Source organism: Microtus pennsylvanicus, chromosome 9, assembly GCF_037038515.1.
Source record: "Microtus pennsylvanicus isolate mMicPen1 chromosome 9, mMicPen1.hap1, whole genome shotgun sequence".
Classification (NCBI taxonomy): Eukaryota; Metazoa; Chordata; class Mammalia; order Rodentia; family Cricetidae; genus Microtus; species Microtus pennsylvanicus.
Window position 1 is genome coordinate 73,268,355 of NC_134587.1, and position 144,179 is coordinate 73,412,533.

Here is a 144,179-nt window from a genome sequence, read left to right on the forward strand (position 1 = left end):
TGCTGCGACTTCTGACGGCTAGCTCCCTCTTCACTTTGAAATACACACTGTAGAACTACTTTAAAGCAAAGCGAACAAAAAAAAACTGTGTGCAAATGACCCACCAAACTGACAAATTCTCCCCTCAGCCTTGCTTCTCCCATAATGCTGGGAATCAAACTCAGGTTACTAGGCTCATACAACCACTGAGAAAAATGCTTTCAAAAGGTCATCAGGGGTAATAACAAAATTGAGGTTTGCTTCCCCATTTCTCTTCCCCAAAAGCCATGAAATAATTCACCAAGTGATTCTGGAGCGACTGCCATGTACCAGATGCATTCACAGGGTGTAGGCAAACAACAGCAAAAAGGGAAATTGTTCTGTGCCCTCAAGGTCTCAAGGTACTTACTTAGCCATGGGGATTCAGAAAATAGTAAAATAAATGATGCTATATACTATAAAATGTAATATTTAGGTACTAGCAAGTGTTGCAAAAGCAATGAAGCAGCTCTGCACCATAGAAATCCCTTTTCGCTGTTTGGGAAGCAGAGACAGGAGGATTGCTTTTGTTCAGGAGCTTGAGTACTATAGGGAGACCGCATCTCCACGGTGTTGGTGATAACTAGAATGATAAAGCAAAGGAAGAGTGGAGATAGAGAGGGTTTTCAGAAAGGTTTTATTGGGAGAGCTCCATAGAAGCGATAACTAACAGAAAATGCCAATGAGGTGAAGCTATAATGCGTCAGGACAACACGCCTACCAGTGAAGAAGACAAAGAACAGAGACTAAGGTTGTTGAACATTTCAGTGTTTCTCAGTCACTTGGGATTCCTTTATTGAGAACTCTCTATTTAGTTCTGTACTCCACTTATTTATTTATTTTTATTTGTTTGTTTGTTTGGTTGGTTTTTCGAGACAGGGTTTCTTCGTGGCTTTGGAGCCTGTCCTGGAACTAGCTTGTAGACCAGGCTGGCCTTGAACTCACAGAGATCCGCCTGCCTCTGCCTCCTGAGTGCTGGGATTAAAAGCGTGTACCACAATCGCCCAGTCTGTACTCCATTTTAAACTGGGTTATATGTTTCCTTGATATCCAGGTTTTTAATTATATTGACTATCTCATGTGTAACTGGTAAAATTTCCCCCCTGTTCTATAGCCTGCCACTTTTTCCAAATGTTTGTGCCCTTTGCCATACAGATGTTTTCAGTTTCATGAGGTTCCATTTATTAATCGTTTTTCTAAGTGCCTGTGCTGGACCCAAATTTTTGTGATCCACAGCCATGGTCTGTCCTCAGGCCTAAGAATCAGACTGCAGCTCCCTGCCACATGGGATGATGATGATGGTGGTGATTTTGGTTTTTGGAGACATGGTTTCTTTTTGTAGACCAGGCTGACCTTGAACTCACAGAGTTTCACTGCCTCTGCCTCCCAAGTGCTGGGATTAAAGGTGTGCACCACCACTGCCCTGTGATGTGAAATTTCTTAACACGGCTGCTTACTTGAACCAGTTAATGATGAGACTCTTATTCCTGAGCTCAGCGTTGGTAAAAGTGCTTGCTATCAAATTTGGTGACCTGAGTTTGATTCCCAGGTGTCGTAATGGAGGGGAAGAATTGACTCCCCCAGGAAGTCCTTCCCCATCCCCCACTACACACACACACACACACACACACACACACGCACACATTGTGTGTTGGCATGCGTGTGTCCCATCCCAACCCCAACACAATAGATAAATGAATGTGATATTTTTAAAAAGATACAATAATGCCTGCACCATTATTCTTTTTGCTTAGGATTGCCTGGGCTATCTAGGGAATTTTGTGTTTCCGTATGAATTCTATGATTGGTTTTCTACTTTTTTGAAAACTTACATGGGGATTTTGATTTAGACAGTGTTAGATCCATAAATTGCTTTTGGTAGGATAGTCATTTTTTTTCTAATATTCTACTAGTCCTTGAGCTTGGGGGGTTTCTCCATCATTTAGTTTCTTTCTAGATCTCTTTCCTTAGTTTTAAAGTTTTTGTCATAGAGGTTCCTCATCTCCTTGGTGAGATCTGCTGTGTGCCTATTGTTACTGGTGCTATTGTGAATGGGAGCGCTTCCTTCATTTCCTCTCAGCATCTTTGTCATTGGTTTATAGACAGTCTATTGAGTTTTGTGTGCTGATTTTGTACTCTGCTAATTTGCTGGATGTGTTATTTAGTTCCAGGGGATTCTGTGTAGTCTCTAGGGTCTCCTGCATAGAGCAGAATCATCTACACATAGAGATAGCTTGACTTATTTTCCTACTTGTGTCCTGGTTATTTCTTTCTTTTGTATTGTGCTCTAGCTAAGATTTTGAGCCTATATTGAACAGGAGTAGAGACAGTGAGCATGTCTGTCTTGTTTGGGTTTGTTTATTTATTTATTTATTTACTTATTTATTTATTGAGACAGGGTTTCCCTGTGTAGCTTTGGTGCCTGTCCTGAAACTAGCTCTTGGAGACCAGGCTGGCCTCGAACTCACAGAGATCTGCCTGCCTCTGCCTCCTGACTGCTGAGATTAAGGGTATGTGCCATCTCTGCTCAGCCATCTCTGTCTTATTTCTGATTTCAATGGGATTGCTTTGAATTGTTCTACACATAGGATGATGTTGACTATAGGATTGTCATATAGCCTTTATGAGGTTGAGGTATATTCTCTCTTGTTCTATTATCTCTAGAATTTTTATCATTAAGACATACTGGGTTTTCTCATGTCTTTTCTATATCCATTGAGATGATTATTTGATTTTTGTCTTTCATTCCATTTATATGAACATATACCCTTATCAGCTTGCAGATGTTGACCAATCTCTGCATCTAAGATAAAATCAAGTTGGTCATGATGAATTATATTTATATTGTTTATCTGAATTTGTTTGGCCAGTATTTTGTTGACAACTTTTGCATCTTTGTTCATTAAGGATATTGGACTGTAGTTTTCTCTTGTATCATTGTTTGGTTTTGGTATTGACTTCATAAATGGTGTTTGGAAGTGTTCTATTTATATTTTGTGGAACAATCTGTAAGGCATTAGTTGTAGTTCTTTTTCAAAGATATGATAGAATTTTGCTGTGAATCCATCTTGACCTTGGCTTGTTAAAGTCGGGGCAAAGAGGAACCCTCATTCACTGTTGATGAGAGTATAAACTGTTGGGAATATTATGTTCAGGTGTGTGCCTTTTGTCTAGTCACATAGTTGCATTTGTTTAACTCTGTGAAGCTGTGATACTTTGCCTGTCTATGATCTAATAAACACCTGATGATTTAATAAAGATCTGTACTGCCAATAACAAGTCAGGACAAAGGATGGACAGGGCTAAATAGACAGAGAAATCTGGGAGAAGAAGGATAGTAGTCAGAGAAGGGGGAGTACATCAGGGGCCAGCCATCCAGCTGCACAGCAATTCACGGAATAAGAGTAAGATTTACAGAAGTAAGAGAATGGGAAAGCCCAGAGGCAAAAGGCAGATGGGATAACATAAGTTAAGGAAAGCTGGCAAGAAACAAGCCAAGCTAAGACTGGACATTTATAGCTAAGAATAAGCCTAGCTGTTAGCTGTTAGCTTTTTATTAAACCAATCTGAGTGACACATCTTCACAGTGTACAAAAAGATTATTCCACAACATATGGAACCCTGCATCACATCAGAAACTAGGGGCTTAGTAGGACACAGCTGCCATGAAGAGAAATGGGGATCTAACTGGGAAGTGGGGGGACGGCAGGTTTTGAGGTTTCAAAGGATGCACACAGTTCCCAGTTCACCTTCTCTGCTTCCTGCTGTGACTCAGGATGTGAGCCCTCAGCTCTCAGCTGCTGCTCCAGCCACAGGCGGATGTCTGCTGCTTCTGTCCACCATCGTAGGCCCTAAACCCTGTGGAACCATGAGCCCCAAATAAATTCTTTCTTTTATAAGTTGCCTTGGCCATGGTGTTTTTTCACATTGGTAGAAAAGTAACTAGAACAGCAACCCTGGGAAACTCGCTTAGCCTCTTTATTAGCTTCATTTCTCACCAGCCAAATGGGAACAAAGAAAAACTTCTTCAAAGAGTTGATATGAATGATATGATCTTCATGACACATTTAACAGAATTGCTGGGTACATAGTTAATATTGTCTGTAATTGTTACTGCTATTCTGAGAATGGGAAGCCAAATGGGATCCCTGGTCACATGTTTAAAGTGTACCATGTCACTTTTCTTGCTGTTCAAACCTTGCAGAGCAATGCCTAAGCATATCAAAAATGTTGTGTTTAAGTACTGTGGAGCAGATGGGGGGTTCTTGGGAGTTGGATTGCGGCTTCACGCATGCTAGACCTGTTTCCCCCAATAGCTTTTGGGGTGCCGTGCTTGTGAGGACACGATAAGGAAGAGGAGGGGGTCTCCTTTGGTCTCTTGGGAGGTCGGAGCAGAAGCAAGCTTGAGGGGTTGTTCACATCTCCCCGGGGCAGATCGGCACAACTGGACCCACCGCGGCTTCAACCTTGTCCTGTATTTTGCGACTCTGTATTTCCCTTTTGAATCATCATAATAAAGACTTTTATAAATTCACTTTTCACACAGGATCTCACCAAGTTGCCTAGAGTACTGACTTGTAACTTGCTCTGTAGCCCAGGCAGGCCTCTTTGACCAATCATTCCTCTTGCCAGTAGCTTCCTGAGTCTCTGGGGCTATAGATCTGTACGGCCACACCACGGCCCAGCTGTTAAATTCCTTTGCGATAATTAACTTGCTCACTTTAAGCCTTGTTTTCCAGGACTGTAAAAACCAATCAACCAGCAAACACAATCCCCCAAATCCAGTTTAGTATTTGAATAACTAAATGCACAAATCCCTGTGGTGTGTGGCTTCTGTACCGGAGTTCACAGCACTGGGCCTTTTAATTCAGTGTTGTAGAACCGGTTGGCTGACGTTGGGTGTTTTCTGACAGCTTGGGCACTGTGGGTGACACCCGGAGCTGCCTCAGTCTGAACGGGCCACCTCCTCTGAGCTGCAGAAACCACATCTGTCAGTCAGTCAGTCAGTCAGAAACAGTGTGCTCATCTTTTCCAAGGAGAAATAGCAAATGTTCTAGCATGAAAGGCCTCACATATATATCTTGCTTGTATTTTTGACTTTTGTATTAGTGACTCTGACTACTGGGCTTCTATTTAGTGAGACTTGTTAGGACATTATTATTGGGAATAATGTTTACATTTTTTTCCCTCACCTTTAAGAAGTACCTTAGCCTGTCCTTCTGGATTGGTGAAGTGGAAGGATTCCGACGACAGGACTGGAGGGACATTGCTTTGAAACTCAGGTATACCGCTTGAAGCCAAGTGGGAAAATGCAGGAAGTGGAACAAAGATGTTATCAAGAGCTTCATCTTTAAGTCAAGTGACTTAAAGAATCTCTCTAGAGTTAGCACAGAGAAATCTTAGATGAGGAGCCTGGATTCACTTAAAGTACTGCGGAAGCCTGTCTGGCAGCCTTCACCCAGCCGTGGAGTGGTTTTTGAAATAGCAGGGCTAAGAGTCCTCTTCAATTGACAGTTTGCTCTTCTGTCCTTGATCTCTCGCTTTGAAAGTATCCTCCAACAGAGTCTTTTTGAGGCACTCTTCAGGAGCTTATGAGCTGAAAGATAAAGGAGGAAAAGCATGTTTTTGTAACCCCAGTCCAAAACGATAGAGATTCTAAAATTCCAAGGAAAAGCTCCTATTTTTCATAATACATGAATTTCTATCTTAGCATAAGCATTATATTATATATGTATATTATCAATTAAACATTATACATTCTGCATTGTTCGATTCAGTGAAAATAGGCTGCAAGTCTTAAATGTGTCTGAACTTTGAGAGTATAACCTCTTTCCATCTTGTCTTCAGAAAACTTAAGATTCTGATGGAGCAAACAACACTGGCATGCTGGATGAGAAAAGGAACAGGACATGGACTAAGGAGCGGTGGGAAGGCTGTTTCGAACAGGGAGTCAAATAAAGCCTCTCTTAGGAGTCAAATACAATATTGAAGTGAAAAGTGACCCCTGAAAATCTTGGGGAAGACCTTCTCTAGATTTTAGCGGTGAAGATCCTACAGAGGTAATAAAGTCAGAGAAATAGCCTGATCCAGGTAATTCATGGCCTTACACGTTACTATCCTCCATATGAATGTATGCATGTATATATATATATACATACATATGCTGCTTTTTTAAAACCTTTAATTGAAAAAAACATTTTCATACAATATATCTGATCACACTTTCTCATCCCCTAAACTTTTCAGATCCTTCCCACCTCCCACCAGCCAAATTAATGCATGCCCTTTCTCTCTCTCTCTCATTAAAGAACAACGAAACATATGTAAACTACCACCCAAAAACACAAAAAATGAAACCCAAAATACATAACCAAAAGATCAACAAGATAAATTAATTTTATTTATGTTGGCCAACTACTGCTAGGCATGGGGCCTACCTTGAAGTTTGGCGAATATACCTAGTGAGACTCCACTGGAGGAAACATCATTGGAAGAGTGTTCGATTCAGTGTCTTTAAGTATACTACACACATTGTTGAATAACAATCACCACCATACGTCAATCTCCAGGTTTTCTCATCACTTCAAAGTGACATTGTCTGTTAAACAAAATATCCCTAGTCCCCTCTGAAATCCACACACCAGCAAATTTTATTTTATGTTACTATGACTTTTTTTTATTAAAAGACTTATATACTATTTTTCATTTTATTTTATAGCATGTATTGAAATCTCATTTCCTTTAAAATCTGAATAATTGGGCTGGAGAGAAAGCTTGGTTGTTAAAGGCTAAGACTTAGAACCAAAACTTCAAATAATAGCTGGGCATGATGGGATCACCTACAATCTCAGGACTTTAAGACTGAGGCAGGAGGATTGCCACAGTTTAAGGCCCTCTTGGGAAGCACAGTGAGTTCAAGGCCAGCCTGGGCTACAAGGTGAGACAGCATAGTATTCCATTATATGTGATTACCATGTACTGTTCTGTTCATCTGTTTATCTGTTTTGATATTTGTTTTTTTATTGAAAATAGATATTTTCATCTAACGTATTCTGATTATGGTTTGCTGTCCCCCAACTCCTTCCAGATCCTCCCCACTTCCCCACCCACCAAATCCACAGTTCTCTCACTAGAATAGAAAACAGACATCTAAAATAGTAATATTAAAATAGTAATAATAAAATAAAAACAAACAAACCAGGACAGGACAAAACAAATAAACAGGAAAAAAAAAGTCCAAAGAAAAATCACAAGAAACACATACGGACTCTGAGACACACATATTTGCACACACAGAAAATCTATAAAAGTAAAATAGGAAATGATAATATAGAGACAAAAGGTTTGTAAGGTTAAAAACAAAATGCCCGGCTGGGGGTGATGGCATAGGCCTTTAATCCCAGCACTTGAGAGGCAGAGGCAGGAGGATCTCTGTGAGTCTGAGGACAGCCTGGTCTACAGAATGAGTTCTAGGGCAGACAGGGCTACACAGAGAAACCCTGTCTTGAAACAAACAAAACAAAACAAAAAACAAAAAAAAAAACCCAAACCACAACAAAGCATTGCAAGATAAAACCTGCCAAAATTCTACTGAGTTCAGTTTATTTTGGGCATCTACTGCCAACCCTGGGCAGCAGTCTGTGGTTTGTGTGCCCAATAAGAGTCTGTTGGAGAAAACTAACTTTTCCTTTGCGAGTGGTTAATCTTCTGGGTTAGGAGTGGGGACTTGTGTTCACGTCCAGTCTCAGCACTGGGACCCCATCTGGCTTATACCCGTAGGCCCTCATGTTGGCTTCATTTCTTCTGTGGTAAAAGGCTCAGTGCCATTGGAGAAAAGCTGTGGCAAGAGAGCTGCTATAAAGACAATAGTCAGGATGGACTGTTTTTCTCCGTGTATCTCCGGCTGTCCTGGAACTCACTCTGTAGACCAGACTGGCCTCAAACTAAAAGATCTGCCTAACTGTGCCTTCAGAGTGAGTGCTGGGATTAAAGCCGTGCCCTTCGGCGGCCCAGTGCTCCTTTCAGCCCTTTACATCCCAGCTGGGTGTGGTTTTCACCGTGTGAGACTTTAAAAAACATGGCAAGCACACTGTGCAGCCTCTTGATTTTAAATTTACTCTGACAAAAACTGGATCCATCCTTCCTTCCTTCCTTCCTTCCTTCCTTCCTTCCTTCCTTCCTTCCTTCCTTCCTTCCTTCTTTCCTTCCTTCCTCCCTTCCTTTTTCAGATAAAACTCTGTGGATTTGAGGTTGATTACCTCGGGCATGTTAGGGTGCTGTGAGGTAGGGAGACATGTTTCTGACCGAAAGCACCTGCCATGCGCTGCACTGGGCTTGTGGCGTCTTAACGAAGAATCTCCAGCCTCGCCTTGTGGCTCTTTCTCAGGCAGGACATCCTCGAGAAGAGTCCAGTTTTGCTTTTCTGACCTAGTGGTGCGCGCCCTTAATCCCAGCACTGGAGAGGAGTATAAGAGGAGACAGTTCTCACTCACAGCCCCATTCTGAGACTCCTGGAGGCGGGATCGCCATTTTGGACTGAGGTACGAGCCAGTGGCTGGCTGTTTTGCTTTCTGACCTTCAGATTGAACCCCAGTTTCTATCTCTGGGTTTTTATTAATCAAGCTTTGAAAGACCCTACAGACCCCCTCCTCAAAACCCGCAGCTAGCATGCTCCCTGGGGAATGTCCAGTTTGCTTTCGTAAGAACATCCCATGTGCTTGAGAGAGCAGGATGTCTATGAGATAGGAAGACTGCAAGGCAGGATATCAATAAGATAGGACATCAACAAAGCAGGTTGACTGCAAAACAGGATATCTATAAGATAGGAACAGGATGACTGTTGCCAGACATCCATGCTGAGAGAGGAAACCATTCATGCCCACTCCCGCCCCCCCCCCCCCCCCCGCCCGCCTCATTCCAATAACCACGCTTTTGCTTCTGTAAACTTGCTTTTTGCTCTTCCCTATAAAAAGCCCGCCCTCCAGTTGGCAAGCGCGCAAGTCTTCCGAGAGATCTTGCCGCCCGCTGGTACCTGTGTCTACTCAATAAACCTCTTGCGATTTGCATCCGTGCAGTCTTGGCCTGTTCCTTGGTGTTGGGGAGGTCTCCTCCCCACAAAAGGTCCTCGTCGAGGGTCTTTTAGCTTCAGTCCAGACTTATTTTACAGTTTTATAAATTTTGATACTTCCTTTTTATTTCTTCGAAGTTCCGTCTGTAGAGTCCCCCCTTCCAGGATGTAGCTATACCATTGGGCACGGTTACCTACCCATCTAAGGGTATAGAAGCTCAGTGTGTGTGCTTCGAATGTGGGCAGTGGCTAGAGGAGAGAGTTTACCTCATATTTAATAACGACACAACGCATCATGAAGATTCTACAGCTTTTTACAACAATTTTCTTTCTTTTTGTTCTAGTTGGCTTTCTGTTGTTGGGATAAAACACCATGGCCAAAAACAACTTGGAGAGTAAAGGATTATTTCAGTTTACAGCTTATAGTCCATTGTGAGGGGAAGAGAGGGCAGGACTTTGAGACAGGAGCTGAAGCAAAGGCTATGAAGGAATGTTGCTTACTGGCTTGTTTTCTGGCTCGTATTCAGCTACCTTTCTTATAGATCCCAGGACTTTCCCAGGGGTGGCACCTCCCACAGTGGACTGGGCTCTTCCACGTGAATCATTAATCAAGAAAATGCATTGCCCCCTTCCCATATATCCATGCTTGCTTACAGGCCAATATAGTGGAGGCATCTTTTCTGTTAAGGTTTCTCCTGCTGATTGACTCTAGTTTGTGCCAAGTTGACAAAAGGAACAAACACTCCCAACCGAGTTATGGGGACTCCTTCATAACCGAGGCGTCTTCCTGGCCCCTAGATTAGGCACAAACCACATCCAAACACCTGTTTGCACAGAGAGATCCTTTATTCATCGGGGAAGAAAAGTTAAAGATGCTGCTTTCTGACTCAGGCACCTTTCTCAGCCTTTGAGCCCCACATTGTCACAAGGCCAGTGCCACAGTGGTCTTGTCAACAACAACAACAACAACAACAACACAGACTACTTTAAACTGGGCATTGTATGACTTTAATCCGGCACCAGGAGGCAGAGGCCAGCCTGGTCTACTGGGTGAGTTTGAGTCCCAGGCCAGCCTGGTCTACAGAGGGATTTCCAGGACAGCCAGGAGAAACTTTGTCTCCAAAAACAAAAAAAACAAACAGAAAACTTCAGATGCTGTTTTTTTTTTTTTTCCAATTAGTCTTGCTGTGTAACATACCTGTTAGGATCTGAATGCTTAAACTGATCGTTTGAAGTGGGCGCCCCTACCTTTTCATAAGGGGTCAAATTTCATTAGTCACCAAGGTGTCCCAGCTCCTAACACCATGGGCACCAGGAATGTGCGGGCATCTAAAACACTGAGCCCATAGCAAACCCCTGCTGGGTGCTTTGGTTTAATTTAGTTGAAAGTTGACTTTGTGTTTCTGTCCTCTGAGAGAGTGAGGGCAGTTTCCTGAGACTTTAAAGTGTTAGGTTTCAAACCTAACACTTAAAGAGGCTGAGGTGCCTCTTTAACACATCAGAGAGGACCTGGCAGCGATGCTCTCCCGGCAATCCCTCAGTCCATATCTGTTACTGGGCCCTCCTAAATGACTTACCCCACTACCTACGCTAAACTTCTCTAGCCCAGGACTGTCCTTCCCAATATAATTCAAACATTTGGGTTTCCGCTTTCTTTGTACCTTTGGGCTTCCTGGCTGCTGCACCTGGTTTCCCTCTTCCCGTGTCACTTACCCTCCCCTCCCCATCTCCCTACTTGTCTCATGAGTCTTCCTTTCTTGAGAAGCTTTTAAAAAGATATATAATTTATTTTTATTTTGTGTGCATTGGAGTTTTGTCTACATGTATGTGTGTGTGAGGTGTTGGATCCTGGAGTTAAGAGACAGTTGTATGCTGCCATGTGGATGCTGGGAATTGAACCCGGGTCCTCTGGAAGAGCAGCTCCAGGGGACTTTTATAGAGAACTTTCCAAACTTTTCAGGACGTGAGTGAGGGGTTCTTGAGCCTTCGGTCCTGTGGTACGCGGGTGAGGGGGCGGTCCAAAGTTTTTTTGAAGTAGAAACCGGGAGTTTTTAAACACAGCACCCATGAAAACATGGATCCTGGATTCTGTAAGCTAACTGCGGCGGGGTGATCCTGAAGCTGCGCCTGCCATTCCATCTTTCCGGGTCTTCGGGAGAGCTCTGGAGCCTAGATAGAAAATGAGGACTCTGGGGTGCACCGAGCGTCGCGCACCCCAGAGGCTGGTTGAAGTACATTGATGGGGGTTTGTTTTGATTCTCGGAAGCCTAAGGTGAGTCTTCTGGGCTGGCGGAGACTGGGCGCCTGCTGGTGCTAGCTGAAGGACACCGCTGCTCTGCGCGGAAGCGGAGTGTAAGAGAAAACAATTTTCTGGGCCCAGGCAAAGAGCCCATGTCTGCTGGGAGAGCCTAGAAACCCTGGTGCCGCTTTTCAAGTCAGAAACTGGGGTGCAAGCTGATCTGGCCTCTGAAAGCACTGGAGCCTTGGGTTCGGGGAGCAGGGAGGAGGAGCATGGTATCCCGAGGGTGTGATTTAATGCTCTTCCTGGCGGGGCCAGGGCAGCAGCCCAGCTTCCTTTGCAAGGCCCCAGGCAAAAGTCTCACTCTCCCCCCCACCCCCCACCCCGCTGCCTTGAACTGCTCCCTGGTACCTGGGTGCTCACCGAGAAACACTTGTTGATAGAATCTTGTGCCCAGCGAGTAGCAGTTTTGCCTTTCCTGAGGTGGAAACTTTGTGCATTTAGTAATTCTTTGGAAGAGTCTCTGCAGAAGCTGGCTTTGATTATCTACACACAAGCTGTTTTTCAGGACTTTTGTACCCAGCTAGGGCGCTCAGTATGAGACTCATGTCGTATCATAAGATGCAGAACCTGTTCAGGACCTTAATGTCTTCAGATGTAGCTTCTCTTCTCTCAGATGAAGTGCCGCACTCTGCACAAGCTTGGGCCAGAGATGTCATATCACAAACTCTAGTCTTGCATCTCTTTGGCTCATCATACTCTCAGATGGAGTTCTTTCAGGCAGGACCTGGATTGATGTCTGACTTGAATAAACAGCTCAAGTGTTTGAACACTCGAGTTTCCATCCCCCAATACAGACAGCACCATGGTCTCTGTCTTATGCCTGTCTCTCAAATGCTTTCCAAGACTCTTGTAGTTCACAATCGCCTGAGGTGTCCATGAACACATCAAAGCGTATGCTGGTGGCCTACCAGACTCTCACAGCATCCCTGAGTCCCAACCTGTTACAGAATCCATCTGGCTAGAATACACTACCCCTACCCTAAACTTCTCCAGCCCGGGGACTGGTCTAGGCTACCCTCCTCCAGCCCCCTTTCCTCATATAACTCAGCCATTTGTCTATGGCAGCCCTCTTGGCCTCTTGGTCTCCTGTCTCTCCTCTCTCTCCTCACGTGGCTCAGCCTGCCAGTCACGTCCACTCTGGACTCTCAGATGTCCCTGCCTCTGACTATGCTTCCTTTTATCGACAGTAAACCTTCTCCTCCACCATACCCAGGAGCAGCGGTGTCCTCCTTTTATTTCTTGTTTCCTGTGTCTCTTACGCTCATTCTGGATTCCAAGGTGGGAGAAAGCGATTTAGAGGCCAGCCCAGGCTATGTAGCCAGATGCTGTCTTAGAAAAGAAAAGAAAAGAAAAGAAAAAAAAAACAAAATAGAAATCCAGAACCCCTCTCTTGCCTCTAAGCCAAAGGCAGTGCATCAGATGACAAATAAGGTGTGTTAAAATTCTGAAATTGTAATAACTCATCTGCTTTCCTGCTAGGTGGCAGTGTCTAATAGTGAATCAAAGACTCCATTGTTACTGTGTTATTGCTCACTTTGTATTCTTCAAGGACCAAAGTAAAGCAGTCCCCAAGTTTGTTCTTATAAACAACATTCATAAGCCCCTCCTTAGGATTATATCTAGGAAAGAAGAGGAAAAGGTTATAATTTGGTCCATATTACATGTATGTATAAATTTGGCGTCATACAGAAACCTTCCCAGCCTATATTTAAGTGCTCGTATACTTATGTAGAGTTGATTTTCCCAAGAAACGTAGCATCTCACTCAGCTTTCATCATTTTACACCCAACGCCTTCTCCCCCTAGGCTCATGTCTGCACACTTGGTTCTCGGCTGATGATGCTGTTTTGTGATGTGGAGCCTTCAGGAGGCATGGCCTCAGTGATGGAAGGAGGTGACTGTTATGCCCAGATTACAGAGTAACCCCAAAACCAACTAGGAGACCAAACCCTATTCTTATTCAAGTTTGACCTCGGACTCTCCGCGTGTCCAACTATTGGCATGATCGGAGAGCCCCAGCTCAGTTGGGGTTGGGGTTTTATAGTAGCAAAGGTGGGAGTGAGAGATTTCTAAGATTCAGGACTCCTGATTGGCTGACATTTGTCTAGGGGTGTCCTGGTGAAAAGCAATGGGTGTGTGTTGGCAGGTGATCCTATCTACGATGGTTGGAATTTCTTTTGGATGGTGTGTTGCCGGGTGGTGCCTTGGTGGTCTCAGTTTGTGGTCTTTCTGAACAGGTATTGCCTTAGTGTAAAGCACTGACACTCCGGCCTCTTTTGAGCTGGGTCCTACAGCGCCTGGGGGTGGACTGTGAAGGTTATATTAGCCACTGGTTCTGATTTGTGAGAGCACTTACCGCCTTGTACTCCCATTACCATGGAGGGAGCTATTTGATCTATCATCCTTCTCCAGCAGGATGAACTGAAATCCTTTGAAATGGAAAGCCAAAGTAAGTCCTTCCTCCTGTCAGCTGCTGCTGTCAGGCTTTGTTTTCCTTACAGCGACAACACTTAGTGAATACAGGGAGCATTCCCGAAATGGGCTTTGGAAAAAGGAAACATCAAGCTTATTCTAATTGACATGCTTTCTAAATACTGTTTGAAAAAGCTTATGTAAAACCGTAGTTTTCAGAAAGAAATACTGAATTACTAAAAAGGGTAACAGAGCTGGGCACGCCTTTAATCCCAGCATCCTAGAGGCAGAGGCACAGGGATCTGTGTGAGTTCGAGCCCAGCCTGGTCTACAGAGCAAGTTCCAGGACAACCAGAGCTACACAGAGAAACCCTGTCTCCAAAACAGAAACAAAACAAAACCACAAAATAAAAGAAACAAAAAACAAAAAGGAAAATAAAAATAATTGCAATCATGTAGGTCAGTGGTAGATCATTTGCCTAATTAGTGTGTTTGAAGTCCTTAGTTCAGGCCATAGCCCCTCCCCACCCCCAGAAGTCTTGGGAAATGTCTAGAATGTCTACGACATTTCCCAAGAGGTACTGGTGTCCAAAGTTGGTTCAGCAGTACAGAAAAGGCAAGTTACATTCTGGGAGCAGCAGGAACACAGACCTCGAGGTGGAGACCAGGGAGTAAGCTAGAGAAATAAAGTGGGGTACACATCCATGTTATTTTTTCCACGTTAGGGATGAAGCACAGGGTCCTGTGTATGGTGAGCAGGCGATCTACCAATGAGCTACAGCCCCATACTGAGCCTCTTTTTAGAACCTTTGCAAAGGCATGCACAGACTTCAGTAAGATTTTCATTCTAGGACATTAATTTATACTTAGCCGAGTGCAGAATCCAAGGGGCTGGGGCTGGAAAGAGCACCAGTTTTGGGGCTTTGAGGGCAACCACCATCGGGATAAATGAGGGGTCTTGATGTGGTGTAGTTGAAAGGAGGCAGTAAAAAGTGCTTGAAAATAAGACACATTCCTGCCAGCCTACCATGACATTTCTTCCTAAGGACGGCCACACTTTAAGGGGTGTACTAGAGATTTTTGTTCGTTTGTTTTGCTTTCAAGACAGGTGCTCTTAGTGGCTGCAGCTGAGCACTTGTATCCTGTGAGAACCCCAAGAGCAGACCAGTAGAGATACCCGAATACCAACGAGACGGGCAACCCTGGGTAGTGTACACCAGCCATGCATGGCTCAGCTCAGCTCTTAGAGTTAGGAGTTGGTTAGTTAGAGACCATTTTAGACATTACAGACTGCGGCCTATAAACAGATACATTCCTCTGTCTGGGAAAAGAATATTACGGGGCATTGTCCTGAATGACTCAGGTTCACCCGGGAGGCAAGGATGAAACAGAAACACAGGGAGCCTCCTCCTCTTGGGGTGCCATTACATTGGAGCTTGAGGGCTTTCATGGTACTCTCTGTGGGTCCACCTGTCCTTACCAGCTGGAGGACTTAGGACTTGATGACTTGATGACACGTCCTGGCTAATTCCTAGCATGGGTTAGATTGAGTGCTATTATTGTAAATGTACCTGAAGGCCTGGCAGGTTGCTGAGAGTGTAATTCAGCTACTAAAGGCTGCTCTTCGGGGGGTGAATATTTAATCACAGCCAGGTTCCTGACACCTTCCTTCACTCCTGGCTTCGGCAGGAAACTAACTTGAGGTTCTCTACATGCAAGGGAATTTGTACTCTTGAATTATTTGTTGGTAGTTGATATGACCGATTAAAAATTGCAAAAAGGCCCTCCAGTCATCCTGAGATCTTAGCTATAAATATATCCCAAGCTAGTTTCAGAATCTTTACCTTCTGTTTTCCTTTTCTCTCTACCTTCCTGTCCTAAAGCCGCCACTGTTTCTGGTGTCTCTTTCCTTTCTATTGATCTTGGAGTCAGGTGACCTGATTTAGACCCACTGCTAAAAATATGATCCCAGACCAACTGCTTAAATTTAGTGAGGCTTAACTTTAGTTTTGTTATAAGTGGAATTAATAATACCCACCTTGTTTTCCCAAGGTGGTTACAAGTAATATTAAACGAAGTTACCGATTTAAAACTCTTCAGAAAATGTTACAGTCTAAAATTGACTTTTAATGGCTTATATGATTGTGTATGTGATTGGCGTGGGGTGAATGCAGTGGCGTGTGCCAGCGGGTACCTGTGAAGGTCAGAGGATGGTTTTCTGGAAGTTGTTTCTGGTCTTCCACCACGAGTTCAGGGATCGAACATAGGTTGGCGGCTTTTCATGATAAATCATTTTACCCACTGAGCCATCTTGCTGGTCTGAGGTGGTGTAGTTTTATTCTCATCTAAGATGTTAATAGTTCACTACCTAATCTGGGTCATATTAATTATAGCTATAGTAAATTACTTTTGCACATACAATGAAAGTTTAATACCCTCTCTGCCATGCAAGGGAAAGGATGAGGTTTATTACTTACAGTTAATCCACTGAGGATCAGAAATACTTAGTCACTTCCCCAAATTTATACGGTCTGAATGGCAGACCCGAACCTGGGATTCAAACCATTGCTTTCTCGTACTTTTCACAAAAGACTCAGCAAATAATCCAGTAAGCAGAATCCACCCCCCCCCCCCCCCCCCGTGCTGGTTGGTTTCTTCAGTTCATCACTGTTTCATCTTTAACCAAAGCCTGAGCCTTCATTATTTTTTTCCTCCACCCTTTTCAGAAGTGGGCATGTGGTCTATTTCTTACTCCTTTGAGACCTGATTAAGAAGTGACTTCATCTAAGTGACTCTGGAATCCAGTCGTTGTTGTTGTTGTTGTTGTTGTTGTTGTTGTTGTTGTTGTTCTTCTTCTTCTTCTTCTTCTTCTTCTTCTTCTTCTTCTTCTTCTTCTTCTTCTTCTTCTTCTTCTTCTTCTTCTTCTTCTTCTTCTTCTTCTTCTTCTTCTTCTTCTTCTTCATTGAGAAAAAGAAAAAAAAGTTTCCTCCTCCTCCCAGCCTCCGATTTCCCTCCCCTTCCTCCCACCCTTCTCCCCCTCCCCCCACTCCTCTCCCCCTCCTTCTCCAGTCCAAAGAGCAGTCAGGGTTCCCTGCCCTGTGGAAAGTCCAAGGTCCTCCCCCCTCCGTCCATGTCTAGGAAGGTGAACATCCAAACTGGCTAGGCTCTCACAAAGCCAGCATATTACGTAGGATCAAAACCCCGTGCCATTGTCCTTGGCTTCTCATCAGCCCTCATTGTTCGCCATGTTCAGGGAGTCCAGTTTTATCCCATGCTTTTTCAGTCACAGTCCAGCTGGCCTTGGTGAGCTCCCAGTAGATCAGCTCCACTGTCTCAGTGGGTGGGTGCACCCCTCGTGGTCCCGACTTCTTTGCTCATGTTCTCCCTCCTTCTGCTCCTCATTGGGACCTTGGGAGCTCAGTCCAGTGCTCCAGTGTGGGTCTCTGTCTCTATCTCCATCCATCACCAGATGAAGGTTCTATGGTGATATGCAAGATATTCGTCAGTATTGCTATAGGATAGGGTCATTTCAGGTTCCCTGTCCTCAGCTGCCCAAGGAACTAACTGGGGACATCGCCTTGGGCTTTTGGGAGCCACTCTAGGTTCAAGTCCAGTCTTCTAATGGCAGAGAAATTAGGGGAAGATTCGAGACATGGGATTTGATGGGGCTGTGTGGCCTTGGGCAAGTTAGGTAACCATTCTGGTCTCAGCTATTTTCTTTCTGAGTGAGGTGTTAGGCATATGCGTGATTAGGTATTCAGTTTAGTGAGGTATATGATCTGATCTAAAAGGTTTCTTCAGTGCTTTTATGCACTAAACCTATGTCTATCAGCTCATAAGACTAAAAGATTATTCATTTGTTGCAGTGTTTTCGGATGGCGCTGTGTCTGAGGACTCCGACTGCTCTGATAATAGCCTGAGAAGACGGCATGCTGTTCCTTCCCAGTGCCAAGCTGGACCTATTCTGAACCTTGGATCTCAGTCCTTCATGGAGACCAGCTCCCGGCAGGAAATTGGCACCCAGATGGTTCCTCTATGTGAAGTTGTCTCTGGCTGCGGGCTGACTGGAGGACACCTGGTAGCCAGACCAGCCCTCTCTCAGTCATCCGGGACAGGGCAGCATGGTGCGGATTCAGAGGCGGAAGCTTCTGGCATCTTGTCTGTGCATGACGGCTACCGTCTTTCTGATGGTCACACTGCAGGTACTGGGAATCCGGACTGTGAAGAGCGGGTTCGTTGCTAGGCCCTTAGCAGCCCCTTTCTCCCCAGTTCCCTTCCCTTTCCTCAGAGAACTCTGAGTAATTGCTGTCTGCTTAACTTTTCTGCATCCTGAGCCCATGCTACACAATACAAAAGAGAGCATACTAGTTCCGTTTTTCTTCTCTTATTTTCCTGTGTGTGCATGTGTGTGTGTATGTGTGTGTGTCTAGGTTTCTGCTGTGTAGACCAGCATGGTATGGAACTCTGGATACTTCTGTTTCTGATTCCTAAGTGTTGGGATTAAAGGAAGGAGCCACCAGGCCCATTTGGGAGAACATTTTCTTTTTCTCTTTTTCTTTTTAGAATTGTCTCATGTAGTCCAGGTGGGCCTCAGAATTGATAACGTATTCAAAGGTAATCTTGAAAATCTCATTTTCCTGCCTCTAGTGTCCCAAGTGTGTGACTACAGTCGTACGTCACCACGTTCAGTCATTTTTTTAAAAAAATTTATTTAAAATTGTTCTCATATATATATATTTTGATCATGTTTTTCCTCTCTTCCAACTTTTCTCCACTCATTCCTACCTATCCAGCTCTTTGTTCTCTCTCTTAAAAAAAGCAGAGAAACACAAAAACTAAAATCAAAACAAACAAAAACAAGACCAAAAAAGTCAAAATGAAACAAAGAGCCCACAGAAAAATAATGGAGCATTTTTGTGTTGGCCTGGAGCCTGCCATGCAGTGTGGTTGATCCATCCCCTGACACCCCATTGGAGAAAATTGATTTTTCCATTGCCAGGTTGTATCATGTCTAGATAGCGTCTTAGTCAGGGATGGGAGCCAGAGCCCATTTTCCTGTCTCAGTGCTGGGACAGCATCTGCTTGACTCTGCAGGTCCTGCGCATGCAGCTACGGTCTCTGTGAGTCTGATATGGGCGTCAATACTGTTTTGTGTGGAAGACGCCACTACCTCTGGCTTTTCTGCCTCCTCTTCCACGGAGATCCTGACCCCTGATGTGAGAGGTTTGATGACAACATCCCGTTTAGAACCGAGGGCTCCAAAGTCTCTCACTCTCTGCACACTGTCCAGTCATCGGACTCTGTGTTGCTTGCCACACACTGCAAGAAGAAGCGTTTCTAAGCCGGACTGAGTAAGGCCCTGATCTACTGGTGTAAAAGGATGCCTTAGGAGTTATTTTATTGATCTGTTCCTTTAGCAGGACAATAGTATTCATAGTTTGCCTGTAGGCCCGTGACCTATCCAGTCTGTTCTTGGATACCCTAGGAGTCTCAGCAGTTCTATTTAAGGAGCGGGCCTTACATCCAATCAGAAACCGATCAGTTACTACCATAACTGTTGTGCTACTGTTGAACCGTTATATCAGGCAGGTAGGTAGGTGTTATAGGTCGCAGGGTTTGTAGCTGGCTGGTATTGATCATTCCCTCTCTCCTCTGATAGTATGCAGAGTACCTTCCAGCACTGTGGATGCTATTCAATAGGGGTGAAGCTTCTAATTGATCCCCAGATGGATGTCTCAGTGTTCAGTGACATAAGGGAGTGCATTTTCAGCAGTAGGGCCTCACCACCAGTTTGTGGAGAGCAACTAGTAACCTTGGTAACAGCCTGGGGCCAGCTCTGTATAGCTCTGGCCTCTCTGCTTTGGTTGGCGTCAGAGGCCAGCGACATCAACAGACCATGGTTGTCAAGCCAGGAACACAGCCGTGAGTCCCAGCAGCAGCTCAAGGCCGGATATCATCTTGACGCTGGGTAGCAATCAAGCCACTCCCCTCAGCCTGCTCCCTTCCTCTCTCACCTCATCTGCTATGCCTCTGTTCACAGGCCATGAACCAGCCTGTCTGTCTGTCTGTCTCCCTGTCCCTCCCTTACTACAGCATTCCATACCTCTGCTCACTCATATCGTGCCCATCTGACAGGTGCTGCAAGGTGCCAGGTGGGCCCATGTTTTCTCCTCAAAGCCCGGGGCAGACAGCTCCAGGCCTGAGTTTGGTTCCTGTTGTCCCACTCAGTTCACTGTGATGCTAGGCTGGACCATGCTTCCTTATCACAAAGAGTCTGTTATAGGTGCAGGCAGGCTCTTGGTAGATGCATCTGGTTGAGCTTCACCCACCCCGGCCGCATGGCTGCTGCTGGAGTCCACTCGTGGGCCGGGGTTAGACTCTTGCAGTATGGTTTTCTTTTTTCTCTAACAAATATGGATCATTTTTCTTTTTGAGACTGGTTTGGTAGATCTGTCCCTGTCCCTGTCTCTCCTGCCCAGGCTAACTTCAAACTCACTCCTGTTCTAGGGGCTCATGGAGTTTTGACAGTCTTTTCTTTCTTTTTCCTTAAGTTGCTGGTTGTACATTAGTAAGAAGAAAGGTCAGATGAAGAGAGGGGTCTGGGGCTGTAAATTAACTTCCCCCATCAAGCTTTGGGGGAAGAGCCATGTTATTACATTATAAAAGTGCTGAGGAAGCTCTTGTCAAGGGCTGACTTGGTTTCAGTCTCTTAAAGCTAATGTATTTTTTAAGTCTTCTGGAATAGCACTTGGCTTTCATAGAGGAGGTCCTAACATCTTAGTTGGCCTGGGTACTGTTGAGAATCTAGTCGAAGTTTTACCTTTTCCTTAGGGGAGTTATGGACTCCAGGTGATGTGTGGTGGTCAGTGGCTCTTTTCTCACGCCAGGTGTAGCAAGCCCATTGAAAAGGAGCTGCCCTTGGTTACTGGGTGCGTGTCCGCTTGTGGACACTATTATTATTAATATTAGTGCTATTATAATGGAATCACGCTATCATAGGAGCAGTTTGCTGATAAAAGATGAATTTGATTCTTTCTTGCTTCCCTTTTTTTGGTATAAGATCTCACTCTGGCCGCGCGGTGGTGGCGCACGCCTCTAATCCCAGCACTCGGGAGGCAGAGGCAGGCTGATCTCTGTGAGTTCGAGGCCAGCCTGGTCTACAAGAGCTAGTTCCAGGACAGGAACCAAAAAGCTACAGAGAAACCCTGTCTCGAAAAATCAAAAAAAAAAAAAAAGATCTCACTCTGTACCCCATGTTGACCCTGAACTTGATATCTTACTGCCACAGCCTCTTTTTTATTTGTTTTTGGTTTTTTGAGACAGGGTTTCTCTGTGTAGCTTTGGAGCCTGTCCTGGAAATTGCTCTGCAGTCCAGGTTGGCCTTAAACTCATAGAGATTCACTTCTGCCTCCTGAGTGCTGGGTTTAAAGGCTTGCGCCACCACCGCCCAACCTCTTCCTCAGCTTCTTAAGTGCCAGGATCACATGTATATACCATCGCTCTGGCTCTAAAAGAATGTCTTTAGTGGAGGGTATGTGCCAGGATGAAGCCCACGGCTGCTAGTGTATGGGGCAAGCATTCCAGCACTGAGCTACGCCGTAACCCTTCCTGTCCCTTTCCTTCTGTTGGCCTCCTCAACGTGGACAGCACAGTCTCCAGAGCTTTGAGAAACAAATTTTTATTCTTTAGAGATTACCAGCCTCAGGTATTCTGTTATAGCAGTACCCAGTGGAACAAGACAGGAGGTTATCCAGAATTGTCCACAGAGGTCGAAGGTAATCACACAGGTCATTAAAACCAGAGAGCCTTTCCTGGATTTCTTCACAGAGGGGGCAGTGTCAGGAGCAAGAGGAGTGGTGGCAATAGATCTGAAGATTGAAAATGGGACCGAGAGCCAGATAAGCATTGTGAGCTAAGCCTAAAAGAAAAAGCAAGAGGTTGTACTGTCCCGTAGGCTCTGTAGAGGATGTAGCTATTCTGGCCCTTTGATTTTAGACTATGTGCCCGTCTCTAGCTTCTGCCCTCCAGAACCGTGAGGTTGTAAGTGTGTTATTTTAAAGGATTTGTGGTATGTTGTTACAGAAAACTGACAGGAAGCTAAATCTTCGTCAGTGAGAGCTGTGTCGAATGAAATGGAAGCATCAAATTCTGATAACAGTTGTCTTCGCTCTCAGGTCGTGGTTGAGCTTGGAAGATTTGAAAGGAAGAAGTTTAAAAATTCCAATTTGCAAGATGGACATAAAAAAGTGGAGGAAGAGCCTCACCGTCTCCACCCATTTCCTGGAAAGGAAGCCCTAGCCTTGGGTGTGAAGAACACGGTGGACGTTGGGAGCTACCCCATTGTGCTGTGGTGGTCCCCACTGACAGGAGAGACTGGCAGGCTGGGCCAGTGTGGGGCAGACGCTTGCTTCTTCACCATCAACCGGACCTTCCAACAGCATCACATGACCAAGGCCTTCCTCTTCTACGGTGAGTTGGGCGTCTCCTTCCTCCTTTTGCCTGTTAATGTCTTGTTCAAAGGCGAGTTACTACTCATCCCCCCTGAGAGGCCAGAGCTCTCCTTGAATATATATTAGAACACCTGATTCCTTCAGTGTTGGCTATGTGGAAGGCCGGAGGCATTGAGCAGATTTCAGACCATCCTGGTCAACTGTGTTGGTTGGCCCTACTTGGTTCTTACTTTTGAATGAAGGTTGAGGAGGAGGTGTGATCTTATTAGAGGAGGTTTGTCACTGGGGGTGGGCTTTGAGGTTTCAAAAGCCCGTGCCAGGCCCAGTCTCCTCTGTCAGGTCTTAGCTACTGCTCCAGCACCATGTCTACCTGCCTGCCTGCCACCGTGCTTCCCACAGTGATGATCTTTTTTTTTTTTTGGTTTTTCGAGACAGGGTTTCTCTGTGGTTTTGGAGCCTATCCTTTCTCCTGCCTTGTTATTGACCATTTAGCTCTTTATTAGACCAATCAGGTGTGTTAGGCAGGCAAAATAACACAGTTTCACAGAGTTAAACAAATGCAACATAAAAGAACGCAACCCATCTTTGCATCATTAAACAAATGTTCCACAGCATAAACAAATGTAACACATCTTAAAATTATATTCTACGACACCTTGGTCATGAGGTCTCTTCGTATCATAGAACTGCAGCTAAGACACCAGCATAGGCTTGGTTGGATGGGCTGCTCAGTGGTTTCATAGGTGAATGCAGTGCTTACTAAATCTGTTGCATGGAATTTGGTATTGCTGACATCAGTTGAAATATCCATTTGTGATGAAGGCAGGGAATTTTGATGATCATGACAGACATGTAAGTGGACATAAACAAGCATGATGTTGTTTATTTCTTTGACGTTAGATTAATCAGAATCAAAGAGTGGCTGAGGAGAGAGCTAAGTCGTTAAGGTGATTGCTATGGAAACTTTTCTGTCGCTGTGAAGAGACACCATGACAAATGCAACTTAGAAAGCTCACAGTTCCAGAGGGTAGCAGAGTCTGTGACCACCGTGGTGGGGAGAATGCAGCAGGCAGGAAGACATGACACAGGAGCGGTAGCTGAGAGCTTACATCTTATCCAAAAGTTGGAGATAGGGAGGAAGAGATAGTCATCCGGAATGGTGAGGATTTTTGAAACCTCAAAGCCCATCCCCAATATCAGCTCTCCAACAAGCTACACCTCCTAATCTTTCCCAGACAGTTCCACCATCGCTTTGGTAGCATTGGTTGAGCCATCTCCTCAGCAACCAAATTGGATGTTTATTTGCAAAGCACTGAGGATTGAACCAGAGCCTCATTTAGGCTAAGTAAGTGCTTCGTCACTGACTTTTTTCCTCTACCTACAAGTTTTGAAATGTGAAAAATAATACTGAATATTGTAGATGCTATTAGGAATCTCCAGTAGACATTTATTTAAGCGTAGCAGTGGCTTCTGCCCAGGGAAACAAGTTGAGCACCTATGCCTTTCAACACACACACATGCGCACACACACACACACACACACACACACACACACACACACACACACACACCCATTGTGCACAGTGTGCTTTAGCCTCCCTCTTCCTTCTCAGGCATTATATAGAATCTGTGTTTTTATCAGTTAACAATTGCTCTGCTGGGTGACGGTTTCCTTCTATCCTGGCAGGAACGCAAATAGCTGGGACTGGTCGGATCTGGTAAAACAGGACTCTGCTTGGTGACTGTCCAGGACTGCAGATCTGTATGCCCCACACTTAATTTTCTAGTTAGGCTGGGGTCCCTGTTTTGTCAGGGAGCGGACCACTTTCCCTTCAATTTATACAATTCTACATTTCTGGAAAATTCAGTGTAAATTTCTGGAAAAGTCAAAATAAAACTAGTCTTATTTAAACTATTTTTATCAATTCTTCGATAAATTCACACCATGTATTTTTTAATCATATTCATCCTGATGTGATGAATTTCTGTGTGGTAGTCTTAAAGCAGTCTATTCTTTTGTCCTCTCAGCAGGCTGAGTTGGGCAGGTCTCGCCATTTCTTAGCCAATGATTTGCTCTTGAGATGTTATATGAAGGGTCAATTTAGAGATCATAGATTAGACCTTAATTGCATGAATTGCCGTAATGTCCACCTTATGGGCACTCTGAAGTGCCACATGCTGATTGGGGACCAGACCAGATCTTACCTGGATTCCTCTTCCAGGAGCACTTGAGATCATGACTTCTTTTCCTCACTTGCTCTTGGAGGGAGTCCAGAGAATTAGTGCCCACCCAAAGAGGGAAGACCGCACTAGGAAACTCTGTGTACCTTCTTTTCCTTGGAAACACAGTTTCTAGTTTATCTTTCCATGGTCATGGGCGATTCCTCTTTTATCCTAAGTTCCACAAAGTTGTGTCCAAGCCATCTCTGTCTCCTCACCAGTCTCTACTCATTCCCCAGAATTCCTTGCATTCCACCTCTTGCCTGTTTTTCCCAGACTCCCCTGGTGTAAAATCATCCATACTGCTGAATAAGATCCATGGCTGTCAGCTCAAAGGTGTCTGGTGAGCTCCTTAGTGGAGAAAGTTAGTTAAGAAAGAAATTAAATCAGGGAATTCTGGAGGGGAAGGCTAGTGCCTTACACTACATTTTTAGGTGGTTAGTAAAGAGTAAAATGAATAGGGCACAGATTTTTTTTTTTTAATCAGCGTACCACTTTTTTTTTCCCTCCCAGCATGCATAGATGATACCGGGTAACCAGGCAACCTACATAAGCAGTCAGAAGGAAGCTAATGGCTCCTGATCTGATCAGCACGTTCACCAGACGCTGCAATTTCTCTGGGTCTAGATCTGCAGTTTACACTTATTGCTCTAAGTGGTAGGAAACAAAGAGTAGACCCAGGCCTCTAAATTATCAGTTCCGCAGTACGCTGTTATCAGTAGCTCTGATCGTGGGCATTGTGGGTCTTTCTCTGGGTCGCAGTTAATTATGTCTCCTGCTGTCCTTGAGAGTTAGACACAAGCAGTAAATCATCAGTAAACTGAGGCGAAGGTGAGCAGAAGGAGCTAGGAGTCTTTTAAGTGAGCTAAAACCAGGGCATCTTATTCTTCTGTCTCTCTGAGCAGCTATGAACCAGCAGCTTTGGGCAAGCAGTAATTCTGTGTCCTTGGATAGCTGAGAATATCTTAAATGGGGTGCTTTTGCCTGAACCCTAAACAAATGCCTGTTGATAAAGATAACTGCAGGAAGGCAGGTCTCAGTGTTTACCTTGGAGAGAGGAAGGAGGGCCCAGCAGCGGGATCACACATAGCTAGGGGAATGTGATTTGTAAACTCCAACGGCATAGGAGACTGTTCTAAACTGTGAGAATTAATCCCCAAATATGCAACAGAAGGAGCTAGCTATGGCGAAAATCTCCAGCAAGATAGCTACTGTATTCACAAAGCAATAGCTCCCAAATTTTCTTCAGTTATGGTTTAACCTTTATCAGGGCCCCTGGCTCTGATGAGTCACTCGTGAAAAGATGGTTAAGCAGTTACTGTGTAATTTCGCAGCCTGAAGCAAGTCCTCTTTCTAGTATTTATGGTGGGGATGAGTCTCTGCCTACCCAGAATTTCTGGCTTCTCACCTTTTTTTTTTTTTTTGTCTGACTGGCAAGGCCACCGTTGTCTAGCTGGAACTCCAGGGTGGAATTAATCAGAACTCACACCACTAAGGCCTGGTTTCTCATTCTCATTGTCCTCCTTGGGATGGTGGTTGATAATCCCATCAGACTTGGTACAATGATGTCCATGTGGTACAGCAGAGACCAATTCAAAATGTATGTTATGCCCTCCTGACTTATAAAGAAAAATGACTTGTGTTTAGTAAGTGTTTCAGTCTTTGTGTGTTTGGGCATGCGGAGGCTGTAATAGACGATTGTATATATTTGTAGAGTCACTGATGGTGACCACGGGTCTTTTACTCAGTCCCCAGTGTGGATGATAGAGAAACAGTGAGTTCCCTTCAGTGCTCATGGGGTTTCCTCCACTGGGGAGTAGTGCTGGGGAGGCACTCAACAAGAGACCACTTTCCCTATAATCTTTACAATCCTACACTCCTAGAAGATTGAATATAAATTGAAAGCAGGGAAGGAGTACAAGCCTCGGTGTTGATAATAAGATTAGGTTCGATCCCAGGCTCAGCTAATTAAAAATAAAGCTTTTCAGCATCCTTGATGCAGTGGGACATGGGACATTTGATCTCTGGGTTGTGCTGAGATTTGCTGGTCTCCCTGAACTCCTCCCATCAGTGACAGTAGCAACCCCAAATCGCTGATGGAAACATGTTCCTATTGCATCACTCTTGAAAAAAAATAATTCCACAAGCTCCCCAAGGAGTCTCACACCCCCAGTTCCCGAAGGGCTCCCTTGGTTTGAACGGATCCCTGAAGTTTGATGCTTGAATGTTAGTTCCAGTGCACCGGTGTTGAAGATGCGGTTTCATAAGCAGTGCTTAGACCACGAGGACTCTGCGTGAGTGTGGTAATGTCCTCCCTGCAGGAGAGGCTTATCTGAGAAGGGAGTGTGTTATTATAAAAGTGGGTCCCTCCTCTCTCCTGCATGCCCCCACGTGTATGCCACAAAGCCCTCCACTATGTAATGACCAAACAATAAGGCTCCTTCTTCTTCAGTTCTAAAAATGTTAGAAATAAATTGATTTTCCTCATACTTTTCTATTTGGGTAACCCGTTATAGCAGCAGAAAATGGAATAAGGCAAGGCCCTACTTAGTGTTGAGACTCATACAGGACCCTGGCTGATGGCCCAAGTGCATACACCCTTTTTGCAGATCTCTTTTCTGAGTGCCTGAATTCCTTCTTTCTTTTCTCCCTCCCTCCCTCCCTTCCTTCCTTCCTTCCTTCCTTCTTTCCTTCCATTCTTCTAACATCCCAACAACAGTTTTTTGTCCATTCTCTTCTCCTGGTTCCCCCTGTCCTCCCCCCAGCAAACCCACTTCTTTTTCAGTTTCTATTTAGAAAAGGGCAGACTTCCCATGGATATCAACAAAACATGGCTTATCATGTTGCAGTAAGACTAATTACCTCCCTTGTATTAAGGTTGGACAAAGCAACCCAGTATGAAAAATAGGGTTCCAAAAGATGGCCAAAGGGTCAGAGACAGCCTTGAACCCACTGTTAGAAGTCCCACAAGAAGACCAAGCTACACAACTGTAACATATATGCGGAGGGCTTAGGTCAGTCCCATACAGGCTTCCTGGTTGTCGGTTCCGAGTGCCTGTCTTGCTGCGAAGAGACACCATGACCATGGCAGCTCTTAAAGGGAAACATTTAATTGGGGCTGTTTAGTCCATTATTATCATGGTGGGAAGCATGGTGGCATGCAGGCAGACGTGGTGCTGGAGAAGTAGTTGGGAGTCCCACAGGATCTGTAGGCAGCGGGAAGACAGAGTGCCAGCTGGCCTGAAATCTCCCAGTCTGTCCTGAGCGACACACCTCCTGTAACAAGACCACACTTAATTACCAATGCCACTCCTTGTGAGATTGTGGAGGCCATTTTTATTCAGACCACCACAGTGCCTGTTCTGTGCTTGCTGTCCATTTCAAGGGCCTCTTAGTCACCTCCAAACCCAGAAAATGGCTCTAGTGTTGACCTATCATGAGATCTAGAAACTGGAAGTCCTCCCTGGGCTTCCTTTTCCTTTTGTAGGGAGCCAGTTCGTCGTACGCCTCCCTTGCTTTCATAATGTCTCCTAAATCTTGAAAACGTTTTTTTTTTTTGTTTTTGTTTTTTTTGAGACAGGGTTTCTCTGTGGCTTTGGAGCCTGTCCTGGAACTCACTCTGTAGACCAGGTTGGTCTCGAACTCACAGAGATCCGCCTGCCTCTGCCTCCCGAGTGCTGCGATTAAAGGCATGTGCCACCATCGCCCGGCTTTGCAAACGTTTTCTTGCCTCCGTCTCTTTACCAAATTTCTTCTTTTCTCCCGTGCTCCACCTTAACTTCTCGACTTAAGTACCACTACCTCGTCCCTGGACACTGCCCACTCCCAGCAGCCTCCAGTGGTCCTCCCTGCAGCTGTCTGCCTCTTCTGTGGCTTTGCCTTCCAGTTGGCAGCTTCCTCTAACCAGGCTGATTTTCTTTCTTCTCATGTAATTTCCATGATTTCCTGCCACCTGAGACCACAATGCTGCTTCCCCCTCTGGGATGTCCCTTCTACTCCGCCCCCCTCCTCAGTCTCCTTGTTTCACTCACCCTTCCATCCCAGCTTGCATCTCTACTGTAGAAGGTCTCCTCTAATCCCCTGGCAACGTTATACCTACTCTTAAAACATCTTCTAAGCCCTCTGAGCTCTGACGTAACGTTTACTATGTGATTGGTCAATGTGCGCCCTTTCTATTGCATCGTGAGTTTCACAGAAAGGAGGGCAGTTTTCATTTTGCTCCCTATGGCATTTCTAGTACTGAGCACGGTGCCAGGCTTGCCAAGTATTGTCAAAAGAATCGCCATGGCCAAAAGACTCAGTGTTTCAAGAGTCTCCTGTTCCACACGGTGACAAGAGGGGGCAGCAGAGAGCTGTCAGAGGAGCCGTCGCTGTGAGGTTAGCAGACCAAGTTTGTCAGGAAGTTTAATTAGGAACAGGTTATGGGAGGGAGAAATGTCAACTTGGAAACCGAGAAGCCAGAGAACAATTTGTTCAGACAAAAAATGGGGTGAGAGTGAGAAGCTTCTAGCTGGAGTTAGGGAAGGGGAGCTGGCAGGGTGTGTGAGCAAGCCTCAGTCTGTATCTGGGCATCCTCATTCACAGGGTTCCTTCCGGGACTGGAGAGGATCCCTCCCCAGTCAGTATACAGGGAAACCATACTGCAGACTGGCTGGTGCATGAGGACGCGGGGGGTGGGGGGGGGTGGGGGGGTTGGGGGGTGAGGGTAAGGGGGTGGGGGGGGATAAGGGGCGGCACTTTGTTTTGGCCAGCCCCTTCTCTCCTTTGGGAGCTCAAGGCGCATAGATGGTGGCAGTTCTGTCCCTCCACAGGATCCAGGACTAACAGGCTGGACCTTGAGACAAGGAAAAGGGTGCAAACTAACATTTTCAAAGTTCTCTGTCTGCTGAGACCATCCTAATTTAACTCATTTGAGAGACGACTGTGCCCTGCTCTGTGAGTTATGGTCGTCATTGTCAATCATGCACAAGCTAACCCGAACTTTTAACCCTAGCCTTTTGGTTCACAAATCTATGTGTCTCTCATATACTCAGAAGGCGTGACGATTCTGGCATTTTGATTTATTTATTTATTTATTATGTATACAATATTCAGTCTGTGTGTGTGCCTGCAGGCCAGAAGAGGACACCAGACCTTATTACAGATGGTTGTGAGCCACCATGTGGTTGCTGGGAATTGAACTCAGAACCTTTGGAAGAGCAGGCAATGCTCTTAACCTCTGAGCCATCTCTTCAGCCCCCATTTTTTTTTTTAACTTAAAAGACATATGTTCTTTTTAAGCTGGGCGGTGGTGGCGCACGCCTTTAATCCAAGCACTCGGGAGGCAGAGGCAGGCGGATCTCTGTGAGTTCGAGGCCAGCTTGGTGGAGGAGGATTTGCTTAAGTGTACTTGAAGGCCCCGGATTCCATTCTCAGCATCTCACACAGAAAAGCTACACAGAACACTGTTATCCTAATTATGTATTTGTTTGGTTCCTGGGAAGTAATATTGTATTTTAGGCTGGTGTCCGAGTCCTGTTTGGCTGGTCTGTATAGGAGAATTTTGTCAGCATTGTTCTGGCGATTTTACATGGAAACAAAGCGAACGTTTAGTGAGGGTTTCTTGGTCAAAGCTGATACCAGTGTAGGGAGGGAAGCGGTTTATCGGCTTGCAGTTCAGGAACCAGCCTTAAAATCTTTTTAGAGACACCGAATTTCTGACCTTGAGCCATGGGTTTCTGTGAGGGCCTTAGGAGAGGGCTCTCTCACCCCCACTACCTCCACTACCCATACTGAAATAACCGAGCACGAGAATGGATCACAAGACACATAACGGAACCCACTTTAAGAGTTTATTATGAAGAGGGAATAAGAGGGGACGCTCAGGCCTGTCTGAAGTGTGTTGCGGGAAGACAGCATGGACCGGGTGTCCAGCTTTTAAAGGCCGTCTAGCGCATGCGCACAGGGACTTACGTAGCTGCAGCACACGTAGATCACACGACCAGGCTACGCATAGACCATGTAGGGCTTGAGGACTCTGGGTGGCTATGTAAGTTGCCTGAACGCTTGATTGTGCATGTGCGCCTGTGGAACCTGGAAGTGCCAGTGCTTGGGTAGGTAAGCATTCTGCCAGGACGTTGGCAACTTTGGTTGGTGGAAATAACACGTGCTATGCCCATTGCCCCCACTGTCTCCACTGCCCTCACTGTCCCCTCTGCTTTCAGTGCCCCTGCTGTCCTTATTGCCCCCAGTGGTCCCACTTGGCTCTGACTTGCTATGCCTGAGCACCGCAGCCCAAATCCTGGACTAAATGATCAGCAGAGCCAGTGTGGGTAGGAGGTCTGTGACCTGGAGGGCAGAACATCACCTCAAGACACCGAGAGTCAGCAGGTTGAGGAAATGCAGGGGACTCTGTCTGTCAGCCAGCAACAGAGAACTGAACACGAGCCACTGTTTTGGCAGGGAGAAATATGCAACTTTATCAAACAGTCAGTAATGCTTAGGAAGGAAACACACTCTTCTCCGTGCACAGAAGTGAGTGATAAAAGCAATTGTTCCTGTTGAGCTTGTTCATTTTTCCTTTTTGGAAGGAATGGGAGCATCAGTGTGGCCTTTTGCTGTTGACCCTTCCCGTTCTCCAGCAGGGATGATTTAGGTACATTATCTATATTGCCTTGCCCTTCTTAGGTAATTTTGGTCAAGCAGTTACTAATGGTGACAGTATAGCTGTCCTTCAGATGCCTGCAGACATCAGTAAGGGTCGCGGAAGCAGCTACTGCCACAAGCACTTCCGGTTCTCAGTGTGCACACCCCATCATGTCAAGCGTCCCTCCGACTCTGCTTTGGATTCGGAAAGCACCTGTAGATTGGAAAGGTGCTGGGAACAGCAAAAGGGTTCTTTTTCATCAACTGAAGAAGCATTTGTTTGGGACTTAGAACTTATTTCTCTCTAAATTTATCATTAACTAGGTTCCATGATGATCTGGTGAAAACTTTTGCAAAAGACCACAGTGAAGCAGTGCATTCAAAGAAATTGTCCTAGCCTAATTCTGGGGGCTAGAATTAGGAGACTGAGCACACAAAGATAATCGAAGATTCAAGAGTTCATTGTTCAGTAAATTTCATTTACAGATTTCAGGATGGTTTCTCATGCGGGGACACTAGAGGGCGCTATGTACAATTAAACCTGGTAACGGAGAAGGGCCTTGATTTTTATTCCCCCAATTATGCTTTAAAATGTTCACGTGTCATTCTTTAATGCTTCATCTCTCTACACAAAGGAAAAAAGCAGCGTGGGGGTAATATACTAGAGGAGCACAAACGACCTTGGGATGAAGAATTTTGATCATTTTATCAAGTTAATATTTAAATTTAATGTTCAAAGTCAAACTTTTTTCTTTTTTAAGTAACACACACAAACAAAATCACTCTTAGTGCGGTGGCCCTTGCCTATTCCAGAACACACGAGGTTGAAGGAACAGGATATAATGTATGTGTAGGGTACATGTGTGTGGAAGGGTGCATGTGTGTGTAGGGTGCATGTATGTGTAGGATGCATGTGTGTGGAAGGGTGCATGTGTGTGTAGGGTGCATGTGTGTGTAGGGTGCATGTGTGTGTAGGGTGCACGTGTGTGTAGGGTGCATGTGTGTGTAGGGTGCATGTGTGTGGAAGGGTGCATGTGTGTGTAGGGTGCATGTATGTGTAGGATGCATGTGTGTGGAAGGGTGCATGTGTGTGTAGGGTGCAAGTGTGTGGAAGGGTGCACGTGTGCGTAAGGGTGCACGTGTGTGTAGGGTGCATGTGTGTGTAGGGTGCATGTGTGTGTAGGGTGCATGTATGTGTAGGATGCATGTGTGTAGGGTGCATGTGTGTGTAGGGTGCATGTGTGTGTAGGGTGCATGTGTGTGTAGGGTGCATGTGTGTGTATGGTGCATGTGTGTGTAGGGTGCATGTGTGTGTATGGTGCATGTGTGTAAGGGTGCATGTGTGTGTAGGGTGCATGTATGTGTAGGGTGCATGTGTGTGTAGGGTGCATGTATGTGTAGGATGCATGTGTGTGTATGGTGCATGTGTGTGTAGGGTGCATGTGTGTGTAGGGTGCATGTATGTGTAGGATGCATGTGTGTGTAGGGTGCATGTGTGTGTAGGGTGCATGTGTGTGTAGGGTGCATGTGTGTGTAGGGTACATGTGTGTGTAGGGTGCATGTGTGTGTAGGGTGCATGTGTGTGTAGGGTGCATGTGTCTGTAGGGTGCATGTATGTGTAAGGGTGCATGTGTGTAGGGTGCATGTGTGTGTAGGGTGCATGTGTGTAGGGTGCATGTGTGTGGAAGGGTGCATGTGTGTGTAGGGTGCGTGTGTGTGTAGGGTGCGTGTGTGTGTAGGGTGCATGTGTGTGTAGGGTGCATGTGTCTGTAGGGTGCATGTGTGTGTAGGGTGCATGTGTGTGTAGGGTGCATGTGTGTGTAAGGGTGCATGTGTGTAGGGTGCATGTGTGTGGAAGGGTGCATGTGTATGTAGGGTGCATGTGTGTGTAGGGTGCATGTGTGTGTAGGGTGCATGTGTGTGTAGGGTGCATGTGTGTGTAGGGTGCATGTGTGTGTAGGGTGCATGTGTGTGTAGGGTGCATGTGTGTGTAGGGTGCATGTGTGTGGAAGGGTGCATGTGTGTGTAGGGTGCATGTGTGTGGAAGGGTGCATGCGTGTGAAGGGTGCATGCGTGTGTAGGGTGCATGCGTGTGTAGGGTGCATGCGTGTGTAGGGTGCATGTGTGTGTAGGGTGCATGTGTGTGTAGGGTGCATGTGTGTGTAGGGTGCATGTGTGTGTAGGGTGCATGTGTGTGTAGGGTGCATGTCTGTGTAGGATGCATGTGTGTGTAGGGTGCATGTGTGTGTAGGGTGCATGTGTGTGTAGGGTGCATGTGTGTGTAGGGTGCATGTGTGTGTAGGGTGCATGTGTGTTTAGGGTGCATGTTTGTGGAAGGGTGCATGTGTGTGTAGGGTGCATGTATGTGTAAGGGTGCATGTGTGTAGGGTGCATGTGTGTGTGGAAGGGTGCATGTGTGTGTAGGGTGCATGTGTGTGGAAGGGTGCACGTGTGCGTAAGGGTGCATGTGTGTGTAGGGTGCATGTGTGTGTAGGGTTCATGTGTGTGTAGGGTGCATGTGTGTGTAGGGTGCATGTGTGTGTAGGGTGCATGTGTGTTTAGGGTGCATGTTTGTGGAAGGGTGCATGTGTGTGTAGGGTGCATGTATGTGTAGGGTGCATGTGTGTGTAGGGTGCATGTGTGTGTAGGGTGCATGTGTGTGTAGGGTGCATGTGTGTGTAGGGTGCATGTATGTGGAAGGGTGCATGTGTGTGTAGGGTGCGTGTGTGTGTAGGGTGCATGTTGTGTAGGGTGCATGTGTGTGTAGGGTGCATGTGTGTGTAGGGTGCATGTGTGTGTAGGGTGCATGTGTGTGTAGGGTGCATGTGTGTGTAGGGTGCATGTGTGTTTAGGGTGCATGTTTGTGGAAGGGTGCATGTGTGTGTAGGGTGCATGTATGTGTAGGGTGCGTGTGTGTAGGGTGCGTGTGTGTGTAGGGTGCATGTGTGTGTAGGGTGCATGTGTGTGTAGGGTGCGTGTGTGTGTAGAGTGCGTGTGTGTGTAGGGTGCGTGTGTGTGTAGGGTGCGTGTGTGTGTAGGGTGCGTGTGTGTGTAGGGTGCATGTGTGTGTAGGGTGCATGTATGTGGAAGGGTGCGTGTGTGTGTAGGGTGTGTGTGTGTGTAGGGTGCGTGTGTGTGTAGGGTGCATGTGTGTGTAGGGTGCATGTGTGTGTAGGGTGCATGTGTGTGTAGGATGCATGTGTGTGTAGGGTGCATGTTTGTGGAAGGGTGCATGTATGTGTAGGGTGCATGTATGTGTAAGGGTGAATGTGTGTAGGGTGCATGTGTGTGTAGGGTGCATGTGTGTGGAAGGGTGCATGTGTGTGTAGGGTGCACGTGTGTGGAAGGGTGCACGTGTGCGTAAGGGTGCACGTGTGTGTAGGGTGCATGTGTGTGTAGGGTGCATGTGTGTGTAGGGTGCATGTGTGTGTGTAGGGTGCATGTGTGTGTAGGGTGCATGTGTGTGTAAGGGTGCACGTGTGTGTAGGGTGCATGTGTGTGTAGGGTGCATGTGTGTGTAGGGTGCATGTGTGTAGGGTGCATGTGTGTGTAAGGGTGCACGTGTGTGTAGTGTTCATGTGTGTGTAGGGTGCACGTGTGTGTAGGGTGCATGTGTGTGTAGGGTGCATGTGTGTGTAGGGTGCATGTGTGTGTAGGGTGCATGTGTGTGGAAGGGTGCATGTGTGGAAGGGTGCATGTGTGTGTAGGGTGCATGTGTGTGTAGGATGCATGTGTGTGTAGGGTGCATGTGTGTGTAGGGTGCATGTGTGTGTAGGGTGCATGTGTGTTGAAGGGTGCATGTGTGTGTAGGGTGCGTGTGTGTGAAGGGTGCATGTGTGTGTAGGGTGCATGTGTGTGTAGGGTGCATGTGTGTGTAGGGTGCATGTGTGTGTAGGGTGCATGTGTGTTTAGGGTGCATGTTTGTGGAAGGGTGCATGTGTGTGTAAGGTGCATGTGTGTGTAGGGTGCGTGTGTGTGTAGGGTGCATGTGTGTGTAGGGTGCATGTACGTGGAAGGGTGCGTGTACGTGGAAGGGTGCGTGTACGTGGAAGGGTGAGTGTGTGTGTAGGGTGCGTGTGTGTGTAGGGTGCGTGTGTGTGTAGGGTGCGTGTGTGTGTAGGGTGCATGTGTGTGTAGGGTGCATGTACGTGGAAGGGTGCGTGTACGTGGAAGGGTGCGTGTGTGTGTAGGGTGCGTGTGTGTGTAGGGTGCATGTGTGTGTAAGGGTGCACGTGTGTGTAGGGTGCGTGTGTGTGTAGGGTGCGTGTGTGTGTAGGGTGCGTGTGTGTGTAGGGTGCGTGTGTGTGTAGGGTGCGTGTGTGTGTAGGGTGCGTGTGTGTGTAGGGTGCGTGTGTGTGTAGGGTGCGTGTGTGTGTAGGGTGCGTGTGTGTAGGGTGCGTGTGTGTGTAGGGTGCATGTGTGTGTAGGGTGCATGTGTGTGTAGGGTGCATGTGTGTGTAGGGTGCATGTGTGTATAGGGTGCATGTGTGTGTAGGGTGCATGTGTGTTTAGGGTGCATGTTTGTGGAAGGGAGCATGTGTGTGTAGTGGGCATGTATGTGTAAGGGTGAATGTGTGTAGGGTGCATGTGTGTGTAGGGTGCATGTGTGTGGAAGGGTGCATGTGTGTGTAGGGTGCACGTGTGTGGAAGGGTGCACGTGTGCGTAAGGGTGCACGTGTGTGTAGGGTGCATGTGTGTGTAGGGTACATGTGTGTGTAGGGTGCATGTGTGTGGAAGGGTGCATGTGTGTGTAGGGTGCATGTGTGTGTAGGGTGCATGTGTGTGTAGGGTGCATGTGTGTGTAGGGTGCATGTGTGTTTAGGGTGCATGTTTGTCGAAGGGTGCATGTGTGTGTAGGGTGCATGTATGTGTAGGGTGCATGTGTGTGTAGGGTGCGTGTGTGTGTAGGGTGCATGTGTGTGTAGGGTGCATGTGTGTGTATGGTGCATGTGTGTGTAGGGTGCATGTGTGTGTAGGGTGCATGTGTGTGTAGGGTGCATGTGTGTGTAGGGTGCGTGTGTGTGTAGGGTGCGTGTGTGTGTAGGGTGCATGTGTGTGTAGGGTGCATGTATGTGGAAGGGTGCATGTGTGTGTAGGGTGCGTGTGTGTGTAGGGTGCATGTGTGTGTAGGGTGCATGTGTGTGTAGGGTGCATGTGTGTGTAGGGTGCATGTGTGTGTAGGATGCATGTGTGTGTAGGGTGCATGTGTGTGTAGGGTGCATGTATGTGTAGGATGCATGTGTGTGTAGGGTGCATGGGTGTGTAGGGTGCATGTGTGTGGAAGGGTGCATGTGAGTGTAGGGTGCATGCGTGTGAAGGGTGCATGTATGTGTAGGGTGCATGTGTGTGTAGGGTGCATGTGTGTGTAGGGTGCATGTGTGTGTAAGATGCATGTGTGTGTAGGGTTCATGTGTGTGTAGGGTGCATGTGTGTGTAGGGTGCATGTGTGTGTAGGGTGCATGTGTGTGTAGGGTGCATGTGTGTGTAGGGTGCATGTGTGTTTAGGGTGCATGTTTGTGGAATGGTGCATGTGTGTGTAGGGTGCATGTATGTGTAAGGGTGAATGTGTGTAGGGTGCATGTGTGTGTAGGGTGCATGTGTGTGGAAGGGTGCATGTGTGTGTAGGGTGCACGTGTGTGGAAGGGTGCACGTGTGCGTAAGGGTGCACGTGTGTGTAGGGTGCATGTGTGTGTAGGGTGCATGTGTGTGTAGGGTGCATGTGTGTAGGGTGCATGTGTGTGTAAGGGTGCACGTGTGTGTAGTGTTCATGTGTGTGTAGGGTGCACGTGTGTGTAGGGTGCATGTGTGTGTAGGGTGCATGTGTGTGTAGGGTGCATGTGTGTGTAGGGTGCATGTGTGTGGAAGGGTGCATGTGTGGAAGGGTGCATGTGTGTGTAGGGTGCATGTGTGTGTAGGATGCATGTGTGTGTAGGGTGCATGTGTGTGTAGGGAGCATGTGTGTGTAGTATGCATGTGTGTGTAGGGTGCATGTGTGTTGAAGGGTGCGTGTGTGTGTAGGGTGCGTGTGTGTGTAGGGTGCATGTGTGTGTAGGGTGCATGTGTGTGTAGGGTGCATGTGTGTGTAGGGTGCATGTGTGTGTAGGGTGCATGTGTGTGTAGGGTGCATGTGTGTTTAGGGTGCATGTTTGTGGAAGGGTGCATGTGTGTGTAGGGTGCATGTGTGTGTAGGGTGCGTGTGTGTGTAGGGTGCGTGTGTGTGTAGGGTGCATGTGTGTGTAGGGTGCATGTACGTGGAAGGGTGCGTGTACGTGGAAGGGTGCGTGTACGTGGAAGGGTGCGTGTGTGTGTAGGGTGCGTGTGTGTGTAGGGTGCGTGTGTGTGTAGGGTGCGTGTGTGTGTAGGGTGCATGTGTGTGTAGGGTGCATGTACGTGGAAGGGTGCGTGTACGTGGAAGGGTGCGTGTTTGTGTAGGGTGCGTGTGTGTGTAGGCTGCATGTGTGTGTAAGGGTGCACGTGTGTGTAGGGTGCGTGTGTGTGTAGGGTGCGTGTGTGTGTAGGGTGCGTGTGTGTGTAGGGTGCGTGTGTGTGTAGGGTGCGTGTGTGTGTAGGGTGCGTTTGTGTGTAGGGTGCGTGTGTGTGTAGGGTGCGTGTGTGTGTAGGGTGCGTGTGTGTGTAGGGTGCATGTGTGTGTAGGGTGCATGTGTGTGTAGGGTGCATGTGTGTGTAGGGTGCATGTGTGTTTAGGGTGCATGTTTGTGGAAGAGTGCATGTGTGTGTAGGGTGCATGTATGTGTAAGGGTGAATGTGTGTAGGGTGCATGTGTGTGTAGGGTGCATGTGTGTGGAAGGGTGCATGTGTGTGTTAGGTGCACGTGTGTGGAAGGGTGCACGTGTGCGTAAGGGTGCACGTGTGTGTAGGGTGCATGTGTGTGTAGGGTGCATGTGTGTGTAGGGTGCATGTGTGTGTAGGGTGCATGTGTGTGGAAGGGTGCATGTGTGTGTAGGGTGCATGTGTGTGTAGGGTGCATGTGTGTGTAGGGTGCATGTGTGTGTAGGGTGCATGTGTGTTTAGGGTGCATGTTTGTCGAAGGGTGCATGTGTGTGTAGGGTGCATGTATGTGTAGGGTGCATGTGTGTGTAGGGTGCGTGTGTGTGTAGGGTGCATGTGTGTGTAGGGTGCATGTGTGTGTAGGGTGCATGTGTGTGTAGGGTGCATGTGTGTGTAGGGTGCGTGTGTGTGTAGGGTGCGTGTGTGTGTAGGGTGCATGTGTGTGTAGGGTGCATGTATGTGGAAGGGTGCATGTGTGTGTAGGGTGTGTGTGTGTGTAGGGTGCATGTGTGTGTAGGGTGCATGTGTGTGTAGGGTGCATGTGTGTGTAGGATGCATGTGTGTGTAGGGTGCATGTGTGTGTAGGGTGCATGTATGTGTAGGATGCATGTGTGTGTAGGGTGCATGTGTGTGTAGGGTGCATGTGTGTGGAAGGGTGCATGTGTGTGTAGGGTGCATGCGTGTGAAGGGTGCATGTATGTGTAGGGTGCATGTGTGTGTAGGGTGCATGTGTGTGTAGGGTGCATGTGTGTGTAGGATGCATGTGTGTGTAGGGTGCATGTGTGTGTAGGGTGCATGTGTGTGTAGGGTGCATGTGTGTGTAGGGTGCATGTGTGTGTAGGGTGCATGTGTGTGTAGGGTGCATGTGTGTTTAGGGTGCATGTTTGTGGAATGGTGCATGTGTGTGTAGGGTGCATATATGTGTAAGGGTGAATGTGTGTAGGGTGCATGTGTGTGTAGGGTGCATGTGTGTGTAGATTGCATGTGTGTGTAGGGTGCATGTGTGTGTAGGGTGCATGTGTGTGTAAGGGTGCACGTGTGTGTAGGGTTCATGTGTTTGTAGGGTGCACGTGTGTGTAGGGTGCATGTGTGTGTAGGGTGCATGTGTGTGTAGGGTGCATGTGTGTGTAGGGTGCATGTGTGTGTAGGGTGCATGTGTGTGTAGGGTGCATGTGTGTGTAGGGTGCATGTGTGTGTAGGGTGCATGTGTGTGTAGGGTGCATGTGTGTGTAGGGTGCATGTGTGTGTAGGGTGCATGTGTGTGTAGGGTGCATGTGTGTGGAAGGGTGCGTGTGTGTGTAGGGTGCGTGTGTGTGTAGGGTGCGTGTGTGTGTAGGGTGCATGTGTGTGTAGGGTGCATGTGTGTGTAGGGTGCATGTGTGTTTAGGGTGCATGTTTGTGGAAGGGTGCATGTGTGTGTAGGGTGCATGTGTGTGTAGGGTGCGTGTGTGTGTAGGGTGCGTGTGTGTGTAGGGTCCGTGTGTTTGTAGGGTGCATGTGTGTAGGGTGCATGTGTGTGTAGGGTGCATGTGTGTGTAGGGTGCGTGTGTGTGTAGGGTGCGTGTGTGTGTAGGGTGCGTGTGTGTGTAGGGTGCGTGTGTGTGTAGGGTGCGTGTGTGTGTAGGGTGCGTGTGTGTGTAGGGTGCGTGTGTGTGTAGGGTGCGTGTGTGTGTAGGGTGCGTGTGTGTGTAGGGTGCGTGTGTGTGTAGGGTGCGTGTGTGTAGGGTGCGTGTGTGTGTAGGGTGCGTGTGTGTGTAGGGTGCATGTGTGTGTAGGGTGCATGTGTGTGTAGGGTGCATGTGTGTATAGGGTGCATGTGTGTGTAGGGTGCATGTGTGTGTAGGGTGCATGTGTGTGTAGGGTGCATGTTTGTGTAGGGTGCATGTGTGTGGAAGAGTGCATGTGTGTGTAGGGTGCATGTGTGTGTAGGGTGCATGTGTTTGTAGGGTGCATGTTTGTGTAGGGTGCATGTGTGTGTAGGGTGCATGTGTGTGTAGGGTGCATGTGTGTGTAGGGTGCATGTGTGTGTAGGGTGCATGTGTGTGTAGGGTGCATGTGTGTGTAGGGTGCATGTGTGTGTAGGGTGCATGTGTGTGTAGGGTGCATGTGTGTGTAGGGTGCATGTGTGTGTAGGGTGCATGTTTGTGTAGGGTGCATGTGTGTGTAGGGTGCATGTGTGTGTAGGGTGCATGTGTGTGGAAGGGTGCATGTGTGTGTAGGGTGCATGTGTGCGGAAGGGTGCACGTGTGCGTAAGGGTGCATGTATGTGTAGGGTGCATGTGTGTGTAGGGTGCATGTGTGTGTAGGGTGCATGTGTGTGGAAGGGTGCATGTGTGTGGAAGGGTGCATGTGTGTGGAAGGGTGCATGTGTGTGTAGGGTGCATGCGTGTGGAAGGGTGCATGCGTGTGTAGGGTGCATGTGTGTGTAGGGTGCATGTGTGTGTATGGTGCATGTGTGTGTAGGGTGCATGTGTGTGTAGGGTGCATGTGTGTGTAGGGTGCATGTGTGTCCTGGTACATGTGAGGAAGTCAGAGGACACCTTTGTGGAGCTGGTTTTCCCCTTCTGCCTTTATGCCAGTCCAGGGGATCAAACTCCTGGCATCAGGCTATGCAGCAGTTATTTCACCTGCTGAGCCATTTTACTGGCCCTGTTAGCTTCATTTTTTAATAAATTTCCCCAGACGCATATATTTCTCTACCTCAAATATAATATAGTTACATTAGATTACATCAGAAATATGTTTCAATGCAGTGCTGTAATTTAACTTTTCCTCATGGCACACTTCACATGAGACCCAGAGCGGATAGAATGAAAAAAATCTCCAGTTCTCCCCCCTCTGCAGCAGCCTTCAGCTTCCTGTTTGGGTTTGATTACTCCCAGGTCATCATCTTCCTCCTCACATGCCTGTAAATAGATCCTAGATCATCGTTGTTTACATTACTGTCACCATGGAAACCTTGCTTAGATCCAATGACTTTATTTTTTTTCTCTCTTTCTTCATTTTTTTTTTTGCTATATTTTATTTACTTGAACTAAATCTTCCAAGTCTGTGAAATTTTATTAATTGCTTACGGTTAAGTCTGTGTTCCATTAGACAGATAAGACACACGTAAAGTTATCTGTAAATAAGTGTTAATGAATAAGGTTGAAGTAAAAGGTCTCCTATTACAATGACCTGTTAATTAAATTAATTTTCTCATAGGGAAATTTGTTTTGCTTTTTAATCGTGCTGAACATTATGGACTGTCTTCATTCTGGAGTTTCAGATAGTCTGAGAGTTTTTTTCTCCCCGTTTTTGCTGCTTTATGGTGGAGTCCCTATTGTTGGTGCTGTGTTTTGTTCCCCCTGAGTAGCTACCGCCCATTTTCTAATTGTTTCCTAGGAAGGGTGTTGTGGTAGTTTGAATTGGTATGCCCCCCCTCCCCCCATAGACTCCTTTGAATACTTGGTCTATAGGGAGTGGCAGTATTAGGAGGTATGACCTTGTTGGAGTAGGTGTGGCCTTGTTGGAGGAAGCACGTCACAGTCCTGGTGGGTTTTGAGGTCTCTTATATGCTCAAGCCGTCCCCAGTGTGACCATCTCTTCTTGCTGCGTGCAGATCAAAATGTAGAACTCCCAGCTACCTCTCCAGCATCATGTCTGCCTGCATACCTCCATGCTTTCTGCCATGATGATAATGGACTGAACTCAGAAACTCAAAGCTAACGCTTTCCTTTATAAGAGTTGCCATGGTCATGATCTCTCTCTCTCTCTTTCTCACTCAGGTTTATTTATTTATTATGTATATAGTGTTTTGTCTCCTGCATGTGTACCTGATCTCATTATGGATGGTTGTGAGCCACGATATGGTTGCTGGGAATTGAACTCAGGACCTCTCGAAGAACAGCCAGTGCTCTTAACTGCTGACGCATCTCTCCAGCCCAGTCATGGTGTCTCTTCACAGCAGTAGAAACCCTATCTAAGGTCGGTGTGAAGGGAGTATGGAGTTGAGGTTGGGCATTATTTTCCTGAGAACTCAAGGCTCCTGTCTTTTAGATATGGCTGTGGTTCTGCTTTTCTTCTTCTTACCCTTGTAACCAGTAATTCACACAGAGCAATTTCATTACAGTTCATCAGGTTGTTCATCTCCCCGAGTTCCTATCCCATGTCGTGTCTTTGAAGAAAAGGTACCATGCATTCTAACTAGAAGTGTTTCTGTCTAGAGTTGGGTTGACTCTTAGATCAGTCCTATTTGTATACGGAATTGTTTTGATTTTCTTTCTTTTATAAATAAGATTTCAAGAATTCGAGTGGATGTAGCTTGTTATGGGCCTCTTTCTTCTTCAGAATGGCCACCTAGCAAACCTTGTAGCCTGAAAAAAGTGTGTCATGGTGTTTTCACCACGGTGTCCTCTCTGACTGTAGCTTTTGAAGCTACTGTGAAGATGATATTGAAAATTTCAAGTTTGCTACTTCTAAATTTTTTCTTTTCCATTACTTTGTTAATTTAAAAAAATTTTTTTTGACATTTACTTATTTGTGTGTGTACACATAGGCATATGCTCAGGTCACAAGCACAGATATGCAGGTCAGAGGACAGCTTGTGAGAGTCAATGCTCCTTTCTCCAAGTGGGTGCTGGGGATGGAACTGGTCATCAGCTCTGTCTTTACCTGCTGAGCCAGCTCGTTAGCCCTTGCTCAGCTTTCATGGAGATTTCGGTTTTAACTTCAAGTCTTTTTTTTTTTTTTTATTATAGTTTATAACGTTTTCTTATAATGCTTTTAGTTTCATTTTTTCCTTTTAATATTTTTGTTGAGTGGTTGTGGTCACACAAATCTCCATAGTAAGCTCTTAATACTTAAATGTTTTTCTTCCTCAGTTCCATTTTTTCCTGTCTGCTTATTCTCTCTGGTAGGTTGTAGGGGAAGCTGATGGCCTTGTCTTCCTCGCAGGGGTTTATTAAGTATTAACTTAACGTAGATCCTTTTCATTGAGCTGCTTGGTTTCTGAAGGGAATGTTATCACTCTGTAAATCCAGACTGCCAATGTTATGGGACCTGGGGTGGTAGGGGTTGTTGCCGGGACTTCAATCTTACCATTTATTGTACTGTGTGCCAACCAAGACTGATGATTTTCATTTTAGACAGAACCTTGTTTTTCTGGGTTAGAACACATGGGTCACTTGCTGTGTGGTATTTCATTTATCTGTGATTAGACTTTTTATTAATCCCAACCTTTTTACTCCCATCCTCCAAGGCCTGTCTGTTATTGGCGTGGTCCTGCAGTTTTCAAGATCCAGTAGACCCCTCTTCCATATCACCTTCCTCCTTGGGTTCTTCATCTGTGTGTCATAGTTAGGGTTTCTGTTGCTGTGAAGAGACACCAGGATCACAGAAACTGTTATAAAGGGAAAATTTTAACTGGGGCTCGCTTACTCTTCAGAGTCCATTATTATGATGGCGGCAGGGAACAGGGTGACATGCAAGCTAACATGGTGCATTCTATATCTGAAAGCAACAGGAAGTGAACTGAGACACTGGGTGTGGCTTGAGCGTATATGAGCCTTCAAGGCCCACCTCCACAGTGACACACTTCCTCCCGGAAGGCTATACCTACTCTAACAAAGCCACATCTCCTAATAGTGCCACTCCCTATGAGTGTATGGGGGCTAACCACATTCAAACTACCACAATCTGTACCTTTCACATTGTGCATTTAAATCCCTTGCTGATTCAGTGATTTCCTCTGGCTTTGTATTGTAGGTTTCTATTTTCCCCATTTCAGTGGTGGTTTGGGATGGAGAGACAGCTGACTTGTCTTTAGCCAGTAATTGAGGAATGTGTAACCCAGTGAGCTGAGCTCAGTACTTTCCTTTATGCTGTCTGCGAGCTTCATGTATCCAACTTCATATTGTGTATTTAACACACACACACACACACACACACACACACACACACACACACGAGAGAGAGAGAGAGAGAGAGAAAGAGAGAGAGAGAGAGAGAGAGAGAGAGAGAGAGAGAGAGAGAGAGAGAGAGAAATGGACAGTATATTGATTTAGGAATAAAAGAAGGAAGACAGTGCCTAAGGTAAGGGAGTTTAAATTGTTAGGTGTTAGGTTTTGGTTGCTAATCTCAGAGATTTGTGCTTTTGAAAGAAAGACACTGCCATAGTTGGGATCTTAGGTGCTCCCCAAAGGCCCATTGTTCCACCATGTGGAGCTACTTGGAGGTAGTGGAACCTTTGAAAGCTGGTGCCTAGTGGGAGGTTTTAGATTATAAGGAAGCCCACCACAGATGAGGGTATGGACAGTACAACTCCTCCCTTTGTATTTCTTCATGTTCCAGCCATGAAATAAGCAATTTTTCTCCATCATATACTCAACCACATCAGCCACCATGAACCTAAAGCAACTGGGCTGGTAGAGCATGGCCTCAAATCACCAAAGCTGAGTGCCAACATTAACATTCTCATTAAAAGTTGATCCACCCTGGTGTTCCTTACAATACTAAAGTTGGTGCGAATATTAGTAAATTCTAAGTACAGGTCAAGTTCATCTTTCTATCAAATTCTTTTGGTTTATTTATTTATTGTTTATAAGCAGTGGGAGCTGGACCATAACCCAGCGCATGTTAAACATTCTACTGTTTTAGCTTATTTTAGAGCTTGAGAAGTGCATGTGTTATATGTCTTGGAACTGCTTGCTTTTTTGGTGGGATATATTATGGCATTGTACACTAATGTATACATACCACATCATCATCACATTGCTCACCTAACCTCTTGCTGACTTACTTGGTGAAATAATGGTACTGAAATTGGGTAGAGTAACTTGACCATAGTAGAGGCAGCAGAAAAAAAAAAAAGAAAGAAGACAGTTCTCCAGGACAGCAGTGTGCCTTAGTTTGGGCTGCAATTATATCCCATAGGCTAAGTGCTTAAGGAGCGTTTCTCACAGTCCCCAACTTGGGAAGTACAGGGTCGAAGAGCTTTGAAGCCTGCATTGGGTAAGGTCCTCTTCCTGGCTTGTAGATATTGGTTTTCTTGCTGTGTCTACACTTGTTAGAGAGAATGAGAGGACAGTTTCTCTTTCTCTTGGAGGGACACTAGTCTCCACCTCTCACAAGCTCATATGAACCTAATTACCTCTTAGAGGTCAAACATTAAATTATCAACAAATTAGAGTTTGTTTTTGTTTTCAAGACAGGGTTTCTCTGTATAGATCTGGCTGTCCTGGAACTCACTCTGTAGACCAGGCTGGCCTTGAACTCACAGAGATCCTTCTGCTTCTGCCCCCTAAATGCTGGGATCAAAGATGTGAGTCACCATGCCTGGCTACAAATTAGGGTTTTAACAATTAAATTAAATTTAACAATTAAATTAAGTGCTAACACGTTAGCATTTTCAGGTTTGAAGATAAATATAAACAAATGAAAATATAATACTATGATAGCATTATATGGCTAAGGAGTACACATTTTCGTTCTCTTAATTCATGAACCCTTACCTCAGTAAACAAGGTCTTAAGATGGAAAAGCAGAGATACAATAATTGCTTGGAAAGGTTTCGGTACAGAATACATCTTTGCCATAGCTGGGCACGCTTTGTGTCGTGAATCTAGTCAGACCCAGAGCTAACACTAGTGGAGTAGTTTGAGTAGCTCCCTAGGCTACGCCTCCTCCATTGTGAGGCTTGTGAGTGACAGGTTCTGACTCTTCCCTGCTGTGTGTGTCTCTGGTGCCAGAGTGAATGGAGCAGAGGCAGGTGCAGCCTGTGTGAGAGGCATCCCTGTCTACCAGTTCACAGTCGACTTACTCTTAATTCCCAGTGTATCACTTTCATTTTCCTTGGCCTTGTAGCTAATGCCTTTGAAGACATGTTGAGGCATCATTCAAAGAAACTACCTTGGTAATGGCTGACTTCAAAGGGTCCGAGTTTTGTGATTGTTGAATATTTTCCAGCCCCAAGAGTTTAGACAGAAGGTGAAAAAGCTGTATTTGGTAAGGATGGGTTTTAAATACAAAAGCTTGTTTTTCAGTCAGTGTTCATGGGTTAGCTCTATCAAATGTCTCCTGTTGCTGTACAGTGCCACTTGATTTTTGGTGTGCAGTCTGTGAATCAATCAGAACTCAGGAACTGGCAAATTCATCTGTCTTGAGAGATATGAGTATTGGATGCCTGAGCAGCCATGGCAAGTGTTTGGGCTGTGGAACTGATGTCATCTGGTGGCACTCACTGTGGTTGGTACATAGCTGGTCCTATGACGGTATTCTAGATTACACCCTCTTAGTATGTCATACAACTCTGTTAAATCCAAAATGAATATTCAGCCATATAGAGTTCATTTTGAGATCATAGGTGTGTGCAACCATGTCTGTCTTTTATTTTCTTATTAACTATAGGTTTTCCCCTTTGGGACAGAATCATTTAATAAATTGAAATCAGCACACCCTCTTTGCCCTATCTGTCAGAGAGCAGGTTTGTAAACTGTAAAGCTGTGATTCCGTAGTTGACCTTGCCCCCCTCCCCCCCCGTCTAGCCATGCTGTAGATGAAAACTGCCTCGCGCTCCCTGTCTCCCGTGCCTTCTCCTTCCCGTTATTCTATCTTAATTTTCTCACCTTGGATCAGTGCATGTGGTATTTTTCTCATAACGTCATTCACCCGTTCTGATCCTCTAATTCCTTTCTTGCAGACCCAACAATATCTCTATAGTGCCATTATTTTCCCAAGCACCAGCTGTGAGGTACTGGGGGAGGATTTATTTTCTCCATTTGGCATCTAAATAGCCCAGCCTATGGCTGTCCACTGCACATTATTAGGCAGAGGGGACCAGCGTGTGGTAGGAAACCTGAGCGCAGTGGCTGTTAGGGGTGGTCATCAGGAACAGGCTGCCGTCCTGAAGGATCCGACTTGGGCAGACTGCACCGTGTTGGGCCCCTGAGTGCCTGTTTGACTCTCAGGTTGCAGAGGATCCAATTGGCTCTGATGTTTTACTGGGCCAGGGTCTCCACTGTGTACTAGACTTCGTTACATACCATTAGATGGAAGAGGCCATCCAACAACGTTTCCATTTCCCAGCCGGGAAATAATTCCAGGAAGATGCTTGGCTCAATTGGTGCAGTGCAAAGACCTGCCTTGTTGGCTAACAGAAACCGGCAAGACGTCTGGCACGTAGAAATGTATGTGCTTGCACACACCCGCGTGCTCCCAGGCCTTGTCCCTTGCCAAATATGTATCAAGTGAGAGACTTCTGGCTGTTGTACTTGAGACATTTTCCATGCAAGTTCACCGAAGGGTCCTTGTGGGTCATTTTAAGGGTTGAGCTGCCTTTGCCGTCTACCTTTACCACTGGCACACAGCACCGTCTCTGGCTGCTTAGCAACAAGGTGGATTCCGTCAGTTGCAACCCCACATGCCAGCTGTGGGCAGTGCATACCAGTTTTCGGGGGTGCATTAGAATCATGGTTTCCTCAGATCAGGGCAAGCTAACACTCTAAAACTAATGTTTTAGAGCATCCCAAATGTTCCATGGCTGCATCTTTTTACCAAAGGTTATCTGTATTTCCTGGTCCTCTCTTGGTACATCTGTCCTTCTATTCAGAATGTCTATGGCTTTTACCTAACTGACTCGTAAACATTCTTTGAAGTAAGCAGCTAAGGCATTGAAATCACAGACCACTTCCTGAACGAAGGTTGTTTTTCAGTTATTAACATTATTAAATCTTTGTTTAGATTTTTATTTATGTTATGTGTATGAAGCTTTGCCTGTATGCATGTATGTGCGTCATGTGTGTGTCTGATATAACTGAGATCAGAAGAGGCATTGGATCCCTGGGAACTAAAGTTGCAGATGGTTGTGCGACACTTTGTGGGTTCTGGGAATGGAACCTGGTCCTCTGTAAGAACAATGTATATTTTTACATGCTGAGCCATCTCTCCAGTACCCCTACAAATATTTTTTAAGCTGATATATAAAAGCACAAAAGTTGGGTCGGGTGTGATGACTATAATTTCAGCCCTTAGGAGACTGAGGCAAGAGTATTATGAGTTCAAAGTCAGCCTTGTAAAATAATAAGTCTTTCAAACAGGTACACACTCATTGAGCCTGTAAACAGGATTCAAGGTTATACTGTATCAGGACATGTATACATACATGTTATGATTAGCTTGTTTAAATCGAATGACTTTAAGTCTGTTTAAAAATATCTGGTGTATCATTTATAACTTCTAAGTGATTAACCATAAAAATTAAAAATCTTGCCTCGCTCCTTAAAACACAGATTATTATTGTTAATGATGGCTCCCTTCTGTGCAGTAACATTGTAAGGCTTCTTACTTCTGTGGCTTGGTACCCATCCATCAACTCTTCCCATTTCCCTCGCCACCCACTCTAGTCTCCCCTAGCCTTTAGTAGCCTTTAGGCTACTTGAAACCTCTACAAGATTAGCTTCAGTTCAAACTATCTAAAGGGCAAGTTGATGGTTTAAGCTTCCGGTTGGTGATCTTGGACAAATGCATCTTGTTCTCACGACCTTAGACAAAGTACAGAAAATTTCCAAATTCCAGAAAGTAAGGTCACCTCACTTCCTGCCACCTCCCAGGAACCAGGCAAGCACTGACCTGATTTTTGTCACCAGAGTCTCATTTTTTGTCAGTTTGAAGACTTCATGTGAATTGGATTGTACATTCTGTCCTCTTGCCTCTTGCATTTGGCATCTTCTTGGACAGCATGCTTTTGACATTCCTCTTTTTTTTCATTTAAGGAACTAAATTCTGATCTTTAGGCCACACTGAAAATTTTTATGGCAAAGAGTTAAGCATAGCTGAACATAGTTATATGCCTTTCCTCGTGCTGATACGATTGGAGGGCTTTTGTTGTTGTTTGTTTTGTTTTGTTTGTTTTGAATGGGAATATGGATCCATTTCGACGTGCCCAGAATCAGGGAGACACTTTGTTAAAGGGCTTTCAGTGGGAAAATATGCATTCTGGGCAAACTGGAATTATTTGGCCACTGTAGTCTCCTTTAGGACATACTGTAAACAACACTAGAGACAGAGGTAGGCATTTGGAGAGGCTCCATTTGGAAACCAGGTCCAGCTAGAGTATTTGCTGAAGGCAAAAAGCATCCCCTGATTTCAATTAGTTAATTTTTTTCAAAAAATTATTTTTATAACTTAGTTTCTTTTTAAAAATTATGTACATATTATGTTTTATTACTTTTCTGTCTTCCACCATACTATTTTAAGAGCATCACCTTCACTTAGGTTTTTAATATACTGAAAAGTAGTACCCAACCAGAAGCATTAAGATTAATACCTTAATCTACGAGGTATTATTATTTCAAGGTAAGGTGCTTGGTTTGACAGGCTCCAGTTTGATTATTTTGATGTCAGCTTAATTTTTAAAATCTAGCCAGTTTTTAGGCTGAACTGTCAGGCATTTTCCTAGCAGGACTTCTGAGCAGGTGGGTGTTGATCTTCACCTGCATCTGGAATCAATCATTAGATGGGAATTAGCAGAACGCCTCACCTCCTGATGTTCAAGTATAATCTGTGCTTTCGCTCTCTGAGGTAGATGAAACCCTTGGCTTACTCAGTTCTGAGCTAGTATGGGATTATTTTATAAATTCCATCTTCGGTGTACATCCACATAAAGCCAAAGGAAGCTTAAAATGTGCTTCAAGACAAAAAATAGCCAGTATCAATTTCTGCTTCTTGGTCACCACGTTTCTTTCAGACTTTGTTTCCTGGCCACAAGCAGATGCTTGGCTTCTTTAAGAGACAGCTTCCTGGTTTATCCTGGTGGCAAGAACATCTTTGGCACTGTCAGGTAGTCCAGCTACAGAGCACTTAAATGGGGTTTGTGAGCAGATTGCTACCATTTGCTTAACGGCAACACAGACCTACTGCATCGTTTACTGTACTACATAATTTTCCATCTAAATTGTGATCTGTGCTACTATTACAAGCAGGCAGGATGCCAGCGGCAGTATTTCTTAGAAGCAGTGGGACCAGGTGGCAGTTTTAGGAATGTGTCTGAGCCCTTCCACACTTTACTAAATTTCTGAGGCCTTCTTATGCTTTTCTTTGCCTTTCTCTATAAATTTCTGGTTTTGAAAAATTAGACAAATAGTGCACGAATATATCACCATAGAAAAATTTAAACCATAAAGAAGTCTCCCAGGAAACAATGAAATTTCATCTTTTACAATCCACATTTCAGTCGTAATAAAGGCTGTTCTTCTAGAATTTTAATATAAAATTGTTTGGCCTGTAGTTTTGTCTACTTTATTGATCTGATTCACACATACTATATGTATGTGTACATATATATATATATACATATATACAAATGAACATATATATTTAAGTATTTTTCAAACTTTGCTGTTTTAAAGCTATGTTGATTCCACTTGTACATGTACTTTGTTTTAAACATTTACTACTCCCCTGCCTATCGTCCCTTCTTGTGTTGTGCTGTGTTAGGAAGATCTCCACCCTTTGACGAAATACCTGAGGGACACAAGAGAGGGAAATGCCTCAGAGTTCCAGAGCTTGACCCTTGCCTCATTTGTCACTTGCAGTGACACAAGACAGGAGGTTGGTGGGGAGTCTGTGATAGAGCAAATCTGATGGCCTCGTGACAGCCAGGAAGCAAAGAGGGGAGGAGGACCAGGCTTCCATCATCCCCCAGGGGAACTCCCACTCAAGTCCCAACTGCCTTATGCTAGGTCTCAGATCTGGAAGGTTCTACCACTGCAGACTGAAGGGGCAGGCCAGTCACCAAGGCTGTTAACACACAAGTCTTCATAGTATGCTTCAGAGTTACTGTAACAGTAACTGTGAACTTGTTTGTTGTTCTTTGTATTATTAGTTCTTTATCTGAATTGTTAGGTATCTATATATATATCTCAACATTTGATATATGTAGTAAAAAATTTCAAGCACCATTGAGTCATAAATTTTCTTTTTTCTTTTTTGGTTTTTTTCGAGACAAGGTTTCTCTGTAGCTTTGGTGCCTGTCCTGGAACTAGCGCTTGTAGACCAGGCTGGCCTCGAACTCACAGAGATCCACCTGCCTCTGCCTCCTGAGTGCTGGGATTAAAGACATGCGCCACCCTGCCTAGTGTCATAAATTTTCTTACTCGAAGCAAAATATGACTTGTTTACTTATACATCTGACCTGTATAAAGCTTCTCAGACATACTTAGTATGTTTTGTTTGATTTGTTTGCCAGTGATAACTTCAGGATTTCCCATGGTTTCAGAGTGAAACTTAGTGTTTCTCCATGGCCGACCACTGATGATAAACACTTGGGCAAGTAGGGTCCAGTCGCATGGGATAACCAAGAAGTTACAGCCAATCAAAAGGTCTTTCAATTTCAAAGCTTAAATTGAGAGCCTAACATTTTTTAAGTCTCATTTTCCATGCCTGTAACTCCTTAGTTCTTTCTTAAATACCGACTTTATAAATTTGTGAAACGAATAGCTTATATTATTGTAAATTATTGCTTATATTTTATTGCATAGTATTATTTTAACAAGGTGGTACTGTAACATACTCATTTGCTATGAAATATTATCATGAGAAATTAAAATAAAACTCACCCAAGAAAATAAGGCAATAAAGATTTCATAAGACAAGTGATTATTCTCAGCAAATTGCTGCACCACTTTTTGACCTCATTGGGTGAAATGCAGGCCCCAGAATCTAACAGCTAGCGTGTGAACCGGAATACTTGCTCTTGTGTGATGAGAGCCTACACATGACAGTTACATAGAGAGCTGTCCCATATTTCAGTATTTAGGATTTTGTTTTAGAATTCCCAGTGCATCCATGTTTAAGCTATGCCCCTTGTTGGAGACTTGCTTTTAGTCCACAGCTGGACTCTTTCTTCTTCCTTATTCTTGACATAGAATTGACAGAATAAGCTATGACCTGAGTGTTTACATCGTAAGAGCTGACAATACATTTATTTATTTTTTCTGAGTACCTTTGGATACCTACTAGATGGCAATCAGTGTTGAGTTCTTCAGGCAAAGATAAATAAACTTGTGTTTTCAAAGGGCTCCCTGACCCATAGGGAGCCAGCCAAGTACATATACAATTATAGTTGAATATGGTAAGTGCTTTTGTCACGATACTTGCAAAAGGCCATGTGATAACTGAATAGGAACATCCAGCAGTTGGGCAACATGAAAAATTCTCCCTGGAGAAATATTTGCTTCCTAGAATCTTACTGTCAGAATCTACTTAAACTATTTAGAAAAAGAAAACGGGGAAAGGTCCCATCTACACTGCTTCTGAAACTCCCGTGTGTAGACCTCCATATATTAGACCATACTTTAATACCGGTGTCATTCAGGCGTATTAGATTATAACTGTCAAAAGCCTGGTTCCAAGTGGCTTAGCAATAAGGACCTTTATTTATTAACTTTTAAGCAGAAGTTCAGAGCAAGCAGACTTGTTTAGGAGTTCAGTTTCATTGAAACATATTTTTTTTAACGCTGTCATTTCTCCACATGTTGGTGAGGCTTTCCATGTGATAAAATGATGGCTGCACCAGATGAAGGCATCATGACATCATTTATTCAAGAGTAGCCAGCAAAGCCTACACTTTGTCTAATGAGCTCCCGCTCGCTGCCGTGTGCTGTGCTTGTGCCTCTGTGTATCTGCTTGCCTGCTGATTGCCTCTGTGCCCAACTGCAGACCTGAGCTGCACTCATATCCAGAGACAGTGGTGGATGGGCCAGGAAGCAGGGAGCTTTGCCTTTCAGGTATTACTATTATGATCAGGGTGGTAGGGACTGTCATTTCTCATTTGGGGCCTGTTCTATTCTTTCCTTGAGTCATAGTCTTTACAGGATAAAGTTTAGGATACATATTTCAAATTTATATATGAGTAATAAAATATATTATTATTGTAGTAATATAATATTTATATTATATAATTATACATTATATCTTACTATAGATTGATTTTCTCAAGACTTGTTGAGAGTTGGGAAGATGGCGCTGTAAGTGAAGTGCTTGCTATGCAAGCTACATGGAATTCAGATTCCTAGAAGAATGGATGCAGTTGCGATACACATCAGCAATCCCAGTGTACCTCCAGCTGGGCATTGGGAGGCAGAGACAGGAGAATTGCCTGCAGTTCATGGGCCAGTTAGTGACTTATGAAGTAGTGAACAAGAGAGACCGTGCCTCAAACAAGGTGAAAGGGAAAGACCAAATCCAATGTTGTCTTCTGACTTCCATGGACATGCCTGAACTCATATAGAAACTATACGCAGACACATGTAGATGGAGTTTCTTCATGTCCCAGCAGCCACTCCCAAATAACCATTCAGAGACTTATTAATTATAAATGTTCCACCAATAGCTCAGACTTTTTATTTGCTAACTCATATTTTAAATTAACCCATATATCTATGTTCTGTCAGATGACTTGGAACCTTTTCTCAGTGTGACAAGTTTATCTCCTCTCTGTGTCATCTCTCCTGAGCCTGTGAGGCTCCTCCCCTTCTTCGCATTCTCTTTTTTCTGCAGGTCCCACCTAACCTCTACCTGTCCAGCTCCTTTGTTAACCCAAACCACAGTGACACATATTCACTCAGTGAAAAGGAATATTACACACACACACACACATACACATACACACACAGAGAGAGAGAGAGAGACAGAGACAGAGACAGAGAGAGAATGAGGGAATGCAGACTTGTCAATAGTGACCTACCCTGTTGGTGAATTTAGAATATTCTTTCATTTATTTCTACAGACACTCTTTCTCATACATATGTGCATGCTACACTCTTGCTCATACATACATGCATACATACATACATACATACATACTCTCCTTCCCCTTGGACATACACAAAACACATGTTACAGGGAAAAGCCCACAAGTTTCCATGTTGAGTGAGGAACATGGGTGGGGCTGTTTTCCTTTTCTTCTGCTTCCTTTTTACACACACACACACACAAACCACATATTTGAGTTCAATAGAATTTATGGTAGTAATGTATGTTTTAGTACTAAAAATTTCATGGGAACAGTTAATTGAGAAAAGCTATTTGAAAACACAGATTTTCTGTTGCTTTACATCAACACTTACCACCTTGCTTTTTCTTTGCTGACAGAGCCTTGAATCTTGTCTACACCATTAAATCTGAATTTCTAAGATAAAATTCATGGAGTTTTTATTAGTAGAGATTCTTAATGTGGATCTCAGATCCTTGATTGACTCTGTTGCCTAAATGATGAAGGCATGCCATTAAAAGCTGGCTGGAGATACTATATAGATATTGTCTAGATGTGATGGATGTGGGAGGACAGTGCTTTATTCTATATTGCCTCTCCCTTCAATATAGAGAGAGACTCTAGCATGATTAAATGGAGTTAAACCACAGGTTTGGAGAATGAATTCATTTTTGTAAGTCTTAGCTTCTAGATAACGTTAAGATTGGGGAAAAATGACTTGGTACTTTCCGTTTGTACCTGCTGGATAGACTTGCTTTGAAAAAATGTGCCATTGCTACCTTGACTAGACTGTAGACTGATTCAGCATTAGGTTTTGACTTAAGTATACCTTTAGTCTGTGACAGACACACATACTGCCCCTGAAATTTTGTTTGTGGTTGAAGATAACTGCTCTTTCGATTGCCTTAGGAGTCAGTGGGCCTAAGAGTGTTTTCTTGATTGCTTTCATACTATGGACCTATCCTCATAAGCTGGAGGTCTTGGGAGCATATGGACATGACTGCATTACACACAGTGGCGTAATGCCATGTGAGAATTGAAAGACTTGTGTGCACCACGGCAGAAATACTCCCTCTGTTTACATGGATAATGCCAGGTTCACAGCTGTACATGGTTTCAATTTATGCGAAAAGCTCTTCTCATTATAAAACAATTTCCCCTTTCTAGGTTTTCATGTTTCTGAAATAAGTGTGTGTGACAGTCTAGCACCCTGTCGCGATTTTCAGTATTGATCATCATCCGCTGACTCCTTGCCTTGCTGGATGAGCGAGCGCTCATTCATTTACTCATTCCTGATAGCGCTCATGCTCAGTCTTCCTGTATTTCTCCTCCTAAACGGCTAATCACCACGCTTGGTAGATCATTATCATCATCATCATGCAGATTATATTCGTAGCTAAACCAGAGAATACAACGATGGCTTTACTTGTTTGTCTTGGGCTAGTAATTGAGCCTAATTTTTTGATTACTAGGTCTTCTGTGTACTTGTCAGTAGTTCAGCACCATTCTCTTGGACTAGTCAGACATAATTATTCTTTTCTTTCTTCGGCAGTGACGGCGTGTATGTACCCTACTCTAGTTTGAATTTCAGCTAATAGCTTAACATTTACATCATCATCATAAGATCCCCTGAGGCTCATTTTGTTCCTCTTTGAAGTTCCCGAGTTTTAGTTTAATGTTCAATTAGCAGGATGTAGCAAATCTGTGCTCTTTAGGGGTGGTTGTACCGCTCTCAGTATTGCCGTCTCCATGCATGTTGACTGCATATATGAGTAACAAGGATGTGTTTCATGGAAGGATGTTAACATGGCTTTAATTTTTCTTTTACATTTATTTCCTGTTTGATGCGTGTGAGAGTGTGTGTGTGTGTGTGTGTGTGTATGCACATGTGCATGCTTGTGTTGAAGGGAAGGAGGGCATGCTCATGCCATGGCAAACACATAAATTAGATGACAACTCATGGGGCCAGTTCTTGTTTTGCACTAGGGAGGACTAGGGATCGAACTTAGGTCCTCAAGCTTGGCAGCGAGCACCTTCACCTGCTGAGCCGTCCCTCTGAATCTACTCTGATACAGTTTCCCTTTGCATTTTTAAAAATCTGTTGCTGCGTGGATCTTAGTGTCCTGTACGATTTAGCTCACATCCCAGAGGAGAATTATGAAGGAGTACAGGGATGAAAAAAATGTGGGCTTTTTTGGTTTGGTTTTAAGTAATTTGATGGTTCTTTCTTAAAAACATTTCTTTTTTATATAAAAAGGAAGCATGCATTTTTGTGTTTTCATATTTTATCAGATGTTCTAAGGGAAATAAACTAGAAAGTTAATCTTGGGCAGGGAAAGTAGACATTTCCCTTGGGTAAGGAAATAGAAGCCCAGTGGTGCTGACAAGGTGTTACACATGTGAGCAAAACAAACAAACAAACAAACAAACAGAAAACCAGTATTTTCAGAAAAGTGAGGGGAGCAGAAGAACAAGAGAAAATTGATGGATAAGTTGTTGACAGAAGAAAGCGGAAGTCAGTCTAGGCATGACGAACAGCAGGCCTTCAGCAGAGGGCCGGTTGCACAGCGCTTGAAGCACCGACTGATAGAGCAACAGGAGGAGGAAGATACGGAAAGGAGCAGTTATGACAAACCCCTGTGTGCTGGTGAAGCTCACAGGCAGTGGCTTCTTGCAAAGTGACAGCCTTAGCTGCTCCTCTTGAGGCTGCACTGAGGGAGGCTCCTTCTTACTCTCCAGCCCCCCCCCCCCCATGCTCCCTTTGGTTAGACCTAATTGCAGGGCAGTTGCTCAGGGATTCTGAGAGAGCAGGTTTGCAGGATGAAGTCTCATGTAATACAGAGTATTGGCACAGCATCGCATTCAAGAAACAGTACTAGAGAATTCTCTGCCCCAGAGGCATCACATCAGTCCCCTTCCAGAACCTGCGCTGGCGTGCCTCCTGGTTTGCCGTCTCCAAGGCAGGCTGTACTGCTAGGGTGTACGTAGGGCTTGGTGGTTAGCCAAAGGGTGATAGCAAATTATGGGTCATAAAAGTTCTGCACTAAATACTTGTTAAAAACAGAAAGACATTTTATTTGCTTTACTACAGCAGGGGATAGATACTTTGCTATGAACCTCGGTTCAACTATGAACATAGGAGAGATAGCTGAGGTTAATAGTCAACCAGTAAGGTAGGATAGAGGAAAGAAAATTGCAGAGAGTAGATCAAGAGGAGGCTCTTACTAAAGGCAGGTAGTGACCTTAGATATCAAGTGTAGGAAATTAGGGTACCCAGGTAGGAGATTCTTGTCCACTTGATATGGCGGAATCCTTTGAAATAACTAGACTCCGCAGGCTGAGGATAGGATCTAGTTGTGAAAGGCTCTCCGGGGAGTTTGACTAGAGTTTGGTTGAGGAGGGAGACTTTGGTGCCATGAAACCTGGCACTGTAGATTGAGATATCCATAGGCATATTCATAGATTGCTCTTTTAAGGAGTGGGTCAGGTCCAGTGGCAGGAGAAGTCTTGCTTGCACCTTTTAGGATCTAAGCATTCTAAGTATGAACCCCAGCTTTCTGTTTCTACTCTTTGCTTTGAAGACCTTAATCCATTGGTACTGGCAGGGATGTAGGACAGAGGTTGTCTGTGAAAGAGAAGCTTGGGAGAAATCACAGAAGCAACAAGATGAGGGACTTCTGGGGTCATCTGGACAGTGGGAGGAAGAGAAGAGGGGTTCTTCAACTGTGGTAGTAATGAAGTAATGAAGTAAATGAAAGGGGAGTCAGTGTGTAGTTGCTTTCCTCATTGCTAGAACAGAAACTCTGACAGGAGCAATTTGGCTCCCAGCTCAAGGCTACCGCTGTGGCGGTGAAGTCAGTGGCAGGAACTGGAGACTGCTGGTCACACTGAATCCACAGTCAGGGCAGAGAGGTGAATCTCGGTACTCAGCTTCCCCATATCAGACTCCAGTCCATGAGACTGTGCTGCCCACAATCATCCCACCCCGGTCAACCCAGCCTAGAGACTCCCTCATAGACATAGCTAGAGGTTTGTCTCCTAGGTGGCTCTGGATTCTGTCACATCTAATGATACTGACCAGTACAATCTCCTGTTTTCCTCACTTCATGCCAACAAGCTTCTAAAGAGAATCATCATCTTTGATTTATTTTTTGAGACAGGCTCTCCCTATAAAGCCCAGGCTAATTTGAGCTTGTGGTCCTTCTGCTCTGCTCTCTGGAATGCTCGGATAACAGGGATGCCTCACTTTTTAAATTTTTTTTAAAGGCTGGTCTCCTTATGTGTAGCCCAAGCTGTTTTCACTTGCTGTGTAGCCTAGGCTGACCTTGAACTCTCGCTCTTCCTGCCTCAGCCTTCAGTATGCTAGGATTAACGGCATGTACTACTATACTTTAAAAAAACCTTTGTTTTAAATATATATCATTTACTGCTTTACACAGTGCATATGTGTGCACATTAGTAATCATAAAGTTATGTTTGCAAAAGGAGAGAACACTGAATTGCCTGTTAGATTGATCTCTAGCCTTTAAATACTTAGGTACATGGTGTATGGGACTCGATCTTTCTTTTGCCTTAGGCCCTGCACCTATTACGAAGGGGATTGCAAAGTTATTGACTGGCCCTCAGCACAGACTCCATAAGGAGCTTGAGGAATGTCTGTGTCTGGGGTGGAATAGGTGTGCTTGATGAGTGTGTGTAATTGAGAGAGGGAGGCTGCGTGATGGTGATGTGGTTAAGAGGCAGGAAGAGGGACTCTTGGAGAGAGTTAGTGGGAGGAGCAGGAGGAATATGGGCCCAGCAGTTGGTTGGAGGACTTTCTGAGCCAAGGGCCCTGTCAGAACCCCTTCTCAACTGGTAGAGAGAAAGGATGTCTGTAGAGGTGCTTGTGGCTAGTTCGTTTGTTCAGAATTTAGTTTCACATGACAAGATCCTCTTCCTAATATTATTTCATAATGTTAGTTACTGCTTAGAACCCTGGAGTTGTGTGGGTAAGTCAAGAAAATTCACAGGAAAAGGTTTTAAAAGCACCAGTACATGTACTCGCTGAGCAACACACCAGGCTTCCCTTTGTTCTACACTACTTTCCTCAGAAAGTTTTAATTCTCCTTGTTGAGTATTTTTGGTAGACTGGGTTTTCATAGGCTGTTCGGGGCTTCACAATGGGAATATTTTGTTGTAAAGTTTGGAAGACGCTTTGGGAATCACGTCTCTCTTCTAGGTTAAGCCGTGCCTTCTTTCGAAGCAAACTGTATTGACTAGAGGTACTAAGGTTTAAGGGTGTATTTTTGTGGGAGCACTTGAGGATGCCCATAGTCCTTCATTTATACTCTTCGCTCTCTAGAATCAGCACCACAGCCATTATTCTGGTTTCCTGACATTGGCCAGTTTGACTCCTGGTCCTCATCTGCCTTTTTAGTTCTAGATGAGCGAGCCAACCTTTGTGATTGCAGTGGGGTCAATAATCCAAGTTGCCGTCTGTCTTCCCAGTTTGTGCAGGGATGGTGAAAGATACCCATGTGCCCTTTACAGTGTATTTTAGTGTGTGAGTTCTGTTCATCAGCAGCTGCTTAAATTAACTAATAAATGTATCAATATTCAGCAAACACAAAATAACCCAGAGAAATGAAAGTTTGAATCCAAAGTTGTTAAGTGGAAGAGGCAGCCAAAGTGATCATATAAACATAGATAGAATTTTATGGAGCTCCATGTTTTCATTTCCATTGCTTTGCTCGGCTCCACTCCTGTAATAGACATTATCCTGGAGCTGAAGTCAAATCATTCACCTGGTTTTCCAGCCACTTCCTTTAGAATGGCCTAGCACTGACTCTGCTGTAGGCTATGATGTCCCCAGTGTGGTAGTTGAGGTCTGTGGTGGCTTTGATTTTACTCTTTCTGAGTGTTATGGGAACAAAGTGACATTTTAAAAATCATCTTTCTTAGGAAAGATACTGAGAAATGCTTTTTTATGTTTGTTTGTTTTTGTTTTCTTTGAGACAGGGTTTCTCTATGTTGCCCCGCTGTCCTGGAACTCTGTCTGTAACCAGCCTGGCCTCATACTCAAAGACTCACCTGCCTCTGCCTCCTGAGTGCTGGGATTAAAGGTGTGCACCACTACTGCCTGGTGCTGGGAAATGCTTTTTATATGTAAAGTATTTCTGGTAAGTTAGGCCCTTTAACTTTTCTGTCTGTTAAAGTGACATATCCCACTAATAGGGGCATTTTCCTATCCCTGCAGACTCAACAGAATTAAGAGGAGAGAATGGGAACTCCACGCTTTCATATTTAGGTTTTTTGGGGGGTGGGTTACTGGGCACTGAACCTATATTCTTGTGCCTGCTGGGTACCATGTTCTGCCATTGAGGTAAATTCTCAATACTTGGTTTTGGAGACAGGGTCATGCTGTGTTGTTCTGTCTGTAGTCCAGGCTAGCCTTGAACTCATTCTTTTTCCCCCAGTCTCCTGAATTCTAGCATTATTGGCATGTGCCACCATGTCCAGCTCTGTGTATTGATTCTTAGTAAACAAGCATAGTTTTGCTAAGATTCTGCAGGGCATGGTTTTGTTTGATTTTGTTACCATAGACTGCATATGTGGAATATTCATCATCTTCTGGCCTATCTGATGCTGGCATTCTGTAGCAGCTCATGTAGAGGCGCAGCACGTGAGTCATGAATAACAGGCTGATTTTAGTCCCATTCATGTTACCAATCCAACAAGGCTGGCCCTTCCTAGTGGTCACAGAAGTCTTGGTGCAGCTCTTTTTCCTTCCTGCTGCGCTTCACTGATGTAGACAGGCAGAGGTAGAGCTCAGGCTCTCTGTGCCTTGTGGGTTCTGTGTCCCTGCTCTGCTGCACACAGCAAGGCTCCAGAGATGTCTTTGTCTAGGTGACGAGGGAATGAAGAAAAAAAAATCATAGATGAACACATGATTTGCTGTGATTGGGTAGTCTTGGCTCTCTGCTGAAGAAACCACAGCAGCCCAAAAGCTCATTGTGTGTCTTATGTAGAATTGAACAGAGAGGCAGGGCTATTGTGTACAGATGAACAAGGAGGGGAGATTATTACATACAGAAAAGCAAGAAGGTGATGAGTTTGGCATTAAGAAGACAGGGTTATTTAGCCAGTATCCATAGGAGCAGTTTCTGATGTAATCTAGTGTCACCTATAAAGGTTTAAAGCCTGTTTTCCTTCTTTGTTTTAAGTCATGAATGAGAAAAATATATGTTCCGTGGAACTCAGGAACACTGCGCGGTGTGTTGTTGGATTAAGTTGGCATCACACGTGGCAGAACTAGTGAAGAGGAAAGAATCGGTGAGCAACGTTGGGTATACATGGTCACAAAATGCAAAGTTGGCTGTGTCTAGTTCCCCTGTCACTTTGCAGCATGTCGGGGATCTTGCGCTTGATGGGAACAGACCCCCAGATTCTGGACATTGCAGGGATGCTCTAGCCTCTCTATTCCCTGTTCTCAGACATGCCCCATCATGCTCATACCTCCAGTCAGCCAGGTCTGAGATATCTGCAGCCGCTATCAGCACAGGTCCCTTCACTTTGGATATTATCTAGCTGTGAAGTTGTGGCTGAATTTCACGTGGTCAACGAGGACTGTTGGCTTGGAGGTACGGGATTGTAGTAATATGGGCGGCGGCAGGGTTGCGTCCCCAAACACCCCAGCCGCCTGCCCGGCTCGGCTAGCTTATGCCCCGAAATAATTACACGGAAACTGTATTCTTTTAAACACTGCTTGGCCCTTAGCTCTAGCCCTTACTGGCTAATTCTGATATTCCAATCAACCCATCTCTAACAATCTGTGAGCACCGGTCTTACCGGGAAGATTCTAGCCTAAGTCCATCCTGGGTCGGAGCTTCATAGCGTGCGTCTTCCCTGGAGCAGGTAGCATGGCGTCTCTCCTGCGTCTGCTCCGGAGAGGAGAGCTGTGGAGTCTGAGCTCACTTCCTCTTCCTCCCGGCATTCTGTTCTCTTTACTCCACCCACCTAAGGGTGGGCCTATCCAATGGGCCTAGCAGTTTCTTTATTGCTTAGCCAATGAAATCAACAGATTGATATATGACACTCCCACATCACTTCCCCTTTTTCTGTTTAAACAAAAAAAGGAAGGCTTTAACCTTAACATAGCAAAATTACATATAACAAAACAGTTATCAAGTAAAAGTTACAATAATCTTTATCATAACTAAGGAAAACTATAACTATAACTAACTATTCTTAACTCCATCAAAGACTCCAGAAAGATACAATACTACATAAACAAACAAGAAAAAAGCAACTTTCAAAACTCTAGAAATGACAGAGACATCTCGCTGCCTGGACAGTCACCCAAAGTTCCTCTGTACCGTTGGGGCATCCATCTTCAGCCTTCAGGCCCATGGTATCCAGCAGACATTTCCATAAAGCAGGAAAATTCAAAGTCAGTTCAGTCACTATCTGTTGTGTCCTGCAGAATGTCTCGCAGACTCTTTCATGAATCAGGAACCCCGAAAGATCATCTCACCTTAGGCAAGTTCAGTAGTCCTCTCTCTGCGGGTTCTCTGTGTCCAGTTTTTGCAATAGTCCAGGCAAGAGCAGTTTCTTGCCCAAATGGCTTTCAAACTCCATAAGGATCCTCTTCGATGCCCATCTTCCTCTTGAAGTAGATTGGTGCTGCCAGGAGCGGAGTGTCTCATTGTCATGAAAAGTCCTAAGTTATTAAAACATTAAATGTCCTATTCTGTAATCTTTAAAAGACATGAAGAATGTCTATCTAAAATATATCTCTATATATCTAGAAATTCTAACTAACATGACAAGCTTTACTATTATCGATGATTATCCATTAACAACCTATATTTCTTAAATTATATAGTACATATTTAAATGAACTACACAATCACAATACCTTAATCAAGATCAAGAAATACATATACATATAACAAAATTGACCTTAAAATCCATACCAATGCAAATTATTCATACCTATATCATTTCCCCCTTTAAATGTAAAAGAATATTTATAAACAATATTTTGGGAACATGGGCGCAGGTTTTTCTCTCCAAACTGCTTCCTGCTGAATAGGGGCGTCGTTAATTAGGTCTTTCATGGTATAACCTGTGTGCTAGTTTCATCTCAGTTGGCAGTTGAGCAAAGCAATTTTCTGAAGATGTTCACAGCAACCCTTCAGGGGGACGTGGTCCATCATACCAAATCGGAATAGAAGAAATCCATAGAGTCTCATCCTCTGTGAAAACAAAAGAAGACTCTCTCCAAAGCATCATATCCTTAGACCCAAATTCTGAAATTGTAATACCCTTATATCCATTCTGGTTTAGCTTGGCAGTCCATATAATGAAATGTCTGTCTGTACTTAGCTCCTTTACAGTCAAAAATTTTAAAGAAAACACAATGTACATAATCTAGACTCTCTGTGAATTTTCCATCTTTACGCGGCTTATTTTTATTTATATCTATAACTATCTGTACTCTGTCTCTTTAAAGACTTTACTTTTACTTTTTTCTTTTTAAACCATTAACTTTATTCTCTATATTCCTTTTCTTCTCTCTCCCAAGCCTACGTACATTCATCCAACAGTGTGACTCGTTTAGTGGTCTGAATCTGTCCTATTGTGAATCTGCAATTTTTTACTATCCAGGAGCACTTTTGATTTGCACCTTTAAATCACTAGGCGCTTAAGAATCTCAGCTGTGACATTTCTAGGTTAACTTTTTGCTTTTTGAGCATACATCTTTGACCAGGCTGTCTTTGAACTCTCAGAAATCCGCCTGTCTCTGCCTCCCAGGCATTGGGATTAAAGGTGTTTGCCACTACACCTTGAACTCACAGAGATCTGTTAGTCTCTGCCTTCTAGGCACTGGGATTAAAGGCGTGTGCTACCACACCTTGAAGTCACAGAGGTTTACTTTAAGAATTTTAACTTTTAGCCTGCATATATTTTTAACACACTTTAAACCATTCAGAAATTTTCTCTGTCTTTGAATCTCTCTTTACTGTATATCTCTCTTTTTCTGACCGCAAGAGCCTTTAATTTACCAAGCAATATCAGTAGGAGTAAAGGCGTGGCTTTGACGGCTGGATCCAGCCCATTCCTTAGCTTTTCAGCCTCATGGCTGAGGTACTGGCTGCAAGGTCCCTGCCAGCCAGCAAGCTACAATAGACAACACTCAAGTCCTCTCTCAGTAGCCGGCCCCCTGCCTCAAACAGTCAGAGTTTGCCCTGGCAGGATGGCCCAGAAAGCCGGCATTTTTAAACGCGGAGCTTTTTTCCTGCTACGGCTGAAAACCGAAAAGCATGTGTTCAGCTTTTCATCAACACTGTTTAAGTGTTTTGTGGCAGGACCTCTTAATGAGCTGCAGGCTTTGCAGCTAATGCTGAGTCAGGAAGACTCTCTTAGATGAGGCGCTTGCTTGCCTCTAGCAAGCAGAGTAGACCAGAGAAATTGTCACAATCAAGAAAACATGCTTTACTCTTTCCCAAGCTTTCTCAGGCTTTCTGTGGACTCAGTTAGCCACACGTCTGGGCGTCATTTGTAGTAATATGGGGCGGCGGCGGGGCTGCGTCCCCAAACACCCCAGCCGCCTGCCCTGCCCGGCTAGCTTATGCCCCGAAATAATTACACGGACACTGTATTCTTTTAAACACTGCTTGACCCATCTCTATCTAGCCTCTTCTAGGCTAACTCTCGCACCTGGACTAGCCCATTTCTTATCATCTGTGTAGCACCGGTCTTACCGGGAAGATTCTAGCCTAAGTCCATCCTGGGTCGGAGCTTCAGAGCTTCATCGCGTGTGTCTGCCCAGGAGCCGGGAGCATGGCGGACGTCTGCTCCCGAGAGGAGCGCTGTGGAGTCTGAGCTCACTTCCTCTTCCTCCCGGCATTCTGTTCTCTTTACTCCACCCACCTAAGGGTGGGCCTATCCAATGGGCCTAGCAGTTTCTTTATTGCTTAGCCAATGAAATCAACAGATTGATATATGACACTCCCACATCACGGGATGACTCACGGGACTCTCACCCTGCCCACCATGTGAGCTCAGTCGGCTGTGAGTAAGCAGTTCCAGGTTGCCACATTCATCCTCTCCAAATTGGACTAAAGCACTGTTGGTATCAAAGAGTTTGTATTCACTTGAGAGCATTTGAACTAACATCAAGTGACTGATTTTTGTGAGCCCACCAGAGGCTGTTTCATACTGCCATAGTTATCTGGTACATTTTGATCCCACTGTAGGTGGCCGAAGATGGAGTTTTCTTCTTCTGGTGTGCGTGCATGCGTGCGTGTTAGTGTGTGTGTATGTGTGCATGTGTGTTTCGGTTTTGCTATTTCTGTACATTAGTGTTTAACAACCTCAAGCCAGTGTTCACAGCATCTTTGTCAGGAGCATCCGGACATTTCATATTGTGATGAAGTCTTCATTTTTCTTCCTTAGTCATAGAAATTCGTTCTCCCTGAACGGATCTCTACCCCCATGGTTAGGAAACGACTGCTGACCACATCCATCACGCCGATCTGCATATTATCGTATTTTAGAGGTTTTCCAATTAATCCCATGGAAGCCAGCATCACTCCTAATTATAAGCCTGTTAGGCCTCTTTATTTTTTGATGTACTTGTTAATTCATGCCTACCCTTGCAGCAGTCTGTAACATAGGGCTATTATCAGTGCTTTTGTCTTTAAAAGCCTCCTGTCTACTGTTTTGACTAAGATTGATCAACTGCACTCTGTTGAAATCAATCATTTTGGATTAAAAAAAAAATCCATCCTGCCTATTTCTTAAGGCTACTCTCGCATGATTCCTCCCCACTTAGCTTGATTAATCAGTCTGCCAGCCCAGTCGCTTTTCTCCATTTTGACTTCCCTTTCTTGCTTTTCTCTTTTTAAGGAACTGTCTGTCTTGATGTCTTTATTTCCTTGCTATCTTGTAGACGACAGCTCTGGAATGAAGAGCCATTTGCAGAAGGCAATAGACTAATGCCTCTTTTTAAATCTACCCAGGCACTCTTCCCTGTGCCTTTTTTAAAGAATGAAAACGACAATCCTTACGTTTGGCAATTCTTTTCTTATTCATTTTTGGCACATCCTTTACCGTTGACTTCTAGGTGCTTTGGAGGAGCGCTGACATATACACTTGTTATTTATAGCATCACATCCCTTTAGAGTATGCTTGTACCCTGATGTCTCATGCTTCCTTTGGACATATTCATATTTTATTTTCTCCTCCTAGGTACTGACTTTAACATAGACAGCTTACCTCTGCCTCGGAAAGCCCATCATGACTGGGCCCTTTTCCATGAAGAGTCCCCCAAAAACAACTATAAGCTCTTCCATGAGCCGGTCATCACCTTATTCAACCACACAGCCACCTTCAGCAGGCATTCCCACTTGCCGCTGACCACCCAGTACTTGGAGGATGTGGAAGTCCTGACATCACGCAGATACCTAGTTCCTTTGCAGTCGAAAAACAATCTAAGACAAAGGCTTGCTCCGCTGGTTTACGTACAGTCCGACTGTGATCCACCGTCAGACAGGGACAGCTATGTTCGGGAGCTGATGGCTTACATCGAAGTGGATTCCTACGGTGAGTGTTTACGGAACAAAGAGCTTCCTCAGCAGCTGAAAAACCCAGCCTCCATGGACGCTGATGGCTTCTACAGAATCATCGCCCAGTATAAGTTCATCCTGGCCTTCGAGAATGCCGTCTGTGATGATTACATCACAGAGAAGTTCTGGAGACCGCTGAAACTGGGGGTCGTGCCCGTGTATTATGGATCCCCCACCATCGCAGACTGGCTGCCAAGTAACAGAAGTGCCATTCTTGTTTCGGAATTTTCTCACCCCAGAGAACTGGCAAATTTCATTAGGCAGCTGGATTATGATGACCGATCATATGAGGCCTATGTAGAGTGGAAACTGAAGGGCAAGATCTCTAACCAGCGACTTCTGACAGCTCTCCGGGAACGGAAGTGGGGAGTGCAAGACATCAATCAGGACAACTACATTGATACGTTTGAGTGTATGGTGTGCCACAGGGTGTGGGAAAACAGCAGGCTACAGGAGCAGGTGAGTTAGTGCAAGTGTGTGTGTGTACTGTCTCTGCCTCTCTGTGTGGTGTGGATCTTCTGTCTGTGGCTGCTACCTGCCACCATTCTCCATTCCTAGCAGAGTGGTGTGCCATACAAGAAGTTAGAAGATCATTTTACTCTTTAGGGACACTGGCATGGTTACAATTCAGGACCTTCTGAAGCTCTTCAGTCCTCCTTGTTTCTTCTGAAGAAGACTTTTGCTACAGGTCCTGGGCATTGATACACGGGGCTGCAGAAGAAGGGAGAAGGTACCCAGATCAGAAACTTAAGAGGTCTGCTTTCCATCTGCACAAGCAATCCTGTAATCTCGCCCTCGATTCTGTTGTTAAGGACCTTGTGAGTTGTGCCAGCCCCCTTCTCTCAATCCCACAGCCTGCCATTAGGAAACTCACCTTGCGTATGCATTTAGCTACCTCTGTCTCCATTCTTTTTTTTTTGTTTGTTTTTATATTCTTTTTTTTAACTTTATTTCATGCGCATTGGTAGAACGATGTCAGATTCTCTGGAAACTGGAGCTACAGACAGCTGCGAGCTGCCATGTGGGTGCTGGGAATTGAACTCTGGAGGGGCAGTCAGTGCTCTTAACCACTGAGCCATCTCACCAGCCCGTCTCTGTCTCCATTCTTGATCTTGTTCTTTCTGACATATACTCAACGCTGACTAATGTAATTTAATTGTTCTAACCCTTAATGCTTGGGATCAGGAGAATTTCAGATACTGAAGTGTTTCAGTTTATAAATTATTTGCACAGCCTTTACCATTTGAACATTTCTGATCCTCAAATCCCAAACCTGAAATGTTCTAAAATTAGAAAGTGTTGAATGTCAGTTTGCTGCTCCAAAAGTTGCAGACTTCGGAGCATTTCAGATTTCAGATCCTCAGGTCTCACTTGAGGGATGCTCAGAGTCTCGGGTCTCAGGTGAGGGACCTTCAACCTATATGAAGACTTTGAATAACAATGAGGTTAATATTGTGGGGTGAAGACCACAAGGACCACTCAACAAAATAGGATTACTAATTTGGTAGTACTTAATATGGAGAGAAACAGTTTTCACAGAGCAGTCCTGACTACTTTCTGCAGGGAGCTTTAAAAGGCGAAAATCATATCCTGGTTGTCAGTTGCAAGCAGAAGTAGAGCAAGCAAGCTGTTTAACAGAAGTAAGAAGCGGCAGTTAGCACAGTGGGGGGGGGGGTCTTTACCTTGACTTGGAATTACCAAGACTGGGAAATTTTTATGGTACTTTCTTACAGGAAGGGGTTTATGCAGGGGATCAGATCTGAGTCAGACCCCAGATGCCTGCAGCAGAGACAGGATCTCATTGAACATGGAAATTTCTAGCTCTTTGATCTTGTACTACCCAGACTCAAGAATTGTTAGAAACACCTACTTTGTAGTGTTCTATAGCAGAATACTTAGTGACTACCCTAAGATATAATGTAGGATAGTAAACAAGGGTTACGTACAGGAAAATGGCGGAACTAATTTGTGAAAATTGAATTGAATAAAAATGTATACAAAGTTGATAAAATGATTTCTCCATATTCTAGCAATAGATAGAAAAATAAGTTGTTTAAAAATACTATTACACTACCATAAAATATATACTAATTAGAGTTGTTTGGCCAGTTAGAAGTAACACACTCCAGAAGTGAAAAATACCATTCAGAGAACCTGAGGAGGAGCTAAATCAATGGATAGATAAATCATGTCCAAGGATTTTCCCAATATTGTTGTCGGTTCTAAAATTGATAGAGATTTAACATAATATCAATAGAAAGTCTATCAAGTATTTTTATAGCAACTGACAAATGAACATAAAAACTTTATGGAAAAGTAGATGACCTAAACTAACATGAAATTTGCAGGTAAATGGATAGAGCTAGACATAAATATTCTTAGTGAGATAACCTAGACCAAGAAGACAAACATAGCATTTTTTTTTCTCACAATTGTGGATAGTAGCACTGAATCTTTAGATATTTTTGGAATATCCATAGAGGCCAAGAAACTGGTAAGAGGCTTGAGGGGTTGGGTTCAAGGGAAGGAATATAAAATGAAGGTAACGTGAAAGGAGATAGGAAATGATGGAGCAAGGAGGATTAAGTGGGCTTGTAGGGCAAATGAAGGATTATGGGGAGGGATAACTAACACTTCAGACCTTTGAAAAGGTCAGAGAAACCTAATACTATAGAAACATATATGTATAGACATGCATATGTATTTTTAAATGGAGATACTATTTAATATGAGGACAATGCCCCACCTAGACCCCATAGGCTATCAAAAGCTAAATGTAAGAATGAGTTACCTCTGCTTTTTGACTTGTTGGTCCCACGGACTCCCCCTCACAGAGATTGTGACAGCATACGCAAGATTTGTACAAACTCAAGACAGACACATCTCAGCATGGAGGGAGCGGTGGTCAGGAAGTCTCACTCCTAGCTGAAGATATATTGATGGTTGATTATGGGAGAGGAAGAATCGGTTTTCTTTAAGGGAGTGACCCTTGGTAGGTAGGGCCATACTCTGGTGGATGGCCCCACACCCTGGAGTAAGTATAAGGGCAGCACATATTGGACTGGATGGATTATTTAAAAAATAAAAGAAGTCATGAAGTATGAAGGAGGGTAGAAAGGTAGGGATGGATCTAGAAGACGTCGGGAGAGGACTAGAGAGTAAATATAATCAAAATACATTGAATTAAAATCTTAAAGAATTAATTGAAATGAAAGACTTTCTATACATTTTGACAAAGATTTAAAAATACACAGTGGAACCTGCAGAAGAATGACATTAAACCCCTCTCTCTTACCGTGCACAAAAATCAGCTCAAAGTGGATCAAGGACCTTAATTTTAAAAACAACTCCTAGAGGAAAAGACTTCTAGGTATAGGAATAGGCAAGAACTTTCTAAATATACCCCCTTGGACACAGCAAATACCCTCAAGAAATGACAAATGGGAGTTCATGAAATTAAAAAGCTTTTGCATAGTCTAAGAAACTATCAGCAGAAGCAACACAGCCTACAGAATGGGAGGAAATTGTTGTCAGCTATGCTTAAGGCAGTGGTGTTGATATATCTGGACTATATAAAGAACGGCAAATATTAAATCGAAAACCAAAACAATAAATGGGCCAATGATCTAAACAGACAAGCCCTAAAAGATGAAACACAAATGGCCGTTGAAATGTATGAAAACATGCTCAACCCCATTAGTCATCAGAGAGAGATAAATGAAAGCCCTAAAATCCCGTCTCCATTAGGGATGGCAGTGATTATGAAGACACCAAATGATGATGGGGTTATGGTCATGACGGAACCCTGGTAGGCATGTAAATTAGTCTACTCACGATGGAATTAGTCTACTCAGTGTGGAGGTGCCTAAGGACGCTAAGAATGTATCTATCACACATTAGAGTTATACCACTTCCGGGTATTTGCATAAGATGCTGCAGATCAATGCATCTCAGAAACTTGCACACTGATGCTTATTGCAGAACCGTTCACAGGAACTGTTATGGAATCAACCAGTTGTCCAGCAGCGGACAGATGGAGAAAGGAAACATGGTTCATAGAAATGGAGTTTTGTTTAACTCTGACGACATTAAATTGTTAGCAAGGAAATCATGCTAAATGAATTAATCCAGTCTCAGATAAATGTCTCTCATATGTGGTTCCCTGATTAACTAGATTCATAAATCCACATTTAAACAAATAACTTAAAAAAAAACAAAACTGTCTAAGGAAACAAAGGGAATTAATGGAAATGGGAGGGCTTAGGGGGGAGGAGAGTGATATGGGGAGAATTAGATTCTATGTATCATATATATTTATATAAAAATGCCTAAATATAACAGAGAAACAGGTACAATAAATGATAATAAAGTTTTAAGAAATATATAATGTAGGGTTGAGGTCTCATAGGCCTTTTCCTGTCCAGTTGGCATGTCCATCAGTGTCATCCTTGGTCAGCTCACCTTTGGGTGATCATCTTGGTGAGACTTTCTGAGGTAGCTTCTGATATTAGTAGGGAGCACAATCTCAAAGCAAGCTTCTGGATCATCTGACTCTGGCATCTTTCCATCCCCTCTTCTGCAAAGTTCCCTGAGCCTTAGGTGAGGGAGTATTTGTGTGTGTGTGTGTGTGTGTGTGTGTGTGTGTGTGTGTGTGTGTGTGTGATCCATTGGCACTGGGCTCCCTAATCCTGTTTCAACCCCACACAAATAACTATAGGCAACCAAGGAATGCTGGGAGCAGGAGAATTCCTCAGGGAAGAACATACCAATTGATTGTCCAGTGCCAAATAATCAGCCCCGAAAACATGCAGACAAGTAACATTGCCTAGACTGAACAGGTTATAGTTAAGAACATATATGTATATACATAAACATATGCGATGACAGTTGTGAAGAAGGAGACCGTGAATGGGAAGGAGAGCAGGGAGGGGTCTCTAGGGAGGTTTGGAGGGAGGAAAGGAAAGGGAGAGATGTAATTACAATCCCAGAAAGTCATGTATTTACTATTATTTAAATGCAACATTTTGGGTACTATGTACAATTACACACACACATTTATATAGTCAGTCCTCTTGCTAGTGCTTTCCATATTGATATCTTAGGGGGAATGCCCTCTGCCACAGGGATCATAATCACATAGTAAAAACTGATCCTAGCTTTCCCAGCTCCCAGAGCTTTTGGACCACCTTGCTCAGTGTTCCGCCAAGGAAGCCCTGACGTCTCTATTTACAGCAGGTTGTCAGCGCAGCCAAGTTCACGGAGCCACTCAACATGTCACTAGCAACAGCTTCAGTTATTCTTGTGACAGCATTGAGTTTCATGAGTGTGTCCCTCCAGGTCTTGTGAAAGCTGCTCTGTGTACCTTCCACCTCAGCCCACACACCTCACGATGGGCTCCACATGGCTTCCCTAGCTCTTGCCAGCACGGCCTGCTCAGCTCTGCCAGAGGATTCTCGAGGTTCATTCAGGCTGACTCTTCTCAGAGCTGGTGACAGCTGGGCGCTACCCTTGTTAACACGCGAGACCCTTGATCACAGCTGTGGAGCATGCTGTCATCAGGGAGAACACGCTCTGTGGGACCGCTTCACCAGTCTTCACAGGAAGCAAGACTGGAAGCTAAGTCTTAAGGACTGCGGTTTTATTAGGGAGTACAACCCCAGAGAGGAGGAGGGGAAGAGGGGAGAGAAGAAAGCCGTGAAGGGAGGGGACCAGACAGGATGTGACAGGGCCGAGGTCTTTTCTGTGAGCTTCATCAGCTAATTTTTGTACCTTTCCACTGTGACACATACCGTGCGTCTCAGGACAATTTCTTCAGGGTAGGAAGGGGACAGAACCTGTCTTCCATTGACTAAAAAGAGGGCACCCCAGAGCGCCCTTTTTTGTGTTGGGCTGGGATATGACAACGAGGACTTCCATGACTTCAGTCGTTAACTTTGAAGATAGAAAAGGAGAGTCCCACAGAGGGAGGTGAGGTATGCATTTGGTCACAGCCCTCCCTCCTCAGCTGCAACAAGAGTGATCTGAGCTCTTCAGGCCCCTGAGATGTGTGGCAGTCAAATCACCGTGGTACATCTCCAATGCAGACAGCGTAGGGCACAGGGTTCCCTTAGCTCTTGTATTTAGAAATGTCAGTTCTCCGTCCTTGAGCTTGTTCTTGGAGTGCTGATGGGAGAATGCCATGGCGGCAAGAATGGGGCCAGTTAAGTTACCTCAGGGCAGAATGGAAGTGGAAGATAGGGGCGGGGTGGAAGGAGAGGGAGAGGGACTCCCTGAGGGGCCCCAGTGATCTACTTCACCTAGTTATATCCAGTATCCTAAAGTCCCAGAGCCTCCTAGAACGGCGCCATCAGCCGAGGACCGAGGTTTTAATACGTTGAGTCTTTTGGGAGATATGTCAAAATTATAGTAAACTATCTGCTGGAATTCAGTGTCCCTACCCTCATCTAAGCCTACTCTCCCTTAACTTTGGGATCTAAAGTCTCATTGGTAGGCAGTGAGGTGGCTCAGTAATTAAGGGTGCTTGGTGCCAAGGCCGACAACCTGAGTCGGATCCCCAGAAACCAAGTGATGGAAGGAGAGAACTGACTCGCAGGGTCTTTCTCTCGCGTCAGCATGTACACCCCTCTCCCTCCCGTCCACAAGGAAAAGAAAGAAAGTCGGCTGTGAGTCGTTATTAACAAAATAAGTCTACTCTTTAGGCTCTCGGAGCGGACCTGTTTTCTCTGGGAATGGCACGCGTCGCAGTTTCTGCATGCAGAGGAATGACGCGAGCGCACCAGTCGCCTCTAACTCAGACCACAGGGGGCTGTAGCTTTGCTGCTAGCCTCAGCTTCACAGCTATGCCCAGGGACCCCGTCTCTCACCATGTTCCAGAATGTCTCCTTGTACTTGCGGCATGTTGGAATTGGGCTTTCTCTGCTCAGCGAAATCATTTGCTACCCATCTATTAATAACTCACGATTTCCAAAATTTGGCTATTCTTTTCTTCATCATTTTTGTTTTTCTTTATGAATTCATACCATAACACAAAATACTATTATTTTTCATCTTGTGGGAATTCAGGAGAGAATGAAATTAAACTATGTGTCCAGTCAATGCTGTTTTATTTGGACATCTCTATTTTATTTACAGAAAAATAATGCTGTAAAAATATTATTAGGCATTAGCCGGGCGGTGGTGGCGCACGCCTTTAATCCCAGCACTTGGGAGGCAGAGGCAGGCGGATCTCTGTGAGTTCGAGACCAGCCTGGTCTACAAGAGCTAGTTCCAGGACAGGCTCCAAAGCTTCAGAGAAACCCTGTCTTGAAAAACCAAAAAAAAAAAAAATATTATTAGGCAGCTCCCCCATCTTGGACTGACTGACTTAGATAATAGCCGTCAATAAAAGACATTGCCTTTGTCATGTGCTTGCAGTTTGAACAGACAGCATTGGGTACTTACGGAAATAAACCTTGACAGGCTCTGTGAAGGAAAAAGTCTCTGATGGGGTACATGAATATTTACAGTACAGATTCTATTAGAATCCTCTAAAGGGCCGTCCTCAGTATCAGAAGAAACGTTTTAGTACAGTTGCCACAGTTCTGAGGATACACACTGTCAACAGTGACTCCATTAACTACCCAGAGAGTACGCACTCCAGTAACGAAAGATAGAATTAAACAGAGTCAGAGTCACGTTTCAGAATTTCCTGGCAAGATACACACAGCTATTGGTACTAAATGAGCACCCTCATCATAACCATAAATCATCAGCTGGACACTTGCCAGGAGAGAATGAATTGCTTTATTCCTTTTTGTTTGTTTGTTTTTGGAGAGAGAGAAAGGGAGGGAGAGAGCAGGTGTGCATGTGTGTGTATGTGTGCAGACGTTTACATGTGTGAGTATGGTTATGCGTGCCACAGACAAGGTGTGGAGGGGAGATGACAGCCTCGGGTTGCTTCTCATCTTCCACCATATCTGAAACAGGGCCGTTGCTGTGTGGTACCACTGTGTAGACCAGGCTAGCTCCCTGTGAGTTTCTGGGGAGTCCCTTGTCTTGGCACCCCATCTCACCTCAGCAGCACTGGGTTTGCAGTTGTACATTATCACTTAGCTAGCTTTCTATGAACAGACTTTTATCTACCATCTACTGAATGCACAGACTAGTACTTCCTGTATCAGACACTCGCTGTTAAAAGTTATCCAACGAACATATCCTGGGTCAAAATGTTTCTTAAATGCTAAACAGTATTTTATGTAGTTTGGATGACGTTGGAGGGATCAGAATGCTAACTACTATATGAAGATGGGGGATACTTCTGGCCTGACTGTGCAGGAGAATTTAAACATTTCCTATTTCCACGTCCACAAAACAAAGCAGCCTGACTTCAGGCTAATAGAATTTGCTGTAACAAGAGTTGCCTGGAAATGTCTCTGTTCTTTTTGTTATAGATAGATGTGAGGGGAGAGCTCTGAGACTGTTGGTAGCCTCATAGTTCCCACAGAAAAACCACGAACGTCCTTGTTTTGCTTTTCTTCTCTCCTCCTCTTGATGTGGTGGTTTTAAAATCAGAGATGGATGGGCTGATGAGATGGCTCACTGGGTAAATGTGCTGGTCACTCAACTCTGGTGACCTGAGTTAGAGTCCTTAGTACCTGTGTTGGGGAAGGCGTGGCGTGACTTCCACAAGCTGTCTTCCGGCACCCACGTGTACACTATGGCGTCCCCTACTCTCCCTAAGCAAATACTTGTTTAAAAAATTAAATCATAGAACATCCCTGTGGCTACTGAAACTTACATTTCCGTTCGACTCATTTTCTATTTCTCAATAAAATCACCATAGTGATCGCCTACTTTCCCCAGTATCCACTGTGTTTTTAGCATGTTACTGGCCATCATCTTAAATGCCCCCCCCCCCCCCAAGGGTGTCAATGTCTGAGTCATCTCCGGGTTTGTTTCCATTCATTTCCTTTTCTCGTGATAATGCTTACTTAGCTACTGTCTTGTCATGTGCCCCACCGTCCTTGACTGATTGTTGGCGCTGCAACATGGAGGCGTCCAACATTATTATTTCAACGTGGACATGCTTCTGTCACTGTCTGGCTTCCGTCAGTCTAGTTAAGAGTGGAGCTGGATTTTGCTTTTGCATTTTTTTCCCTTGCCCCAGTGCTGCAGATCACCCTCTGGCTTTTGTATGTATTAGACAAGTACTCCACCATGGAGCAGCTCTTCCAGACCATTGTTGCTTGCTTTTAATTAGCCACAGGCTTCAATGTTTTCCCTCTTGCTGCTGTGGATTATGACGAGGTAGGCTCATGGTGGGGCATGCTGGGTTTTTTTTGTTGTTGTTGTTTTGTTTTTGTCTTGGAAGCCCTAAACTCAGGCCAGCTCTCATTTCCTCAATCTAAGGGTAAGGCTGTGTAGATTTTCATGATTCTCCTTCCCATGACAGATTATACTTGATATTTCTGGGCAATTTGGATGGGAGAATTCCATGTCCCTCACCAATAGCAGGCGACTTTTAGTATCACTGTGGCCTGCTGGTCACAAAATCATTTCTAGACTTTCCACAACCATTAGAAAGATGATATTTTTGGTTTTGTTTTCCCCACGGAAGAAGATCTAGGGGTAGGAGTTTCTTAGAATCGCTTAGTGACACTAGATGCTTTTCCTTATGAGAAAAGAACCTGGGATTCTTGAATGCTCACCGTTCTTACATTGTACCGAAGAGGGGACCCTCTGTGTTTTCTGCTGTGTTTTCATTCCTCCTTGGTGTTTCATGGAAGCTCACAGAGAGGAACAGTGAGCGCATTTGAGCTTTATTTGCACTGGGGCTCCCAGTTGTCCCACACTGTATGGTAGAGCATTCTTGACCTTTAGGAATTTGGGGAAATGTTGGCTGATTCCTCGTTACCTGTGTGGTAGCCACCCCTTTCCAGTCTAGTGCCCAACGCTACAGTTCACACTTCTTTTCCTGGGAAGGGATTCTCACTCTTGGTGGTTCAGCTCCTAACAGACTGGAAGAGTTCAGAAGCGTAGGACTTGGAATCACTTAACCTAGGAGATGTATTCTCTTTGGAAGCACAGTTTTTGAAAACCATATTTTAGACACAGCTGGCTTTTCTACTCAAGTCCTCAGCTGGAAGGAGGTGCGGAAACTTAGTTATTCCTAAAAATGCCATAGCCGGTTCATCAAACACACTTCAGGTCATGTCGTGAAAGGTTCCTGGTAGACCCTTAGGCAGCCACAGTGCGTTTCTTATGTCTCTTCTCTCTGTAGTGTTACCTGCAGATGGAACTTAACACTACAGCGTTCAGTAGAACCTTCTCTTGAGTGGCAGAAGAATGCTTTTATTGCTGACGGCCTCATATAAACATCTGTAAAGGGTCATGATGGAGAAGGACTCCCAAATGTGACCAATACAGTTAGTAGCTGGCTAATGGTTCAGACTATCCTTGTCTCCAGCGCATTCCCAGTATCAGTGATTCCATGACTTTTTAAAGACAGCTTAGTTTATCCTCCATCAGTCGGGACAGGTGTGTGGTGCTTTGTATGCATCCCAAGTTGCCCCTTGGTGGTCAGTTCTTAACTACCTGCCTCTGGTTCTTCCAGTGCTGAGAATGTGAACCACTGTTTCTGGTTTTCACTTTGGTATCCTTTTGTGGAATCTCTTTATCTCCTGCCCAGGGGTACCCCAACACAATGCGTGGTCAAAGCAACCCCACTTTGGAGTCTAAGTCTGAGCATTTCTTCACAGCCTGCAGTTTGGGTCTCTGTGCTCAGAAATGCCTCAGTAAAGAACTCTTGGGTGCGGTGTTGTGGGGGTGGGCCAAGAGTTAGGGATTTGGGAGAGGCAGCTGATTGTCAAAATGGCAACTTACAACATTCAGTTGCTAACATTTCAGAAAACAGTCTTTAAACTGAGTGTTACCGCTTAGTTAAAAAAGAAGTCCAAAGAGAAACGTGGGTTCTCGAACTGGCCACAAAACTAAAAGATAAACTGGAAGCAGTAGGCGCTCTTCTGGCCCTTCTCGCCGCATGGCTGGCACAAACTAGCAGGTGAACCCAGCTAGTAAATTCAGCTAGCTGTCTCCTCTCACACACGCATCTTGAATCTTAGGGTCTACAAATAGCATTTAACTGACACAAAGTTTAAAACGGCCAGAAACACAGTGATGACTCTTTTCTTCCTCCCCTGGTCCGAGGGACAGAAGTGCAGTTTTCATGTCTGCTCTAATAAAAGCCTCGGCTAAGAGTCAGAGACACAATGTGACTGTCCCCTACCCCTTTTGTCTGCCTTTGTCCCTTATTCCGAAGCTCCAATCTCCCTCCCCGTACTCTGGTTTTGTTAAAAGCCCCCCCCCCCCCACTTTCTCTTCTGGTCTCTAGTTCTTTGTCTAAGCACATGTGCTGGGAAAAGCACTAAGGTTAGGGCAAGCCTTACTGGAGATAGATATGGTGTGCCAGTAACAGTGCCAAAACTAATAGAAACCAAACTTAAGAGAAGGAGAGTTGGGAGGGCTTGCCTTCCCTTGACGGTCACGTCAGATGTTAAAAAGGCTGTTCGCCCACTTCCCTCTCTCCCTCAAAGTAAGCACCCCAGTGTCTTTGCCTATGTTTCCTATGGGCACTTTAAAGAAAAGAAAGTATATTGACCTAACCATGGGTAGCATCAAAATTGCTACTATATTTCTAAGTTTGGCCTACTGCTCTGCTTTCTAAATTTGAGATATACTAGGATTATATTCATTATAAACCTGATACATTACTGTTATTTTTATGCCGAACAGCTTACTTTTAGAAAAAAGATACTTCTGCCTATAGGCGAAAGCATCAAATAATCCTACACATTTAAAACAAAGCCCCCCATCACCACTGTGCTATGGGCACTGTCGCTTCCCGCACTGCATTTGGTGATGTGGCCTGTCAGCCCGCGGTAGCTTCCATAGCCTCGTGGGAATTCCGTCCTTTCCCGTGTTGACACTGCTTTGTGGTTCTCTCGCTTTGCTCCCTCGTTTTGGTCGATCACAGCCTCCAGTGGCTTCCTGACAGCTGTGTGAGACATCTTTATTATCCTCTAATGTGTATGACATAGCTTAGCCAAATATAAACTATGGAAACATCAGTTTTTCTGGGAATTTTAAGGTATTTTGCCATTGCCTTTAATAATGCTTCTCTTGAACGAGTTTTATTCACAGAAGAGTTACAATGAAAAGCAACTGTCTGTAAACCCTTTAAACTCTTTCCCTGGCAATGGGTTTCTGATCCTACTGCACGCACTGGCTTTGTGGGAGCCTAGGCAGTTTGGATGTTCAACTTACTAGACCTGGATGGAGGTGGGGGTTCCTTGGACTTCCCACAGGACAGGGAACCCTGATTGCTTTTCGGGCTGGGGGGGGACTTAAATGGGGGAGGGGGAGGGAAATGGGAGGCGGTGGCGGGGAAGAGACAGAAATCTTTAATAAATAAATAAATTTTAAAAAAAAGAAAAGAAGAAGAAGAAGAAAAAAAACCCTTTCCCTAGCCTTTCCTAATGCTAACATTTTATATACATTAAGAAATTACTATTGGTACATCACTAACATCACTACTAAGTGAATTACAGATTCCAGGCATATTTCACTGTAGAGAAACTTGTTTTTTTTTCTTTTTAAATATCTCCAGCTATTTGGAATTGATAGTTGGAGAAAGAGAAAATCACCTTTCTCTAACAGGGTTGTATGTCAGCCACACTCCAGGGCAGGTTGCATGCCCTGGAGTCATTGACTAACACAAATCAGGCTGTTTAGTTTTTTGCTCAACATAATATTTTTATTGATTATTGATTAGGAATTTCATACAATTCAGCCCAATCACACTCACTTCTTGTTCCCCCAGGTCACCCTCCCATCTTTGTGTTCCCCTCCCCTAAAAAACATAAAAAGGAAAAAAATACAGCAATCCAATTTGTGTGGTCTATGCACTCGTTGGAACATGGTCAAGCTCCCAGTGGCCACTCCTTTAAGGATAACTGAGTCTTTTCAGCTCCATTTAGGTTTTCTGTTTGTTGGTTGGTTGGTTTGTTTTTGGCAGGCAAGCCAGGAGGGGTCTGGGGATCCTGGGGTTGTGTATTACAGAATAGGCAAGGAAGCTATGTGCCTATTTGTGATTTTTTTTTAAGAGTCAGAAAGAACATGAACTTTCATGTGTGTGGGAGTGATGATGGGGAGGGGAAAGCATATGATTACTTAGTCCCCAGTTGGTGGAATTATTTAGGAAGAATTAGGAATTATTTGGGACATTATTGGGGGAGGTATGTCACTGGGGGTAGGCTTTGAGGTAGCAAAAGAACCACACCATTCCCAGTGTGTCCTTTCTGCCTCCTACTTGTAGGTGAGGTTATGAGCATTCAGCTGTTCCTCTTGCTACGTCTTTACAATCAAAGACTCTAACCCTCTGGAACTATAAAGCCAATTAAACACTTCTTTCTCTATAAGTAGCCTTTATCATGGGGTTTTGTTACAGCAATAGAAAAGTAACATTAAATCAAAATATCAAGAACTATATTAATCACATTAAAAAGCTTTCCTGTGCAGAGGATATGGGCATTGACCTACAGGATAAAAATATTTAAATAAGTCAACAGGCAGGAGAGGGAAGAGGACGCTGGGAAGAACTGGGATCCATCTTAGGTGTGCTGATACATTGATTTGGGACTGTACTTAGAATGCCACTACCGGTCTCTATAAAATATGGTGGTTGTATTTGTTTCATTTGATTGCCAGGAGAATTAAGTGAGACTATCTCAGCTAGGACCTGGTAGTGTCCAATGCAGGGAACAGTCTCAATAAATGTTGTACTTTCCTTATGGACACTTCAACCATATAACTGCCATGACTGGAGGGAAAGTATTTACTTTATGGAAAGTGTGCTGTGTCCCCCTATTGGTGGTGGGAATATGGGGACTGCATTTCCTTACTGTATGTTTTAAATTCCTTTTCTCCTTCTTTCAATGCAGGGCTTACCACCCAAACAGTGGAGGGCAGACGTTAGCCACCTGAGTTGCCCAGAGCCTAGCCTGTTCGCCTTCTCATCCCCAGCTGCTCCGGCCCTGCGTGGGAGATCGTTGAGAGAGCTGTGGCTCCCCAGCTTTCAGCAGTCTAAGAGAGAAGCCCAGGCCCTAAGGTGGCTGGTGGATAGGAATCAAAACTTTTCGTCTGAAGAGTTTTGGGCCCTGGTCTTCAAGGACTAGTTTTACACGGTACTAGAATGACAGAATTAGACTAATTTTCTTGGATGCCTTAATATTTGGAGATAATAGCCATTCCATTGAGTATCCTTTAGAACAAGAATTAATTGTAGCCATTCTCACAAAGAGCCCTGTCAAATAATAGCTGTGAGTTAACTTTTAGAGGTTGCCTCTATATTTCGGTCTCTGCGCTTGGACCCATATGCTCGCCGTCTTCTGTGGAGACTGACCTAAGGTCAAGTGCGCTCCTGGCTGCAGATCTAGCTGTGGAAGGGCGATCCTCACCTCCCTGTCAGCAGCTCGTTGGTGTTTGGCAAGCCCAGTTTCTTGGTGCGGAGAATGAGTGAAGCGCATTAGAACTTGGCAATGAGAGATTCCATCTGTTCTCAGGGATGGGAGTAAGAAAAGCGGTGTCAGGCATCTCTGTCCTCCCAGTCTAAAGGACACAACTTCCTTCGTCTTACACCCCCAAGCCACCTCACTAGCGAAGGGGCTCTATTTGGCCCGAGCATGGCACTCATGGCTCAGGCAGGCCTTGCCCTTCCCCTGTTCCCTCCGTCTTGCTAAACTGTTAGGTTATGCTTGTAAAGTTAGCAGCCAAGGTCTCTTCCCTTATTTGGCCACTTCTTGCCCCTGAGGATGACCACCAAGGCCCAGCTATCGAAGTTTTAAAGTCCAACAATCAAAAGCCTCCTTTTGGCTGCCCCAATTAACATGCTCAACCAAAGTTAAACATCTCGTTCTAACATAGGTGTCCCCCTTTTTCTTTATACACTGCCGTTTATCTGTGGGTCTCCTCTCTATTGAGAGGCAGTCTGTCCCACTGTGGCAAATGTCCCTTCCCTCTCATCCTCTGGTCCTCTGTCTCCTGCCCTTGTCTTTTATTTCCTGTTCTTTGTCACTCTGGGTAAAGTAAACCTCCTTTGTGCTGAGAACTTGGTCTTGGGCTGTCTCGTGCCCACTTCGATGTCCTTTCAACCAGTCTGTCTATATTCTCTTCACCTGTGGCCTCCTCTGATTTCTCTCTGAAGTGCAGTTTTCTCTAAAAATATGTCTCCTAGTTTTTCTATCTGTGAGATGTCACTAATTGTTTCTTATACCATGGAGCGGGAGAGGAAGAGATGTCCGGTTCACGGCAAAGAGCCATTTGTTTTGGTCCGGGTGGTGGAAGTGAATGCCCTGGGCTCTCCTCTGGGGTGAATCTGATTGTCATGAGTATGGTGTATTCATTCTATCATCGTAGGCAGTTCGTCTGCTGTTGAGCATTGCTGGTTTCTAATGTGGTCAGAGAACGTTCAGCCTACTGGTTACCTACTGGTGCCCTCTGAAAACAAAGAGAAATAACACTGGCGTTCAATCCATTAGATGGTAAGGAGACTGCTGGTTTACTTAAAAGCCTGTTGGTAACTGTTGTGTTGACGTCAGTGTTCTTAACTGTGGAAATACATACACCATTGCTCTCAAGCTCTGACTGACAGCCTGTTAAAAATGAGGATAAAAAGCAGCATAGTCTTTTTTTTTTAAAAAAAGATTTATTTATTGTATATACACAGTGTTATGCCTGCTTGTATGCCTGCAGGTTAGACAAGGGCACCAGATCTCATTACACATGGTTGTGAGCCACCATGTGGTTGCTGGGAATTGAACTCAGGACCTTTGGAAGAGCAGGCAGTACTCTTAACTGTGAGCCATCTCTCCAGCCCCAAACAGCACTTTCTTGATGAGTAGTAGGGTCCCTTGCTGGTGGAAGAACCCGTCTGTGGAGAGATTCTCCTCAACTCTACATCTGTCGTTAGTTCAACATGATTTTTTTGTTTGTTTGTTTTTGTTTTTTAAAACAGGGTTTCTCTGTGTAACAGCCCTGGCTGTTCTGAATTCAACATGATTTTAGACAAGTCTCTTAACCTCCCTGGACCTTGGGTTTTGGATCTTAAGAAGTGACTGAACTTATCTTTGAGGTTGTAACATTCTTTAATTCCTCATGAAAATTTGAGATGTTTAATTTTATAGGTGCTTTTACTAACGTGGGAATAAACTGGCTTAGATGTGTGTTTTTCAAGAGAAGTTTATTCTTTGGCGAATGGACCATATGTATTTTACACAGTATTAGGAGTGAAAGGGATTTTCTTCCATTTTATGTAATGACATCAAAGCAGCGAGGTCTGAAAGGGGTTGTTGGTGTAAGGTCAGGCTTTAAAGTGTATACTGAATGAAGTGGAATTCTTTCTGAATTCTCAGAAATGGTCTTCAAAAGGATTTATGCCTTTGACAAAATAACGTAGTAGCTTTACCTTCTCTCCATAAATGTCTAAAACAAATGCTGAGTACTTCACGTGTGTCTTAAATATCAATATTTCAGATGGTTATTAACATTGTGAGAACTTCAAATATGATACATGTGTGATGAGAATGATTCTTTCTCCACCTTTCCCAGTGTCCCTGCAATGTCCACTCTTCCCAACTTTGTCTTTTAAAAATGCATTAGAACGCACGAAATCTAATCAGTTCTGCTCATATGTGCACAGGTGAGGGGCCATACACTGGCTCATAGGAGCATTGCCAGTGGCCACATTCTTTCTTGGAAATAGCTCCTCTGTAAATAGCCTGGAGATCATCTTTCCCACTTTTGCAGGGACTTTGACTGATGTGATCTAATGCTGGTCTTTTCCAGGTACCATGGGCTGCTGTGAGTTCATCCATGTGATAGCATTGCCATGACCAGAGGACAGCATTTCACAACACTCCTTCCTGCCTTCTGGCTTTTGCATCCTTTCTAGCCCATTTTCCTCAGTGTTTCCCGAGCCTTGACCCATATATAGAGAGCTGCACAACTGGCCAACAGGCTAAAATAAAAGGCTGAGCAGCTCTCTAGTGACTGCTGCCCACTGTAAAAGGAAGTTTCCTCTACTCAGGTTCTGTTATAGGTATAAGCATTGAGTTTGTGTTGTGTTGGCCAGTGAGTCCTACCCTGAAGTGTGGTTGATATACCCAGTGAGATTGCATTGGAAAAAGCTAAGTTTTCCTTTGCCAGCAGTTATAAATTAAACATAGCTTCTAGGTTAGTAGGGAGGAGCCTGTGTACACTTCCCCTGCTCAGTATTGTGTTGTACATGTACTTATTGGTGCTGGACACCCCACGTTCACTTATTCTCTGTATCTTGACCTTCATGGATCTCTAGAGTAGCCTTCCATGATGAGCCCCACCCCCAATGATGAGAATTACCATTGTCTGGGTATAAGAGTAAAAGTTAGACTACAGTTAGAAGCTGTATTGATCTAGCAAGATGGGAGAAGTGAGTTCTTCTCTAGGTTCAGTGTCATCTCCAGATATGGGTCATTGGCATGAGGTTCTTAAGTCCAATTAGTTTCCATCAAGATAAAAGTGCCACTATTGCGTATTCCAGGCCTTCTTGCTCCATCATACTTCTTTTCCAGAGTTCCGTAACAAAATTCTGCCTAAACTTCATTGGAGTGTCTCTCTTAAGAATTTTTAAATGAAATAAAGTTTTTTATTATGCTAGCCCATCCTCATTTGTGGAAGATGGAAAAGAGAAAATTCCATGGGATTAAAAGCTATAGTACAGAAAAAAGAAGCAGTTTGGTACTCTGTCCATAAAACAAAACAATCATAGTATCTTTATTCATGTAAAACCTCCGGCTGAACTCGTAGCCCTTTAACTGGAGATTATTCTAGCTGTCAGACACAAAGAGGCATTTCTTTGTGCCGTGGATAGTAGTTAGAGCAGAAAGCCACAGCTGGTCAAAGTGCAGAGAATGAGTGTCAGGGGAGAGCTCAGCTCCACATGGGACATGTACCTCACACTCTTCCCCAAGGTTCAGGGACCATTGAGGAAGAGGAGGCAGAAACCATGTAAGAAGTGAAGGTCAGGGAGGACTGTACTGAAATGCTGCTGTCTTCTAGATATTACAGCCTGCTGCATGCATGAACTCGCAGAAGCTCTGGTTGCCGGCACAAGACCAAGTCTGGTGTGGGAATGGATTCTTGAACCCTGACCAGCAACCAAGGAGCTGTGGACAGTAGATGTATTCTAGGGAAGAGAGGGTCATTTTTCTTCAATGGTATAGCTCCTGGCAGGTTAGCCATGCTCATGTCACTCATCCCATACCCAGGAATAATTGGATTCTCTGGGCTATTAAAAAAAAAGAAAATGACATTGTGGGACATAGGCGGTCAGATGTATTTGGGAAAATATAGGGGCAGAGCTTGTGAGTAAATATTATTGAAACACATTGTTTGAAGTTCTCAAAGAATTAAAAAAAACTATTTTTAATGGAGTACATTTCAATGAAAATAAATGTGGTACTATAGGACTCTTACAGATTTGAGACTTAAATGCTTTGAGACTAATTTTTGATACTTAGCATATGCTTCTCTTGTCTTTAGGTTTTTCTTAATAAGATGCCTTCTTGCTTCAGACAATTGTGTGAGAAATGTGTCCTAATATAGCAGGGCTCTGCTATAAATAAGAGCTGCCCTCTGAATGCCTAAGTGTACTTGGCCTGTGTTCGTGCTATCATGTGACACTTCTGTGAGCTGCCGCAAGGGGTCACAATAAACGCTATGCAATAGTCACTTCAGTGCCTCAGTGTATTTTACTTAGATTGTTCACAAGGACAAAGCTTCAAAGCAGTATAGTGAAGTGGACAGAAAACCTACCAGAATTGTTTTTTTTTTTCCTACCAGAATTGTTATGAAGACGATTTCTAGTCTTTGCCAGTTGCCTTCACTTCTGCTCCTGACAACTTTGACTTTGGCCATGTAACAAATCTAAAGTTTCAGAACCTAAATTCTTGTTGCCTTAAGGACTGACTTCTAGTAGTTAGAATATCTGTCCGGGCCATTATTATCCTTAGTAACTGGATGCTTAGTATGTTGCTCAGAAGAACAAGTGAAAACGAGTTTCATTTTTCCAGTTGTCCATTGTATGTTACACATAGGAAAGCCAGTTCAGTGTCTACAGAACACAGGGTAGGGCAGACCTGAACCCCAAAAAAAACCTCAGTGATGTTATGTAGTTTTCAAAACCATCATAGTACAGTTCCTACTAGATATAATCAGGGATCTCTTCTAGCCTTCCCTTTCCCCAGTTCCAAGAATTAACTCACTTGGGGTCCTTGTATAGCAGCACCCCGCTTCTGATACCAAGTTCTGTCTTAGTCTTTCTTTTTTATAGAATACCACAGACTTGGTTTCTTAAAAAATAACACAGATTTACTTCTTATTTTTGGAGGCTGAGAAATGTAGGTGGCATCTTGATTCATAGACAGCTGTTCTCTTCCTGTGACTCATGTGACCCTAGGTGAGTGAGTTCTCTGAGGTTTATTACAGCACTGGTCCACTCATTCCCTACTTACTTTCCAAAGGCTCCACCTTTCTATATATGGTATTTATTTATTCATTAAAAATAAACAGGGTCTTACTATATATCTCTGACTGGCCTAGAACTCTCTTTGTAGATTTGGCTGGCTTCAAATTTCAGAGTTCTGCCTCCCAAGTGCTGGGATTAAAGGTGTGCACCACCACACTTGGAAAATGCCTAATATTTGACATTAAAATTTTAGCATATTGTCCGTAGCACTAGTGTAGAGTAAGTTAATTGCCCTAGAGCAGGATGGGCACAATTCTGTTCAAGTAATGCATCTTGGAATCATCAAAGTATGTAGTGTGGAGGTTCAAAGAGCAGTGGTGATTAGTTTATGTTACAGAAAACCTTGTAGTCTTGAATATCTTTATAAAACATTCTTACGGTTCTTTATTTTTTGTTGTTTTTAAAATTTTTATTATTAGTATCTTTATTGCATATTGTATTAACATATATATACTATATAATACAACAAATATATACTATAAGGTATAGTACCTATAGTATAATAATAAATTATATTACCAAAAGTATTGGAAAAATTCAGGGGGTATGAAATTATGCATTATGACACTAGAGTAAGAAAATATAGCCTAAGTTGACACTCTGCAATGTATTACCTCTATTATCTTGTTCACATTACTTGGTCTTTCTACCTATTCTGCCATACACCTGCTGTATTAGCTAACCCTGTGTTACAGGGTGATGATTAGATAAGCAAGTGTTCACACTTTATATTTTTATATAAATGTTGTTATCTGTAGCCATTTGTGAAGACTGTTACTAAAATTTGTCCACTAAGAGAGATAGATGAATGGTAGTTTTAGGGAGATGCCCCCTTGTTCTTGTTTATTATTTAGTATGGATTTTATTGACTGCTGTGAAATCGGCATGGTGACAGGCATGAGAGAAAGAAGGGGAAGGGTTCCGGGAAAGGCGTTGTGATTTTATGTTGGTACTAAACCCAGGGACTAGGAGGCTACAAAGATGGCTCAGTGATGAGAGTGCTTGTAGAGGAAGTTCAGTTCTCAGTACCCATGTTTGACAGACTGTAGCTCCAGCTCCAGGGAATCCAATGTCTTTACACATATCCATATGTCCCGTACCCTCTCTTTTACACACACGCACATACACACACACACACTCTCTCACACACACACCCTCACAGTAATAAAAAAAAACCCAAACAAATAGCTAGTGAATTCCCAGAATATTCTTGGTTACCCCTATAGGATTTCTGATAGTTTTGTGCACAGCTTCAAATGACATAATGAACACTGACCTGGTCCCATGATAGTAGGTGACAAACCCTAATAAACCTTCCTGCTTGATGGATGAGTACAGTTCAGACCTGAAACCCAAAGAGGATGTTTTGTTACTTCTCCATTACCTTGTCCTGAATCTTGGAACATGAATCTTGGTACTTGACCAAGAAAGAGGACATAGAAATGACCAAGTCTGTAGATCTGGACCCCAATTACTCCTTCACAGAAGATCAATAAGGAAAAGAAAAGAAGAGAAACCAGTCTCAGTCTTCCCAGAGCAGATCTGCCCATTCCTGTGTTCCAGGATGTGAGACTGGGTACAGCACACCAGAGTGAGCTTATATGTCCTAGTGACTTCTCTACCTGTAACTGTGGACCCATCGCTCCTCCAGGCTCTCCCACATTAACGTCAAACCTAGGTGTGGCTGGAGATAGGATTTACTGGGGAGATGGGCAAGGGACCACGGTGTGAGCAGGAGCAGAGGTGACTCTAAGATTTTATCCTCTCAACAGCTTAATTATAACCAGTCAGAGGTGAGGCCATCTGAACATCTCAGGCCTGAACAACAGAGAGACCTGTATTTGTCTTCTTGACTGCCCTCCCTTGTTCCTTTTTACTCCTTGGTTTCTTTAGTCTGTGCCTCTGAGGCTTCTGACATGAGTCAGGAGTGGACAGTGATGAATGTTCCTAGCACATCTGATTATCAGGCCATAAGTGTGCCCTCCATATCACTTAGTGTGCAAAATGAGAACCACATCATCCAATCGAGAGCACGAGAAGAAATTCTACAACCAACCTACACGGGCTGTTATGAATATTCAAAATTTTACTACCATGGACTTAAGTTTTAGGTTTTTTTTTTCAGTGATTGAGCTGATTGGCAGACTTAAAACTGACATTGTAGTTGATGGGATATTAATGGTTTTGAGGCTGGGTATATTCCAAGAGTCTTTGAAATGAACTCAGTTATTTTTCAAACACACAGAATAAACTCCTTTGATGAGACAACTCAAAGGAGGGGAAAAAGGACAGTTTTGTGGAATAATGCCCTTGATAAAGCAATAAAAGTGATTAATTAAACCACCGTGTGTCTTTTTATTCTGTATGACTGTATTAGTCAGGTTTCTCCAGAGAACAGTAATTATGGGGTGGATATATATTCATATTTAATATATAAAGAATTTCTTTGGTTAGGTTACCCTAAAACAGTAACAGCAGCCGAATCACACCTAAGAAGCTAAGGACTGTGTAGATGCCCAGCCCTGAGGCCCAAGGACTCAGCTGTGGGAGTAGTGGTCCTGCAGCAGCTGGATTTCCCCAGCCACCCAGCAGTTGCTCAGTCCACAAGGCTGGGGGCCTAAAACCTGGGAGATTCCATGTCCTTAGTCCACGAAGACAGTCTGGCAACACTGGTTTTGGTATCAGTGAAGGAAGCAGCAGCAACTGAAATCAACCCACCAAGAGGGAAATCGGATGACCAAAACGTGAAGAATCTTCTGCTGCCCCTTCATTTGTGGACTGCTTCCAGAAGGTTCTACTCACAATCAGGTGGGTTTTTAGGCAATCTTCTGGTGAGGCTTCCTACTCAGGTGTCTCGGATTTGTGGCAAGTTGACATTAAAACCAACAACCACAGTGACAAAATTGGGATGCACACAAGAGTGTCCCTGGACTGGGGAGATGGCTCACTTGTTAAAATGCTTGCCATGTAAGCCCAAAGACCTGAGTTTGGATCCCCATCACTCACATAAAAATGTTGGCTGCCATGTCACGTCTATAATCTCAGTGCTGGGAGGTAGAGACAGGAGGATTTCTGGGCATGCTGGCCAGCCAGTGTAGTCACAGCCGTGAGCTCCAGGTACAGTGAGAGACACTACTGAAAATTACAGGTAGATTATTATTGAGGAAGACACCCCACTGAAACCTCAGGCTTCCACATCCGTGTGTACACATGTGCAAACACACATCCATAGGCACACATGCACAGGTGCACAGACACACATAGACTTCAAATACAGGTGATTCTGTTACACAGTATAGCAGGATCGGGAGGGACAGGTCCCGTGTGGTGGAAGGAGAGCAGACTGCAGGTGCTTTCCAGAGAGCACGTATACTCAAAAAGACCATCCGGAGAACGGCACGATCGCAGCCTTGAGTTCTTGCCAGTTATGTTCTTGAAACCAACATGAGACTCTCACTCTAAAAGACCGATCGAATTGGGTATCAGTGATTCAAAACAAAACAGCCTTCAAGTGAAAATGGAATATTTGGGAAACTAACATCTACTTGCATTAAACCTGATAGCGGCCCAGTACAGACTTTCCCAAGGAGATGTGGAATGTTTGGCACAGAAGGAAGATACAGCGATGGCATGGGGCTGTTCTTCACTGTTGGTCTCTGTAATTCTAAAGAAAGGAGGGATAGTGTGATAGAGAGAGAATTGTTTGTTTATTTATTTATTTTACTTGAAACATGCCGTAGGCGAGGTTTCAACAATATTGATTGGGATAGGACATTGATGGCTCGCCACTCTAGTCACAGTGCTCAGTGAACTGAGGGGGGGGGGTAGGGGGAGTGGGGGCTTGGGAGGGGTGGGGATCAATATCAAGACCAACTGAGATTACAACTCAAGACTCCCTGCCTCTAAAAAGAAACAACAAGTAACAAAACCAAACACTGATTATTTGAAAATAAATGTAACATAAGTAACAATTATAGTTATCAACAAGGAAAAGGAGGCTTTAGTTTCTTGTTTGGGAAACATAATTAAGGAATAAAAAACATGTGTATATGTATTAAAACAAGAAAATTATTATTTTGACAAACAGTGCAGAACTTATTAAAGATTTAAAAAAATTTTATTGAGCATACAAGAGAGTCTAATGGGTGCAAATCGTGTTCTTAATTCTAGAGGAGGGGATAAAATAATCAAAATGCTTCAGCAGAACATTAAACATTCAGGGAAGCTTTTATTTCTTTTCCTAAGAGCTTGGTGAGAGGAAGCTTACCTCTGGACCCCTACTGCTTCGTGTGAAATATGATATAAGTGTGCAGTACTTATGGAGCATATTAAATGGGCTATATTCATGCCAAGAGAGGTCTGTTCTACAGTTGGCATGGCTAGAAGCAGCCGTTTGCGGTTCTTTTTTTCTCTTCACTCGTGACCCCAGTGTTTAGTCCTGTTGCCCAGGAGTTGGACAATTTTTGACAAGAAATCAGATGAGGGTGGGGTGGGGGGTGGAAATAAAAATAGTCAGGCCGTGGAAGCAAATGGTTGTCCAGCTTGTTCACATCTGTAGAAAGGCCCTGAGTACTGTGTACTTAGCCAGAGCTGCTCCAAAGAGGCGAAGTTTTATCTTACGGCCTGCATTCAATCAGAATCTCCATAGTTCACACACCATTAATAAGAAGAACCGTTGGCCCCTGAGCCGGTCTGCTGGCCTGAGGGATGGCAGGTGACTCAGATGAGCATCCCTCAGGATCAGAGTCAGTCACAGGTGTGGTCTGCTTTCTGTCCTCCTGGATGCAGCGCCAGTACTCAGTCAACCTGAAGTGATAGAGTGGAAATGACGGCCATCTTATGGCCATCTGGTGCACAATAGCAGAGACTGGGTAAGTATTGAAAAAGAAAGGGATTTTTTTGTCTTGTCTTTCTGTTCCAGGCTGGAATGGCTTCTCACAGTAAGAGTCCCAGGAATGTTCAGGGAACCACCTGTAAGAGATAGGGAAACTGTGTGCATCCTCTGACTTTCCCCTCGTGGTTTCTACCCAACTTAGGAATTAACTCCAAAGTTTTACGTTTGCTGGGCGAATGCTTTAACACTGAGCTACATCTCCACCCTACCCTGTTTTCTTATGCAGCTACCAGTATTCAGACCTTCCCTGAGTCTAATCCCGAAGGCCGCACATCTAGACAGCATAAAGTTTCCACTCTTACTGTTCCACAGTTGTTTAATTTCAACATATCTTCTGGGGAGACAAAGCATATTCAAATCATTGTAAAAAAAATCGATAGTCTGCCCTCTGATTTCTCTGTCACCACAATGACACAACAGCAAGCCACAGAATGAACAGTTGTCCTCTCAGAGAGCCCTGCCATCAGGGTCTCTCTCAAGGGGTGGGAAGAGCTTGGCGTAGATGACAGCAAACAAGAGTTCACTACATCAGTGGCAGTGCCCCGCTGGGCAGTACAGCAGCTCCAGGGAATTCTGGTGATAGTGAGAATCAGAAAGTTCACATCCTTCAGACATGTCTTAGGCATGTTTACGATTCCATATGGTCAACTCCTTTAGAGACAGGCCATGGCTGTCATATCCTTTTGAAGGGGACGCCACAGTCCCTGCACCCAGTGACACCACAAATAAGATAGTGAGCTTGTCACGTGTGCTGTTTTTCATATTTATGCATTGTAGGTCTTCACATTGATCTAAATCAATTGCCAAAAAATGTAGCATGGTTTCCAGCAATGGAGTTTGTTGAAGCTGGGCAGCTGGGGTAGTCAGCATGGCACACGCCATAGCTTATTGCTGTCTTTGGTGAAGCATTATAGAGAAAGGTACAGGTAAACCTCTGGGGTAAAGTTACCAAATGATTGATAGAATTGTCTGCTGTCTCCAGATCCTTGAAATCACAAACCTCCGGTGGTAAGAGTTGTAGTTGGCCCTTGGCTAACCAATGGTGAAGTGAATCTCCAGACACCCAATTTCGGAGCAGTTTCTGAGGCAGTTCTGAGGTTTACAAGGGACCTAATGGCTCAGGGACTCAATGGCTGTTGTTTGAATGATGGTACCCGAGTCGTTAGGGTGTTCCTTTTCATGTAGAGCCTTTCCAAGTGTCCCCGCCCTTCATCTTTCAGTAACTCCCATGGAAAATGGCACACAGTTCTGTCATTCGAGAACAAATTCCTGTGCTTTCTCAGGCTTGCCGTGGGGAGTATCTTCCAAAGTGCAGATGCCCTGACTGAGTCTGTCCCAGCAGGCATGCTGCAACCCTGTGTCCTGTCAACGTTGACCCATTTCTCAGGGCCCACATCACTAGTACCCTAGAGCACACATTGCTAGGTATTTGTGGCTCACTTCCTTCCCAGTCTTTGGATCCAGTTGAATATCACACCCTGAATTAGTTTTTTATAGCCTTATATTGTTTAGTCTAGAACAATTTGGCTGCCTATATTGCTTTATTTTGGGCGTTTTATGACCTTGACATTTATGAAGGGTCAAAACCATTTGTCTTGCAGAATATCTCATGATCTAGGTTTATCTAATTGCTGTTTCATTATTAAATTCTCAAATTTCTTCTTATAGTTTACTATTATTTAGAACATCTTGATGAACTGAAGAAACCATACCATGACTGAGACCACTTATCACCAGACATTTGTTGCCTCTGGATAGAGACTTATGGGAAAGGAAGCCAGGAATGATAACCCATTATTGATACCCAGGTCAATGGGACAGTTGGTTGTATGCATTGGATGGTATGTGATATATAAATGCTTGAGATTAAGACAAGGAAAAGGAGTGTATTTCACCTCTATGGCAATATGGTGAACTAGTGTAAAGGAGGTGAGATTCATTTCGTCTCATAATTTCAGAGTTTCCATCCATACAACTTGGAAGCATCATTTTGAATGTGCTGACTTCATGGTGCAAGAAGGCAGTAAGAGGAAGGGTGTGAGAAGTGATGGAGATAGAAAAGGAAAGTCAGGATTCCAATAGATGGTCTACGGAACATGTCACAAAGCCCAGTATGGTGGTTTGCATCTGCCACCCTAGAACTGGGGCATGTGGACAGAGACAGGCAGATCCTTAAAGCTCTCTGGCCAGGCTGTCTAACCAACAGTGACCTCTGGGCTCACTGAGATATCCTGTCTCAAAATTAAGGTGGCAGGCTTGAGAGATGGCTCAGTGGGTAAAGCACTGGCCACACAGCTGACAACCTGAGTTTGATCCTTCAAGTCTACACGAAGTTGGATGGAGAGAACTGACTCCACAGTGTTGTCCTCTGGTGTCTACATATGCACTGTGGCAATGCCTTCCCCCACATGACATACATACCTGCACAGATTACATACAATAATAATACAAGTTTAAAAAATAAGGCATAAGTTGATAAAGGCAGGCACTCAATGTTAATCTCTGGCTACCATATATACATGAAGATACATACATTATAGCACACATAAACACGCACACACACACACACTATAACACACACACACACAGAGTCCCAGTTATCTAATCTCCTGTAACTTGTTCTGCGTTATGAAATTTTCACCCTTCCTACAACGCCACCCTCCAGGGACCTAGTCTTTTGCAAATGGCTTTTAGGGACATTTCAAACCATAACAGGAAGGCAAAAAAAAAAAAAATGGAAAAAAAGTCAGGAGAAGAAAGAGAAAACTAAGGTTCACAAAGGAACTTATTAGTAGCTGTGATAGCAAGTGAGTAATGCCAGCTGAGAACGGGGCTTTCCAGTGAACAAGTTATTGCCCAATTTTCTTTCTGAAGCAATAATAACCAAGAACTGACAATCGCTTAAAGTTATTAAATTCATTAGAATAGTCATAAAAGAGGATTTTGAGATAGAAAGGATAGATGCTCATACTAAAAGAAATGGGATTTTATTAATTACCACTTTGAAGCAAGGCCCAGTAAGGTGCATCTCCTTGCTCTTCCTGAGCCAGAACATCTATCTTCTTCTTCCCAGATGCTTGGTTTGGGGTGATGCTCTTGGTTTGGGGATGGACCTTTGGACTCAGGCTTGGGATTCCTCTGATACCTCACAACCTTCCCTTTCCAGTCTTTATATGATTACTAGACCAGGAATTATACTTACAGTCCCCCAGTTCTCCAGCCGCAGATGGCAGGCAGAGGGGCTTTTTGGTAACCATAATCACATGAGGCAAATCCCACAATAAATCTCATGACATTTGTCCTTCTTTATGCCTGTCTTCACCTATAGCTATGCCAATATCATCTGTATTACCTATTGATTCTTTCCCAAATTTGTGTTCTCATGTATTTTTGAAAGATAGCTATCCCCAAATAAACATCTGTTCCTTGACTTAGAATATACTTTCTTTAGAACATACTTTCCGAACATTTGTAGGTTAAAAATGTCCCCACCTTGAGTACTGCATTCCTTCTCAGCCAGGGAGCGCTCCATGCAGTCCTGTTGGTCACCCCCCCCCCACTCACCCTGTGTGCCTCACTGGTGGCTGACCTGCTGCCGCCACCCAAACTCACTAGAGAGTCTCAGATTGCATGGCCCCAGTGTGGGAAGAGATTACAATTCAAAATTTGAAGTACAGTCCCATAAATGTGTATTACTTTCATAACATCATCATGTTGAAAACACTGTAAGTTGAGCCATCATAAGTCTGGGACCATCTGTTATAAAACGACTCTCAAATTTTCCCAAACTCTGGAAGAGTAGCAACACGAAACAGAGAAGTCTGGAAAACAGAAAGAGAGTTAGAGAAGCCCTTTCTGAAGTGATAGAAGAGTGTCAAACTGCTGGGGCAGATTGTTCGGCAAAGCTGATACAAGGATAGTTCCAGAAAGAAAGGCTTCCTGTGGGTTTTTATTTTCCCCACAAAGCTATACTTCATTTGCAAGAAATCCCCAAACAGGAAATATGATGTTGCGAGCTTTGGGCTTCGGGGACAGACTCAGAAGAGACAAATTTCAATGGTCTAAGAAGGGTTTCTGTGACACATTAGCTTCTGAAGACATGTCACCGAGCCAAGGAGAAGCGACATTGCCTGGCTCCCAATGCCACTCAGGTGCCCTCAGCATTGCCACCCATTACTGCAGATCCATATTTGATCCACACAACCATCACCCTCGGAACCTCACACAGCCCCCGTCGAGGTCGCACAACCCTCCGGTGAACTGGACAGTCAGTTGTAGAAGACATGGAAAACAGAGGGAACCACCCGTGGTGATCTGGTGTGGACTAGAATCTGTTTTGGCTGTGGTGAGAAAGGCCTTGCTGGATAACTCTGTTAAACAGTGATCTCATCTCTGGCAGCCTCTGAAATGACCTTGGAAAAAGGCTTTTTAGTCTGTGTCAACTTGATCAAGTCCTGTAGACGAAACATACAAGTTTAGCCAAACCGTGTGTTCAATGTTTGTTTGACAGTATTCAGGCCCCGTTTGCACTGCACTGGGAAATCTCAAAAGGGCTCACTACCTACACTCTCTCTGTTTTTATCACCCACACAAACATATTTGGGGGAAACATTTGACAATGTAAGTATGGTAGGCTGTTATATGGAAGTTTGGGGTTTGGACAAATTTGTAGATGACCGGAAAGTGATGCTAAGGACCAGGGGCCTGAATGTGTCAACCAGAATTGACTACTCATTTGAAATGTTCTGTTACCTTCTGTCTTGCAGGGAAACAGAGCTCTGGCTTGGGTCACACCCATCTTCTCTTGAGTTTACATATTTCCTTTAGGCACTGCCCACCGGGTTCATGACTAGTTTAAAGTAGCCAGTACCTATTTATGACTGTTGTATAGAAAGATAGCATAGTCCAGGCTAATCTAATCTGAGACTAGCTGGGGTGAGCAATAGTTCCGGCTCATCTTGCATGGACCCCCATCATTCACAGTCTCTGCTGGCAATTATCCAAGAAAGAAAGCAGCAACATGTGGCTCTTCCCAATGGGGGACTTCACTGTCCATTTGGGTCCCTATGTTTACTTCATTTCATAGAAACCATGGCAACCATAGTTGTCTCTGTGTCCTCTCCCCTAAATGTTTCTGGTTCCATCTGTTAGCTATTCACTGATAAAAATCTATTTTTCTTTCTCCTCTTTCACTGTAAACAGAAGAAGTGTTATAGAAAAATTAAAACTCAAACGTACTGGGCTTGTGAAATTATTGAATAGGGGGTCATGGAGATGGCTCAATGGGTAAAGGAACTTGCTGCCAAGTCTGGTGACCCGAGTTCAATGCCCAGTACCTAAATAGTGGAAGAAGAGGACTAGTCCTACGAGCTGTCCTTCGACATCCATACTTGTGCTGTCACATGTCACATGAATGCACGCAAACATGCATGTAATAAGTATTTAAGATGTATTATGTAGCATCACCATATGTTCTCTTCATTAGTTTTTGAGTGTTTGATATAGTCTAGGCTAACCTTGACCTCACTGTGTAGCAGAGGCTAGCCTTGAATCGCTAAACCATCTGCTGCAACCTCCCAAGCACTGGGACTTGTGGGTCACCACATTTGGCTCCTCTTTCTTGGTCCTCACTGACATATGAAAATAGTGCCTTGTTTGCTTTCTCAGCAGGTTCTTGGGCAATGTTCAGAGCTATATTGTCACAGAGCAGGGACATTTCCATTTCCACACCACATATTTTGTCTCCTTTGTCACCAAGGATCCCTTGGGTTTCAAGGAGTAAATGAAAACACAGGATCCTGAAAAGGGATGTGGCGGCATCGGGTCATTCCAGATGGACTTACCAGATAACAGACAAATCTCACACTTACAATGTCCCACAGAAGACGCACAGAGCCCTTGTTAAAAAGCCAGAGGAAAAGCAGCTGGCAGGACTATTGTCCTGGGTACTGCCTGTGGCCACTATGGTCCGTGCCCTTCTCCGGCACTAGTGCTCTTTAGAGAGATGCAATCACTCTGTCCCACTGGGCTTTCCTAGGTGTGCACACCCAGCTTAGACTCACTCTTTCAAGGCCGTGTCCATACAGTTCTGGTTTCTCACTTAGATGACTTTTCTGTACAGTCTTTTCTCCAAACTATATTCTCCTCACTTCAGGTCTTTTCTCCTCAGCATGCCCCTCCCCGCATATCAAACAACACCCTTTATCATGATCAAAATGGCCATACCTCGCCTTTTCTTGACTTTCCAAGTATATTCTCAGTATGTATCCAAGTTCTGGCTGTAATGTAAATACAAGTGGTCTGGGTTCATCCTACTGTCTTCATACCTCTGCATTTTGTGTATACTGTTTTTATTTCCTTTGCTGGGAATATTAGCTTAATGATTCTCTACTTATCCTGTAAGACTCAGATCTAACTATGTTCTCAGTGAAGTCTGTCCTAATAATCTCAGATGTGGTCATTTCCCCCTCCTCTCTTTGCAGGATAACATGTAGAGGCAGAATTTGAACTCACTTTGTAGCTGAGGCTAGCCTTAAACTTTTTATTCTTGCCTCCATCTCCCTCTGAGTGCTGGGATTAAAGGTGCCTGGCTCCTCCTTCTTTCATTACACATTGTGTGTATGTGTGTTTCTTGTGTAATCTCAAGGCTATACTCGAGTATAGAATGGAGGAAGTGGTATAACCTATTCCGCAAATGGTCTCACAGATAACTGCACAAGTTAACACATAAACACTCACTTGTGTGCACAATCGCATACTGGTGAGCTGGAGTAACACATATACCGGCTTTTGGGCAGAGTTCTACATTCCAGTTCTTTAGGCTTCAGTGAAGAGTTAGAAGTGGGACAGTGAACACTCATGTTTTGGATTTTGTAGCATCTACAATACCATATGAATAATCCATAGAGTTCTTGCTGAATTATCCCCTGCCTTTTCTTTTATTGCCCAATATGTTAGCTTAGTATGCTCTTAGCAGCTGAAACCTATAGAAGGATTCACATTCTTTTTAAAATCTGTTTACCTGTTTGTCTTCTATTGCCTGAGTTCCTTGAAGATCAGGCGATATCTTTTCTCCTATGCACAGTGCCTGCCTGGCAGAATCAGTGAATGAATTTATGTACTTGAATCCTACCTGTATTTCTATTATTAAAGTTAATAATATATTAAGTACAAAGTTCTGACTTAATTAAAAACCTGTTTATGAACGTGAGAAAATGTGCTTTCCTGTCTGCAGACGTGTTTTATTTCCAATTACTTTTCCTCTTAAAATTAGGAGCAAGCCTGGGCAATACTTTCAGGTGCCGATGTTTTTAAACCATCGCGTTACATTTTAAGGCAGAAATTCAATCCAAGCCCAGATAATTCATTTGATCGCTTTCCAGCCACAGACAATAACATTCATGTTCATAGAGCATGTAGATTTTAACAGGGAAGAAAATTAACAATCGTAGAAGAGCACGCACCGTTTCTCTCATGAGCACTTTGAGAGGAGGAAGCAGTGTCTGCAGCACGTGAACGGCACAAACCGGGGCGGGGCCGTGCAGTTTTCCTCTGGCATTGGAAGAACGCAGAGAGTTCTCTTGTTCTTGTGCGCCTGTGATAGACCCAGGAGTGGGAATGCCGGAGATCCTTCGGGTCTTGATAAAATGATTTGAAGAATAGGTTGTGTTGCTAAGTACTCCAGCACCCGGTAAAGTACTCAAGAAGCCCCCTGGAGATCTAGACACCGGCAGTGCATTATAGTCACAAACACCAACGCTTGTGCAGTATCGTTTCAAGTTGGGTGGCAGGAGTATCATGCTTCTTTCCCAGGCGAAAATGCTTGGGGGAGGGGTGTCATTCTTTAGCCATTGTTGCTTTGCCCATGTTCTAGAAAATAAACTCCTATCCATGCTCACGCTAGCAACCGTAAATGAACGCAGTGGACCACCAAACCAAACCAATGCCATCAAAGTATAAAAGGGGGCATGCTGGGAAAAGAAAGGATTCAGTGATAGAGGAGGAGGTGAGAGGGCAGTGGGGATGAAAATGCCCACGATTTGTTGTATATATGTATGAAATTGCCAAAGAATAATTTAAAAAATCACGTATACCATGGAATAGTCCCCCCGTAAACTGCCAAACACAAAATTATTTCCTATGCAAGAAAATGGATGCAGTGGAGATTTTTATATTAAGCAAATTGAGTCACATTCAGGAAGGCAACACAGTTTCTTTCAGCTGTAGAGCCTAGATTTTGTAGGGAGAGGAAAAAAAAACCATGTATGTATATATAAAATATATGTATACATGAAAATAGAAGCAAAGGTGTCCATGGAAATGAAAGGGACTAGTGGGAGGGGAGGAGGGGGTGTAGAGAGGGACATGCTTAAAGTACATCATATACATGTGTGAACATGCCCTTGCAAAATCCAGAACCTCTTACAACGAAAATACACCAATGTTTAAAACAATGAACAGTAAGAAAAAAACTAAAGGAAATTTAGCTTATAATTAACTATGCGTTTTAAGTGTTTCTCACAGAATTGTCTTTTTCTCCTGAACTAAGCATTGCACAACTTTTTAAAAGTTGAATAGACCCAAGATTCTGTTATTTCCTGTTGGTCAACTTTGTTCTTTCCTCACTGGCCCCATCCCCTGCTATCATGGTAGTACCTCTCCCCTGCCCCCTTCACCATCATGGTAGTACGTCTTCCCTGCCCCCTCTGCCATCATGGTAGTACCTCTTCCCTGCCCCCTTCACCATCATGGTAGTACCTCTTCCCTGCCCCCTCCACCATCATGGTAGTACCTCTTCCCTGCCCCCTTCACCATCATGGTAGTACCTCTTCCCTGCCCCCTCCACCATCATGGTAGTACCTCTTCCCTGCCCCCTCCACCATCATGGTAGTACCTCTCCCCTGCCCCCTCCACCATCATGGTAGTACCTCTCCCCTGCCCCTCTCCACCATCATGGTAGTACCTCTTCCCTGCCCCCTCTGCCATCATGATAGTACCTCTTCCCTGCCCCCTTCACCATCATGGTAGTACCTCTTCCCTGCCCCCTCCACCAACATGGTAGTACCTCTCCCCTGCCCCCTCTGCCATCATGGTAGTACCTCTCCCCTGCCCCCTCCACCATCATGGTAGTACCTCTTCCCTGCCCCCTCCATCATCATGGTAGTACCTCTTCCCTGCCCCCTTCACCATCATGGTAGTACCTCTTCCCTGCCCCCTCCACCATCATGGTAGTACCTCTTCCCTGCCCCCTTCACCATCATGGTAGTACCTCTTCCCTGCCCCCTTCACCATCATGGTAGTAACTCTTCCCTGCCCCCTTCACCATCATGGTAGTACCTCTTCCCTGCCCCCTCCACCATCATGGTAGTACCTCTTCCCTGCCCCCTTCACCATCATGGTAGTAACTCTTCCCTGCCCTCTCCACCATCATGGTAGTACCTCTCCCCTGGCCCCTCCACCATCATGGTAGTACCTCTCCCCTGCCCCCTCCACCACCATGGTAGTACCTCTTCCCTGCCCCCTCCACCACCATGGTAGCACCTCTTCCCTGCCCCCTCCACCATCATGGTAGTACCTCTTCCCTGCCCCCTCCACCATCATGGTAGTACCTCTTCCCTGCCCCCTCCACCATCATGGTAATACCTCTTCCCTGCCCCCTCCACCATCATGGTAGTACCTCTTCCCTGCCCCCTCCACCATCATGGTAGTACCTCTTCCCTGCCCCCTCCACCATCATGGTAGTACCTCTTCCCTGCCCCCTCCACCATCATGGTAATACCTCTCCCCTGCCCCCTTCACCATCATGGTAGTACCTCTCCCCTGCCCCCTCTGCCATCATGGTAGTACCTCTTCCCTGCCCCCTCCACCATCATGGTAGTACCTCTTCCCTGCCCCCTTCACCATCATGGTAGTACCTCTTCCCTGCACTTACTAATTCTATCCCTCAAGGACAGAGTATAACAATACATTAAAATGTATCACACATGGACCTGAAGTGTCAGAAGAACATTAACATCACCTTCGTCTTGGACCCGGCTTTCCAGTGGATGAATTCAGTAAGTTATCCCACTCTCAAACTCCTTTGAATCTGAGGATCGTAATCACTCTGTGGCAATACTGCTTTTTCTTTAGGGTAATTTAATAAAAAAGATGAGATTGCTCCATGTACATTTTAATTACATCTCTATATAAAATAGGTTGATGTAACATAGTCTTCCCTCTGAAATCAAGTGCAGATTTCATTTTAATGCAGACCATATTAGTCCATAAGAAATTAGTGCAACAGCAGAATGTTCACGAAAAAGATGTCACATTGGCTTTATTGTGACTCTCAATTGCATTAGGCAATTTCACATTCAATCCTTATTTGGGTGTCTTATTATTCTGCTCTGTTTATTCCTGAGACCCACATAAGTTGTCACCGTTGTAAAAATGCCATAAAATCATGCCATAATAAAATTATCTTTAGGTACAACTAAATTGCCTGTGTGTAGAGGTAAATTGTACTGTTAAAATGTATATTGAGCAAGGGTTTTACTAGGCTGCCTCTTGGATAATTTGGCCGTTGCTGTCTTGGGTTGCTGCAGGTCTTTTGGATATGTGTTAGGAGTCTCTGAAACACCTTAGGTTTAGCCGAGGCCTATACTCTGTGGTCTGGCATGAGCTAATTTGTGTTTTCCGCATCAGAGCCCTCACGTGTGGTTTTGTTTTGCTTCAGCAAATGAAGGAAAAAACCCAGGCAACAATCCCTCACTCCATTAGAAGGATGCTCTTCTGTCTTTATCCAATTAGCCATTTTAATTGCAAGCTTTCAGTGCCGCCTGAGATAAGGTGGGGGATTGGCAGCAATTTAGGGCAAGGAAGGCTTCTGGAGGACACAATGAGTTGTTAGCATTAGTTTCACTCCAGAGATCAAGTGTCAGGCCAACTCAGAAGCCAGGTCCTCAAATCTACAAATATTCACTAACCATAGATACACGGTTACTAAGGGACCTTACTGCAAGATGTCAGGACCAAAGGAGCCAGTGATGAATTCAAATCCCTGAGCATAGCTTGTTCTCAGCCATGAAGGATTCAAGAAGCTGGCATCTTGTCCACTTTGAATAGCTTGAGCACATCAAGAAGACATGGACAGTTTAACACAACTCCATTTATTCATTCTTAGTGATCTCTTTGATCTTAGCAGACCAAGAGAACTAACAGAAAAAAAATAAAATCTCTTAATTTTCAAAGCCTAAAGAGCTTATAAATTCCCCGCCCGTTGTTATGCGGTCTGTGTAGGTGGAAAGATGATTAAGGTGTGTGGAGGGCTGGGCGTCCCATTTTGCCTCTTTACCACTTCGCAAATGATGCAGCACAGACACTTCCTACCCTGAGGACTCTTTAGTCTGACTGATGATGACGAGAAAGTTTCTCTTTGAAATTTTGGGGTTGCGTATTACCTAGAATGATCTCCCATTTTTCCCCCTAGAGACCACCAGAATTAAGATGTTTGTGACGAATGATTGGACGAGTAAGATATTTGTGATGGGTGAGATAAGTAAAATACTTTTACTTCAAAGAAAAAAATTGTTGACCTGAAATAAGAAGTTATGCTTTAATTTATTTTATTGTGACAGTTTGTCTCTAGATATAGCTCAGGCTGACTTTGAACTCCTGATCTTCTAGCTTCAGCATCCCCAGTGCTAACATTACTGGCATTGCCACACTTGGCTTAGTGTCGGTTCCTGGAAACCAAGCATGGTTTTGCTATCATAGAGAGATCAGATAGCAAGTGCAGGGCATAGCTTTGATTTCTTCTTTGGTTTCCTTGACCACAGGTGCTACTTTGGTATGAGTATCAGTAAGGCATTAACCAGACATAGCCTGGAGATCTGACATTCAATTCTGGATCACAGCAGTAAAGCAAATACCACAATAAAGGGACCTGCATGAATGTTCTGGATTCCCAGTACAAATAAGCTTTATGTTTACATAATCATATAGTCTATGAACTGTTCAGGGCACTTATTCTTTTTTTTTTGTGGGGACCTCAAACGAGGCGATTTACTTTATTTTGCATATTAATTGTTCTAAATGCCACCCCCTCTGGGATCAATTAAGCTCTTTAGTGCTGGGAGGAAATCTGAGGCTGGCAGCGGCCAAGAGGCAGGCGCCCCCTCAGGGCCATAGGTCGTCCAAGATGCCTGCACCCTGCCACCACAAGGGCATTGTTTGGGACAGGCCCCAGGCAGGCCTGCCAACATGTAGGAAGACTGAGCTGAAAAATCTCTTTCTGTCCTCCACCTCTTTTTAGAAGAGTGACTTCCATATAGCCCAGGCTGGCCTCCAACTATATCTCACCCTCCTTCCTTCACTCTCCCAGGTGCAGGGCGTGCCACCAGGTTTATGAAGCTGGGAATAGAATCCCAGGCTTTGTGCATGCTGGCAAGTGCCCTACAAACTGAGCCACATGCCCAGCCCTCAAACTGATATTTTTTTTTTGAGAAAAGGAAAAAAAGTATCTGCTTTCTCCCAGCCTCCCCTTTCCCTCCCTCTCCTCCCACCCTTCTCCCCCTCCCCCAAACTCCTCTCCCCCTCCCTCTCCAGTCCATAGAGCAGTCAGGTTTCCCTGCCCTGTGGAAAGTCCAAAGTGCCCCCCCCCTCCATCCTGGTCTAGGAAGGTGAACAACCAGACTGGCTAGGCTCCCACAAAGCCAGAACATGAAGCAGGGTCAAAACCCCGTGCCAATGTCCTTGGCTTCTCATCAGCCCTCATTGTTCGCCATGTTCAGGGAGTCCGGTTTTATCCCATGCTTTTTCAGTCACAGTCCAGCTGGCCTTGGTGAGCTCCCAATAGATCAGCTCCACTGTCTCAGTGGGTGGGTGCACCCCTCGTGGTCCTGACTTCCTTGCTCATGTTCTCCCTCCTTCCGCTCCTCATTGGGACCTTGGGAGCTCAGACTAGTGCTCCAGTGTGGGTCTCTGTCTCTATCTCCATCCATCACCAGATGAAGGTTCTATGGTGGTATGCAAGATATTCGCCAGTATTGCTATAGGATAGGGTCATTTCAGGTTGCCTATCCTCAGCTGCCCAAGGGGCTAACAGGGGACATCACCATGGGTTCCTGGGAGCCCCTCTAGGGTCAAGTCTCTTGCCAACCCTAAAGTGGCTCCCTTAACTAAGAATTGTGGTTCCGTGCTCCCTTGTCCAACCTTCCTTTATCCCAATCCTCCTGTTTCCCCAAGTTCCCACCTCCTTCCCTTCTAACTTTTCTCTCCCCATCTCCCCTTACCCCCATCCCACCCCACCCCCAAGATCCCAATGTTCTCCCCGGCAATTTTGTCTACTTCCCATAGCCAAGAGGATAAATATATGTTTTTCCTTGGATTCACCTTCTTATTTAGTTTCTTTAGGTTCACCTATTGTAGACTCCGTGACCCTTATTTATGGCTAGAAACCAATTATGAGTGAGTACATCCCATGTTCATCTTTTTGGGTCTGGGTTACCTCACTCAGGATAGTGTTTTCTATTTCCATCCATTTGCATGCAAAATTCGAGAAGTCATTGTTTTTTACCGCAGCATAGTACTCTAATGTGTATATATTCCATACTTTCTTCATCCATTCTTCCATTGAAGGGCATCTAGGTTGTTTCCAGGCTCTGGCTATTACAAATAATACTGCTATGAACATAGTTGAACAAATGCTTTTGTCATATGATAGGGCATCTCTTGGGTATATTCCCAAGAGTGGTATTGCTGGGTCCAGGGGTAGGTTGATCCCGAATTTCCTGAGAAACCGAAACACTGACTTCCACAGTGGTTGCACAAGATTGCATTCCCACCAGCAATGGATGAGGGTACCCCTTCCTCCACAGCCTCTCCAGCAAAGGCTATCCTTGGTGTTTTTGACTTTAGCCATTCTGACAGGTGTAAGATGATATCTCAGAGTTGTTTTGATTTGCATTTCCCTGATTGCTAAGGAAGTTGAGCACGACCTTAAGTGTCTTTTGGCCATTTGAACTTCTTCTGTTGAGAATTCTCTGCTCAGTTCAGTGCCCCATTTTTTAATTGGGTTAATTAGCATTTTAAAGTCTAGTTTCCTGAGTTCTCTATATATTTTGGAGATCAGACCTTTGTCTGTTGCGGGGTTGGTGAAGATCTTCTCCCAGTCAGTAGGTTGCCTTTTTGTCATAGTGAGAGTGTCCTTTGCTTTACAGAAGCTTCTCAGTTTTAGGAGGTCCCATTTATTCAATGTTGCCCTTAATGTCTGTGCTTCTGGGGTTATACACAGGAAGAGATCTCCTGTGCCCATCTGTTGTAGGATATTTCCCACTTTCTTTTCTATTAGGTTCAGTGTGTTCGGGCTGATATTGAGGTCTTTAATCCATTTGGACTTGAGTTTTGCAAGGCACTTATATCTAAGAAAGCGATGTATATACCTGAACTTAAAAGTACCATATTTAAAAAGGATAATTATGGGAATCTTCAGTGATTCTTTCTTTCTTTTTCTTTTTTAATTGGAAAATGTGGTTTATTAGTGAACTTCAGGGGGCATTCTTATGCTATTTCTTCTTGAGGAAACACTGCCAATTATAAGTCATACAATCACAGCAAAGTTTTCAGGCGGCAACTGGGAGGCTGGTTTGTATCATACACGTGAGCAGAGTGTATATTGAGCGACAGTATTTCTTTCTAGTTTTAAGGCAGATTTGTTCAGCATTGTGTTCTCACGGTGTGGCATAGTAGGTGATCACAAACGGAACCCCTCCAGCTCTAGTGACAACAACACACACTGTCAGGAACAGAGGACAGAGCCTTTCTAGCTCTTCTGTTACCATTTAAAACACAAATTCTTCATTTATATTTATATATTACTGTATCAAAACACATTTTAACAGACTTCAGAGCTCTTTAAATGCTTCAGATTATAGTCATCCATTGGAAAAAATTCTATATGGAATATTCACTTCCGATCAGTTCCTCACTGGGATTTCAGGATTCTGTCAGAAAGGAAGAAGTCCTTCAGTGCAATGTAGACCATTTGACCTCAGTCCACTCACGGTCTTTTTTCAAGGTTGCTTAATTTTACTTTCGTATCTTGGTTTTTGTTTGCTTGATTAATTTCTTTTAGTATATCCTCGGGTAAGGCAGGCTGATATCTGTATAAGTAGCCATATGGACGAAGATGATACATGAGGTATTCTAATTCATACATAGTTGTCGAATCGACATAGTGAAAAGAAACTGCAATATCAGAACAGCAACCAGGACCCTCTACAGGAGGATAATAGTTGTAGTTCCAGTACCAAAATGTTTTCGGTAGATAACCTTTGATCAAGTGGTGTTCTGGTACAAACGGGTGAAAAGTTTCTTTTCCAGTGGTGTCTCTGGAATCTCCAGCTTCTACGTTTATAATTTCCATGCACCTTCCCAGGGCTAAGTCTTCAATGGAGGAACTATGTGTACATTTCTCTGTTTTAAATGCATCTACAAATCTTCTCAAGGCTTCTTTGCTTAGTACATATCCTGCTCCTCCACTCATGTATCCCTGCTTCACATAGGGCTTAAACCTTCTCCCAAAGTAAATGGGTTGTTCAGGGTTATACTTTGACAGAAGCCATCTCAGATTGTCCAGTATGACATATGTGTCATCATCTGCTTTCATAAACCAATCAGCATCTTCTAAATTATGGTCATACACATACTGAAAAGCTTTAATTGTTTTCCAGTAGAGCTGCTCTCTGCCTTCTTTGGTTTTCAATCCCACAGTAGGGAAGTCTTGATTTTCTTCTGAACTCATAAATAATACTTTATTACAACGCTGGGCCCATGTAGCTTTGACATGTTTGGCCTTTTTCTCTAGATTTTGAGGGCTTGTCATAACCCAACAAAGAATTTTAACTTTCTGATAGAGGTTCTCAGCAATGTCCGTGTTCTCATCTTTATGTTGGCTAGAGTCTGCATTGAAGTCCACTTGTCCCTTGAGGTGACTGTGTCCATTATCATCTAAATGTCCAGCATGAGGGTCATTATGAAGCATACTAGGCTGGGTGTCACCTTCCTCTCCCAACAAAATACTGAACAGTTGAGAACATAAAAAAAAATCCTATTGCTGATCCACAGAGGAAGATTAAAAAATTCAGCCAAGATTTAGAGGCCATTTCCCGAGAGTGTATTTCTGACATCAGTCGCGGCTCCCTCTAGCCCCTCCCGGAGGCGGGGAGGAAGACGACGCGACCCTCGACCTTCGCTGCCCCGGCCGGCCGCACGGGCACGGGCCGCTAGCCAGGGCCGCCCGCGGCCACCCAGATCATCCCCCGGCGGCGGGGGCGGCGGCGGCGGCGGCCGAGGCGGGCCCCCAGTGATTCTTTCTTTATGTTAGAGGACCGTGCCTAGATGCTGGCATCTGACACCATCTGTTAAAGGTTATAGAGGGACAGTGCAAATCCTTTTTTTTTTGTTCTTTAACAATTTCATCCCTATATAGTGCATTATGATAATTATCCCCACCCTTTATTATCCACACTTTACCCATGTCAACTTCCTATCATTTCAACTAATCTCTTCTAGAGAAAAGAGGCGTGGCACATCTATGAGCACTTAATTTTTGACAAAGAAGTTAAATGTATAAAATGGAAAAAATAAAGCATATTCAACAAATGTTGCGGGTAAAACTGGTTGTCGATGTGTATAAGAATGAAAATAGACCCATATCTATCACCATGCACAAAACTCAAGTTCAAATGGATCAAAGACCCCAACATAAATCCATCCACACTGAACCACAAAGAAGAGAAAGTGGGAAGTACCCTTGAATGCATTGGCACAGGAGACCACTTCCTAAATATAACCCAGCAGCACAGACACTGAGAGAAACAATTAATAAATGGGACCTCCTGAAACTGAAAAGCTTCAGTAAAGCAAAGGACACAGTCAACAAGATAAAATGATAGCCTACAGAATGGGAAAAGATCTTCACCAACCCCACATCAGACAGAGGACTGAGCTCCGAAATATACAAAGAACTCAAGAAACTAGACATCAAACTACCAAATAATCCAATTAAAAATGGAATACAGATCTGAACAGAAAATTCTCAACAGAACCCAAAGAAAAACATATAGGCATCCTCCTGAATATTAACCTTCATCAGGCGATGAAAGGAGACAGAGACAGAGACCCACATTGGAGTACCGGACTGAAATCCCAAGGTCCAAATCAGGAGCAGAAGGAGAGAGAGCACGAGCAAGGAACTCAGGACTGCGAGGGGTGCACCCACACACTGAGACAATGGGGGATGTTCTATTGGGAACTCACCAAGGCCAGCTGGCCTGGGTCTGAAAAAGCATGGGATAAACCTGGACTCGCTGAACATAGCGGACAATGAGGACTACTGAGAACTCAAATGAGGACTACTGAAAACTCAAGAACAATGGCAATGGGTTTCTGATCCTACTGCACGTACTGGCTTTGTAGGAGCCTAGGCAGTTCGGATGCTCACCTTACTAGAACTGGATGGAGGTGGGGGGTTCCTTGGACTTTCCACAGGGCAGGGAACCCTGATTGCTCTTCGGGCTGAGGAGGGAGGGGGACTTGATTGGGGGAGGGGAGGGAAATGGGAGGCAGTGGGGGGGAAGAGACAGAAATCTTTAATAAATAAATAAATTAAAAAATAAAATAAAAAAATAAAATAAAAAAGAAAGAAAATTCTCAACAGAAGAATCCCAAATGGCCAAAAGACACTGAAGGAAATGCTCAATATCCTTAGTCATCAGGGAAATGCAAATCAAAACAACTCTGAGATACCATCATACACTGATCAGAATGTTAAAATCAAAATCACGGATGACAGCCTATGCTGGAGAGGATGTGGAATAAGGGGAGCACTCCTCCATTGCTGGTGGGAGTGCAAACTTGTTCAGCCACTGTGGAAATCAGTATGGTGACTCCTCATAAAATTAGGAATCAGTCAGCCTCAATACCACCTTTGGGCATATACCCAAAGGATGCACAATCACATCACAAGGACATGGGCTCAACTATGTTTATAAAAGCATTATTCATAATAGGCAGGACCAGTCTGATGTAGGATTTCCCTCTGTATGCTGTGAATATGTTTCATGGCCTTTGGTTAATAAAGAAGCTGCATTGGCCTATGGTAGAACAGAATACATCAAGGTGGGAAATCCACGCAGAAATAGAGGAGCAAAGAAAATGGAGTGAGGCAGACAACGTGAAGCTGCTGAAGGAGAAAGATGCCAGAATCTTACCAGTAAACCACCCTCGTGACGATACACAGATCAATAGAAATGGGTTAATTTAAGATGCAAGAGTTAGTTAGAAATATGTCTGAGCCATTAGTCAAACAGTGTTATAATTAATATAGTTTCTGTGTGATTATTCAGGTCTGACTGACTGGGAAATGAATGCACAGTCTTTGATTACACCATCCTGAGTGAACTAACCAGACTCAGAAAGACAAATATCATATGTACTCCTCACTCATAAGTGGATACCAGGCATAAAGCAAAGGATAACCAGCCTACAGTCCACAACCCCAGAGAAGTTAGAACCCTCTTCCAGAAACAGATGGAAGCAGATGGAGAGATTCACAACTAACCACTGGGCTGAGCTCCAGGTGAAGATAGGGACAAACCATAATATAAACAAAGGGATCAAGACCATGATGGGGAAGCCCATAGAATCAGCTGACATGAGCTAGGGGGAGATCACTGACTTCAGACTGACAACTGAGGCACCTGCATAGGACTGAACTAGGCCCCCTGAATACAGGTGACAATGGTGTGGCTTGGGCAGGGTATGGGGCCACTGGCAGTGGGACCAGGATCTAACTCTAATGCGTGAACTAACTTAGTGGAGCCCATTCTCTGTGTAGAGATACCTTGTTCAGCCTAGGCACGGGGTGGGGAGAGGACCTTGGTCCTGCTCAATGAGGAAAGAGGATGGTCATAGTTGCCTTCCCAGGGGAGACCTTAATCTCTCTGAGCAGCGGATGGGTGGCAGGGTTGGGGGCTTGGGGGAGTAGGAGAAAAGGAGAAGAGAAAGGAGGGGGAACTGGGATTGGGATACAAAAATTAATCAGTTAATTAATAATAAAAAGAAAGAAAGTTTTTTTTCTTTAAGACAGGGTCTCTCCGTGTAGCCCTGCTGTTCTGGAATTCCCTATGTAGACTAGTGTGTCCACAAACTCACAAAGATTCTCCTGCTTCTTTCTTCCCAGTGCTCAGATAGAAGGTGTGCCACACCATGCTGGGATAAAATGTTCCTGAGAGTCTTTTGGTGGTGGCAGTAGTGCTATTAGAGTTGGGAGCCAAACAGGTGACAATTGAGTGAGAAGTGCGTCTTGTGCCCTTAATGAGTTATTGATTTTAGCTGCTGCAAACTAAAATCAAACCAGTTTTTTAAATTTAAAGTGCTTAATTGCTGATGGAATTTTATGGAGAGCTCAACAAACAAGAGTTTAATGAAGGCTTATTTTTCCATGTTTTGTAGACTTCAAGGTCATGAGCTGAGTTCTGAGCCTTACCATGGGATTCCTGATGGGGAGATACTGAGGAAGGTAATCAAGTGTCAGTTCTAGAGTTGGGAGTACAGCTCAGTGCTAGACTGGTTTGCCTGCTATGCCTGAACCTTAGAGTTAACACCTGGCCACAAGTCAAACAAGTCGGGTGGTGGTGGTGTAACTTTTAATCCCAGAACTCGGGAGGCAGAGGCAGGTGAATCTTTGAGTTTGAGGCCAGCCTGGTCTACACAGAGAGCGAGCTGCTTGGATATTTTGCTTTTAATTTAATGCTGGGATTAAAGGCATGCACCATCACTGCCCGGCCCTGCCCATTTTTTTTTTTTTATGTAGGCCCTTAGTGATAGGAACTTGCCTCTTAGAACCGATTTACCAATTTCATTATACCCCACCCATAAGTTTGAATATGATGTGTATTTATTTTTATTCAATTCTAGGAAGTTTCTTTTTCAATTTCTGTCTTGACCTGTTTTTCATTCATTAGTGAGTCGTTCAGTTTCCACGAGTCTATAAACTTTCTCTTGTTGATATCCAGCTTTAATCCATGGTGGCCACATAGGATGTAGGGTGTTATTTCAATTTTTTTTCTATCTGTTGAGACTTGAGACTTGCTTTGTGTTCAAGTGTGTGGTCAGTTTTGGAGGAAGATCCATGAGATGCAGAGAAGAAGGTGTTTGTGTTTGGGTGGGCTGTTCTGAAATGTCTGTTAGGGCCACTTGGTTTATGATGTCAGTCAACTCCAGCATTTCTCTGAATGACCTGTGTATTGCTGAGAACAGGGTACTATCAGTGTGTGAGGGTTAACATGTGATTTCAGATGTAGTAGTGTTTCTTTTGTGAGCATAGGTGCCCTTGTGTTGGGTTCATAGATGTTAGGAATTGCAAGATCTTGGTGGATTTTTCCTTTGATGAAAATGGAGTGTCCTACCCTATCTCTTCTGATTAGTTTTGGTTTGAATTCTATGTTGTCAGATATTAAAATGACTACACAAGCTTGCTTCTTAGGTCCATTCACTTGAAATATCTTTTCCTGCCCTGTTACCCTGAGATTATGACTGTCCGCAATATTAAGGTGTGTTTTTGGATGCTGCAGAAGGATGGATACTGTTTTTGCAACCATTCAGCTGTTACTCTGTGTCTTTTTATTGGGGAAATTGAGACCATTGATGTTGAGAGATATCAATGAACATCGTTGATTTCTGTTATTTTCCTGTTGTGGGGTGTATGTGTCCCCTCTTTTGATTTACTAGTCTGATATTATTTATTCCCGGTATTTTTATGAGTATGGCCAACCTCTTTAGGTTAGTTTCCCTTCTAGTACCTTTGTAGGGCTGGGTTGTAAATAGATATTGCTTAAGTTTAGTTTTAGCATGAAATGCCTTAGTTTCTCCACCAATGTGAATGGCAGTTTTACTGGGTATTGTAGTCTGGGCTGCCATCTGTAGTCTTTTAGAGTCTGTAGTACATCTGATCAGACCTTTCTGGCTTTTAGAGTCTCCATTGTAAAGTATGGTTTTATTCTAATATGTCTGTCTGCCTTTATATGTTACTTGTCTTTTCCCCTTGTAGCTTTTAGCATTCTATTTTCCGTACCTTTAGTGTTTTGATTTTTAATGTGCCGAGGGTACTTTCTTTCCTGGTCCAATCTATTTGGTGTTCTGTCTGCTTCTTGTACCTTGGTAGGCATCTCCTTCTTTAGGTTGGTGAACTTTTCTTCTTTTATTTGCTTTAAAATATTTTTTTTTCTGAGACTTTAACCTGAGTTTCTTAAATATAGGACAACGTCACTTGCAGAATCAGAGAATTTGACTTCTTCTTTTCTCATTTGAATTCCTTTTAATTTTTCTCTTTGTTTTATTGTTATAGGTAATAAAATGCTATTGAGAATTATATGGAATATGAGTGGAGACAGGGAGCATCCGTGTCCTCTTCTAGGTGGTGGATGTAATGGTCTCAGGTTTCCCTCCATGTAATATAATGACTACAGGCTTGTCACAGATAGCACTTCTGACAATGAGGTTCATTCTCTCCATTCCTTGTTTCTTTGAGGGGAATTTTTTATTAAAAAAATTTGAGCATCGTAAAAGAACTTTTCTACGGCAATTGAGATGATTTTTGTCCTTAAATCACAGGTGAAATTACACTTTTTGATTGCCATATTTTGACTTTGCATCCCTGGAATGAAACCAGCTTGTTCAGGGTGTGTGCTCTTCTTAATGTGTTTATGAAATCAACTTGTAAGAATTTTATTTATAGGGCTGGAGAGATGGCTCAGTGGTTAAGAGCATTGCCTGCTCTTCCAAAGGTCCTGAATTCAATTCCCAGCTACCACATGGTGGCTCACAACCATCTGTAATGAGATCTGGTATCCATTTCTGGCCTGCAGGCATACAGACAGAATATTGTATACATAATAAATAAATATTTTTAAAAAAAGAATTTTATTTATAAGTTTTCTATCTTAGTAATACAAAATATTTTGCATTAATTAGAGAAATTAGTCTATAGTTTTCTTTCTCTGTTGTGTCCTTTTCTGATTTTAAAACCCCAGTAATGCTGGCTTCATAGAGTGAGTTTAGTAGTAGTGTTTCCCTAAAATATAATTGTATCAGTTCCCTTTGATTTCTCTTGTGTCCCCACACTGTTTCTCCTTCTGAAACTCATGGCCATCCTTAACCATTCAGGGAGCTCATCCCTGGGGAAAACGAATATAGTCTCAGCAGTTGTTAAATGCTTCTAGCTCTTCATCTAGGATTGGAGACCCATGTCATTCCTCCATCCCTATCCATGTTGGTATGTCAACTGGTGTTACTGTTAAGGTTTTGTTTAAGAAGCCATATTGATAAGACCCACTGCCTTTTACAGGGCAGTTTAAAGAGCATGGGTGTTAGCCTTGGGAAAATTGGCCAGTCAATCTATCTGGTCATGAGCTTCTCTGTGTTGTGAGTACTGTTCCAGTCTCACTGAGTGCTGTGGATTTAAATTGTTTTTCTCATCTTTTTTGTTTTATTACCTGTTTTTAATTCTTTTGGGCAAATACAATACAGTAAGACTGCTTGGTTATATAGCAAGTCTATGGCTAACTAAAAAAAATTAAAACTAGACCAGGACCAAGAAATCTGTTGTGAGATTATGTCTTCTAGAAATGACGGGGAAGTCCCACTAATGACACCTTAACAATATGGCTTCTAAACAGGATCTGAAAAACTACACCTTTAGACATCTTATCATAGAAGGGAGAAATTTCATAGAACCCCATCCCTAAAAGAACTCCAGATATCAAAGGATTACTGAGAGGAGAATTGGTCATTCCTAGGGATAAGCCCCCCATTGATTATCCGATGCAAAGTGGTCTTTCCAAAAATCATGCACACATAAGCAACGCTCAACAGACTCTGCAGGTTTCGCCTATTTATTTGGGTATTTTTACATATATGTAACAATAATGAAGAGAAAGGTCATGATTTTGATAGGAAGCCAAGAGGGGAACACAGAACTGAATAAAGGGAGGAAAGAGAGTGAAGAAATGATGTGATTACATTTTAATTTAAAATATATTTAGAAATAAAAATTTTAAATGTCTTCTTTGATAGTTTCACACACACACATGTGTGCATGCATGCACATGCACTCACACACATGATGCACTTTGATCATATTCCAGTGTCAGTGAACACAGTGTATGCTTTCAATCTTTCAAAACATTTTAGGTTTGTTTGTTTATCTATATATTTGTTTATTTTCATTCAGGGTTGGTTTATATTGGTATGTATTTCTTGAGCACTTGCAAAGCTTGTGTTCTGATAAAGAGTGATTTTCTTTTTTATTGCTTTATAAATAATACCATTCAAAATTTTCACCTCCTCCCCTCCTCCCATTTCCTTCCCCTCTCCCCTCCCCCTCCAACCCCAAGAGAGGACAGGGTACCCTGCCCTGTGGGAAGTCCAAGGCCCTCCCCTCTCCCTCCAGGCCTAGGAAGGTGTGTATCCAAACAGACTAGGATCCTAAAAAGCTAGTACATGCAGTAGAATCAAATCTCAGTGCACAAAGAATAAAGAAGCAGAGAGGGAAATCAGAGAAAGATCACCTTTCAAGATAGCTACACATAGCATAAAGTATCTCTGGGTAACACTAACCAAGAAAGTGAAAGATCTATTTGACAAGAACTTTAAGTCTTTGAAGAAAGAAAATGAAGAGGATACCAGAAAATGGAAGGATCTCCCATGCTCTTGGATTGGTATGATCAACATAGTAAAAATGGCAATTCTACCAAAGGCAATCTATAGATTCAATGCAATCCCCATCACAATCCCAACAAAATTCTTCACAGACCTTGAAAGAACAATAATCAACTTTATATGGAAAAACAAAAAACCCAGGATAGCCAAAGCAATCCTATACAATAAAAGTACTTCCGGAGGCATTACCATCCCTGACTTCAAACTTTATTACAGAGCTACAGTAATGAAAACAGCTTGGTATTGGCATAAAAACAAAGACGTTGGCCAATGGAATAGAATCGAAGACCTGGATATTAACCCACAAACCTATGAACACCTGATTTTTGACAAAGGAGCTAAAATTATACAATGGAAGAAAGAAAGCATCTTTAACAAATGGTGCTGGCATAACTGGATGTCAACCTGTAGAAGAATGAAAATAGATTCATATCTATCACCATGCACAAAACTCAAGTTTAAATAGATTAAAGACCTCAATATAAATAAAGAGTGATTTTTAAGTAAAATAAGATTCTATTGGTTGGTAGTTAAATTCTCAGCAGTGTTTATTTTTATCTAATGCTCTGTCAATGTTTAAGCAGTGTTGTCAACTTCAGATGTGACGACTTCTGTCTGTCCTGTCTGTCCTATTATTATTTTCCTTGCATATAGCTCTACCATTTGGTGCTTACTCGGAATTACTATGTTTTCTTGGCAAAATGCCCCTTTGGTCATTATATAATGACCCTCTATATGGTTGGCTTTGAAGTATACCTTATTTCAAGTCAATGTAGGAGTTAGAGATTGCTCTTTGATCAATGTTTGCATGATACCTCTTTTTATGTTATTTTACAGTCAATATGTGTTTATTATTGCCTTTATAAGTATTTCTTTGTAAGTATTTCAAATGACATAACTTGTAGTTTGGAGTATACTTTTGGCCTTTAATATAATTGTATATGTACAATTTGGTAATCACATATGGAGCCAGGGAGATGGCTCGGTGGGTAAAGCGCTTGTCTTACAAATGCGTGGGCCTGAGATGAGTCTTTAGAACTCACATGAAAAATAAAAGCCTACGTGGTAATGTATGCTCATGATCCCAGAAGTGAGGAGGTGGCAAATGAAGAACTTGAGCTTGCTGTTGAGCCAGCATGGTCTATTTGGCAAGTTCTAAGTCAGGGAGAGTCCCTGTATCAAAACCCAATCAACCAACAAAACCGAAGCCTCCAAAGCAAGAGGAATAGACAGTGCCACGATTGTCGATTTGCCAAGTTGATTCGGCAAGAGAATGGAATCTGAGCCAGGCAGTGGTCATTTTTCTTGTGTTTACCTTTTTAATTTTTGTTTTGGAAAACATAGGGTAACGAATGCATTGACTATTTTAAGTGCCCAGTTCACTAGCATTAAAAACATCCATACTACTATGCAACCCACCACCATCTGCCTCTAGAAAATTTCATCTTCCCAAAGTAAAACTCTGAATGAAATCTGTTTCCTCCTCCTCCGAGCACTTGGCAACCAAACTTCTGTTTGCTGCATTGAAGTGCAATGGCTCTGGGTACCTCATAGAAATAGAAGGCGCAATATTTTCCTTTGTGTTTGGCTCATTCGCTAAGCACTGTGTTTACAAGTTCCATCCATATAGTGGCATGGGTCAGAACTTCCATTTGTTTACAGTTGAATCTATACCACCATGTGTATATATTACATTTTCTTGGCTGCTTGGATTGCCGGTGCCTTTTGACAAATGTGACAGCTACCACTGCAACTTGGTGGAAAAGGATCTGCTTTATTCCCTGCTTCATTTCTTTTACACACATACATAAATTACACACCCACAACTGGAATTGTTGGATCCATGTTTAATTTTCTGATGGACCATGGTACTGTTTTCACAATGGGGATACTCATTTACATTTCCATCTGCAAAGAGGAAAGTCTCCAATTTCTTTCCATTTTAACAAACGCTTGGTCCCTCTCTCTCTCTCTCTCTCTCTCTCTCTCTCTCTCTCTCTCACACACACACACACACACACACACACACACACTCATCTTAATAGAAACCATGCTAACGGGTGTGAGGTGGCATCTCATAGTTTGACTGGCAGTGCCCTAACAGTCATGTTAAGCATCCTTTCATGCTTTTTTTTTTTGGTGAAACAATTTACATGTGATTTTTTATGCTACACATGTGGGTTGGCTTTGTTGTTTTGTTTACTATCTCAAGAAAAGATGGGAAAATGTTAACATGGATTTAAAATTTGTGTCATGGCTGAAGCTGCCATGTTGTAAGTAGCCTCCAAATTGAAGACCGTCTTCCATTATTCAAAACTGTTACCAAGTCCTGTGAAGATGTCAGGCTTGCACTAACAAATGAGTAACGTTATAGCATGCGTCTGTGTGTGTGTTGCTTTCCTCTTGCTTCTTAAATGCAAACGAAAACAACAATCAACCCTAGTGTCAGGGTTGCATTCCTGACAACAGTGACTTAGGTGGTTCCTTTGTTAAATTATGCGCTAACCAAGCGCTTGGTTTTTATCTCTTTGTCAAATAATGATTGGACTGGAATGATAGGTTAGAAACTATTACACAAATTTGGCAAAAAAAAAAAAAAAACAACCTAAGGCATTCTGTGAGAATCCAATCCTTGGATTCATTGCAATTTGTCAACACATGGCTCATTTATATTAGTTATTATCATATAATATTAGTTGTCATCATATTTGCCTGGTTATGTTTAAGAATCTCCTGTACTATTTTAAAAGGTAGGTTCTTATCCATGTCCAGGTCTGGGGTAGAGCCCACAAGGTCCTATTTCTAACGTGCTCTACGGTGATTCACATGCTGTGACCCATAATATCAATACATTTACACGTAACTCTCCTCGCCTCCACCCAGAAGATCCAGTTCAGGTAAAGTGTGGAAAAGCATCCTCACTTCATGTAGTTTTGCTCCAAAGCCTTCCTAGAGCATAGATTTTAACTGTAACTCATCAATTGACCAGCAGGTGTCACTGTGGTGTAGGGTCACAGTCAGAGGCGCTCCAGGCTTCTGGAGGAAGGACTAGCATTGAATTGTTTCAAAGTGAATTAAACATCTACATTTACTTGATGGAAAACGTGTCACACCCATGTACTATGAAAACAGACAATGAAATGACAGAGGCAAAATGAATTGGTTTTGTTTGGTGATGCTGGGGTTTGAACATAGGGTTTTACACATACTGTGTAAGGGCTCTACCACCCAGTTTTATATTTTTGGTTGTGAGCCTCCATCTCTCCAGTTCTACCTCTGAGCTTTAACTCAATCCACTCTTGGTGTTTTTATTTTGAGACACCTTCTCACTAAGTTGCCCAAGATGACTTTGAACTTGTGATTCTCTGACTTCTATCTTTCTAGTACTATGGGAACAGTTCCATACCTTTTGGGCCAGATGTGTATTTTAAACTCATCTAAATGCCTGCCTGGCTCTAGACTGAACATGGTCTTGTTATTCAAACTGTGATTTACTGAACAGCATTCAGGGAATCACTGTAGAGCATGCCAGAAATAGAGCCATGTGGACTCTGCCCCAGACCTGAGCATAGGTATAAACCTGCCTTGTAAAGTGGGACAGTGGATTCTTAAATATAGCCAGGCAAGCAGGAGGAGAACTAATATAAATGAGCCACGTGTTGACAATTACAGTCAAACTGATAATAAGATGTTCTCAAAAGCAACAAAAAGGAAGTTAGTTGAAGAATGGATGCTTCCAAGGCAAGTGTTAGCATGCTCTGCTGCATGTTAGATTACTAAACCTCCCCTTCCTCTTCCCTTCTATACCTCCTTTTCTCTGTCCCCTTCTTCCTTCCTTCCCTCCTTCCTTCTTGTGCTCTCCCTTCCTTCCTAGAATATTCTTTCTAGATTCTTTTTTCACACAGCCATGGGTGACTTCGGCAATCTCTTCTGGCACTTGCGCCCATCACACTGCTATCTGACCACTCAGCCTTATTGAAACTTTAGTCTGATGGTGTCACTCCACCGTTGAGCCCAGCTTCTCCGTGTCCTGTGGATATGGACCTACGGCTCTGCTGAGACTCACAGGGGCTTCGTGGTTTCAGCTGTCTTGCTTCCTAGCTTCACGTCTCTACACTCTGCTCCTACGTTCAATGACGGCTGTCATTGACATTTTATCAAACTCTCTCTCAATGCTTGACTTTGTCTATTTTGTTTCCTGTCCTGGGAATGATGTATCATCCTCACCTCTTCTAAAGCCCACAAACACAAACTTCATCCTATGCATTTCATTCTTCCTTCATTTCCTGAGGTTTTGGTTTACAGTTCTCCTGTTGGATATTACTTTTAAGCCTTCCCTGCTTAGTATACTGTAGAGGAAGGCAGTGGGTGTGTCTGTTCATCTGTGCTGCTGTCACAACTGTCAACTTCCTGGGTGGTCTGATACCTACTTCCAGCGACCCTGGGGCTCCCTGCTCCCAGCTCTTCTGACCACTCCTGTCCTCACTCCTTTCCTTCACGTTGTTTGTCTTGTTGTCTCTCAATGCTCTATGTAAAGTCCATCCTGCACGGGGCCTGGCTCATTCTTCTCTGTGGGCCCTTTCCTTCCATTCTGGACCGACTCCCTGTCATGTATTAGAGGCAGATCTCGTTCTCATGGGAAGTTCAGCAGTTAGCGTTGGTGTAAGTCTATTTTCCCTACTTTTCAGTGGACTGTTTTCTTGCCCACTTAAGTTGAGAACAGCTGAGTTGTTATCAACATAGTACAAAGATATGATTCTGGTGAAGCCTTCGTCCCTAACATGTAGGTTTCTGGGTTGACTTCTCCATAATGTCATACTATGAGACAACTCACACAAGAGATGGCTGTTGTGTAGTGAAGCACTGCGCCTCTTAAGGAGTAAGTGAGTTCCCTTCAGGCCATAGGAAATAATGGACTGGGGCAAAGGGTGCTTGGATGAAGGAAGAGGGATTTAACGGCACTAAGGGTTGTTTGTAATTTGTTGGCTTATCAGTCCAACAGCTCAGACCCCTTCCTTTCCCAATGCTCATGCGTCAATATAATTGATGCAGGGGAGAAGCTAAAATGAAGTCAACAAGCCAACTTTTTTTCTTCTGCAAAACAAATTTGTTCTTTTGATAATAAATGTGTGTTCCCTTCCCTCTTCCTTTCTGGGGAATCTCCTGGCGCTGTTTCCCATTTCCAGGCATGGGCATGCTGGGATCGTAGACAGGAGCTACTGTATCTGGCTTAACAAGGGGCCACATAAAGCACTTTATGCATGGAGCTATCTCACCAGCCCAGCGTTCATTGCTAACACCCTGGAGCATTTGGAATGCAGCAAACATTTAGAGAACTGTGATTCCTTCTCCCTGTTTCCACCTTGCCTTCCCCAAAGCATCTTCCTTCTCTAGATGCTCCCTATTTCTCTCCTCTCTCTCCCCTAGTATCTTCAGGCAGAGGTGAATGAGAAGGTAAAAAGAACTATTATTCTTTTGTTTCCCCCTTCCAGCTATGCATTTGCTTAAGTGAATCTTTGGATGGAAAGCAACTAAAACCACTTTGTAGAGGAAAGGTCCATTTATGAAAATACCCACGGTCTATTCTTGTACTGATGGCCACCTAGAAACATATTAAATCTTGCCAGAACGCTTCATTATGAGTTCACATAATTCTTGGCTGTCCATATTTGCTTCAGAGTGAAATGATTGGGGATTGGGGAGTGGCGTTGTTTGGAACACTGGGGACGCCAAGTCACATCGTGTGATGAATGGGACAATAGGCTAATTTCCCTTTGCAGTGTTAGGTCATTTGTCTCAGAAGTGCTGGTTGTGAGTCCAGTCTTATAATAAGGCGAGGAGAAGCGTGGCCAGAAGGGAGACTCTTAGTTTTCCAGCCCCAAATAAAGGTATCAGAGTTTCTAATAGACCTTGTGCAAACCAGCTTTCAGCCTCAGAAAATTTGGTCGCTACTTTGGTTTTTCACACTGTGATGGAAAATAATCAGTTCCGTGTGGACTGCACCGTGTCAAGTTTTGTTTGTTTTTGAGACAGGGCTTCTCTGTAGAGACTTGGCTTTCCTGAACTAGTTCTCTAGACCAGGTTGACCTCAAACTCCCAGAGATCCACCTACCTCTGCCTCTGTTGGGATTAAAGGCATGCACCACCTTAGGCTGGCCATTTTTGTTTCTAATAAAACACTTCTATCAGGGGTGCACAGAAGCTTTTCTGTCTGTTTCATTCTTCTTTCTAAAATTTCCCCCACATTACTCCTCGACGAAGGAAGGAAATAAATCGGGTGGAATATACAGTCACCTCCTCACACTGCATCCTGCCTGGGTCAAATTCTGCCTCTACCTCTGTGGGCTGTCTTTTTGGGAAACCAGAAGACAGCATTATATGTGATTCCCAGGTTTGAAATGTACATTTAGCAGTCTATGGAGCATGTGCTTTGGCATTATGTCCAAATGATTCACTAACCATTCCGTAAGATACACAAAAGACACGTGGAATACCAGCATAGGTAATTTGTGAATGACTGGATTTTAAAATATGAATTAAAAAGTACACGGGGGCCTTTTCTCTGATCAGTAGCAGCGATTCCTCAGGAGGCAGCCTTCCCTTGCCCTCAAGTCTCCGCAGGTGTGGCTTTGTCATTCACTGGGATCTGGTGTGGCCACCACAGTCTGCCCACTCTATGTTCTATGTCTACCATGGTCATTGGTGTGTACAAAACTCATCAGGGAGTGAAGAATTGTGGCTTCTATTTTTCTACCAAGGAGAACCTTGGGGCACGGATAGGTTTTTAGATCAGGCACTTTTCAATACTTGAAGGTGACAATATGCATAGGTATCCTCGTGATAAAGGACGATACTGACTCAGGCACTGCTTCCTCCCTAGGACTACTCCTCGAAGGCCGCTCTCCATCACGTATGTCTGGAGCCACCTTCGCATGGAGAGCTCCTTCTGCACCTGCAGACTTTGGCTCCTAGCCTCTCGTGCTTCCGTCTTCCACGTAGAATTCGGAAAAGATGAATTCTAGGAAAAGCAGGAGAAAAGCAGATTCCATCCACCCGGTGCTCTAAATAGATGGAGTTAAATGAGGACAGACCGCCGGGACCCAGGGGAAATATTTTATTAACCCCAAGTCCCTTTAAGGTCATCAGTTATCATCACAAAAGCAACCCCTTCTCTAACAGTCCACCCTGGGAATCCATTTCACCAAGAAACATGGGAACTGCCTAGAATGAGTTTATCAGCCTTGGATCCACTGGAGAGATATGAGCCGAAACCGTCAGCTTTCCTGGAAAGGAATAAAAGGCTAAATGAGAAGTTATTTATACTGCTGGCTGTCACCTGCAGCAGGCTGTTAAGATTAGCCTATCGAGTGGCCTCTGCTTATTAATAGAAGGAGAGAAGGCAGAGAAATGGAGCTAATGTTGCAATGAGACATGACATAGCCTCTCGTTTCCAGGGTTGGCCTGAAGTGAATTAAAGCCAAATTATACCAACAAATCTGTCATGCTGCCCTGCAAACAGGAAGTCTGGGCTGAGCCAACATTAGTCACAGTGCACACTGGCAAACTCTACCAGATCAGGGAATGAGAAATGTGCTTCATCTGCAAAAATTAACTTTTTGGAATTTGTAGAGTGTTTTCCATTACCCACTCTCGACTCTCCAAAGGCCAGTCATCAAATGTGCTTGGCTTGCTTCTGCTTCGGCGGCACTATTAAGCATATGAATTTGTATGAGAAATGGAATCCCAGCTAGCTGTGTGCCCTTGGATAAATGACCTCATCTTTCTGGGCCTGAATGCCTTCTGAAAAATGAGGAGCTTGGCATCTCATGATGCTGGGGTTTTTCTTTAGCTTTGTTGGGGATTAGGAAAGAGTATAGCAGACATTGATTGCATGCCCATGAGATGCTCCAGACTGTGCTGAGAGAGGGAGAGAGCAAAGGAAGAGGATGTATTCCTTTAAAGGGTTTCCAGTATATGTAGGGAATGAATATATATATATATATATATATACATATATATATATGTACATATACATACATACACATATACACACATATATCTACACACATAATATATTCTATATGTTCTATATATTCAGTTCTATATATTCAGTCTATATATGTATAAAATGGAACAGTGACAAGGTACACAGATGTCTTTATCTCTACAAGTTTAAAAGAGTTGCAAAACAGTCTTTCCCCAGTGCCATGACTATATACAAGACACAAAGCTGAAGAGGAAAGGCCCTAAACACACCATATCCCACAAGTTCTTCAGTATACCAGGCCCACTGCCCTTCTCCAAGAATTCCTAGAGAAGAAGGAAAAGTATATGTGGTATGCCTGTTACCACCCCTCAGTCTCTTCTTTCAGCAGGTGGGCCGAGGAAGGAAGGAGTGTTTTGGCTAAGTGAGCACTGAGCTTTGTGCTCTAGGGAGGAGTTAATGATTCTTATCCCCAAGGCCAAGCCAGAGGGGATCAGAGAGAGCTTCACCCAAAGCCTGGAGTCTGCTTCAGGAACTGGAGAGTGGTGTTCTACGCTTTGACTGGATGGACACTAAGCTATCAACCCTCTAGAATCCCAAAGATGTTCTAGGTAGTGAACGCTTCGAGGGTGTGAGAGAAGCATCCTGGACTTCGGGAGCGGTGCTGCGTCCTCCTTCAAGGCTCATGCTCTTTCATGTTCTCTGAGGCCTGGAGGCATGCTTGAACTCCAAGAATTCAGGTCTAGAGATTTTTGAAGAGGAAAGGACCACGACTCAGACATGCTGGAAGTCTTGAAATAGAGTGTAGTACAAAGTGGGCAACTGAGGCAGCAGCTTTGAGTTCACCCTAGTCCCTGAGAGGTCACATGCAGAAGGGGTAAGGGAGGTCCCCATCTCTCTCAGAAGTTCCACGTGAACATCTCCAGGCTGCCAGAGAGGCAGCCATTGCAGGTCTACCTTGTGCAACCCTGTGAAAGACAGCATATCGCTTAACCCAGAGGTGTAGTTGTGGTGTGAACAGATGGTGGGGGTCTTCTGGGAGAGGCACTCAGTTGCGGATGGTATTGGGTTGAAGCTGATCTTCTCTGAAAATACACCATCCACACTCTTCATTGGAAGCCACCTGCCTTGTAACCACAGTGAGTCCAGGAATAGCCTGCTATGGTTGTCATTGGTGTATCCCTCAAAGGTTCAAGCTCTACAACCCTGACCTTGGTTGAGAGGCACTGAAGCTTGGCTGGAGCCTGGAGGGAAAAGATCAGATCATGGGAAAGGTATATTTTTATTGAACTAGTGAAGGTTTCCCAAGACTCTGTTCAGTTAGGAGGAGAGCAGGTTGTAGTAAAGATCAAGACTGAGTCCTTCCTGCTCTCCCTGGCTGCTTGACTCAGCAGAATCTACTGAGCACACAATCTCTTTCTCATACAAGCGATTGCCACGATGCCAGCAGCCATGTTGTGCTGCAGTTGAAGGGGCCTCACCTAAGGCGAAATCGATGAGGTCATCTGGTCTCAGATTAACCTTCCAAGACTCTGAATGAAATAAACTTTCTTATAAAGTACCCAGCCTCAGGGACTGTGCCTTAGCAATTCAAAACCGTGCAAAGCGATTCTGCTTCCAGCACTGTTTTTCTTCCTCCTTATGCTGAAGAATGTTCGGTTAGAAAAAGAAGAAACAGCTCGCTTATACCCGGATCACAAAACTGTACGGTATCCAATAGCTACTAAAAATTGATCACATCAGCTATGATGTTGTTAGGAGGCCTCTGTGTGGCTGGAAAGAGAGAATTGATTTAGCAAGTCATCTCTCTCCTTTGTCCCCCCCCCCTTTGCCCCCTGCCCTCACCTGTTTCCCTTTTCTTGAATTAGGAACAGGGACTGAACAAACCCTCCCGTTTCACACAGCTGGGACCAGCTCACTGCCCGAGGCATCTGACTTGCACGTGCGTGCTCCATGCTGCCCAACGGAGCGGGTCTCCTTTTTAGCCCAGGTGCCATGGGGAGTGAAGGCCAATCAGCGCACAGCCGTGTTGAAAGCAGACTTCATTACCCTCTGTGCCTGCCACTTGATATCAACCAAGCAGAAAAAGCTTACTGCACCTTGCATATGTGTAATGCGGTCGGCTGTCATTACCACGGAGAATGCCTGAGAACCTTGCTCGAAAGGAGAGCCGCTTGCCAATAGCGTTTTGCATGGGAATATTATAATGGGGTTTGCAGTTGCGAAGCACACACTCCAAGTCATCAAGAAACATTTCAAATATAAATATTTTCTTGGACCAGCTGCTAAGTCAGGATTCAGGCATGTGTCCTAGTACAAACAACAGTTGAAGTCACCTGCAACTCTCTCTCTCTCTCTCTCTCTCTCTCTCTCTCTCTCTCTCTCTCTCTCTTTCTCTCTCTCCCTCAAAGAGCCACAAACACTAGACAGGAAATACAATACTCGAAAGTATTTTAAAATAGACCTCACTCGTAAAATTGGCAGCCTCATCACGAACACAAGCTTGTGAAACAAATGATTAATTGCTATTTAAAAAAAGAAAAAAAAGAGAAGTCCCACATATTAGGAAAGCCCCACCTTGGAAAGAAAATCTAATTTTCAGTGCTCTCCAAAGGAAAATGGAAGCAATTATATGCACCCCACCCCCTCACCAAGCATATCTGAGAGACAGTTAGTCTCGTAAATTTCACATCAACTTAGTTTGGCCTCTAAACGAAATCTACCTTAATGCTATTTGTACATATAGATTGCTGTCTTTTTCATTACCATTATCAAATGATGCATTTATGGCTCCGCTCGGAGCTTCTTGCCCCATTAGGTGGATTAGATTGCCTGTTGCCTTTGTCCTTCTGGCTTCTGCTTTACCCTTAAAGATTTTACCAATCCATGATGCTCCTCATATAATTTACATGCATCACTATGTATGGTATGCACACGCACATGCCTGCCTTGCCAGTTAGCCTGACCATCCTAGCCCTCTGTGTAATAAGAGGACTGTGTTCAAGTCCCTTTCTACGTCGTCAGTCCTTCCCTAGAGCAGCTGCTGCAGCGGGAACCCTCTGGGAAGTGGCCTGTCACAAACCCTACTTGGGGCTCCTTGCAGAGTGTAGGCTCAGCAAATCGAAGAGCATGTTCCTTATTAAGTCATCTCCTGGCTGGTGCATCAATGGTAGATGAATTTCCAGAAGCAACTGAGGCTTGTCCCCTTTTGCCCTGTGCATGATATTCATGTTGTTCTTCTAAAGCAGAACAAATGAGTTCAGGGCAATCCCTGCTGGTATCCTTAGGGTGGAAACAGGTGCTCTTCTATACTCGGGAGTGGGGCTGGGGAGGGAGAATAGAAAGGTAATTCAAAGGCCAAGGATTCAGTCCTACCTCAGAAACCAAGGGATATCTCCAAGTTGTTTGTGAACATAGTCAGCTTCAACTTTCCATCCATAAAGCATTCCCTGAAGGTTCACCTTGGACAGTGTATCATTCTAGCTATTGTAGGTGCAAAGGAGAGCAAGACGGATGCTCACGGCAGCAACTAGTCAAGGAGACACATCATTAAGGTGTATCAGTAAATGGAGAAGGAATGGGCATGGCAGCTGTGCCTATTATAGGCACAACCAGAAGGGACATCTAAGTGTTCTAGGGGGTCAAGGCAAGTAGCATTGCCATGAGCTTTGGCAGACAAAAGCATATTCCTAGGAGAGTCCCAGGCTTTGGATGGGTAATAAAGGAGTATTAGTAGCTTGTCTCTAGAATGGCTACCTTCAAGTAATTTCCTTCATGCATTCCTTCTTTCCACATAGAGTCGTGGTTCTCAACCTTCATGATGCAGTGGTGATACCGGACCATAAAATTATTTCTGATGCTACTTCACAGCCATAATTATGCTACAGTTATGAATAGTAATGTAAATATCTGATATGCAGGTTGTTGGATATGGGACTCCTGTGAAAGGATTGTTCAACCCCAAGGGTGTTATAAATCACAGGTTGAGAAACACTGACAAAGAGGAATCTATTTTCTTTCCATTGAATCTGAGCATTTCTTGCTTTAGTTATGGTAAAGGCAACTTTCTGAGACCTTCTAGAACTTCTTTTGGGAAAGGCAGTCATCAGGAAACATCATATATACCAAAGCCGATGTCCTATGAAGATATGTAAAAGGTTTGAGGTTCATGGAGGGGTCGGGGGGAAATAGAGATAGATAGAAATAGAGGTAGATAGATGATAGACAGAAGAGGATAGATGATAGATAGGCAAGTAGGCGGGTGGGTAGGTAGATAGAGGATAGAGATGAATAGATAGTTGATAGATAGAGGATAGAGATATATGCTAGATAGATAGGTGAAAGATGGGTAGATGATAGGTAGATAGATAGATAGATAAAGGATAGAGAGGATAGATAGATGGGTAGATGATAGATAGACAGACAGAGAGATAGATGAGAACAGGTTGCACTAAGATACCAACTTTGTAAGTGAAGACGACATCTTCAAAGTAATGCACCAGCCACCGTTGTCTCAGTAGGTGCCATGCCACAAGCAAGCCAGCTGTTTCTTTGAAAACTTCAGATTCACAACATGCTTGTTGTAAGTGGCTGGATTCAGAGTAGCTTGTTATGCACTGATAGCTCAGGAGCTGAAGAATTAATAATTCTCATTAATAGCCGGGCGGTGGTGGCGCACGCCTTTAATCCCAGCACTCGGGAGGCAGAGGCAGGCGGATCTCTGTGAGTTCGAGACCAGCCTGGTCTACAAGAGCTAGTTCCAGGACAGGCTCCAAAACCACAGAGAAACCCTGTCTCGAAAAAACCAAAAAAAAAAAAAAACAATTCTCATTAATACCAAATGAGAAATTGCATCTGGGGAACTACACCTTTGGAGCCTCTCAGTGCCTAGACTTGATTTGATGACAAGATACTAGGCTTTATAACCGAACTGAATCTTTATGGCATAATGAGACCAGACGTAGGGGCTTTAGGAGAGGGAAATGCCTTTGCATGCGTAAGGCATACTGACTCACTAGTGACCAGACTGTGGCTAGTCCCTAAGGATGCTTTTCCAGTGAGCCAAGCCCTTGACTGTTACCTAATGTTATCTTCTTTCCTTGAATCTGAATGGTTCACTGCTGGCAAGCAAAAATGAACCATAGGTGATAATGTCTGATGATAGAAGCTTTATAATTTGCCCCCCCACAAGCCTCTTGAAATATTTGCTTGTTTGACTCTACCACTTAAACCCAGCTTCCAAGAAGCCTAGCTAGCCACTAAAGCCCTGTGGAGTCTATCAGTAAGCACTCCAGTTTAAATCCCTGCTCGTTCCCAGTCTTTTAAGTAGCATAAGCCCAACACACAGAGGGGCTATCTGTTTTTAAACATAATTTTTAAATTGATTCTTTGGGAATTTAACATTATAGACCCAAATTTGACTCATTTCCTAGTCCCTCCATATCTACCATTCACCCTTGCAGCGTCCCACCCAAAGGGAAAAATATATTAATTAAAATGAAAACCACTTTGCTCCTCTGTCTTTCCTGCCTTACCACCCACCCATCTCTTCACTTATCTTAGCAGCACTGGGAGCTGCGGTATGCCATGCAGTTGGCCCTTTTGTCTGAACAGCTTTATATGCAAATGTTCATTGTAATGAGTTGTTGGTTTGGTTCAAAACCTCTGACTTTTAGTACACCATCAATTGTGAACCCTCACCGAAATTCCTCTTGGGTATCCTACTATTGCCTGGAGTTATGAAGACCCTGCAGCTCTGATTCCACTGGACCAGTCCCTTCACGCTTTCCAGCAGGCTATAGATGGGATAGATATTGGGGTGGGCCAACTCAAAGCACGGGATGTGGACCTGGGTGGTAGCTGGGCTGGTTAGTCTGGACCTCTGCTGGGACTGCCTCCTTCAGGAAAGGGGAAGAGCCATTCTTGTGTGCCCATACCATCGGGTCAGCTCTCCCATGCCCCGACGAGCGGTAGGGCCAGACCTCCCAGGGCCAGGGTCATTGAGACCAGCTGTCCCACTGCATCAGCCAGCAAGGGGCAGGTACAGATCTCCCATGGCCACTGAAGGCCTGGGGCAGTTCATCATGGTCCTCAGATTTTAACACATACGGTTTACGTGGCCCCCAGTGGTAATATGGGGCACAGAAATCAACACAGACCCCACCTATAGCAGGACCACAAACTCAGGTATGGCCCTTGGTAGAAGCTTGGGCCCAGATGTCACCATGTGTGACAATGTAGGCCACTCAGATCAGTATGGCCCTGGCAGTGGCATGGCCCTCAGGTACCAACATGGCCACAGGTAGCAGCCCAGATCCTGTGTATCATGTAGCCTTTGGTGGGAATATGGGCCATGGGCATCAACACAGACCCCAACTGCAGTAGGACCATGGACCCCTGAATGGTCCTCAGCAGTGGCTTGGGTTCCAAGATAAGATAGCCACAGAGGGGCTATCTTATTTGTTCAGCCCAGACAAGCACAAGGAAGCTCTGCCTCAAGGCAGAGTTTGAGACCTTAGGTAAGAAGACCCATTTTGGTTCAACTACTAATTGTTGGATTCTGTTTTGAGACTAGATATCTAGCATGGCTTTAAATCCATGATCCTATTGTTTCAGCCTCCCAAGTGCTATGATTATAGCTGTATGCCTGGTATTTAATTATTGATTTCAAGTGTATAAAGTGATAGAGAATCAATTGCAACTCTTATTTTGGAACATTTTCCTATCAAACCCCCAAATCTAGAAGAATTTAGGATAGATCAACACCAACGAAAAAATAAAATGTAGCTTTCTAGGTTTTGAAAGAAAAACAGTGTTTTGCAAATGTCCCTATTACCATTCATCATGACTCAATTTTGCTCCACTTCAACATTTTATTGGATATACTCTTGTATGAAGCTTTTACTTTTGGGCCACCAACCTTTTCCCATATAATAATATGGAGACTTATTATTAGTTTTGATTGCTCAGCCTTAACTTAACTCTTACTTTAATCTGTTTCTCTTTATCTATGTTTTGCCTTGGGGCTTTTTGTCTTTGCTTCTTTATATCTTACTTTCCTGCTGTCTAGTAGCTGCCTGGCTTCTGGCCCCAGACATGTCCTTCTCTTTCTCCCTCATTCTCTTCTTCATCTTCTTCTCTCTGCTAGTCTACATTTTCCTACTCATTCTTTCTGCCTGCCAGCTCCACCTATCCCTCTCCTCCGAGCTACTGACCGTTCAGCTTTTTTTTTTTATTAGACTAATCAGGTTCCTTAGCTAGGCACGGTGCAGCAAACACAACACATCTCTACGCAATTAAACAAGCAGAGCATAAACAAAGGTAACACACCTATCCATCACTAACAAAGGCAACAGAAATGAATGTAACACACCTTCACATAGTTAAACTAATGCTCCAGAGCATAAACAAATGTAACACATCTTTACACAGTTACAGTGATTTCCACAACAGCTTTCCCTGAATTTGTTCTGAGAAGGGAAGAACACAAAAGCATGAATCTGGTGTCTTGATTGCGTATGTGTTGGCAGCCAGAGCATCGCATCAGCTAATCCACTAGCAGATTAATTCTAAGGATCTCTTAGCTGCGGCAAAGTCCATCTTCTTAGGTAACGTCAGAATTTTCCAAGTTGCTTATTCTATGCAGTGGTTGTGGGAATGCAAAATGATAAGCAGCAGCGTGCGGAACGCAGGGACGGGCACGTGGCTGATCCACAGTCACTCTCCACTGATTGTGCCATATGGAGCTTCAGAATTGAGTGGTGTTCCGTAAGTCAAGTGCGGGGGACACTATATCTTCTGAAACTCTCAGCGGGCTTGAAAATCTGAAAGATTTCCAACCATTATCAGACCATTCCATTAGAGCTAACATTGTGTGTGTGTATATAAACACACATATGTAAAGTTATATGTGTATACATAAAATGCATTTGTATACACACACACACACACATGCATACACACGTTTATATGTGTATAAAACCTTTCCTTTTTCTCACTTACCACAGGGCTAAGGTAAGTGTCTGATCCTAACCTGATTTTTTTTTCCTGAAAGATGTTTCTCTGTAGCTTTGGAGCCTGTCCTGGAACTAGCTCTTGTAGACCATGTTGGTCTTGAACTCATAGAGATCCGCCTGCCTCTGCCTCCCGAGTGCCAGGATTAAAGGCGTGTGCCACCACTGCCTGGGTCCTAACTTGGAGTTTTAAAGCATGCATAAAGTTCTGAACACTCAATATATTCTTTTCAAAATGTTGAGAGAACCAGTGTGTGGTGGAACAGCTGAAAATCCAAGAAGAAAGGCTTTCAATAAACGTATACCAGTATGAAACAAAATAAGCCCACATACTTCACTGCAAGGGCTTCTATGCAAACCCTTGTTTACAGATGGGCTGGGCTGAAGCGTGGGTAACAGGTTGTTTGTGCCTACATCTTCAAAAGATTCAACACCCAGTCCTACCGTTTTTTCACTTTCTTTGAGATTGGGATATTGTTCATAGCGCATTGCTTGTGAATATATTAAAGAGGTGATTCACTGACCGTAGAGAAAACAACAGAGAACGAGATTGTGAAAACAAGAGCGTGACCATACAGGAGGCAATGGAGGGGATGTGCTGACTGAGTTTATGCCAATTTGACAGAGGCTAGAATCGACTTAGAGGAGGGAACCCCAACTGAGAAAATGCCTCCATAAAACTGGGCTGGAGGCAAGCCTGTAGAGCATTTTCTTAATTAGTGATGGATATGAGAAAGCCCAGCCCATTGTGGGTGGAGTTATTCCTGGGTTAGTCATTCTGGGTTCTATAAGGAAGCAGGCTGAGCCAGTAAGGAGAACCTCTCCATGGCCTCTGTATTAGCTCCTACCTCCAGATTCTTAGCCTGTTTGAGTGAAGGATTTCCTTAGGTGATGGATTATGGGTGTGTAAGTAAGCCAAATGCACCCTTCCTCCCAATTTCCTTTTGGACATGTTTCATCATAATAATAGGAACTCAAACTAAGACAAAACTAGGACAGTGGGGTATTGGTGTGATAGACCTGGCCATGGGACATTCGGGAGAACTGTGGAAGAACTTTGGAACTCTGGGCTGGAAAAACCGTTGAGTGGGCTCTTCTGTAGGAACTTGGAAGACAAGAATTGGGAGCAGCACGGATGATGGAGGTCTGGCTTGTGAAGTTTCAGGGGGAAGATACGACGCTACTGGGCCATTTGTGTGAAGACTCTGTTGAAGCTGATCAGCTGGGGCTGAAGTATCAGCTGTGATGAACACGAACCCAGAACCACTAATGACAACCCTTAGTTTTGCCGGGACACTGGATATTAGTTTGTTGGGGCTGAAGAATCCGCTGTGATTAAGAAGTCTGCATTGTTGAGGTGAAGTCTTCTGGGAAGTGTTTTCTCGGAGTCAGTGCATGCAAGCTGCGCTCAGAGGTGGCCAAGGTTGTAGCTCGTGCTGGCAATCAAACTCTGTCACGTGTAAGAGTGTCTCAGGTGCTACTGGTTTTGAAGGCATGAAGGGATCATGGAGAAAAGCTGAGACTTGGGTACTGGGAGAGACCTGGAGAGGCCATTGGGGAAGGTACAGCTGGGGTGCCAGTTGAAGCCCCAGAACTGAAGGGATCATGGAGAACAGCTGAGACTTTGGACCATGAAGAGAGTTCAGCAGAGGAGCAGCCCAATTACAGCAGAAGACCCCAGCTCTTTGGAGATGGCAGTGCCAGGGGATTACTACCAAGTAAGACAGCAGAAGTGGGATGCGGATGACCTAAGCTTAGAAGACAAACTGTGTGTGTTCTAGAGGGAAGAGCTGGAGAAGTGACCCAAATTCCTTGGAGAAGCCCAGAGTATTGTAAGTTCTAGATATAGAACGTTGAATTATTTATACTGTTGGGGTGTGGTGTTGTTTTGTTCGAATTGTGACTGTGCCCTCCCTGGTCCTTCCCCCTTGAAGTAAGGAAGTATTTAACTTATGGTTGACTTTATAGGAACCCACAATTGAGAGACTGAATTTTTAAGAGAGATTTGGTTTTTAAAAGAAACTGAGAGTGGGCTTGCACAGTGTTTGAACTGGTAAAGACTGTGAGTCATTCAAGTTTGTGGTATGTTTTATATTTGTGATATTTATCAATCTGAGATCTTGAGGATGAATGGGGGGGAGGTCATGTCTTAAAACATGGATGCCAAGCTGACGAGGGGTCAATTTTGCTGTTTAGTTTTATGTCTGTTTGTCACAGGCTAGATTATCTAAGAAGGGGAAACCCCAGTTAATAAAAGGTCTCTATTAGATCAGGTTGGAGGGAAGTCTAAAGAATATTTTTAAAATTAGTGATATAGGAATACCCTGCCTCACTGTAGGTGGGGCCATTCCTGGTCCTGGGTTCTATAAGAAAACAGCTTGAGCAAGCCATGAAGAGTAATTCAGTAAGCAGCACCGCTCAATGGCCTCTGCATCAGCTTCTGCCTCCACATTCTCAGTCTGATGTTCCTTTCTTGACTTCCTTCAGACAGACTATGGATATGGAAGTATAAGCTGAATAAACCCTTTCCTCCTCCACTTGTTTTGGTCATTGTATCTCATCATAGCAATAGTAACTTTAACTAAGAGAGTAGAGGGTCAAGACTTAAGGTTGGAGACACCTAAGGTTCTTTTAGAGGAAATGAAGACAGGCAAGAACCTTGTTTGGCGTCTGCGCACTGCACACAGTGCGGGAAGAGTCAGAAGACATTGCATCCTTTATGAACTAGTCACAAGTTGCCTTCAAATGGAGACTCAGTGGCAGTGAATACCTCCCAACAGGGACACGGTTCAGTGGGAAGGGAGTGGGAGAAAAGGAGATAATGTTTGGTTTCACGCTGTATAATCTTTCATCATGGTCACACATACGACTTTTTTTGCCCTTGAAACCAGTTTTTCATGATCTACAATAATTTTGTTTCTACTCCATGACCACAGATGACTTCAGAGAGAGGTTTCCCTTTAGCTCCTCTGTGTCTACCAAGTTAATCAGTGGAGATAGAAACTATTCTTGCGTCACAAATCTAGGACTCTAGCCTACCTCCTGATCCTACTCAGGACCACAGGAATAGGAAGGCGACTTTTCAAGTTCACATCCCAGGGCCATTCACTCATGCCCTGTGATAGCTATAATCATCATCATCATCATCATGTAGTATATAGTAGGACAGAGGTTCCCAGCCTGTGGCTTGCAATCCCTCTACCAAACCTCTATCTCCAAAAGTATTTATATTATGATTCATAACAGCAAAATTACAATTACGAAGTATCAGTGAAAATAATTTTATGGTTGGGGGTCACCAGGACTCAAGGGACTGTATTAAAGGGTTTCAGCATTAGTAAGGTTGAGAACCCCTGTAATAGGAGAGATCTAGGGGAGCAAGCCTGTCCTTGGGCATCACCTCTCTGTTAGTATCGACTGTGTTTCCACGTGGATACAGGTGTTCTAGATCTCTGGCAGCAGTGATAATTTCCCTACTCACCACCAGACAGTATTGAGAAATGCCAGGTTCATTTCTCTTGAGCTCCTCATCTCAGTCTAATTATAATCCAAATAGGAGGAAAACATATATTTTAAAGAACGAATAGGAGAGCCCATTAGATTTAAACAGTCCACCAGGAAGGCAAGTCAAAGGAGAGGAGATAATCATGGGAGTCTTCTCAAATCCAGTTCCTCTCTGGCTAAAATGAAAGGGATATTCTTATTCAAGTGATGGGAGGTCTTCCTAAAGTACCAAATCAGGGTTGCAGACGCACTTCAGAACAGTGAGCATGAGGGGTGGAGTTCATGACAGCCACCTCTGATGTGTTCATTTATTAGAGTCAGTTTGTTTCATTTTATTTATAAGATAGCCTTTCTCAGTGTCTTCTGGATTCAAGGCAGGAAAACAGTGTTCAAGTGCTTGGCTGTTATTGGATGTGCAAGAGAGAGATGCTGAGGCAGGTATAACATGACACCGTGAGACATTTCCCAACAACTCAAGGCTCCTCAGATCCCATCTAAGGATCCCTCTGTCAAAAGCGTCTCATCATAATTATAACTGAGACTTAAAATCCCATTAACACCCAAGTGTTCTTGCCAGACCCATCTGTCACACTTGCCCACAGTCTCTAGTTCCCCCTCCTCTCAGAATGATCTGACCTTCACACCCCTCTTCAGGACCACCACTGTTCTCTCAGCTTCTCCCTCCATGGTCCTGGAACTGTGTGGATACATTTTCGCTATCAGCAGGCACTGGACTCCCTCTAGTGCTTAATCACCCATGGAAACCATTTGTTTAAGCAATTAAGAATGTGGAGCTAGGGCATTTCCAGCAGGTACTGACCAGGCAGAAACGCCAAATGCCTATACCCTTGTTAAGGGCTGTTGTTCGGCAGGGCATGACCTGCTTCAAGGTGGTTGGTGACATTTTCCTGGAACATTAGATGCACAAGCTACAAATGCATCCAGAATGGTTGACTGGTAATGGGGGGCACACTTTGGGCATAATTTTCTTTAAGGTTAAAATGTTTGGAGCATTTTGGCTTTGGTGTGAAGTACACTTGTGATCTCTTTTCCTTCAAAGTGAACAATCTGGGTTTGAGTAACAGAGTGAGGAAAGTATGGGCTGCTTAGAACACTCATTGTGGGGCAGAGTCTGAGGTTCAGAAGGAGTAAGGTATAATGCAGTAGGAGAAAAGATAGAACAAATTATGAGCCTGGTGTAGTAGTACCTATCATATCAATAGTAGAAAAGCAAAGACAGGAAGGTTGTGAGTTCAAGACCAGGTTGGACTCCATAGTAAAACCTTGTGTCAAACAAAACAGAACTTGGCACCAGGGCTCTAGATGTAGCTATCATTCCTTCCCTGTGTGGTCATGAATAAGTCACTCATAAGTTTACTCATATTAATGTGTGATGTGGACGAAATGATCCTGAAGGTACTTTGAGCTCTATTTCCTAAGTAGAACTGGACGTTTCTATCACTGGTTTACCAAAGGGAAGCCTGATAGAATTGGAAGCGATGCTCTGTTGGCATTATGTGCCTTTTCTCTGACCAAAATACTGCACACACAGGATTGTGTGTGCCACTTGTTGCTACTTGGCCACTTTGTTGAGCGATTGAGTTGTCTCTGAAATGCTGCGCTTTCCACGTTGTCAACAGTTGCTTGAGTTTCCAAAGTGACCATCTTACTGGTGATTTTCTGTTGTTCTTGTTCAAGGAAAGCCTCTAATATTAACGGACCTGCAAAGGGTAACCTGTAGAGTTCATAATCACTGGGGAGAGTCTTTATGGTTTCATTAACTGGAGTTCAATTTAGAAGATAGTTTTGAATAATGAATGGGCTCTTGACAAAGAGAACCAATATGAGTGAGGATAGTCTTGTGACGTCATGGAACCAGAACAGCATACAAGGATTAGGACTGAGGAATTTTTTAACCTTCTGGAGATACAGTGCAGCTTGAATCAGCAGAACAGAGAAGAGTGTGGCCTCTTGTTGGAAAACATGACTCAGGGTCTGGGGATGTAGCTCAATTTGTAGAGTACTTGCTTAGCATTTATGAAACTCTTGGTTCATTTCTCCAGCACCATCTGAAACTGCCATGGCAACAGAGACCTGTTGTCCCACTGCTCAGTAAGCTGAGGTAGGAGAAGTAGAAATTCAAGGCTATCCTAAGCTTCATAGCTAGCTAGAGATCAACCTGTGCTACGAGACTCTCTAAAATGGCAAGCCCGTATTCTGGGATTGAGAACACACTTGGCTGTTTGTATGTCTGAAGCTGTCTGTCCATCTAATATGATCACGTCAGTCTCACATCCGCTCTAGGATATGCTGTACAACTCTACAGCATGCAGTTGAGGCTCACGTGGGCTAAATACCATTTTCAATGCCATGCAGCTAAATCCAGACACTACTGTGTGTCTGTCTGGCTTGAGTACCTATTACATGACTAGTTTCTCAGAGGAAATCATGGTACAGATAACCTGCCTTCAAATGTTTGGCAGCAAACTATGAATTTAATGCATTTAATTTTAAGATCAAATGAAAGGTAACTCTTCATTGATGATTCCTATGTGCCAGTTCCTGTCTCAAGTGCCTTATGCATGTGGATTCATTTAATGTTTACTGAGTGATTTGAAAACCGCTACTGTTATTAACTTCATCTTACAGGGAAAGAACAGCCAATGTGAAGCCAAGCAGTGTGCCTAATAACCCAGAGATACTCGCTTGTGGGGTTAAACCACCAAGACTGCTGTAGTAGGCCCTCTAGGTGCCTTTTTTTTTAATACTTATTTCTTTGGGTTTTAGAAGGAAAGAGTCCAAAGGAATACATTGCTGTGTGTGAGAGGGTTAGCCTCCATGCCACATGGTTTAGTTATCATAATTAAAGGAGGGAGTTTCAGGCAGAGAGAATTTAGATGTTTCTGTGACTCCACTAGTAACTAGAGGGCTTCAGGGAGACACACAGCCTGCCCTCATTTGGGGACAGCAGAATTCACCTCTGGTAAGGGAAACAAAAGACAGAAACATGAGCTGCTATTGATGGATTCCTTCTTAAATAGTAGAAGGCAATAGGCAGATGATCACTCAGTGTTTTGAAGATTTAGGGTGGCATTAATCAAATCTCTAAATGAACTAGGCAGACTTATAGGGAGCAGAGAGGTTACCTAGAGGTCACTACATGCTGAGTGTCCCCACTGTTACAGCCACTGCCCCTACCTCATTTAATTTTTCCTAAAAACTAATAAAATCAAGAGGGAGGAGACTCTATGGAGTAGAAAGGGCCTGGGGTTGAAGAATTGGGAAACGAACAGAAATCCTTAGCAATTTAGTGGCCTCTGTGTGAGTCAATAGTGTAATATGATTACAGCAAAGAAAACTAAGAAGAATGCGGACGGTCGCATGTGCACCATCGCACATAAAGTATGCGGAATAAAGAAGAGCAGAGGCGGTGGGTTCCTTTTACTGTGTTAGAGTTAATGTGGATGAAGGGATATCAGTTCTGTGCACCATGCTCAGAGAATGCACATCTGGCACAGAGCCAACAAGCTTCCAGCCATCAATCCCAAAGGGAGGGGAGTGTTACAACTAGGCAGTGGCGAGGGCTAGAAGAGATGCCTTCCCCAAGAGACAAGAGCGAGCCTGATGCTCGTGGACCTGGGGGATGGTATGTCCTAGACAGTGAAGAGGAATTGCAGCCATTCAAAACAATAAATAGAATTCATTGTACCAAGTGCTCTTGGTAGTTGTGTTTTGTTAACCAGGGATTGCTTAACAATATATTGCCATTTCAAAATGGTGCCTTCTCCTAAGTCTCTCGAATATCTCTACTTGATTCTCTCATAGAGTCTTTATCAACACTTGAATTTATGATATCCAGTCCTTTTCAAGACTGCTTGTTATCCTGTTTCAACTTGCTACAGTCCCAATGCTTAGAGTAGCGTATTAGACAAAGCACACGCTCCATCGATATTAATAATATATATCACTGGCTGATTGAACGGATTGGTGCAGCATCAGCAGCAGATGTAGGAAGGCTGAAGGGAGAGAGGGTGGTATTTATGTCTCAGAAATCTGATCCGGAGACTGGATGGCTGTCAGGTGGAGGCCGGGTTGCATGGCCATTTTTAGACTAGTGGTTTTATGAACTCTAGGAGCTGAAGGGAAAGGATCAGAATGGCTTTCTAGCTCTCTGAGGATTTGATAGACACTGTGGCTCTGAACTGTTGCCATGAACTGGGCAGGAAGAATCCTAGAATGAAAGCTAGAATATTTATGTTCACGGAAGAACGTTCTAGATTGTTAAAAATTTCATTTTGGTGGACTTTGGTACCACGAGAGTATTTTTTATTGGAATATAAAAATCCCATGGAAGTTGTTATTAGGGCTCACTCTTCAGAACTGGAGGCTGTAGATGGAAGACGTGAGTGTGGAAGGCATTAATTCCCATTCTCTCTGAAGGCTTGACTTTTCCTAGTATTGTGGATACTGGAAATCCTTAAAATCCCTTGGGGGAATAGATGCATTGCCAATCTCTTCTTGAGATTCTTGGTCTGAATTTTGCTCTTTTTCTAAGGACTCCAGTCAATGAATTAGGTAGACTCCAACTCAGATTATCTTACCTTAACCTGATGATACACACAAGGACCCTATTTCCATGTATGTCACATTCATGGGTATTCAGAAGATTTTGTTTCATTTCGTGTGTAGGGCAGGAGGGAGAGGTTGAAAGAGAGGGGGAGAGTGGTAGATAGGGTAGGTAGAGAAAGAGAGAGAGACCAAATGGGAGAAAATTAATTATGTCCAAAAATTCAAATATGCACATGAGAGAAGATAATTTTCAAAAATGTGAACATGCAAATGACCTCTAGCTAGTGTATAGGTCTTTATGGCTATGCTGAAGATTAGTGCATACAGAGTAACACATTGAACATGGAGGAGACCAGGTTTACTTGAGGATTCTGTGAAGAAAATCTGACAGATCTGAGCAAGGACATAATGTCCCTGCTGTCGATGGTAAGCTAAGGACATCTAGCCCCCAGATAAACACCAGCTGTGTTCAGTGAACAAGAGAAGTCACCTTGACTCACTGATGACTATAATGACGATTGAAACTAGACAAAGTTTACAAATGTTTTAAGAAATAAGTTTTGAAAATGAATACTGAATTGGGTTTGAACTGTGCATCATTTCTGGCTCGTTACAGGATTGGATGTATTTGTTTTGAATTATACCTCTCCACCCTAGTTTTACTTTCTTCTGCTTCAGGTACCTACTGCTAACTTCAGAATGTTACAAAGAAATGCAGAAATAATTGATACAGTTTAAACAACTTTGGTTATAAGATTTTGCTACCATTGTTACATTTTATTTTTATTACTCTCTACCATGCCTAATTCATAAGTTAAACTTCAGTGCAAGTATGTGTATTTATCTCCGTGGGAACAACCACAACATCTACAGAGTTGGGCCCTGCCCAACAGGATTGCAGGTATCCACAAACAAACGCAGCCTAAACAAATAAAACACACCTCAAACTAATATTCCACGACAATTATGCTTGGGCATGCACGTATACACACATGTACACACATACACACACATATACATACACACATATATATGTACACACACACACACAACCTCATTAACTTTTTGAGAATTTCCCATATGTATACAATGTATTTTGTCTTTTGGATGACAGCCTAGCCTTTAATAACTATCTCTTTCTCATGTACTACGACCATATTTACTCCACACTTCTGCCCCTATCTCTTCCTATCTCTATCCCTAGCTCCTCATCCCACTCTTCCACCCCCTCCAAACTTCACATCCTGTCTTCTCATTTTAAATGGCTCATCGATTCCAATTTATGATCCCCTTATACTTATGGGGTTGGGGACATGCACTGGAACACATGGTCTGCTTATCAGGGACCAGATTCTTATAAAGCAAAAGGTTTCTCTCCTTCCCAGAAATCGTCAGTTGTCAGTAGCATTTCAGCTGTGAATGGGGGTTCCTGAACCCCTCTTTTTCCATGCTAGGCTAATAACTGACTTGATCTTATGCAGGCAGCCATAGTTACTGTGAGTCTGCAAATAAGGCAATCATCTCATCTTTGTTCAGACCTTGTTTAGGCAGTAATGTTGGTGACATCTTTTGTGTGTAGCTTCTGATGTTAGTAGGAAACACAGTCTTGTAGCAAACTCCCTGGTCCTCCTTCTTCCTACAATCTTTCCTCCCCTTCTTGCACAGTGATCCCTGAGCCTTAAGTGAGGACGTTGTTTTATAGATGTTTCCCTTGCTCTATATTTTGATTGGTTGCGGTTCTCTGTAGTGGTCTCTGTTGCAGAGATGTTTCCTTGTTGATGTCTATGCTATTATAATCTTGAATAAAAGAGACATTTTTTAAAAAGTCTGCACAGTTACCTTCTCTGAAGGAATAGCCTATATCCTATTTTTGCAGACATCGTAGAAGTTGTTCAAAATGATTTCAACATTGGGTTTTAAGGCAACACTAGTACAAAGCACCTGTCTCCTTATAAATTTGCCATATTGGGGAAAAATGGTGCATATTATACCATGGTGAAACATGGAACAGGGGCCTCAACTCTCATACTTTCAATAACTTCCATAACTTATACTGTTCAATCCTTATGTCCTAGTATTGAGTGTAAGGTTGAAATGTTTATTTTTTATTTTATTTTATTTTTGGCAAAAAGGGATGGATAGTTAGCTAGCTGTAAATAGTACTTTCATCTAAACTATACCTTGAGCAGAGGAAATATGAGAACATGCTCACACTTGTTGGCGATGCCACAATAGTGGCAGATAGGGTAAAACAAAATGTCGCTGTCTCTAGTGACAGAGTCCTAGAAGCTGAGTTGACACAAGACCGTTCAAGGTTAATTGTTTTTTACACAGTTTTGATTTGGGAGCCCTTGGAATATGTTGCTTGTTTACAGATGATTAGGAAATAATTGTTGGTGTGTTTTAGTCATTTTGGTGGTTGTAAGCCTGGTGTTTAATGCCTGAACCATCTCTCTAGCATGGTGATTTTTTTAAAGCTGTATTTGGTTAGCCTGCACAGGCATACCCAGGATGTGAGGACGGCGTGCTTCTTTTTCAGATCCTTGCTCCTTCTCAAAAGCTCTGGCCCCAGACAGCAATACAATCACAACTTCCCCGCCATTCTGAGGAGTGGGCTTGCGTGAGTTTATTGGGGGGGGGGTCACTTTCGGTTTTATTCCTCTGTTTTAGTTAATTATATACAATAAGAAAATGTTGTCATCATCATCATCACAAAAAGTAGGCAAACCCACAAATAATAGAATAATGCAAACCAATACCCAGTGTCTTTTGCTTCTACAGCAGGGGGAAGTTGAAGGTACCTCTGATTTGCTGTTGGGAAACTGATTTCTGCTCTTCTTTTCCCTTTCTTGGGGAAACAAAAAAATAGAGAGAGGTTCTGTGAAAAGGGTGTAGAGTCTGGGTAAGAAAGATAATATGAGTCAGAACTAAAAACTGCCAAAATATCACATTTCATGAGCTAAAGTCCTATCAGCCACTCAAGAATGCTTCTCTTGTTCCCATGTTCCTTTTACTCCCAGGAGGAAGCCACTCCACCTTCTAAACACTCACTGTGCACCATCCAACCAGTTACTTCCCTGCTCTGGAGGTCAGCATGTGTTCTGGGCCAGAGGAGACATTAGTCTGTATATTAATCCATTTCTCATTATTATGATGAAATACGTGATAGGGGCTGACCTTTTAAAGATAAGGGTTTTAATTAGGGAATAGTTCTGGAGGTTTCAAGTCCAATACTTGGTGGCTTCCTTGATTTGGTCTTTGGCGAGTGTCTAGTTTGTATCATGACAGGAGCACGCACAGCAGTGGGTATCAGGTCTTAACAGGAAGCCACGGAGTTTCTGAGATCCCACAGTCATTTCCACAAGTGTGTCCCAATGACTCAAGGACTTCCCACCAGGCCTCTCCACTCTCCAAAGCTTTATCTTTTCTCACATTGCCACATTGAGAGCAAAGACTCTAATATATGACCTAGGGCAAAAACTGCATCCAAACCATAGCAGTATTCAATTTATTTTTCATCTCCTGCTGCTGACCCCAGGGTATGAAATGAAGGCACAGAGCCATTAGACATGTATTCAAATGTTAGCTCTGCAATTTAAGAGCTGAATGTGGGTAAATGGTGAAGTCACTCTGTAAATGATTTTTTACATTTGTAAAATGGATACAATCATAATCCTGACTGTATAGGGTTGTTGTGAGCGTTATAGGATTAAATGAAACCATGCATGAAAGGGGTTATCAGAATGACTGGGATATTGTTAGTGCTCTTAAAATCATTATGTCATTAGGAGGCAAACAATTTGGTGACTGAACAAGAAGATGGCAATATGCCTTATGTAATATCCTATATCATCATAATTTCTCTTTCAGAATATCCCGAATCAGTTTTTTCTCAGTCACCAGGTTCCTTGTTATCTTTAAAGAGGCGATTCTCCCAGAACTCTTGTCTGTCTGGGCTTCAAGGTGCCCTGTTGGGAGGATCGAATTGCACCACTACAATTTTCTCCACAGTTAGCAGAACAGCACACCAGAGTTAGACTCCAGCATGCTGAACCATCACTCAGTGCAGAGGAGGTGCAGAAGGGACCGATGGCAGGCAAACAGGCTATTCAGACCTCTGTATGTGCTCTCCGTTTCCAGAATGAGTGAGGCCAAAAGTTACAGGGAAAGCTAACGTAAGTTAGCCCAGAGAAACATTTTTATGACAAGGAATTCTTTAATAGATACATGTCTTATAGGTTGAATATCTAATATATGGCAGACACTACCAGGTGCTGGTGCACAGAGATGAATGAAATAGACAAAGGACCCTGCCCTTTGTGTGACTCGTTGACAAGTAGGGACAGAATGGCTCATAAGTAGGTAAACAAATCCACGAATATCTAATTATAGGATGCTAATATCCTACAAAAAAGATATTATAATGGACTATGAAGGAAGATCACACGATGCATGCCTTAATTGGCAAAATTAAAGGTGCAACTTCAAGGACAAAGGGGAAGTTACTAAGAGAGGATTCCTAACAAAGAATGGCAAAACAAAGGTGTAACGAAAGGATAGCCTTAGCTGGGCCCAGGAACCAAAAAGATGAAGTTAGGATGCTGTGGTAGGGGAGGAGTGAGTCAAAATAGGTAGGGCATGAGCAAGGAGCAATGTCAAAGCATAAGCTTTCCAACTGTGGTATTGGGTTTGAGAACAAATGTGGAGGGAAGGGGAAATGGATTGAAGGGTATCAAAGAGCAAAACTCTCCATCTCCTTCCTCTTTCTCTTCCATTCCTCCTTTTCTGCCTTTTGTTCTTTTCCTTCTCCAGTTAGCCCATGAGCACTTACATCTACAGGTATTTTGTAACACTAGAGATAGTGAGCCAAACAAAAGAGCAAGAGATTCAGCCTTGGTGTCCGTGTTGGTTAGTTTATGGTCAGCTTGACATCATCTAGATCCATCTGGTAGGAAGAAGGCATACTTGAGAAAATGTCTCCATCAGATTGGTCTGTAAACAAGTCTGTGAGGGCATTTTTTTGATTAATACTTGAATGTGTAGGGGGAGACCACTGTGGTGGGGTCATCCCTGGGAAGAGATCCAGGGTTATATAAGAGAGAGTGCTGAGATCAAGCCGCAAAGTAAGACAGTAAGCATCTTTCTTTGGTGGTCTTTTCTCTTATTCCCACCACCAGGTTTTCCTGACTTAGGTTCCTGCCCTAATTTCTCTTTATCATGCTATAAAGGAGAAATAACCCCTTTCCTCCCCAGGATGCTTAGGTTATGGTGGTTATCACAGTGATAGATGATGCATGATCCATGCCTAGTATTCTGTTCAAAGTGACTGCTGTTGGGATCCAGTAGAGAGGGTGGTGAAGTCGTTAAGGAATGATAATGAAGATGAAGAGACCCTGATGGATTTGACACCCCTTTCTCTCACTCCACCACCCACATATGGGCTTACAATATTTTTACTATTTATATTTCATTTACTCTTGATTCTTACAAAGCGATTTCTTTAGACCTCCTGCCCTATTCTCCTCTACTTAGATATCATGTGATTTCACGTCTCATCTCCCAAAATGATGAGGAGAAAAGCAAGAAAAAAGATGGGAAGCAGAAATTAACATATGA

General features: G+C 43.8%; 1 protein-coding gene and 1 pseudogene across 5 annotated transcripts; one reads left to right on the forward strand and one right to left on the reverse strand.

Moving 5' to 3' along the window:
* Nucleotides 1-11,246: 11,246 nt before the first annotated feature.
* On the forward strand, nucleotides 11,247-88,177 carry Pofut3 (protein O-fucosyltransferase 3). Of its 5 annotated transcripts, none has more exons than XR_012911851.1 (6): nucleotides 11,247-11,357; nucleotides 17,665-18,000; nucleotides 21,973-22,267; nucleotides 65,864-66,699; nucleotides 80,217-82,405; nucleotides 84,853-88,177. XR_012911851.1 is itself a non-coding variant. In XM_075986480.1 (6 exons), exons 2-5 carry the CDS (start codon nucleotides 17,920-17,922, stop codon nucleotides 80,448-80,450), a joined length of 1,446 nt encoding a protein of 481 aa, XP_075842595.1. In that variant the 5' UTR covers nucleotides 11,247-11,357; nucleotides 17,665-17,919; the 3' UTR covers nucleotides 80,451-80,459; nucleotides 82,289-88,177. The 5 variants fall into 5 exon arrangements, 4 of the variants coding, with proteins under 4 accessions (XP_075842595.1, XP_075842596.1, XP_075842594.1 ...); XM_075986480.1 differs by having other exon boundaries at nucleotides 80,217-80,459; nucleotides 82,289-88,177; XM_075986481.1 differs by having other exon boundaries at nucleotides 80,217-80,459.
* Nucleotides 88,178-105,602: 17,425 nt separating this feature from the next.
* On the reverse strand, nucleotides 105,603-106,990 carry LOC142856893 (glycoprotein-N-acetylgalactosamine 3-beta-galactosyltransferase 1 pseudogene; annotated as a pseudogene).
* Nucleotides 106,991-144,179: the final 37,189 nt, after the last annotated feature.

Bases quoted from the DNA above. Each gene is read 5' to 3' on its own strand.
- Pofut3 (XM_075986479.1), top strand. From the start codon at position 17,920: ATGGTGCGGATTCAGAGGCGGAAGCTTCTGGCATCTTGTCTGTGCATG. The intron at 18,001-21,972 runs GTACTGGGAATC...CTTCGCTCTCAG, and splicing joins TTCTGATGGTCACACTGCAG to GTCGTGGTTGAGCTTGGAAG. The intron at 22,268-65,863 runs GTGAGTTGGGCG...TTCTCCTCCTAG, and splicing joins CAAGGCCTTCCTCTTCTACG to GTACTGACTTTAACATAGAC.